The sequence below is a fragment of the Stegodyphus dumicola genome, chromosome 11 (genome assembly GCF_044657685.1).
Source record: "Stegodyphus dumicola isolate Sdum_Otavi_A_Nest chromosome 11, ASM4465768v1".
Lineage (NCBI taxonomy): Eukaryota > Metazoa > Arthropoda > Arachnida > Araneae > Eresidae > Stegodyphus > Stegodyphus dumicola.
In genome coordinates, this window is record NC_140778.1 from 82,706,421 (window position 1) to 82,834,051 (window position 127,631).

At 33.0% G+C, this 127,631-nt stretch overlaps 3 protein-coding genes across 6 annotated transcripts; 2 read left to right on the forward strand and 1 right to left on the reverse strand.

The window, feature by feature from the left end:
- Positions 1-19,622: 19,622 nt before the first annotated feature.
- On the forward strand, positions 19,623-61,307 carry LOC118201165 (uncharacterized). Of its 3 annotated transcripts, XR_015044059.1 has the most exons (7): positions 19,627-19,687; positions 19,775-19,861; positions 20,971-21,117; positions 45,043-45,202; positions 50,089-50,133; positions 57,407-57,602; positions 60,873-61,010. XR_015044059.1 is itself a non-coding variant. In XM_085826932.1 (6 exons), exons 3-6 carry the CDS (start codon positions 21,012-21,014, stop codon positions 61,093-61,095), a joined length of 534 nt encoding a protein of 177 aa, XP_085683058.1. In that variant the 5' UTR covers positions 19,623-19,682; positions 19,775-19,861; positions 20,971-21,011; the 3' UTR covers positions 61,096-61,307. The 3 variants fall into 3 exon arrangements, 2 of the variants coding, with proteins under 2 accessions (XP_085683058.1, XP_085683057.1); XM_085826932.1 differs by lacking the exon at positions 57,407-57,602 and having other exon boundaries at positions 19,623-19,682; positions 60,873-61,307; XM_085826931.1 differs by lacking the exon at positions 57,407-57,602 and having other exon boundaries at positions 19,631-19,687; positions 60,873-61,307.
- Positions 61,308-71,004: 9,697 nt separating this feature from the next.
- LOC118190634 (uncharacterized) lies at positions 71,005-82,884 on the reverse strand. The gene is made up of 2 exons (XM_035361384.2): positions 81,832-82,884; positions 71,005-71,505 (listed from the first exon to the last, which is right to left on the reverse strand). The coding sequence occupies exons 1-2, from the start codon at positions 82,735-82,737 to the stop codon at positions 71,122-71,124; spliced, it is 1,290 nt and encodes a 429-aa protein (XP_035217275.1). The 5' UTR covers positions 82,738-82,884; the 3' UTR covers positions 71,005-71,121.
- A 254-nt stretch (positions 82,885-83,138) lies between these two features.
- LOC118190633 (uncharacterized) lies at positions 83,139-118,216 on the forward strand. 2 transcript variants are annotated; one of them, XM_035361381.2, is made up of 12 exons: positions 83,139-83,167; positions 86,733-86,841; positions 89,025-89,385; positions 92,394-92,512; positions 92,608-92,646; positions 98,624-98,728; positions 103,009-103,210; positions 107,032-107,211; positions 108,008-108,250; positions 108,348-108,454; positions 108,961-109,050; positions 117,859-118,216. In XM_035361381.2, exons 1-12 carry the CDS (start codon positions 83,154-83,156, stop codon positions 118,030-118,032), a joined length of 1,743 nt encoding a protein of 580 aa, XP_035217272.1. In that variant the 5' UTR covers positions 83,139-83,153; the 3' UTR covers positions 118,033-118,216. The 2 variants fall into 2 exon arrangements, with proteins under 2 accessions (XP_035217272.1, XP_035217273.1); XM_035361382.2 differs by lacking the exon at positions 83,139-83,167 and adding an exon at positions 83,207-83,654.
- Positions 118,217-127,631: the final 9,415 nt, after the last annotated feature.

Here is a 127,631-nt window from a genome sequence, read left to right on the forward strand (position 1 = left end):
AAATTGAGTAAGAAAAACTAAAACGCTGGCTCTTTCCTGAGAAATGCAAACAAGACTCATTACGCGTCGAGAAAGCTGATAGTCTTTCCCCGTCTTTAATAATGTTGCATGGGCGTAGCCAGCTCAAATTACGGGGGGGGGGGGAGTGTCCGTTGCGACTCCTTTGGCTATACTGTTCTACCTATTATAACATCTTCAAGTATATAGGTGATTATTTCATGAAAAATATATTATGTTAATGGCAGTTATCTTAATATAAATAATAATTATATTATGAATTTTATTAATAATAAAATCATGTAACATAATTAGGGATATATTGCATTTCATTATCGTACTTATAATTATTACCTTACAAATATACTAAATGGGTAATTCAATATTTTTATTTTTAAATTATTTAAAACTATTATTAAAACATTATCATAATTTTGAAATTCATCTTTCTTTGTTTCATAATAAAACTATAAAGATAAATAAATACATAAAATCCATATTTCTGTTGTATATTATTATATAATAAAGATATTGAATTAAATGCATAAAAGCTGTAAATACATCATTTATTTTGGACATGAAATTAAACTGCAAATATTTTTTTTTTTTTTTTTTTTTAAGGCAAACATTTTTCTGGCCTTTCATTTTTGTTCAGCAATTAAAATATTCCCGAATTCCATTTTCCGTGCCTGTAAACTGGCAAATATATCAATAATTTTGTCAATTGCTATTTCTTTGGTATAATGAATATGCATTAATGCCAAAGAATTTCTGTGCTCTTCCGTCATAGTAGTTCTATTATCATTTTCTAACCTTTTCAAAGCACTTGCAGAACGTTCACATTCGCAAGATGTTATCGGTAGTGTAGCTTCTATGCGCAAGAGCACATCAATATTTGATAAAAAGATTTTATTTGAAGCTTTTTAAAGCCAAAACTGGCGTATCTGGAAGCTTTGCTTTGGGAATAGCCATAAATTGCCGTCGCCAACGTTTCGTCTCTTCGATTAGAAATTCCGGAGAGGGTAAATCATATTTATATATCACCTTCAACTTATTTACCACAATTTCATGTATACGATCAGCACAAACTGATGGCTGTATGCAAAACAGGGATGATGCAGTCTTTTCTAAATTTGAAAATTGAGATTTTAAATAGAAAATGAGACGGTCAAGTAAAGGGATTGCTAAAATAGTTTTATAATAATGAAACACAGAATCACAATAAGCATTATTTCGATAAACTTGCTTTCGAATGATGCGTAGCAGTTTAAACTCTACATCTAATTTTTACATATTTGCCCATCATGATTAAATATACTCTCAAAACTCCAAGTCGTCCCTGAACACCATAACAGGGGAGGTCAAATATTGGGACATAACCGGGGATGTGCGGTCACAGAGACTGCGTCTTGTTATGATTCAAATAAAGTGTTCTAATCAAAATATTAAAATTTTATTTTACCCATACATTCTATAAACACTTATCTTCGAACAGAAAAAAAAGAATTATTTTACAAAGGAATCAATCAACACTAGGAACATCTTTTCTGAAACATGAACTTTTTTTTATCAAAAACCACTTGCAAATGTAAATTATGCAAAACAATCCCGAATAACTATTATTTTTTATGAATAATAATTATTTTCCATTAATTTAACATGTAATAGATAAATACAAATATTGTACGAAACATAAAAAATGACAGTACCTTACTATCAGTAATAGCATTGTGTTCTTGCAAAAGATATCAACTTATTCAGCATGTTCTTGTGCACATTCGTGACATAATTTTTGTGTACATACCAAACAAACTGGCGTTTTACAACTTACGCATAAATGCGAAGTTTTCAGTTCATTCTTTTTCTCTAATATTTCGTTTGTGAAAAGGACTTCCCAAGCGCTTTTAGGATCCGTATTTTCACCCAATTTTCCATATGCTCTTAATCCTGGAAGATGAACTATATTATGCCCTGGAGTTCTGACATTTCGTTGAGGTTCAATAGATGACCACTTGAAGCGGTTCCTCCCATAATAATATTTTATAGATGAAATGGATTCAGTCTCTGGTTCAGTGCATTCATTGTCAGATTCAGAAAATTCTGATGTCGTGGAATGCGAACTTTCATTTGCAAAATCTTCTTGGCATTCATCTTCATCGCTAAATTCACTTTCCACTTCATCAAGAATTCTTTACAGCGCTTCTGCATAACGCGAATTAGAAGGATATATGATATTTCTCGGACCGAGTCTTAGAGCCATGTTTCCACCTAAGACAGAAATCGTAACACTGAGAGAGAGGTGCGGTCTGGCATACCGCTCTTAGACAATGGAGTAGAATTTCACAATGAAGCAGGTGCAAAAATTGTGAGCCAATATGTGAGAATTATCAAGGTCACAAAAGGAAAAGCTAACAGGAGAATCCACTCAATCAGATATAGAATAGGGAATATAAATATAGAATAGGGGTGATAGGAATAACACCTGTAGCGGTCTCTGAGACCGCACCTCCCCAGTTACGAGTTAACTGTAATTCCTTCTAAATGAGATAGATAATGATATGCTGTTATGAATATTACAATGAAAGTAAATGAAATGATTGAATTCAGCAGAACCATAGCGTCTGGCTTACATTGTGCACTAATCAGGCCTTAATTTCTAAGATTAGATGTGCCGGAGTCCTATGAAAGACCGTCAGCAAAGAGAAACAAGAGTAAATAAATAATTAAATGACTATTAAACTCATTAACAATTTTTAAATCAAATAGTTAATTACTATCAAATTAATTAATAGCTATTTAATTAATGTTTATAAATTGTTATTTATTCAATAATTATTATATAATTAATTATAATTTACTTGATAATTATTACATAGTTAATTAATTATAATTTAATCAATAATTATTAGATAGTTAATTATTATTTATTGAAATAATTAAAGATTGAAGTAATTAAATAATTAAAATTAAATAAAATGCAAGGAGATAAACTGAAATTTAATAAGCGATTTTTAATATAATTTTATTGTTAAAATAAAATTTTAGAGATAAAATTCCTACTGAAATTATTATTCAATTACACAAAAGAAGTTCCGCAGCCTTCTTATTCAGGGCTTTTTATTCGGTGCGTTCCGGCTAGAATTATGATGTATTACAAAAACTAAAAAGGACCGGAGCTGAGATCCGGTGGGCTCCAGCCCAATTTAAGCTCTGTTCGTAAGGAAGGGGGGAAGAATGCTCAAAGTTCATCACAAAAATTAAATATACTTAAAGTATAGCTGATGAAAATTTCAGGGTGAAACAGAATGAAGGTATGAGTGGGTGGAAACAAAAAATAAGGGGAATTTTGGTGAGAGAACATTCTCTTTGACCGCGGCTTTCTACTGATATAATTATAGCCATCAAGCAGATGTATGTCAGGGGTAAAATGAGTCTTGAATCTAACTCCTAAGGATGAATGTAAAGTTGCACTTTACGCTTCCCCCCCATTAGTGGATACTGTGGGAAGACGATGTATAGGACGTGCATGAGCAGTTTATCTCAGTATTTCACTCTTATTGTACTCGCTGTCACTTAACGCACATTTAAGAACACAAATTTGAAATACCCTCATATGCGGTCAGGTCGTAAATTTAGAACCCTTTTTTCACGGGGGGGGGCTGAAAAGTAGGGGATAATCTTGCTCCTGCTCTTGACAAAATGTGGGGGTCGTTTAAACATCTAATTTCTCTACATTCAGTTTTATACAGAGGAAAATACAAATTGAATTCTTCGAATGAATGCAACTTCGTACAATGGAAATGTATTATTTAACGATAAACTGTAAGATAAATAACATCTTTTTTTAAAGCCATAGGTGTAGAAAGAAAGATATTTGTTACACGAATGAATTTGCAGTAAATATTGAGTTTTTCATTTCGAATGCTATGTTCCATGTATGCAAAGTAGCTGAGTATGTGAGATAATAGTCATAACCGAATGGCTTTCAACCTTTTCACGGCTAAGGACTGTTTCTCAATTACATTGTGGTCGTTGCTTTTTGGTTAATTTTCTAATGACATATAAACAATAACTGTTTTTATTTGAGACTTATGAATAAAATAACGCAAACTAGACTGCAGAAAATTCTTAAGAATGAAGTTAAATAATACTGAAAAATACATTATTGATGCACTTTTGTATTTCATATGTAGTAGTATTAACTACTACTATAATCCTTAAATGGAATCCTTAAATTATATATATCTATGTATAGGTATATATAAATGGAACCAAATATAGAACAAGGTATAAAATATCTTTATTATACAATGTTCATTACCATACGTATATTTACGTAATATCAATATAAATAGTTAGTTAGGTTTCGTACATATAAGTATATATAATTTATTTTTATATTTGTATTTTTTGTATTAGATTCAGTATTGTATACGTATCTGAAGTTTAATTTGTTCTCTTTTTTGGGTTACGACTTTAAGTGAGAAAGAATTGTTAGGGCCTTCATAGGGATTATATTATATACAATCAGTTAGGATCCGACTTTTCCTTTTTTTTAATCATTATATATATTGAAATACTACTTGATAAGTAACATAAAATATAGCAGTTTTTTAAGCTACTTATTTATATATCTATTGTTTGGTCTGGTTTGTTTGATTATAGCAAAGCATTCAACGGTTATTTGCCTAAGGGTAAGGGTGCCTCGTGGAGAACTTTCTAAGCAAAACTGACTCTTATGCACGTTACACGTGGGGAAAACCTCGAAAACGCCAATACAGTCATCCCCGTCGATCCGGATTCGAACCCCGGATCGACCTGCCAGAGTTCAACGACTTTACAGCTCAGCCGCTAGTGAGCCCCCCCCCAACACACATCCACACATATACATTAAATAGTATTTACATGTCGTTTATAAAGTATAATTGAGTGCAATTTAATCATAAAGAGTTAGAAAATATTCTACGGAATTACTTCACTTCGTAGACTTTTTGTTAAGCTTCACCATATTTCTTAAAGAGAATCTCAATGCTAGTTCCATTTCCAAGCTGTTTATGTACCTTATTTTTCATGCTTTGAATTATATTTAGAAAATTATTTCACTTGGTTATAGTTGAAAATGCAGTTTTGTTATTGAAGAATTTAAGGGTAAGAAGAGAATTATGCCCTTTTCTAACTATTCTTGAAGCATTTAAATTTTTTAAAAAAAAAGCGAACATTAATACGGATCACTGAACTAAAGTTCTCGATACAGGACAGATTAATTAGCTACTAAATTTTGATTTTCGTTGAGTAAAAATGAATTCTTCGGCATTCTATAAGAAAGTAAATATTCAAAAAATGTTTTTTCTTCCTATTCTCGCAGTCATAATATTTAGAAAATTATTTCACTTGGTTATAGCTGAAAATGCAGTTTTGTTATTGAAAAATTTAAGGGTAAGAAGAGAATTATGCCCTTTTCTAATTATTCTTGAAGCATTTAAATTTTTTTTTAAAAAAAAAGCGCACATTAATACGGATCACTGAACTAAAGTGCTCGATACAGGACAGATTAATTAGCTACTAAATTTTGATTTTCGTTGAGTAAAAATGAATTCATCTGCATTCTATAAGAAAGTAAATATTCAAAATTTTTTTTTTCTTCCTATTCTCGCAGTCATAATATTTTTCTTAAATATTCAGCTAATTCATATTCAGATATTCCAATCCATTACAATAAGTAATAAATCGATACAGTAAATAAATTGCCCTATTGCATACATTAGAAATACTTATTCTCGTAATAACAGATACGTATGTGTTATTCTCTTCGTAATTTTCAGTATATATATTTATATTTATAATTAAGAAACCTTTTGAAAGCAGCGTCAAACAGCTGTCAAAATTATATTTTAAAATTATTATTTATAAATGCGCTTATAATGGTTTTTATATTTACGAAAGATACTTCCCGTTTACTCAGGCTCACTGTATTCAAGTCGATAGGACCAATTGAATGGAAAGATCGATTTGTTAATTCACTTCCAAGTTTCAAATCGGATGAATGGACTCGCGAATAAAATAGCACATTAAAATACGGTCACTGAACTACATTGAGCAATGAAAATTTTAACAAAGGTTTCGTACTTTATCTTATGAAAACAAAATATCAGAATCTAATTAAATGTTTCACTTATTAGAAAAATAGAAAATATAAATATTTGTGAATAAAAAGAAATTATCTTTAAAAAAATAAAATTTAAATGAAAAAATAAAAGAATTACAAAATATTGCAGAAATTACATAAAATAGCGAAAAAACTTATTCGGCACAAGCTTGCTAAATGTAAAACAGATTGTACAGTCAGAAAGCTCGCCTTGTCACAGAAATATATTGTTCATCGGGTTTAAAGGTTATTCAGACTAACGTGCTAAGTTCAGTGAGTAACCTGTATTTTCCTTTGAATGTATAAACTAGCCAAAAAAATTGAGCACTTGACAATTAGATGCAAATTTAACAGATGGGAGCACTTGACAATTAGATGCAAATTTAACAGATGGATTGAAGGAACCCTACTGCAACGTACCACTTTGTGTAAGCATTTTCGTGGATTTCCTTAAGGTATGTAAATATGAGACGATTTTCCTTAGAAAATTCTCCATGAAATCATGCCTAGCCAACCCTCATATGTTTTGCCATATTCAACACAAAATCATTCTTAAGATGATTAATTAATTAATTTTATGTTATATGATACGAAGCTTTTCAAAAACTAGGATGCTTTGCATAAACAATTAGTATTAATAAGCGTTGTTCAACTAGAATTGGGTTGGATTATTTGTTTATAGCAGTGCTTTTCAGCCGACTTACATGTACCTGTATGTATTGCTCAGAGGGGGTGGAAGGAAATTCCTGAACGAAAACAATGTAATAATGAAATGTTAATAAACAAATAAATATAACTTTTCATATCTTATGTAATTTGTCTCCATTCTGATACCATGTGCATCATTTATTTCTGATATACTGATACTGAATGAGACCTAAAAACACTTTTTTTTTAAATATATCTCCCCTTATGATCCCCGACACAGCCGTTTACTTTCCCCTTCCGTAATTAACGTCAGTCTCCTGCTCTTGACCGCATTTGCCAAGCCACCGTTCTCATGTGTTTGTATTTCTAGGGAAAAAAAAGTATTGCAAAGTCTGCTTATTGTTAAAATAAAATGTTAGGAATTCTAATTTTTTCCCTTTAAATTGTGGTTCATTTTATAAAAAGAAGTACCGGAGCTTATCTTATTTAGGGCTCCGGTACGCTCCGGCTAAAATTGTAATTTATTTTAAAAATTGAGAAGTACCGGAACCGGGCTCCGGCGCAATTTAAGCACTGGCACTAATGATTATTGATTATGCACATAAGACATAATTGATTATGCTCATAAGCATCTAGATTGGTTGAGCACATAATGCGCTCTAGGGCTTCAGTTGCATCGAAAAAGCTTTAAAATGAAATGCGGTAAGAAATGTGTATAATTTAATATTCCGCACAAGGAATTCATGTGGAGTCCGTATCAGATTTTTTTTCTTTTTGTGCACTGTTTCAGACTCCTAAATATGTAAAAAGTATACAGTTTTAAACAACATTTCATTCTTAATGGAATTAAATTCTATACTTTTCCTAGAACAGTTTAATTTAAATGAAATATCTTCACGAGCTTTCCTTAATTATATTAGAAAGAAATTTTAAGGTAATTCGATTTTATTTGGTTATCGATTACAAAAATTAAGATCGAAGTTTATTGGATTATTAATACTAAAATTACTCAGTTATTCTCTTCTATTTACAGAGCTTCTTCCTGAAATATTTTTCTCAAATATTAGTTTTTTTAATTTTTTTTTAAGCTTCTGAGGCATTTTTTAAATTGACAATTAGAGTCACTTTATAATTAATGTTCTGTTCGGATCATTTCAAATTAGACCACCTTTTAATTTAATAGCGAAATACGTTAAATATTACTGCTAATTTCCTCGTACTTAGCTTTGTGTGAGTATTTCTAAACGGAATTAATTTCTTTTATATATAATTTTTAAAATTTGTAACCGAGTTATTATAAAATGTAAGGTAATAATTATTTTAATACTTATATTTTTTTTTACTCTTAATTTCAACAATATATATTCCAAATTCTTTTCTTTACTACTTCCTTAAATAAGTATCTCATAGACTCAGCTTTACAACACCTTTTAATAGACTGCTTTCCAGCACGAACAATTCTTGCTTAAATAGCCTTATAACTATACTTGCCAACAGAATTTCAATTTATGTTTTCAGTTAAATCTTCAAGTTATTATATATTTAGATAATATTTATAATCATTACTAATTTAGATATATTTAATAAGTAGATTTCTTCACAGTAACTTTCACAGGAGTTTATGAGTGAATAAATCTTTCATTTCCAAATAATTTAATAAATATTTATGTATTTTGTTAAAGGCAGATACATGCTTTTTGAAAGCATATGCATAAATAACCATACATATTTCATATTTTTCATTTTCGGCATGTGCAAATCGTAATTTCTGTGCATTCACTATATTTTTTGAGTAAAGTAATTTACAATAATTTAGCATATGCCCGAAATTTTTTCATAAGAAATATGTATAAATATAATTTGGATGAAAATTACATGCGTTATTTTTAATACCCACTCAGTTTTCCTTCGAAATTCTTTCACGATAGCATTTCTCCCTTTAGGCAGGCAGCTCTTGCAATGCCTTACCCTATTTAATTTGTGTGGAGCTGTCTTGCTTGAAAATACCACGAAAGCGCTGTTATTCTTATCTCTATGCTCTTGATCAGAGTTTCTTAAACTTTTTGGTGCGGGGCCCCATAATATTTACGAAAATTTTGTGCGACCCCATAAGCATTGCGCAAATCCAATATACTCAGGAGTGAAACTGTCAGTTTCTTCACTTGCACTGTCATATACTGCCGCAGTTTTAGGTCAGTAACATTAACTTTTAATCTTAAGACACAAAACGATGTGAAATTTTTAAATAAGTAACAAAGTTAAAAATATAATACAATAATAAAAATAAATTCAATTACTTGGATAAATTCAAACATTAACTATAGTCTGTCTATTAAGTGACAACTTGGAAGGTCACTACTGAGAAAACCTACTTACTTCTAACACCGAATATGCGGAGATTAATTATCAATGGTTTATTTTTGTTTATGTGATTATAGCAAAGCCTCGAGGGCTATTCGCATAATGGGAGGGATGCCTTTGTGGGGGACTTTCTCGTATACACGTTACACATATGGAAAAGCACGAAAACGCCCGTGCAGCCAGCCCATGCGCGGGATTAGACCCTCGGACCGAACTACCAGTGTTCATTGACTTTACCGCTAGGCCGCTGCTGGGCCTTGAAGTATCAGTGGGAAGGGTGTGCCTGTTTATTTATAATTACATTATCAAATCTTAGCAGAATAGTCGACATTGCAGGACGAAGCACTTCTTCAATACATTTGATCGACACTTTGATTTTGTGGTGGTTAAAGGCGAAAATGTCGTCTCACACAAATATGTCATCGAAAAAAGTAAAAGAAAGTTTATGGAAGTTTCAAAAATCATTAAAAATTCTTTTGCAATTCCAAAATCTTCTAACTTCATATTAAAATCAATTTTCAATCCCGAAACACTTGAAGACTCGACCAGTTCCTGTGATTTAAATGGTAAATGAGTCATACTTTCCCCGTTAATTTCGAACTGTGTCACAATCCATATTAGTTCTTCGGCACTAAAACTTTAAGGGAAATATTTCTCAAGCCACCGAAGATGTTCATTTTCACTTTTAACAATTCATCTTTTTGATGATCTGTTCATCATTTTCACTGAAAAATTCACTCGTTTTGACAAACATTTCTAACGAACCCTTTCCCACCATGGTTCTTCCTATGGTAATTTTCTTCATCAAAGCATCCATTTTCGATTTGAAAAGGAATATGTTGTAACTTTTTCTTTGAAGCGACAAATTCAGTACATTTAGTTTTTCAAATTTATCACTCAAATAACATTCAGCTTTGTAGCCCCAACTTATTTTGAAATAAATTCGCAAAATCGGATTTTTGTTCGGTTAGAAAGAAAAGAACTTCATCTTTCAATTCGAATAAGCTTTTTAAACCGTTTCTTCTTGAAAGCCACCTTACCTCTGCATGTAATAATAGGCTTCAGAACCCATGCCATTACAAAGATTTGAAAACAAACGACTATTCAGAGCACAAGTTGAACACTTTAGCACTATCTCGAAGCGCAACATCTAACACCACTGATATCTTTTTGACCACCACTGCCTATCGATGTACCATGCATTGAGTAAATATTATGTATTCATTGCCACTTTCCTTTGGCTAGAAATTCAGTTCTTTCACCGACCATCGCTTTAGCGCCATCTGTGCAAATGCCAGCACAGTTTTTCCATTGCAAATATTCTTCAATGGAAAATTCCTTAACTTTTACAAAAATGTCCTTTCCAAAGAGCAACAAAACAAAGATTCCTAATGAATACATCCTTTAAAAATATGTCTAACATACACTAATAATGGAACCAAGTTGGTAATATCAGTTGATTCATCCAACTTGATTGCATACCTAGGATTCGTTTTGAGCCTAACTGATGCTATCTTTGCTTGCTTTCTTTGCTATGTATATCTTTGCTTTGATGCTATCTTTGCTATATATTTTGAGCTGCTGATGCTATCTTTATCAATTTCCGAAATTCACTTTGAAACAGTATCATTGGATAATGGAATTTAACGGATTTAATCCGCGTACATTTTGTCGTGATCTAGCGGCAATATTAGATTTTCTCCAATTTAATAGACCTTTTTATTTTTTGCAATTAAATAGGATGCTTCATAAGACGCAAGTAAACATTTTTCATTCACAGCAACAAAGTTCTCAAAGCCAAATTTTTGCTGATTTGATGATTTCAAAAGTCGTTAAAAGTATTCCTTGCGTTTCTTGCAGTGCGCAGTACTGTTTGTATTGAGATGTCCCTTTAATTTGGCGGGTTTCATGCTTTTTGTAGCCAAAACTTCTTTACAAATTAAGCATAATGGCTTTTCAATTCCATCATAATTATAAGAAATAAAACCGAATTCTAAATATGATTCATCATATTTTTGTTTTCTTGGCATTTTAACTGCGCTCTTCTAAGTCCTGGAGATGACATTTCATTGTTTTCAGTTTTTTTTATCTCGTTTACCTGAATTTATCCTATCCACAGTAAAAATATTTGATAATAATTATTGTCGAGAAAATAATAGGGGCCTTATTTAAAATAGATAATAACTAATAAAAATAAGTTACGTACTTGCTGATGAAACGAATGAAACAACAATCGCAAAAGCGACGGAACGTTTTTGCAATAACCGAACGCATTGGATTTGGATTTGGATGCTGGTATTTAGACTGGCATGCAGTTAAAAGTTAGCTCTTTCCAGTTCCTTAAAGATTCCTAGGAAGGGCATGACGAAATTGGAGAACCTGAGTGAAGTTTTCTTGAAGAAATGGTCTTAAAATAGAAGAAAAGAAGCAACATTATCCTCTGTGGGAAAATGTTGTTGTGTGTTGAAATTTTCTGATCTGGCTGGCAAAAGCGCTGATAAGAAGATCATCCATAAAAATCTCATAATTAAGGTGCTCCGAGAAATTCGCTACACGGCAGACTGCAAATTTGCTGACAAATGCGTCGTTCAGTTTGTTAAGGTAATCTTGAACGTATTGAATTTTTAAATCCCTGTGCAGAGAATTGTTTCTGACAAAGTACGGGGCTCCAGTAATGATTCGTAGAAATTTATTTTGAATAACTTGAAGATGTTTGATGTCATTAGCTGTGGCATGGGTCCAAGCGGGAGAAGCGTAGGAAAGTGGCTAAGACATGATAAAAATTAACAAAAAGTTTTTTTTTTTTTTTTTTTTTTGAGTTGTAGAATTTTTCTCAGCTCTGAAAATTTTTTTCCACCCGACTCGAGACTTTACCATTTATATTTACGAATAGTCTTTGGATTATTTATTTATTTTCTTTTAAAAAGAAAAATTCTGAGCTAGACCTATCTATTGGCTTAACATTCTGGTCATAGAAACAGTCTAGAATCTCATTTTATTTTTCGAGGCTAATGCACGGGTTCTCCAATCAAAAGGGTTACTATAAAGGGATTGGTTTGAATGCATTTATCTGCAAATGTTGTAGGATTCTGTTGTTGAGAAGGGGGTATATTATTATTATGATGATGATGATTGTGGCAGATTCGTTTTCTACATGGAAGTCTAATCTCCTCCGAAGACCTTTTCTGGGGATCGTCGATAGATGGTTTTTCAATAGGAATCGTTTCCCTCGGATCCTCAAGAGATAGAGGGGGGTCCTGTCTTGAGACATGGAGCGGTCTCTCCTCCTCCTCCTCCTCCTCGAGAAGTCTTGAGAAAGGGAGAGGATTTTCGGTTCCCTTATTCTTGAGGGGTCTTGACAAATTGAGAGGTCCCTCCTCTTCGAAAGAGAGAGAAGTTTTGGTTCCCTTATCCTCGAGGGGTTTTGACAAATCGAGAGGTCCCTCATTTTCGAGGGGTCTTGATAAATGGAGAGGTTTTTCATCTTCGAGGGGGTTTGATAAAGGAAGAGGTCCCTCCTTCTCGAGGGGTCTTGAGAAAGGGAGAGGTTTTTCATCTTCGAGGAGGTTTGACAATGGGAGAGATCTCTCCTTCTCGAGGGGTCTCTCTTCCTCAAGGGGTCTTGAAGAAGGGAGAGGTTTTTCATCCTCGACGGGTTTTGACAAACGGAGAGGAATCTGAACAGGTTTCTCCTCATCCCCATCATTATCGAGGAGGATGAGGATAGGCTTTTGGAAAGGTTTTTTCTTTTTCTTCTGAACAGGCTCCTCTTGATGCTCGGGGAGAGGGATGGGGTAGTTGTTCCACCATTCTATTTTTTCTTGCTCGAGGATTTTTTCAAAAGTCGTGGCCTCTCTAAGATGAGACGAAGGAGGAGAGTCCTCGAGAAGAATATAATAGGTATTCTTCCCAGTCTTCTCGATCGAGAGAGGTTCGTGCAAACATTTATGCAACCATTCACTAAAATGAACGAGAATCCCTTTTGTCTTCTCAAGACGATCCATAATCCTATTCATTTGCGAGACGGTTAGAAAGTGGGACGTGTAAAAATATTTGGCTCGTTTCATTAACAAAATTTGTGCATCCAAAGGTGGAATGTCACGAGCCATCAACACGTTCTCGTCGGATAAAAATTCGTCCCGCATCTTTTGATAACTCCCCACGGTATGATAACCCGCACATTTTGAAAAATCGGAGGCTTTCAGGTAAACAACTCCTTGGATGATATAAAAGGAAAGATCAACATATTTATATTTGAAAGGAATACACGTAGTGAGCCGGGGATGCCTCCTCATGATCCACTTGGACAAAAATACGACTTTGGGGCTCTGCCCTTTTATTTATAGAGAGAAAGAGAGTGTGACCTTCCCTTCCCTCCTCCTCTCTCCCTGCTTCCTCTATCTCTGGACGTCCTTGGATTGGAAAGGGTGACTTTGAAAAAAAAAGAAGGTCATGGTTGGATAATTTTTTGTTTATTAAATTATTACTTTCACTACCTCATTCCCACACACATTCATCTTTTTAAGAAAAGAAAAAGAGGTCATGGAGATAAGATTTCTTGGAAAGAAGAGAGAGAGAGTGAAACAAAAAAAAAAACAAATAAAACGGACGTCATAGAGCCTCTATGTGTGTCTGTGTGTGTCTATATAGATATATAAAAAGACGAGAGTACTGGGCGAGATCATTTCTTTTCCATTGGGAGCCATGTCGCTATTAGACGTTTTTCCAACTCAACGGATTTCGAACGGGGAGGATTTGAAGACGCTAAACCAAATCTCCAACATGAAAATTTTTTTGGCGTGTCATTGTGCGACATTTATTCCGCATTTACCACCTCATCAAGCGATCGTTTCTTTCAACCAAGATGTGGAATCCTCCAACCTGCTCGTTCAGAATATATACAGAAATTTATTCGAATCGCAACAAACGAAAGAGGAATCTCCCTTCTCTTGGAATCGGATGGATCGAGCTTTGAGACGGCCCATTCAAACAGACCGGCGATATACAGATCCGCGCACGAGTTTTCGGTGGAAGAATATTTTTCTCACGAAACGATATTTTACGTTTGGAGTGAGAACGACGGCTGAGGACGAAGTTCATATTGTTCAAACCACAGCCGCTCCTCTCGCCTATTACGAATCATCGTCCCCCAATCTGAAGGAAAGAAGTTTTAAAGTCTGCGACAGGATGAAATATAAGAAATATATTCTAAGACCTTTTCAAAACTATGTCGTTCCCCCGAAAACGCAATATCTCATCGTCACAACCCAGAAGAGTCTCTTTCTCGTCGATCGGTGCTCGTACTCGCTTTGGAAACAATTGAAAGAGGAGATTTCTTTCCAATCGCCGATGATGTTTCAAGAAAAAGAAGAAGAAAACCCTCCGCCACCTTTACCCATCCCTTCCTTAGATGATAAGAGGAGCTGGACCAAACCGTTATTTCCCGAAACAAAATCGACCCGGCAACGGAATGAAATTGAAGTCATCACAATTGAAGATGAGGAGGAAGAAAAAAAATTACCTCTTAAAAAACGGTCGACTTACCGGAACCTACCTGGCGTGCAAGATCCGCTTCAGAATCCAAAAGCTTCTTCTTCTTCTTCTTCCCCGACTTGTTCCAACAGGCAACGTCTTTCGGACTCCTCACAGACAGAACCTCTTCCAGTATCCTCTTCTTCTTCTTCTTCTCTAACCTGTCCCGACATCGTAGAGATAGAATGTCAGACGGGTCCACAAGCTTCAAAAAGTCCCGACATCGTAGAGGTAGAATGTCAGACGGGTCCACAAGTTCCAACGGGTCCAGAAATCATGGAGGCAGAATCACAGCCGGGTTCACAAGTTCCAACGGGTCCAGAAATCGTAGAGGTAGAATTTCAGCCGGGTAAACAAGTTCCAACGGGTCCAGAAATCATGGAGGTAGAATCGCAGCCGGGTCATCCTAGATCCCTCCACTCATCCCAAAGAGACTCCAAGTGTTTCAAGACAGCCTTGTGAGGATCCAGCCCTTCCCGTATGGAATGATTATATGGACTTACAAAATTTGGTGCAACAGGAAGGAGAAGAAAATAATCATACGGATGGGTGGGTCAAACACTGTTTAGATCATTTAACCTCGAATGAAATTGAACTGTTATGGAATTGCATTTCTGAAATCACATCGGAAATGGGATAAAAACCAAAACAAAAAAAAACTTTTTTAATAACAAATTGGAGGAGGGTCATGATGTCAATTAAAAAAAATATTATATAGAGTCCAATCTTGGTGGTTCACTTCAGTTTTCCAGCATGAGGTGATCCACGTTTCCCGAAATATGGATCCCATTCCAAGAGAGATTGTGTAGAGCCTTCACTTCAGTTCTTTTTTTTTCCTACCAAGAGGAGAGGGTCCCCAAAGGGCTACCCATGTCCAAAGAGAGAAAGTGTAGAGCGTTCATTTCAGTTTTTTTTTTCAAGTTTAGGGGAGGGACGTCTCAAAATGACACCCCCCATTTTCAAAGAGAGATGGTGTAGAGCGTTCATTTCTGTTTTTTCCAAAGTTAGGGAGTTTTCAAATGACTACCCATTTCAGAGAAAGAGAGAGAGAGAGAGAAGGTGTAGAGCGTTCATTTCACTTTTCCAAGGTTAGGATGGTGGTGGAGAATCCTCCAAAATGGCTACTCATCTCAAAGAGAGAGAGAGAGAGAGAGAGAGAATGCGTAGAGCGTTCATTTCAGTTTTCCAACATTAGAAGGTCCCAAAATACCTTCTGAATTCAAAGAGAGATCGTGTAGAGCGTTCATTTTCAGTTCTTCAAGATCAGAAGAAGAGGGTCCGCTTTTCAGAGACAGCGAAGTGCAGACTTCAGTTTTTCTCCCTCCCCAAGAATAGAGGGTCCCAAAATGGCTTTCCATTTCAAAGAGAGAGGGAGAGGCGTTCATTTCCATTCTCCAAGATAGGGTCGTCTGCATTTTTCCCAAAATGGCTTCCCAATTCAAAGAGAGAGAGAGAGAGAGAGAAAGGGTGTGTAGAGCGGTCATGTTCATTCTCCAAGATAGGGTCGTCAGCTTTTTCTCAAAATGGCATCTCCCCATTCAAAAAGAGATCGTAACCAATTTTTTTCCAGTTTTTTCCAAGATGGAGGGGAAGAAAACCTAGGATGGAATAACACGACACACAGAGAGAAAGAGGGAAAAAAACGCCATCTTGTCATTTTCTGATAGGGTACCGGTGTTCGAATACTTTTGTGACCGACTGTACGGCCTTTTTAGAGTGTTTAACATTCACAATTTTCCACCACTTTAAAATTATATCAATAAAATGTTTAGTTCCTAAGACATCTTTTCCATACCCAGTTCTATTATTCTGTGAATCAATTTGCAGAGCAGCTAAAGTCTTTTCATCAAAAAGTTTAATAGCAGTACTTACATTCTGCTTCTCTATAGAAGACGGAAATAAAACTTTTCTTGATAAAGTTGGAGCGAGCCATTTTAATATTATCATTTTTTTCTATTTCATACAATTTTTTTAAATGTAGAACACTGGAATTGTAAACAATATTTGAGTTTTCAAATGACGGTATAAAAAATGTTTGGTTTGAATCTTTCTGATTGAACCAGTTGTTTCGTATAGATTTCAATAAATGAACTGTATCAAATAATATAAATATAGAAAGATTATGCATGGTAGGGTTTATAAATGAGGATTTTAATGCACCACCACAAAGCATTTCGAACATATTTCTGTTAATTCTATTATTGTCTGATATTAGAGTTATAATTCGATAGCCACAAGACTGTACATGGTCAATTACTTGTTTTGTAAATATTAATAATTGATGTGATGATAAGTTTTTTACAGGAAACATTGCTACAATATCTCTGTTTTTTGATAATATAGAGCTTATCATAAATGTTTGCAGAGTTGTGGCCTCCATCTGTGAATTATCCGAAAAACCTAAAACATGACCACTTTTATATGAAACTTGTGGTTTTATATATATCTCATCTAATAATAAATTGACAATTTTTTCAGAATCATTTAAAATTTCACATTTTTTTTTTTCAAATACATCCAGTGACTTGTTTGCAATCCAGAATCTGCTCGGCCAATTTTCAGAGATAATTTCCTTAAGTATGACGGATAAGGCAATATAAAATACTTACTGTTACGTATAATATTGTAGCTGTTTGGATTACAATAAAATATATAACAAGACCAGGCAAGGAATTCTGCACTATACGAAGGCTGTTTCATTTGCATTAATTGAATCTGTTCATACAAAAACTTAAATTTCTCAGAATGTGGGTTATTTTCTGTTTCTGCACATTTCAACAGTAGTTTTGATATTTTATCTAAATTTAAATTGCAGTCATCATGAATATCAGAAGCATAAAAACCATCCAAATGGCTAATCATTGTCTCAAGTTTAGACCATTTATCCCATAGCTTTTCTTCTCCAAATATCCCCCCGGGGGTCGACATAGAGAACTCTGCGAAGCTACTGGCTAGGATCTGTACCTAGGCAGTCTCGGCCACGGGGGTATATAATTTATGAACTTGGCGGTTCCCGATGGTCCATGGGGTAGGTTTATACTTGCTCTTCATGGGCCGGGAGGTGTAAGTCCCTTCCACCAGGGTATTGGTAGCCAAATAGCAAACTGGACCATTGAGCGTCTGGTCTCTGCTGTCCTTGGTATTCCATGTAAAAGCCTAAGGAGAGGGGCATCCCGTGTAGGACTGGCAGGTAGCCCAATTTAACGGCCGGTCATCGACCCTAAGTTGTCATCGCCCACCCCACCGTGGTCTCGGCCCGGCCGAGACGGTGGTCTTGACTTGGTCGTGTTTAGCGGTGGGCTCGATGTTCGTTGAGCATTCATCAGAGGGTCTTTCAAATGTGTTGGTGTCTCGGGGATGTGGGACCCTGGGCCCAGCAAGCGAGTTCTAACCACCCTTAAGGTGGCTTCTGACTGATTTTCAGTCCCTGTAGTGCCGTTAAGTTGGCAAAGCAGGTATAAATCTAGTTAGTTAGTTCTCCAAATATCCATTTGAACTTTTCAATGGGAATTTCATTTTCATTGAAAAAAACTCTTACATTTAAATCTTCCAATATTTTTAAAGATACAAGCACTTTTGGACAGTTTAAAAATTCTAATTTCGAAAGCCAAAAGATCTTACCTTTGGTAATGAATATCCATGAAGAAGGAAGATCTATTTTTTTTGCAAAACCATTTATTAGGTTTTCAAAATCGCTAATAATATCATTCTTTTTCCACTGTTCAAATTGTTTATCACAACGAATATCAATTTCTGCTTCTCTTTCTTCCGGTGTTTTTTTTTTTTTTTTTTTTTGTGGGAAGTTTCTTTGATAAATAAGATGGCTGGTTTTGAAAAATCGTTGGATAAGCATCTTTTATTAAAGCTGGAATAGTTCTAGGAACTACTAATACCGTCCCATCATCACGAACAGCTTTATCTTCTCGAACGATAAATTCTTCTTCGAAATGCTTAATGCATACACTACTGTGTTTGCCAGCTACAAAATCTTTGCGATTAATATTTTTTATCCATTTCTGAGAGAGTACAGGATCCGAAGAAAATTTGAAAGTGGACACATGTTCAGTAGTGCTATCGTAATTTGATCATTTAGGTACACTACACTTTCTTGGCATTCTAAAACACACTTTTTCTTATAAATTCGAATTCACAATATAATATTTTACTTTCCGGTAAAATACAAAATTTTTCAGAAGAAAAAACACATGTAAACAATTATCTCACTAGCACTAGTCATACGGCGAAGCAAGCTCAACTTACAAAATTGAAAGCCTAAGATTATGACGTCAGATCATGTGATCATCAGTTTGGAGCAGGCCTGTAGATATCAACGACTTCTTATAACAGTATATTATCTCGTTGGTAGATATCTAGTTGGCCTTGATTCAACACCGCTGGTGCGAATAGCATCGGCTGTTATGTTCCCGACAATTGGAACTGCTCTTGGATTAAGAAACTGCTCATGATAAAACTAACGCAGCAGAATAACTGTTATCACTGAACCAGTGTTATTTCCGTATGGCGGAAAGATCCAGAAGTCTTGTTTTTCAGTTTTCAGGTCCTTCTGCTCTCAGTGATCAAGTCGATGAAAACTCAGGAAAGATCAACAGACAGGTGTGGAGTCAAGATCAGTGAAATTCTTCTTATTACTTAATAACTCGTATTACTTTCTTCTACAAGTACTTCTTATTACTTATTAGTAATCAACAATTTGGATATTTTAGAAACTTTGGAAAGGAGTAAGTAGAAATTGGAAAAATTTTACAAGCATATAAAATTTTCGTAGTATTTCTTACGAAATCTACAGATCTGATAAAAGAAACGAACCAAAAATTAAACTTAAATTATTAGTATCTTTTTAAATGTGTGGAAAATCTATTTCAGATTCATAAAAAAAAAAAAAAAAAAAAAAAAAAAAAAAAAAAAAAAAAAAAAATCTGCCTTTTTAGACCGTACCCGCTACTAAAGTCTGTTTTCGAAAAATGAGTTTCGTTTAGTGGTACAGTAAGAAATATCAGTTTGTTATTTATTTTTAGTGTTCTAATGTATAATATATTAATTGGAAATGTTTGACTTTCCTGTATGTTACAGATTTCCTTACATTTTGCCTGTCTGCAGAAGGAGAATTTAGTGACTTGTTGGTAAACACGGCGACGGGCATATTTATATTAGTACACGGTATGACTGGATGTTTATGTATATTTATATAAGTATGAGTTGGGGAGGAAAAAAATATATTACTCACGGAATAACCGATTCATATTTATTTTATCATCGCTTGTTTGTCACTGCTCTCCGTAGTTTATTCGTGGCTAATTGTATAATTCCGATGTGAAGAAGCAGAAACTTTTTAATTCGTTATTTTTATATTTATAACCTCTCTGTTTTCATACTGTGCAAGGCAAAGTGAAACACAGTCCAGACGTACTGCTTTTATTCATTTGTGGGGTGAATTTAAAGATTTCTTAAAATATTATGTTAAGATACTTTTATGTCAAAGAACAGAGGCGTTTAAAATATTTTATTTCATATAGGAAACTAGCCTTCTTTCTGTATACTTGATCAAAATTGGAGACATAATGAGAGTAGTTTCAAAGGATCTTTCATGTTTACTTGATCAAAATTGGAGTAGAGCATTCACATACGTGAATAGTTGCAAATGTTCTCTGTAGTATAAGTTGCTACTAAATTATGTGTAAATTTTTCTGAAGACATAAATGTGTATTAAATTAATTGGAGATATGTCTAAACATTATCAGAGAATGTAAAGTAATGCAGTTACCTAACGAAAATTAAATGTTTTCTGAGATTGATATTATATCCAAGAAGTGAAAAGTTGAGCTTAATTTTTTTTACATATATAGGATATTTGTGATAGAAAGAATGATTGCATAAAAGCATTTTAATCGGATTTAATGTTGATCCCGAAAAAAAAAAAAGAAAAAGCATGGATAACTGGCAGTGGCAGTTTGCAAAACTTTCCAAAAAGGACTTGTCTGGTTTATTTCTTTGGGAGAGGGGGTTAATTGTAAAAAAGGAAATGTATTTTCATTTTTAATTTTGTAAAAGTTTTTCCGAACTATTTATCATTCTCTTTTATTTCTAGCATTTTTCAAAGTTATTTATAAAGTTTTAAATTTTATGTATTGAATTCAAATAATTGAAATCATTTCTTAGTGCATGTATAGAGTTTGAATTGTTTACATTCTGCATTTACATACTAATATAAAATCTTGATTACATTTGTTATGTTTGTTATATTTTTTTAATGTTTATTTATTTTTCAGAATTTCTTCTGCTTTCTGCAGACATAATTTGAATTAAAATTATGGATAACAGTCTTATAGTTGATGGTCTGAATATTGCTGAACTGACTGACGATGAACTTTCTGAAAGGTTGCAAAATCTGGGTTTTATACCAGGTCCTATTTTAGGTAAGACAAATACAAATAAAAACTATTCAGTATTCATGGTCTAAAAAAGAAACTTATAAGAAGTAAGAGACTAGCCTGAATATTGAAATGGGAAAGTACATATTTTGCCCCCTCTTTTTTTTATACAATTCATCTTTTAACCATTTGCACGTGTAAGAAAATCTTTGTTTAGTCTTTGGATTATGGTAACACGACGATTTTTTGGCAAAAATTTGGCGACCAACCCTGCTACAGCAACCTGCTAGTTTTTGTTTGGACGTCATTTTATTTCACGAAATAAGTGGTTTTTTTTTTACTCAACATTTTTTCCCAACAATCTGCTAGCCGAATTACGCTTATGCTAGAACTTTTATGGAACAAAAGTGCTTAATCATGACGAAAATTAGGTGCGAAATTGGGAGAAAGTGCAGAATCGCAAACTGCTTGCTGCGTTTTTAAGAATTGCATATTCACTGTATGCATGTACGCGTCGACCTATTTTTACTTAAAAAACCATCCCAGAATTGCACAAAAATGGCATTGCACACACTCTTGACTTTATCCATGTACACTGCTAAAGTCCTAGCTAGTAACCTTTATCGCCTTACCAAAATGTCACCAAACTACCTGTTACCATATTCCAAAGATTAGCCAAATCTTTATATCGAATGTATTGACTTCTCTATGCTACCATTCTTTTCATCATTTATTTAAAAACTAGAATTATAATAATTTTTACAGTTTCCATATACATCTCTGTAGCCACAATTTTGCTTGGCATACATCTCAAATCAAAACCTACTGCATCACAACATTATTGATTTTAAACTAACTAAATAATTAATATCTTAGACACAAACTTGGTGAATCATTATTTCTTATTTTTTTTGCTTTCATCAATCCCTGACTATCAGCACACTGGAGCTTGAGAAATGATTCCACTTAGTCCAAACAATTTTTTTTAAAAAAAATATTAGTAAATTAATATCAAGGAGCATGGAAACCTTTAATGTTGAGTTTATGCCTTGCAGATGATTACACACTTCAGCTAACTGCAGGTGTAGAGTTGAGAATTTTGACAAATAGAAATTTCTTTCTAGGTGAAGTACATTTAGTGCTGTTTGATCTGAGAATAACTGATTTGTTATTCTCAGATCAAAGAGCATTAAATGTAATTTCTCAGATCAATCGTAACTGATTTGTTATTCATGTAAGCACAGGATTGGTATGGCTGCATCGGGGGGGGGGGGACTTAAGAATTTAGGGAAGGTAAAATTTTTGTACTTTAGAGAAGTTTTTAAAGAGGAAAGAGCAAAATTAAGATGAATTTAGAGAAACAGAATTAATTTAGATATTTAAAGAAAATTAGTATACAGAAGACAAATTAAAAGATGACAAAATTCTTAAAGCTTGAGGAAAGTGGCACTGGTGCACAAAATGTAAAGTTAAAATATTTGTTAAAGTTTAGGGAGGTGCTTGACGGCAGATTTTAGGACCCACAGAGACTGCAGAGGGCTGCAAAATGTCTGCTACCGTCCGTGGATATGCCTTAAGTATATGTGGGAATTTATTTATATAAGACTCAGATAAGCCTTAAGCATGTGCATGAAATAGGCTTAAGTATAATAAATAATTAAACTAATATAATTCAGGTTTAACTTTATCAGCATGCGATAGAAGCAAAACAAAGTTCCATTTAACATAATGTTATTAGTTACCAATCTCAGGATTGTGTACAGATTGTGCCAGTAGTGTACAGAGGATGCTAGCTAAGTCTTATGATGAAAGCTGCAAATCCAAAAGCTTTCAGATATCACAAACAAAAAGCGAAATTTTCCAGTTAATGTAATTTGTGGAGAAATACTAATTAGTGAAGATGGTATAACAGAAGATTTTCATTGCAAACGAAATACCCCAATCATCAATCAAGTAATGGATGGCAAAATGTGTAGTTCTTAATCCTGAAAATATTGCTATTAATAGAGAGGAAAGTGACAGAGAGGTTGCTGAGAATAAAAAAATTTGGTTAGGGTTTACTTTAGGGTACCCGTTGTATTATCGTGAACTGTTTCGTTTATCGCCAAGTTGTTGCCTCATTTATGACAACCTGAGTAATTGAATGATATGGAAACCCTATTATGATGTAATTGGTTGCAGTAAATTTGAATCACGAGGAAAAAATTTGGAAAGTGTGTGTCAGATTTTGGGTAAGGGCTTGTATGTGTTGGATAAGTACGTTGTTATTTTGTGGTTTACATGGTAAACTGGCTGAATGTAGTAAGATTAATTTGAAGTTTCTGTAGCATTTGGAACAAAAGGGAAAAAGCATTAATTGACTGGTGTGTAAATGAAGGTTTATTTAGTAGCCATTATTAAGTGTCCTGTTTGGAGAAAGGAAATGCGTGTGGTCGAACATTGGATATTTTCGAACGAATGATTTTCTTTACTCTTATTTTTGTGAATTTATGTGGTGACACCGGTATACAGACTCTAGTTCAGATAATTTAAAGAAGTGTTTGGATGCTGTTAAGAAATTTTGTTTGAAGACACATAAATTTGTAAATAAGGTAAGTGGATATTTCCTTTGTGTAGTGCTAGGATGAATTTCCTTCTTTATGTTGTTCCATTGTTTGATTTTAAATGTTTATTCAAACTGTATATTTTAGTTTATTCAGACTGTATATTTTTTGTTGGCTGCTCCTTTGACTTTTTAAGTGAATATAGTTCAGTGTGTACGTGGACAAAGTCAAGAGAGTGCGCAAAGCCTAGTTTGTGCAATTATCTGATTGGTTTTTTAAGTGAAAATAGGTTTCACAATGCCATTTTGTGAAATTCTGGGATTTTTTTTTTTTTTAATGAAAATAGGTTGATGTGTACATGGATACCAAGTTTGTGCAATTCTTTGTCATGTTATTTTAGCTTTGTGTCACAGTGAGTTTTCATGTAAAAATCACCACTACACAAGCTAAAATAACAAGTCAAAGAATTGCACAAACTCGGTATCCATGTGCCGCCAAGTTTTGCCAAGGGGTACCCGTAAATATACTTAAACCAAAAATATTAGTTGACAATTCAGGAGGAATTCTTAGCATGGCAGTTTTGGGATTTGAACAGTGGAACTTCATTTGTTACTTGATAAGCAATTATGTCTATATATAAAGTATTAGCACACACACACGGAAGAAAAAAAAAAAAACTTAAACAACTTATATTGAAAGAATTGTTTGATAAACAAAAAAAAAAAAAAAAAAAAAAAAAAGAAATATTGAGCTTTAAAAAAAAAAAAGGGTTCCCTTAAATCAGAATTTCCCAATTTTCTTTTTTTAATGCATCAACAATAAAATAATAAATAAAATTTTTTCATAATAAAATATAAATAATAATTAAAAATAACATTCATTAGTATAAATGAGAAGCATGAAATTGTTTATGTTGAAAATGCAAATCATCATAATTTGGTTGTCTGATTATTAATTTTAATGTGGTTCCATTTCCAAAAACATATTCTCTCTCTGTCCCACCCTTTTTTAACTTAATGTCTGCAAATGCTGTAAAAGTAACTTCACATATATATGAAATTGGAAAAGACAGAATGTATTTCAGAACTTTCCACGTTAACTAGATCCACGTGTTGAATTTGTTACCAGAGTGATGTTAAAGTACACTCCACTTCTTATGTGTATTTTTTAAGAACCTATCTGAGGCCAATTTCAACAAGTGCTATAGTTCTGCATGCGATAAACCATCTTGCATGGATCTTGTGTTAATATTGAGCAGATATCTTATCTATTCAGTAGTTTTGTTTAAATTAGGAAATTAGTTTTTCAGGCCTTCTTTTAAATTCTCTAAATGCTGTATTTCAGTGTATCAATATCAATTTTACCTGCCAAACTTGTTATAAACTTATTAAGAGAGGAAAATGAGTCCACTTCTTCATTACCAATTCTTTTTTGCTTTTGTAGCATTTACTTTATCTTAAACATGAAACAGTGAAATTTCTTTGTCTTGTAGCAATAAATTGAGAAAATTTTAAACAGAGAATATATCTGCTATGTATGCCAATTTATATAGCCATTTCCAGTCTTGTTACAATTTCTCATCCCAAATCTATTATTATAAAAACATGAAGCTCATGTTCAAGTTCAGCTAATCGGTTTAGAAATTTTCTTCAAGATAGCCGATGAGGATTGGCATTAAAAAACAGCTCAGTTTGGCTTCCTACCATTTCTTCACGCATTTGCAAAATAAAGTCATGCATTTAAGGGGCAGCCTTTAATATACTTAATGAGTTTCATGCTTTCACCCGCTGCCAAAGCTTCTGTGTTTGGACAACAATGTGGGGATATGACATTTTGGGCAGCATTCTGAATTTCCTTCATCAAGTCTTTTATTATCTCTGACCATACTTTTTTCCTTCATCTGTGCTTATTCTGCTTTTGTATAAATTTGTGGTATGCTCAAGTAACACTTGCCTACAAAAGTATTGATAACATTACGTAGAAAAATAGCAATCGTAAATGAGATGGGCATGTAGAATTAATAATGAGATTTAATCAGGAAAAGTAACATAGATACAGTACAAAGTCCGTAATCCAGACACCGGGACTTCGGCGATTCCGGATTAGGGGTTTTTCCAGATTATAGATCATCAATTTAAATCTGGTAAGATGGGATGCTGAAATTATACAATTAAAAATATGAAACCTTAATTTATGAAATAAAAAGCAGTTATGATCTAAAGGGTATCAAATTTTACAAAAAAAAAAAGAAGCTTAATATTTATTTCTTTACTTTATTAAACATTTCTTTCAACACGTGCATGCGTAAAGCAAACGTTACTCGCATGCGTAATGTATGCGCATTCTCTACTCACATGCATAATGTATGCACATTCTTTACATGCATGCGTAAAGTTTGTGGCTTTGTAAAGTTTGGCGTAAAGTTTTTGGCTGGATTATAGATCATTCCGGATAATGGACATCCGGATTATGGACTTTGTACTGTACATAATAATTGCTTAAGAAAGAGTACAGTCCCAACACAGACACTGATGCCAAAGTTTACATATCACATTAAACGCACAAGTAGTGACACATGCAAACACAGACTGAAGTGTTACACAGAACTGCCGGGGAAAACTCGTCTCTCCCCGTCAGCTGGTAGGGTTACCAAACAGGTTTACTGTCTTTGTTTGATGTTTCACCAATTGGCGGTTTTCTCTAGAGTTTTTGAGTTTGTATTGCCTGTTTGGCGCTGCCGTTGCAAATTTATTCATAACATTAAAGATATCTTATCCTTTTGTATGATCTGATAAAGGGTGGCAAAATAAAAAGTTGTCATGAATTTCTTGATCTTTTTCGTGTCTAACATAGATTTGCGAAATTTGCATTATCTCGCATTATCAACCTGTGATGCATAATAACGACTTGAAAAATATCAGACAATAACATCTGTTTTACATTTTTAGACATATCAATGATTCATCAATGAACTGTATTTGTATTGTTTGAGAGGATAACATACTCAGTTGTTTGTTTGCTCTATCTCTATGATTATCATGGCTGAAGTCTTAACTAAAGTTTCGTCAGTTTTCTCTGCTGCATTGCATTTCGCAGTTAAAAGCATCATGCAATACAAAGTTTCTAGAATTTTTTAATTGTATCTTCCTGACAACCCGTTATTACTTTCTGAGATTGCTTTAAATTCTTAAAATTGTTTTTATATATAAAAAAAAAAAAAAAAAATTAAGTTAAAAAAGTTAAAAATCGATTGGTGTACCTTTGTACTGTTGTGGCTTGTGTCAGAATGGCACTTTAAATTGGATGGTTTCATGCTTTCATTACATTTTCAGAACAAATGCTGCAAATTGAAACAAGCTCGTTTTCATTTCCAGTCCATGAAAACCCAAATTTAAGATGTCCTTTGTCATACTTGCGAGTTTTCATTTTTTCTTAACAGAATCTTGCAGAATTGAAGGTGGTTCACCCTTGCTAATTTCATTATTTTCTATTTGTTGATTGTGACTATAATTGCTCCTTTCGTTTGTCTTAAATGTTCCAGATTTCAACCACCAATCGATGATCCTGAAAATTACGGATAAAAGTTATGTTTGATATAACTTATCAAAATCAATAGGGCTTACTAAAGTTCATAGTAAACCTTTCCTATTAGAAAAGTAGCACAAAAGCTAAAAATATACACATGTGCACTGTAACAGTTCAGTGTATAGGTACTGGAATTTTTTATGTGACACTATTTTCTGGAGCTTAGAATGGGAGAATACACAGAAGCACAGCCCCCAGCAACTTCACGACTACACTTGCATACACACACACACACACACACACACACAAAAAAAATCCACACATAGGCAAAGGCATGGTCTCAGTGAAGAATCATGTGCATTCAATGATTGTATTTGCCATTGTGGTAATCTCTTCTCTCTCTTTGTTCACTGGCAACTCTTGCCTGGGCTTTCTCGTATTTCATTTTATTTGTTTTTCAGTTGTGCTTGTTCTCATTGGTTCATTTAGGCAAAGAATATGTATTGTTAAGAAGGAAAACTTTTCCCTAACAGGAGTGGCTCCGTCTCAACATAGAGGGATACATCTGCGCTAGTGTGAAATATCTGTTGTCAAATCTCGAAGTTGGAAGGTCACCTTTATCAAGAGTTCATAAAATGAATATTGTTTTAAATTTCTTTAAACTTTAAAAAGAAAACATTTTTTCATGCAAGTAAATAAATAAATGGATTAGTTTTTTTGAGCAAAAAAAAAAGTACGAAAATCCGAGTTTAAGTTATCGCGAAATGTCAGAAAAGAAACGTTTTGTTAAAGAACATTTCTTCTCAACAAGTGCTCCTCAATTTCGTTGACACATAGCAAAGGAGGAAATTCTCGCCGTCAGGTTCCATCGTCAAATCCCTTGGTGAATTTTTTTCTGCTTCCCAGCAGCGTAATAACAAACTTGTTTACATTACGTCTATGGAACCTTTCCTTCTTTACATAGATGTTCTTTGATTTAACTTCCATGGGATTCTTTCGATATCATCATGCACATCTTTCAAATGTTTTGAATGCCGCCATTTTGTTTATCCGGTGCCGATGTTTGTAGGAATAATGTAAGTTTTTTTAAAAAATATTTTTTGTTTTTGTGATTCTTGTTTTCCCTCATTTCATTGTTTAACTTTAATTGTGTATGTTTACCTGATGTTCTCAGTCCAGTGCAGCATGTATCCTCACCAAACTCCTTGAGTGTCCCAGGGGCACATGATCAACACTTTGGGAAACATTGCCTTAAGGTCGTAAGTGCTGCTTCTTCTTCATTTTTTTTTTGTTTTTTTTGTTTTTTTGTTTTGTTTGTTTGTTTGTTTTGTTTCGGGGATTTCTACATATTATCTAGCTTGATTTAAACTGATGATCTAATATCCAGAAAAAATCCAGAATCGCTGAAGTCCCGACGAGTCCGGGTCTCAGACTTACTGTTATATATGCACATTTGATGTGTAATATGTCATTTAATATGATATGTGTTACATAGTATGCTGTTTAAGTTTGATATATATGAACATGTGACATACATTCACAAAATACATTTTCATGTTAAAATTGTCTATATTGCATTTTTGCACATTCAGGTATTAACAGTTGGGTAGTTTATAACTTATCAAAAAATCTGATGTGTACCCCACTTGACTTCCTTGTGAAGAATATTAAATTATACGCATTTCTTCTTGTATTTCATTTAAATGTATTGGATTAAAGTAAATCTACTTTGTCGATAACGCATAAACCACAGTAGAGTCAATGCACTCTTTAAAATTCACTATATTTGTTTACCACAGTGACATTCTGGCACTGCTAGTTTCACTTAATAGCGTTACATTTTGTTCATGTTATAACTCAGAATGCATATAAATTTATATCATTTGAAGAATTATCTAATCGCTGCCATATGTTGTATTCAAATACTATAATAAATCGAAAACGATATATAAAAGAAATTAAGCAAACGAAACAAAAAAGAAACAGTTTTTCACAGACGATTCAGTACTTCTCATTCAATTAATTCAGTTCTTACTTCCCAACAAGGTAAAAATACATAAAAACTCAAAATATCTATATTGAAAAATTACAAAGTACCATATTTGACGGCATATAAGACGCACCCTTATTTAGACGGCCATACACAAGGGAAAAAAGTTTCAATGGCGTGTGGTTTCTTTTAGTTCTCATGTTTCGTAAAAGCCAAATAAACAATTATTGAATGCAATTACCTTCACGTGTAAGACGCAGGTAACTTTTTTGAGACCAAATTTAGGAAAAAAAGTGTGTCTTATATGCCGTCAAATACGGTAAACCTTTAATACTTATTTCCTCGAATAAAGTGCAGAATGGATTAAACATGATTTAATTCACAATAATAAAAGAAAGCGCTATCTTTGTTGTTGCGAAGCCTAGTTTCTCTAGATTGGCCACAAATTCCTCTGTTTTGCCATGTTTGAAATGTAAACAAACATATCCGCCATTGCAGTATTCATTAGGCTTAGCTGCACTTAAGCAACTTTTAAGTTGTTAATAACTCCACAAAACCGTAAGATAAGAACAACATAATTCAATCATTTAAAAAAAAAAAAAAAAAAAAAAACCACAACTTACAAACATATAAGAGTAAAGAAACTGAGATCGCTCAGCTGGTTAAACCTTTGCGGCACAGTGTGCCCGGTTTGGGCACACCAAAAAATTTCCTTTTGTACACACTTCTGTTTTTTTGTTTATAAACTATGCAACTGTTAATATCTGAATGTGCAGAAATGCAATATAGACAATTTTAACCAGAAAAATTAAATGTAAAAGGATTTAAAGGTTACTATAGGTTACTCTGAACCTTCTTTATAGTAGATGGTAGCTCAACACAAACCAGTCCATATATTTTAGCCATGTTTAGTTTTTTAGTTTTTTAAGACCCTAATTTTTTAAAGAAATCTTTCAGATTTTTTTTTTTTTTTTTTTTTTTTTTTGGGTATAAAGGGTATTGTTTGAAAAGAAATTTCTGTGTTATTTTTTTGGCTGCATGCTAATCTCCTTATTCTATATTAGTTTTAAATTTTTATCTTGAAATCTTGCCTAAAATCGAATGGCAAACCTGAGGTATGCCCAGACTGGGCACACCAAGACTCTAGGACAACTGAGAGACTGTTTTCTTGTTTCTCTGCATGTCATCGGTCAGTTCATTGACAACAGAAAGGTGGGCCCACATCTGTGTTTCATTTCCTGTTTTTCTCTTTCTTCTTTTCTCTCTCTCTCTTTCTCTCTTTTTTAGGGGGGGGGAAGAGGGGGCATTTGGCTGTTAACTAACAAATTGTTGAGGTGATTTTCTGAAGGTCAGGGGTAATTTTATCAGTTAACTGTTTGGTTTTTTACTAGAGCAGTTCTCTTTTTCTCTTTTGTTTTTGTTTAAAGTTTCGCTAGTGCTACGTTTAGTAGTTTTGAGTTGTAGACGTTTATTTAATTTTATTTTGCTGTTTATAATTTCTAATTGTAGATATAATATTAGTTTATTTTTTTTGATTTTTAATTATTTTCCAAACGGATCGGAGAGGGCTGACCATTTCTGAAGCATTGAAAGTGCTATATGAATTGCTTCAGATAGCGAATCTTACACGGATCCCGGTACATGTGCAAAACATACAACATTGGGTTGTGCTTTTTCAAAGGTGGTGTCACTTTCTTCGAAAAGTACCACCATGAAAAAAATAGACTAAAGTGTGAATATGAAATGTAAATAATATAGATATCATATACCAAAGTTACGTTTCTTATACATTCATATGCATGTAATCATCATAAACCAAAAGAGAGCCTTTTAATGGGTGTAGAGTAGCAGGTCTCCCCATTTCCACACCCTAGGTAATGCTAAATCTGCTATGGTATTCAGAATCTAGTGTTTTTTAAATTGTAGGCAAAATCTCTTACTCTTTTACGCGCTTTCCAGCAATGCTCGTTTCAGCACTCTTTTCGAAGCTCTATTCAAAGTGCCAGCTTCAGGCACACCCGCAGAATTAAAACGACAAGTGCTATCTTCACAAAATTTTACTTGTGTACTCCTCTAGGCCTAATTAGACTGCCTACCTTTTTTTAAAATCGAAATTCCAACTTTAAAAGGCAGTGTGCCAGAAAGGGTTAATATAGTGGATATATATATATATGTATATATATATACATATATTTATATACGTTTGGTATGGCTGATTGGTGCACATCTACGTGTTATGGCAGTCCTTTATACAAAATTTTAACGTTCTGACGCTACTTGTTTTTGAGTTATGCAAGATATGTACGTACGTACAGACACCGCGAAAAATTCTCTTCAGAATTCATTTTAAATCAGTTTTAATTTTTTTTTGGGGGGGGGGGGAAGAGTCTTTTATTCTGTCCTTACATATAGATATCACACAAAAACATTGTTAAATTGCATTCGATAGCGGTCAAAATGAATATCTTCATTGAAATATGATGCCTGAAAATTTTTGTGATTACAATACTTCCTTTTTACTTCATATAAGGAAGTAAGAAAGAAAAAGATACTTCTAAAAGGGAAAAGTTATTTGTGTTTTTATCTTATTTAAGTAGTTATGGATATCTAAAACAATTCTTTAATTTTAAGCTTCTTTTTATTTTATGCTAAAGGAACATTTAATGTTTGATAAGAATTGAAAGTATTTATTTGAAACCCCAGAATTGCAAACACAGAGTTGTAAATACATGTTACAATTCATTCCGTCTTTTGTGAAAACAAACTTTATTGTATTAGTGTTGTTTAAGGCAAGGTTATCTTTGTTTTATACAGTCAAAAGTCGTTAATTCGGACACCCATAATCCGGAATGATCTATATAACAATAGGGCGCTTCCTTCTTATGAAAAGAAGGAAAGGAGTTTAGGCAAAATTGCCCATTACTCTTCCGCCATTTGATCATTTAAGTTAAAGGATTTAAATGGTAACTCCTGTAAAAGGTAAATAATAAATAGATAAGATCTCAAACTGACACCAAATCTATAGTATCAGCAAAAGATCCCATCTCTAAGTTCAAGGTGTCGGCTGGATCGTAAAAACTTCCCTATTGGATGGAAAACCGATTCAATCCCTCCCAAACCACCAAACGCAATTCTTGACCAAACAAGAGTGCGATGGAGAGTCAAATAAATAAATAAATAAGGAGGGCAGAGGTGCATTCTCAAGCCAAATAGCCGGGTAGTGTATAAAGATTTGATATCATTATATTCCAAAACACAGCTATGAGAGGGAAATCCCTGCATAGTTTCTTTTCAAAAAAAAAAAAAAAAAAAAAAAGAACTCACAGGGCGTCTCAAAGCTTGTTTCTTGTGGTTCCATATTCACCTTACCTGTAGGTGTTTAGTATACATCAGAAACCCTATTATGCCAGAGAGCCCTTTGTATAAAAGGGCTTGATCAAAGGTAATATAGGGAAACCCAAGGAATTTGTTTCTAGGGACAGAGAACACCGGACATCGTCCCAAAAAGTGAAACGATGTTTCCTCTTCTTTTCCACAAGCTGGGCAGAGAGGAGATTCAACAAGACCACATTTGTGGAGATGCTTAGCTAGATAAACATGTCCAGTAACAATTTGAATTACCTGGCGTAAGTTAGTTCTACTGAGGTGTATGAGTTTACCTGAAAAGTTAAGTGTACTGAGCACCAATTTAGAATGAACACAGTCTGGAAGTTTAGACCATATATCATCATGTTTGTTCTTTATCCAGCTTCTTACTTCTTTTTTAACCGTTTGATATGAAACTGGGTAAAATGGTTCTGGGCCAGACATGGGGAGTTGCGAAGCATCTTTAGCTACTTTATCAGCTAGTTCATTTCCAGCAAAATCACAATGACCTGGGACCCAGACTAAACTAATGGTATTATGGGCCTGAGCCAGAGAATTGAGATCTTGAGTACAGTTCAAAACACAGTTTTGTAACTTGACACGATTAGCCAGGGCAAGGATGGCTGATTGGCTGTCAGAGAGAATATATATATACTTATTAACTGCATTTTTAGCTAAGAGCTCCTTGGCGACCATATTGATCGCCAGAACCTCGGCTTGGAAAACAGTTGTAAATTTACCAAGGTATAGATGAAATCTAATGAAATCTTCTTCAGATCCCTTGGTCCTTATAATAGCTCCAGCTCCAGTGAAGTTGGATTTTGATCCATCTGTGTAACATTCAATTGAGCCTGTTGGAATTAGGTCAATTAGAGATTCTATCTCATTCCTTTTTGGTATATGAGTTGAAAATAGTTTATCTGGAACTATTGTTTTAGTAATTGCATCTTTGGGCATATAGATTATATGGATCTCATTGCCCAAGTCCAGGCATATGTCAATGTGGCTTTTCAGGTGGCTTTTATGACCAAAACCTGTCCTTTGGCACCATGTGCCATTTTTATTCAATCTATACATGGCTTTAATTGCTTCTCCGCTCAAGAATAATTTCAAGGGTGGAATTTGCAGTAAAAATTCTAATGCAGCAGTAGGGGTACTATTTAAAGCCCCACTAATGCTTAGGCAAGCAAGTCTTTGCACCTTTTGTAAAATGTTTAAATACGAGCTTTTGTTAATAACATTAATCCAGACCACGCATCCGTAAGAAAGCATTGGCCGGACAATGGCAGTATAAATCCATAGAGTAGATTTTGGGTTAAGGCCCCATTGTTTACCAACGATTCGCCTACAAAGTACTAGAACATTTGTGGCTGTTTGTGCCTTTTCTTTTATATGGGTGATCCATGTAAGTTTACTATCCAGGTAACATCCTAGGTATTTAACGCATTCCTTACGCCTAATAATCTGGTGACCCAGATATAAATCTGCCAGTTTCCATTTCCTTCTCCACGTGAAAACTATGACCTCAGATTTTTCAGCAGAGAAAGAAAGGCCATTTATATCACCCCAGTGTGAAACTTTATTTAAGATCTGCTGAGCTTGATTATGTAGGGTTCCGATATCGAAACCCTGTAATAACACAATAAGGTCATCTGCATAAGCCTGTGACATGCCAGGTTCCTCCCGTAGAAGTACTAAGAGTGAGTCGAAAACCAGGTTCCACAGGAACGGAGAAAGAATACCACCCTGCGGACACCCTTTAGTAATATCTCTCTTTACTTCATAGTCAGCGAGACTAACACAGATATTCCTGTTTTTAATCATGAAGATGATCCATCTAGTTATCATAGGGTGAATATGACTTCCAGTAAGGGCCTTTTGTATTTTCTCGAAACCGATGTTATCAAAGGCTCCTACAATATCCAGTAGAATCCCAATGGCAAAGTGTCCGTCTATAATTGTCTTTTCTATTCTCCACATGAGTTGGTGTAAGGCCGACTCAGTGGAGAAGCCAGGCCTAAAACCATGTTGGTCTAAGCCAAAGATATGTTTCAGATTATTATCTGACTGGAGGTGCCAGAAAATCAATCGCTCCAACAGCTTAAGCTGGAAGGATGTTAGCGTTATCATTCTAAAAGAGTTTGGTTTCTCATATGTATCTTTTCCTGGTTTAGGAAGAAACACACCTCGTGAAGTTCTCCAGACCTTAGGAACATATCCTAAAATCAAACTGGACCTGAATATGTCCACGAGAATGTGACCAAAAATATCCCAGCCTTTCTGAAGCAGAATTGGGTAAATGCCATCGTTCCCTGGAGATTTAAAGGGAAGAAATACATCAAGGGCCGCTTTAGCCTTTTCAAAATTCACAATTGTCTTAGCAAAATCCAGATCTAATGGATTATGAAGTAGTTCCAATGGATTTTCCTGGGGGTCAGAGGTGACACTTCTGTCCCCCAGATGAAAATTCAACATGGTCGAAAGTGTATCCAAAGGGTTTATAGTATAACTGCCATCAGGTCGCATAACCGATGAGAGTTGAGACTCCTGAGATCTTTTAAGAATCTTATGTACTCTGGCAGTCTCATGGTAGGACAGAATATCTGTGCAGAACGATCTCCATGAGTTGTATTTAGTTTTCCTGATTTCACTTTTAAATTTCCTTTGTAGAATTTTGAAGTTAGACCAGTTAACTTCAGATTTATTTCTGACAGCTTTCCTGTGCGCTCTCCGAACCTCTAGGCGGAGGCTTTCAAGCTCCTTGGTTCACCAAACTCTCTTGCTAGGAGAGTACTTCCTTCGTTTGAGAGGGCATGATGCATGATAAGATTCAATAATGATATTTGTCAAGTTGTTTGCTTGAATATCAAGCTCCTCGACTGTACAATTATTGTCTAAAACCTGAAGGTTAATAACATTAGAAACCAGGAAATCCTTATAAAGGTCCCAATTTGTGTTTTTAATGTTTCTGAAATATTCAACTGGAATTTCATCTCTAATACAAAATTGTATAAGGCGATGGTCAGAAAGTGAGGGATTGTCACTTACATGCCAATTCTCAATAAGGTTATAAATATCAGATGAAGTTAATGTGAGGTCAATGACTTCTTCTCTTCTTCTGTTAACAAAGGTGGGGCGATTTCCCCTATTTACCCAAGTTAGGTTGGTATTCATTATAAATTCCATGAGTTTTTCTCCTCTAGGATTAGTATCAGAACTGCCCCATGACAGGTGGTGAGCGTTAACATCACCACCAATAACCATAGGAATATTGTTTATTTCACAGAAGCTCACAAGATCTATAAATTCTTGCGGAATGTTAAGGTCATAAGCCATGTAAACTGAGCAAAAACAAATGTTTCCTCTCAGTGAACTGTTTATGTCCTTAATTACAATAGCAGTTAAGTCCTCTGATGTAAATTGGGATAATTTCATAGCCTTTATATTTTTAGAAATGTAAATGCTAGTTCTAGGTCTTTTATCAGGTCCCTCTGTCGAAAAGAAGTGCGCGTTCATGGGCCTACCAAGGATTTTATCCTTGTACACCCAAGGTTCTTGAATTAATGCAACAAAAGTGTCTTGCTTACCTAATTGAGCAGCTAAATTATATGAAGCTGCTCTGCTATGTTGCAAGTTTAACTGACTAACCTTAACCATTAAAACAGGTTAAATGAAAGAAAAGAACTTACCCTGAAGGATTTTAGGAGAGACTTAGTTAAAAGCCGCATCCTTAGCATACTACTTCAAAGGAAGTAGTGACAAGGGAGACCTATTCAGGTGTCTTCTCCAGAGCCTCCAAAGAAAGCTCTGGTTCCGACTCCTTTTCGGTCTCCCTTTCTTCCGTCAACTGTTTCTTTGGAGGATCCCTGGGCGAAGGAATTGATTTCTCCTGTTGCCTTGGTTCCTTCAACTGTACACAGCCACGGGCACCACAAAAAAGTTTGAAATTCTGGGCCTCCAGATAATCCATAAGTTCATGTTCTACTCCCAGCACCAAGGTATTACCTCCGTCTCCAGGGATAACTGCCTTGATGGCGATCTTCTTAACATCAAGGCCCTTGTTGCAGGCATCAAGGAGCTTGATGTTATCTTTTGGTGACCTGTTTCCAGGAAACCAAGCGAAAAACCTCTTCATGGGGGGTCTGTCTCCGGGAGCCATGGCATGATAACCTGGATGGTTTTCTTCAGGGCCGGGTAGATCATTAATTAAAGTCTTCAGGACGTCCACAGTCTCCTGGTCCTCACATGCAATGTTGAGGCCATTCGGCTGCAGGACTGTCTTGTGGACCCTGCAGGTGGTGATAGAGCCATCTATAATTCGATCATCAATTATAGAGGTGATGAAATCTGAATCCACCGATGTTATGTCTCTGGAATCATCCTTGCAGACGATTCGCAGAGTGATTGCCTTTCTTGCAGCTTGACTATATAGCCGTCGTTTCTTGAGGGCCATTTCCGGGGTGTCACCAGCAATGCGTTCTCTCTTACGAGACTCTTCATTGCTTGGATGGTTCTTCCTCACCGGTTTGGAGGTTGCTCCAGAGGTCCCAGCTTTATCTGTTTTCTCTTTCGCTCCCTTCTCCCCAGAGATCGAGATTCCTTCCATGGCCCTCTCCAGTCGTTTCCGCTCTTTCTGGCGTTGCCTTTTTTCTCTTTTTTTATTTACAACCTCCATCATTGGTGACTGGTCATCCGCTTGCGCATCTGGCACAGTACTTCTGACAGAGGAGTCAGTATCCATCCCCACTGGGTTCAAGGCGTCCGTGTCCGAAGGCACATTCACCCTTTCACCAGCGGTTCTGGTTTCTGTAGTCCTAAAGAGAAGAGCGTCCGCACCCGAGGGTACATTCACTCCCTCAGAAGGAATTACAGTGGTTATAGTGGGGATTTCAGAAGATGCGTTTTTATCTAATTTTGTATTACAAGCATCCATTTTGGTATAAGATTGAAGGAAGGGGGAGAAAAATTCCTACCGATTTTCTAAGAGCCAGTTTGGAGGGGCTAGCCCCAGATTCAGCAGCCAGTAGTGACCTCGGAAGAGCCCCCCGCTCTGCCATGCAGGACCCCACCCAGGCACCACCTGGAACTACAAGGCAGGCGAGATTATACACCAGCTGATAGAGCAGCCAGGACATGCTGGTTAGGCTGCCCCGGGCTCCTGTACTATCTGGTGGCCTGAGACGCAAAACTCAGCTTTTCTCCTGTATCCTCTACATGGCTGCTTCCTCCAAGACCCCTCCTCTCCAGATCAAAGGTCCTCGGAATTTCAAATCCTCCCCACAATCGCCGGTTTTCCCAGGGAAGAGCGGTCCGTTGGGTCGTCATAAGATTACTCATCATCAGACCGAACCTCATCCCACTGAACCCCAGTATGCCACAGGACTTTGTGACAGTTACCCATTTAGCACCACCCAGGGGGCACGTGTGACTTAAGGATAATCACGGACGCGGGTAACATTACCCCCCCCCCCGGAATGATCTATAATCCGGACCTCAAAGCTAAAATCTTTCTGCGCATGCGCATAGGCGTTTTACGCATGCGCGCAAGACATTTACGACTGCGCATATGTGTCTGCGCAAGCGCAGAATACGTTTTCGCGTGCGCATTTAATGTAAAACGGACGGTATAAGCTAAAATTATCTAATTATCTATTTCAGTTAATGTTGATGATTGCGTTGTTCCTTAATCTTTGAATTGGATCTGGCTTATTATTTTTTGCAGACTGTAATAAGAGCAATTTTATAAAAGTAAGCTTGAACTTTTGATTATGTCAAATAGAATTTCCGATGCTGGAGCTCCCAAAGGATCTAGAAAACGAAAGTATGCTTCGATGTCCATCAAACAAAAAATGAATTGCTATAAAAAATGGATAAAGGCATATCCTTTGTTTACCTAACGGTTCTTAATCTGTTTATCAATTTCACTCTGCTCTGCGCGGGGTGGGGACGTTGTGCGGGGTGGGGACATCGCCGCGGCGCGCAATGAACTGGAAGTTGATCTGTCGTCACTATCGTTATCTTTAGGGCAGATGTTTTTATTTTATTCGGCTTATAATTCCTTACTAAATGTAGTATTTAATCTCGATGTACTTCATCTTTGATATGATTTAAATCAAATTCCTCGTCATTATAAATATCACGAATACAAATCAAATAGTTTTCTGGTTGCAATTTTCTAATTTCGGCTATGCGTAAGGTATGCTTTACGCACGCGCGCGTTGAAAGAAATGTTTAATAAAGTAAACAAATAAATATTAAACTTCTTTTTTTGTAAATTTCGATACCCTTTAGATCATAATTGCTCATTATTTTATAAGTTATGGTTTCATATTTTTAATTTTATATTTTCTGCATTCCATCTTACCAGATTTAAACTGATGATCTATAATTCGGAAAAATCGATAATCCGGAATCGCCGAAGTCCCGACGAGTCCGGATTAAAGACTTTTGACTGTATTATTTATTTTAAAAAACTAAATATGTGTAAAGCAACTATTTTCTTTAAAATTTTGTTTGTTTTGATACCAAGGAATTTTTTTATGTTTCATAAAAGTATAAATTATTTATTTGGAACATAAAAGTCTCAACATACAGTATAAATTATTTATTTGGAACATAAAAGTCTCAACATACAGTTTAAATATCTGTTGCAACTCATTAAATCATTTATGAAGCTTTGTTGTCTTAGCATAGACCAGTGATCGCCAAACCTTCAGTCGCGAGGTAACGCGGGTACATTTTCAGTAGATCGTCCGGACCTCCACTAAGCTGAAGCTTGATTCCTCCACTAAGCTGAAGCTGACGACAGCTGCTTGTTTCTTTTGTGCAGCTGCCATTATCAGCCTCATCTCATAGTTGATTGTATACACGTGAAGTTGTGCACGCTATGTTTTTCACATATTTATTAGACATTTACTAACTTGGATAGTTTGATTTATGCTTCGGTACCAAGCTAAGTCTATTCTAACGATGGTTTGTTCAAGCAAAAAGCAAAACACTTATCAACTTCATTCAGAATTGAAAACCGATTACTTCTTTACCCATGTGTGTGGTTACTGTGCTGTGCAAGTGTATCAGTTAGTAAGAAAGTAGTAAATTTAAAAAAATGCCTCCAAGATTTCAAAAGGATTTCAATTGTTTGTCGAATTGCCTTTTATAGAGATTAATGCTAAAGAGTTCTCCATTTGTGTCTTGGAGCATTTTGATTTTCAAGGAGACACTGCTGCAGTGGAGTTCTAGCTGATTGATTTTCAAGATGATATATATATATAAAATTGCTTTCTTCAAGCTCTGAAAATATTTGGGCTCTTGTTCCTAAAGAAAAATAACCAATTTTGGTCCAGGGTTGTCTGAATGTGAAGGCAGTATTTAGATCTACATATCTGTGTGAGATTTCTTTTTCCAGTATGAAATTTAAAAGTAAGTACAGAAACAGATTCACTGATGAACACTTGGACCATTGTATTCGAGTGGAAACTACTACCTACTCTCCTAACACTAAAAAACTTATTATTAATGACAAAAAAAAAAAAAAAAAAAAAAAAAAAAAAAAAAAAAAAAAGGAGTTCTATCTTTCTCAATAAAGTTAGTAAGTCTGATAAAATAATCTGTCATTACATTTTTATTTATTAGTAACTACACTTCAGTTTCTTTCTTATGTACAATTCAGTTTCAGTTTCTTTTTGTTATACACAGTTTAATTAAAATTTATTTCATATTTACTAGAAATGTAAGTTTATAGGCAATAAACATATGTAAGATTTCTGTAAAAAATTGGTAGTTCTCTTGGCTGTTAGCTCACAGTAGGATTTAAAAATCGTGCAGTAGCTCAGAAGCTTTATAAGTTTGACAACCACTGGCATAGACGATAAACTTCTTGTTTTATCAGTAATCAGAATATGCAAAATGTATATATATGTTTTGTCTGAAATTTGCTGTGCATATTTATGTGATTAAATGAAATTAGTATGAAAGCTTTTTCATTGCTCTTGAAGTTTTTATATATTTTGTCATCTTCCATAGAGCAATGTTCATATGCATTAAAATCTTGAATACACTGTCATAAAGGTAACTACACAGAATTTAAAAATTGTAGTTATTCATCAAAAGACAAAGAAACAGTTGTATAAGCAAAATATATAGGGTATATTTTGTAATTATCAAAATATATGGTTTTTGTGAATTTGGTATTTAAAGAAAAATTTATTACTGGAATTCTTTCATATACGTAGCGTATTTGGAAACTAAGTACCGTTTCATTCTACCGCTGTGGTAGGTGTCTCGCCCATGCGCTTGTTCTTGTTCACTGACTTTCAATTATCACCATTTTAGTTGTTCTATGTTGTGTTTTCAGTTTGCTGTGCACATTCAAAATGTTTAAGACAATTAGTTTTCCCGCTGACTGTGAGATTCGTGCCGTGATTAAATTTTTGAATGCGAGGAATGTTAAACCGGCCGAAATTTATCGTTAAGTGACAGAAGTTTATGGTGAATACGCGATAAGTGATGGAATGGAAAGTGAGAAAGTGGGTAAGAATGTTTAATGCAGGTCGAACAAATGTCCACACCGTGGCTTGGAGTGGTCAGCCTTCTTTTGTCACCAATGATTTGGTAAGGAAAGTTGATGAAGCAATTCATGAGAACAGACGCTTCACAATGACAACTCTTTCAGAGGCATTTCCACAAATTTCATGTACTGTTTTGTTCGAAATTGTGTCCGATCGCTTGAATTATCGCAAACTGTGTTCCCAATGGGTTCCAAAAATGCTCACTGATGTTCACAAAACAAAGTGACTTGGTAGTGCCCTGACATTTCTCACGCGGTACTGTGATGAGGGAGAAAACTTTTTAAACCAAATTGCGACAGGTGATGAAACTTGGGTGTGTCATTTCACACCAGAATCGAAACAACAATCGATGGAGTGGAGACACACTCATTCTCCGAAAAAACGAAAGTTCAAAGTGGCAATGTCATCACAAAAAATCATGTGCACTGTCTTCTGGGATAGGAAAGGCGTTTTGCTTACTGAATTTCTTCCCAGAGGTGAAACCATTAATGCGGCATGATATTGTGAGACTTTAACAAAACTAGACGTGCCATTCAAAACAAACGAAGAGGAATGCTCAGTAAAGGAATTGTGTTGCTCCATGGCAATGCTCGGCCCCATACTGCTGGTGTCACTCAATCGTTAATTCGACAGTTTCATTGGGAGCAGTTCGATCACCCGCCATACAGCTCGGACTTCACGCCATCCGACTATCATTTGTTCCTGCACATGAAGTGCGAGCTTGGTGGCAAGCACTTTGGATCTGACGATGACACGAAAAATGCTGTGGCGTTGTGGTTATCGAAACTGGCGGGAAGTTTCTTTGACGATGATATACAAAAACTGGTCACCCACTATGACAAGTGTTTGATCATTGGCGGAAACTATGTTGAAAAATAGTTTAAGACATGTATTTTCATGTAAAAATAAAATTCGATTCAAAAAATTATTTTTACTATGTTTTTTTTTTTTTTTTTTTCAAAACGGTACTTAGTTTCCGAATACGCCTCGTAGTTTATAACAAAATAAATTTTCAAATTTAATTTATGAATTGTTAAATCTCTTCAAAGCTTGGAAAAATGTGCCCTCATGTATAGTATAATAATGTCTGGAAGGATAATATTTCAGTAGTACAAGTACAAAGTTCGAAATCCGGACTCGTCGGGTATTTGGCGATTCCGGATTTGGGATTTTTCTGGATATTAGATCATCAGTTTAAATCTAGTAAGATAGCATGTAGAAATTAAAAATATGAAATCGTGATTTTTGAAATAATAAAGTATTTATGATCTAAAGAGTATCGAAATTTACAACAACAACAACAAAAAAAAAAAAAAAAAAGGGGCTTAATATTTATTTGTTTACCTTATTAAATATTTCTTTCAATGTAAATTAAGTTCCGTCGTTTTTTGTGCTAATACTTTCTCTTTAATTCTGTAGACAGACATAATCTCTTATTTAGGTACATTGTTGAAGTCCTGTAACTGCTGTTTCGAGAATTCCAACTAACTTATCAATAGAAATTTTCTCGTTTTCAGTAACTTCTCTGTCACTTTCTTCACTATCGGTAGCGGTATTTTCTGGATTTAGAACCAACCATACTACAGATTTCGCCATTCATTAATTGATTGATGATTCAGAAGCATTGGCATTACAATGAAAAATTAGTGCTTCACCGCATTTCTTTACAAAATCCGATAATTGGAAACTTCACCTTTTTTTTTTGCGATATTCGAAAACCTTTAAAATTCAAGACTATCATCATCAAATTTAGCTGTCGTTCACTATACATATTTGGCTATGAATCATGAGCTTGGCGACTAACGACATGCTGTTCCGTTAAATTTTATCTTGCTTCTATCGCGCACAGAGACAGTTAAGCCTGAGCTTAAGGCTTAGAGTTCTGAATAAATAAATTCCCACGCATACTTAAGTCTTATTAAGGGCTGGTGCTAGATATCTTACCGCCTGATGCAGTCTCTGTGGATCCTAATTTCTGCGACTCAGTGCGACCATACCAGCCCTGCCGCTGGTTCTGGGTTTATGTGAATGACAAATCAGTTATTCTTAATTCAAATAGCCCTAAATGTAATCTTTGGGTCTATGAGTATCATCAACAAAATCTATTTTGAGCATATGGAAAGAAATTTTTGGCAAATTTTTCCTCGTCAACATTTTTTAGTGCATTGAATTTAAATCTGTAATCATTTCCAAGCATAATGTTAACATAAAAAGTTACCCATGCTCTTTTATTATTCAATTAGTGATATAAAAAATTGTTTAAGGATCGCTACATGAGTCATTATTCAAGTTGTCATGTTTTGATATACATGCGGTGATGAAAGGAAAGTATAATAAATAATGATTCGCCACGTTGGCATTATATCAACGATGTATCTATGTGGAATGTTTCAATTTGAGATATGTGCCAAGCAGATACGCAGCAACGGAGCTAAGTTACTGATCGTACAAATTTATGCTAAAATGATTCTTTCTTCAATAACAAGGTATTTTATTTAGTGTCGAAGTGAAATTAAGAATCAGGAGTCTCCAGATGTTTTATTAGGCTCGGAGAGGGGAATTAAGTGCGCATGCGTAAAGCCCAAGAGAAAATCGTTGTTAGCGTTTTTGAGGTCCGGATTCTAGATCATTCCAGATTTTGGACTTTGTACTGTATATACCATTTCCAGAAACAATATTGAAGATATGTCTAGATGTGCTTCTTTGTATTATGAAAAACAGAATCCTGCTTAATAATTTTGAAATCAGATAAATGGTTTGTAAGCTGTTACTCATTTTCTAGCAAATAATCATTCAGTTCTATAGGTATAATCTAAATATTATAGTTTGAAAGAATTTTTTTTGGGGGGGGGGAAGTTACATATTTATTATATTTAGCTGTTCTTTTTTTTTTTTTTTAAGTTTTACAAGAGGACATTATATCAGTTTTTTATTCCTGCAATATAAAATATGGAGTTTTCTTATTCTAGGTTATTCTTTGATAACATGTTCTGATGAAAGAAGTGAATTTTGAAGTTCCTATGATAAGTTCAAAGAATATTGATTTTTAAATGCGTGTGTTTTGTCTTTGTCAGTTGGTGCTAAGAATAGCTGTAATTTGCCAATAAATATCTGCCTTCCTATTGCAGCCATGTGTATTTTTCAAGCTTGTGGTAACTCTTGTCGTAGTTTCTTCACATATTGTGTGGGGTTTTGAGATGTTTGAAATAACGTAACCAAAGCTATGAGCTTTGTCTCAAAATTGCAGAATATTTCTGAAAGAAAGAAAAAAGTTTATGAATTCTGGTAGTGGGAAGTCATGCATATGCATCAGTATCACTACATTAAAGAGGTGGTAGAAGATTTCTTTGAAGGTAGTTGTATCACGTTTTTGTCAACTGTATACTGTTTCAAAGAATTAATGTCAGTCAGTCAGTACAGATCAAACTGTCATTAGTAGAGGAATCTTAGAGAAGTTTATATTTTGAGAGGGAAGGAGAATTGAAATCCATTATATCTAATCTGACAACTGTAGTAGGTCCCTGCCAAAGCTACTTTGATGCTCATCGGACTTCCCAGCAGAGAATAAGTACCATTTTTTCTATCAGCCATTGCTGTTTGACACAGAAGGCTGAAGTACAACAGTATGCTTAACTGTTTAAACTCATATGAATATTTTTTAATCATATATTTCTTTTTATGTACTGCCTTAAACGTACATGTCTTTTCAAAATTAAAGACATACTGTTTGGAAAATCATTAAGATTGAGCTGAAGGGAAGCTCATTTATACAAGCAATAATCATCTTCAGTTTCCTTTCATGCAACGAAAGTAGGTTCTAATATTGTTAAAAGCAAAGGGGGGATACCTTTTTTACTTAATAGATTTTTAAGCAGTTCTTGATTCTTATAAATATTATTTTCTGCTTAAATCTTCACGAATGGCATAACAATTTATATTCTTGTTAAATGAAATTTTCATGTTAATATCATCTTTTCAGCCTCAACCCGCTCAGTATACCAAAGAAAATTAGCAAGACTGTTGCGAAATGAAGAACTTGAAGACCTGGAAACAAATGATGATGCCTCTCACTCATTAACATCTCCTCCGAGACCAGTTTTAAATTCTACATTCCAGAGCTCAAGTCCTTCTTCGTTTAAGTATGAAATAACAATATTCTGGTTTTACTCATTTCCCCCCCCCCAAATACATGGGCAATGTCCTCTTGCTTAATAAAAAATTTTGCTGAATTTTTCTCTTTTTATGAAGTTGGCAGATGCTATTTTTGTGTGTATTAAACATATATACTTTATAGTGTTGTGAGGGAATTTTGTATATGTAAAATGTGTGATGCAGCTTTTTAATAGAATATTTTAAATTTATGGGCATTAGCATGAATTGCTTCATTTCTATCTATATACGCTGATTTTCATTAATTAAGAAAAATCACAAAAATGATGATTACTCAAAAAGTTACATGTGGAATTTACTGAAACTGACCCCATAGTATATAACACATAATAAAGTAATAAAATTACCTTCAGTATAGAATATAATCTCCATTAAAAGCAATGCAACACGTACATTCATGTGTGATGCTGTCAATTATGCAGTCTGTCAGTTCTGTAGGAAGTGAGAGTCATTGCTCTTGCAGAGTAGTTGCAACCATGGCAAAAGTCTGCAGAGGAGGATTGAGAGCAGCTATATGTATTCCTAAAGCATCCCAAACATGCTCAATAGGATTCAGGTGTGGCGCTTGAGCTACTACTGCATGTGCGGAAAATGTTTGCTGCTGAAGATAATCATCCACAATGCGAGACCTGTGCTGTCTAGACTTGTCGTCCTGTAGCAGGAATTTATCACCTATTGCCATTGGTGAGTAGGGAAGTGGAATAGTGCAAAAAAAAGTTACTGAAAAGTTTGGCGAAGAATTAAAGAGTTTCAGTTTTTTAGCATATCATGTAATTCTTTTTTAATAATTAGAATTTGTATTTTAAATTGCTAAGGTGTGTTTTCTTCTCATATGTTGATAATGTCTTCTGCCTTACGATAAATATCAATAGTTAGGAAATCTTTTTAAAAAAACTTATCAAAAACCACCAATGTGCATTAGTAAATAACTTTTTATCTTTAAAAAATGGTCAGTTTTGCCAAGGTTGTTGCATTAATGCATACTAAAAAAACAAGATAACAACTGATGGAGCTTTTAAAATGGAAATTCGTTTTGAATTGAATTTCAGTTTTATTCAAAAATAAAGATTTAGTGGTACTATTCCGTTTTGAGGACCGTAAAAAAAATTGCAGAGAAAATGTATGCGCAAAAGCGCCAAATCTAGCAAACGCGCCCATTTAACGGAGCACCAAATCTAGCGTACGCGCTGATTTCAGATTGCGTAAGTTTATATAGTTTTATGTTTCTTAAGACGCCATTGAAATACTAGTTTAATTTTTAAATCCTTTTTTGATTTTAAATTCTTTTCGATATCCTATGGATTTAACAATTTGGAAATTGCCCATGACGAAAAGTGTGCATTAGAATTTTGGGTAAAGTGCAGAATCACCCACTGCTTGACGTATTTTTAAGAGTTGCACATACTAGGTATCCATGTGCACATCGTCCTATTTTCACTTAAAAAAAAATCCCAGAATTACACAAAAAGGGCATTGCGCACACCCTTGACTTTATCTATGTACGCATAGACCTATTTTCACTTAAAAAGTAAAAGAAAATTGACAAAAATCCAATTGTTGTTACCCTTGTAAAAAGCGGCAAGCAAACAAGTGGGCGATTCTGCATTTTAAACCAATAATTTTTTCAAAGAAAAGGCATCATTCATTATAGAAAATTATGTTTGAACAACCAACGAAATTAAACTATGCTTATGATAACTCAGTAGCGAAATAGCGATGCAGGCCTCTATTCAGTTATTATTAGCAATTTTTATATAAATTATAATAATGATCTGAAATAGTTATTGACTCTTCCATTCAGTCATGTTTAGCCTTTTTATGTAAATTATAATAATACAAAAGTATTACATGAAATGAACCTTTCATGTAAATTAAAACATCCATCTTAGATAGTTATTTACTATTATACTTCCTTTCTTGCGTTGGGGTTGCCGCAATTATTTTTGGCAGCACTGGCATCAACAATAACATGGCGATTTTTTACGGCCAATGGCAATTTTTTACGGCCCTCAAAACCGAATAGTACCGATTTAGTTTCACAAGCCAGCAGTAGTAGATACTATTTTTACTTAAGGGAAGAAGCAAAATGTTTGTATGTTTTTCATATTTTAAACTATATATTTTTGAAAATTTAAAATTTTAATGGTAAACTTTTTTAAAAGGTATGAGACTGTAATCGGAAATTTTCAGATTGCAAGTTTTGTGTTATTTCAAGGCTTTAATTCAGCAGAATTAAAATTAATAATAAGTTCTTTAACTAAATACTTTTGTGCAGTGTACATTGCATATTCATTAATTGTAATTAACTATGACAGTTAAATCATATAAATTGCACATTATGTTTTTATGGGAAGTCTAATTTTATAAATATCTATATTTATTATTTTTTTGCTCTTTGTGTCATTGTTTTCAGATGTGATTTATTAAATAGTATTAAAAATAGTCTTCTTATAGTAATTAATAGCAAGCGTAAATAATTGTGATTTACATTGTGATGAATATATCGAAGCTCGATTCATATGTGCACTTGGGTTTTATTTGAAATCAAAAATGAGTTTTTATTCCTTTCTGAAATTAAACAGTGAAATAAATCTCAGGGAACTGCATAAAGAAAGTATATAGTTTGTTATTTAAATCTGCAATGTGAACATGCAAAAACTCAAAATTTCTAAATAAGACATCAACATATGAAAGAGTTATGAAACATATGAAATGTTGTTGTATTAGCTTCTTAAAACCTTTTTAGGTCAAAATTCATATGGGGTGGATAGGAAGGAGAAAAAGGAGCATTTGTAAAGTACAAAGTATGCATTTAATAGTAGAAATATTTGCTTGGGGGGGGCAGCAACTTCATTATTTACACAAGCTTCTGAAGCCATGAAATCGAGCATCTTTTAGCTTTAAATAGTTGAAAGAATTTATGTTTGGACATCTTAATACACATATCAAATTTTATGTTTTGTGCTAATATCCCAAAATAAAATCTTAGTTTAAAACTATGGATGGAATATCCCAATACGAAATCTTTCATTACCCTAGCACATTTAGAATTTCAGATGGTGTATATATGAATTCTTAATGGAACAAGCTGTGGTAAACTTGTTTCTGCAGTTAATCAAAAGTTTCCATAATAATTATCCATCTGAGTTTAAAAGGATTCACTGATAAATGTAATTATGTGTGATATGTTTGTCATTGTTTATTATAATCAATTAAAATTCAAATTGAGGAGAGGCGTTTTGATCATTTATGCTGTAGTTTCTTATAAAAGTTTATTTCTAATCAAAGTATTTTCATTTATATTTTAAAATATCAATGTATAAAAATATTTGAAAATCACTTTAGTAACAAATTTGTGCTTAACACAATTGTTAATACACTGCTGGCCACCCAAATTGCAACACCAAGAAAAACAAGAGATATTATAACAAAATTTATTTAGTAGATAACATGTTGACTAAGTATCAAATGATTAAATTTATATATAGACTTCTGTGAAGTGTGGTTCCTTTTAGAATCAGTAGCCAGATTAACCGCCATTGTTAAGGATCACCGCTGCCACACGCCTCGACATTGATTCAAAGAGACTTTGGATGTGTTCTTGGGGTACAGCAGACCAAGCAGCTTCCACACATTGCCACAGAAAATCTGGTTTGGCAGCTTGAGATGTAATCTGGGTCAATCGTTCAGCAACCATGGACCACATGTTTCCTATCGGCGAAAGATCTGGAGAGCGAGCCGGCCAGGGAAGCAATTCAATCTGGCAATTGATGAAGAACCCTTGGACAATGCGTGCCATGTGTGGTCGCGCATTATCCTGTTGAAATATGGCTGTGGACAAGCCCTGAAGGTAAGGAAGGACAACTGGCTCCAACACCTCGGAGATATAGCACTGGCTGTTTAAAGTACCGGCAGTGCGTACTAGAGGAGTGTGCCATATCCAATACCGCCCCATACCATAATACCCAGTGCAGGACCAGCGTGGCAGTGCATAACGCAGCTGTTCAGTATCCTCTCTCCACGGTGCCTCTAGACTCGAATCCGACCATCGTGGTGTTGCAGACAGAAGCGTGACTCGTCAGTAAAGACAATTTCATTCCATTCTGCCGTCCACATCCTTCTTTCTTCGAACCATTGGTGGTGGAGACGTCTGTGGTTCTGTGTCAAGGGTAGACGAATCAATGGACGTCTTGCAGACGCATTACTCTGCAGTAAACGTAGTTGAATGGTACGCACAGACACTGGATGATACGTTACATACTGAATGTGCTGTGCTATGGTTCGTGATGTGACTGAGCGATCCGTCACTGTCATGCGCACAATGTTCCTGTTATCACATGAAGTGGTGCACTGAGGTGGATGCGGTCGAACACGTCGGTCCATCGTACCCTCCTGCATCCAGGTCACATATCCGCAGTACAGTTGTTTGGTTTCGTCCAATACGACTACTGATTTCCCTGAAAGATAATCCACACTTTCGATAGGCCACTATTCTTCCTCTGTCGAACTTCGATACTTGATCAAAGGAAGATCACTGTTTACTACGAGGCATAATTGATTTTTTTTTTTTTTTTAAATAGCACTTTGAAGTGGCCCCACAGGCGTGCGTGATGTGCGATTGCGCTGAAATTCTAATCATTTGCATATCTCACCTCCGGTAATGCATGTTGTAAATTTCATGTTATTTGCATGCTTCCTTCAGGGTGTTGCATTTACGGTGGCCAGCAGTGTATAAATAGATCTTTAATGATTTTATACCATAAATACATTAAAGTTGTAAAATAATAAAAAAAAATTCTTGTAATAATGGTTTTATTATAATGATAAGTTAGCTGTAAATCATTTTCCATTTCAGCTATGATGAACTAAGAAGACGTCCTCTACCACGTGTAGGCGAAAAGTAAGTGTTAAACCTTCCTCTGTTCGTATTGCTTTTAGATTTGTCATTTCATGTTATTTTTATATGGAGGGCATTTAGAAGTCTAGCAGGTTATAATAAGGAGGAAGAATAAATTGAAAACTATAACTTTGGGATATAGATGAATTCTTAAAAATTCATCAATATCACAAAGTTATTCCTTGATACAGTTACCATATAAACACTTTTTATACTGGCCACAAGTTTCTGCTTGTGAATATCAAACAAATTTATGACTTTGGATCATGATAAAATCCTTAAGCTATCATTAATTTATAATGAACTTTTTATGTTTCAAGTTTGGGGTAATTTCATACAAAACATTCTATTAATAAGAATTTCAGTGAAAGTTCAGAGATTAAAACATCTCTCAATGTTGATTACGATTTCAGTTGTTCTTTTTTTGCAGGCATTTCCTACATATTTAATCAAAAGATTTTCTGCATTTCTCTATATCACAAGTATCATTTAAAAATTTGATAATAAACAGAAAATGCTCTGGAATTAATTTTAACTGTACCAGTTTTGTTAGAAATGGGTTACTTTACAAATTTTGATATTTGCCAGAAGATTATACGGCAGTATACATTTTGACATGTGTATTTGTTCCTTTGCATAGTCATATGTATGCATACATGTTCACATGCACATAGAACTAAATACATGACCAATTGCTTTATTTGAAATGGAACAAAGGAGTTACAGAAGTACTGCTATGATAAATGGGTGTTGGGATGATTCCATGAAACACAAGATTTCAATTTTATTGATCTTTATTTATAATATCTTCTTCAAAGTACAAAGTAACCAAAAACTTTCTTGCCTGTTGTGATCATCAGAAACAGACAGACATGCAGTGCATGATACTCAGCATTAGGTCTTAAAGTAACAGCCATCAGGATCCAGCACCTTGTGCCAGCCTGGATGCGAAGAAGTCCGTGAATGCATGTTGCAGGTCTGCCTCAGTGTCAAAGGTCTTACCGTGAAGGTGATTGTCAAGGGAATGGAAATGGTGATCATTTGTGGGTACTAGGTTTGGCAAGTGTAGTATATCCCAGGTAACTCGCTGAATGGTATCTCTTATTGTCCTTACCACTTGCGGTCTTTCATTGTTACTGGAGGTACAGCATGTCTTTGCAACTAATCAATGCTGGATTCTTCTGCTGCAATGAATGTTGCATCCGTAGTAACTACTGAGAGTGTAAGTCCTTAGTGATGATGTAGCCTAGCGGTAGTTAACTTTTAATGCACCACTTGATGACTAGTCCACCAGACACACAGCATGATTTTGCATAGGTGAAGAATTGATACACAGAATTATGGTGACTTTCAGCATCTGGATGCCTGGTAGTATCATATTGGGCCCACTTTTTGTCTCTTGTGGACACTCGACTAAATATGGGCATGTTGTTGCTAAGATACAGTAGCAAACAGGCTGCCATATATTGTTACTTGCTGTCTGCCAATAGTTTGCAGAGTATCCACCTGCTGAAATTATATAATTTCCCTATACAGTGCAGGTGAACTCTGACTCTCTTCCCGGAAACCTGGAAATTTTAAGCAAGTTCACCTCAGGTTTGACTACTGTTTTCCTCTATAGGTGCTTTCAGGGCTTTATCATCCAACATTCTTTTGCTGCAAGAAATAGTTTATATTTGCAAAGGATTTGATGAACTTTATAAATGGCAATAGAGCAGTACTGGCAAATAATAAATGAAGTTATGGCAAATAATAATTTTATATAAATTGGCTTTACTATACAGTGTTCGTACAGTTGTCGGTTTTTCTGGAAATGATTTTTGGTCTTTAAAAGTTTTTAATTTTGGTCAAAACTGTCAAAAGGTCTTAAATTTTACTTATCTGACTTTTCCGCCTGCTTTTTATGATTGCCATTTTGAGAGTGAATTAGCATTTTGAAAGAGTATTTTTTGGCGATACATTGGCAAATATGTGTTTGAATTATTTCTTATGTGCTAATATAAATAATGGATACTGGAGTTTTAGGCATGATGAACTGCCTTGATTGAAACATAAACATTTTTGAAATTCTTTCTTTCTTTCTTTCTTTCTTTTTTTTCCCAAATAAAGGAAGAGTTTATAAAATATTACATCAAAGACAACTTTTTCTTTTTTCGGATATGAGTTATTTTCATATGCAGCACTAAACTCGGTGACATATCAACATTTTGGCGATTTCAAGGTCAGTTTGAAAACAAATTCTTTTTACTCGCACACTTTTGAGAATTTGATGATTTTTTTAACAAAGATTTTATTCACCTTGCATTGATTAATATCATAAAAATAATGATAATACAGTACAAAGTCCTAGATCAGGACTCATCGGGACTTTGGCGATTCAGAAAGGGATTTTTCCAGGTATTAGATCATCAAATAAAATCTAGTTAGATGGCATGCAAAAATTATAAAATAAAAAATATGAAATTGGGATTTATAAAATAATGAGCATTTATGATATAAAGGGTATCAAAATTTACAAAAAAAAAGGCTTAATATTTATTTGTTTACATTAAATATTTTTTTCAATGTAAGTTGTTTAAAATGCTTTGTTTTTTTATGCTAATATGTTCCCTTTAATTCTATAAACAGACATAATTTCTTGTTCAGTTACAAAGTTCCACTGTTCAAGTTCTGAAATTTTTGTGTCGAGAATTCTGACTAACTTGTCGGTCGAATTTTTTTTTTCAATAACCTCTCTGTCACTTTCTTTACTATTGGTAGTGGTTTTTGGATCTGGAACCATACTACAGATTTCACCGTCTGTTAATTGATTGATGATTGAGGTATTGTCGTCGCAATGAAAAACTTTTGTTATATCATCTTCATTTATTATTGCTTCTCCACATTTCTTTACAAAATCCAATAACTGGAAAATTTCACCTTTCGTTTGTGATGTCCGAAAACCTTCAAATTTGCGGCTATCATCTTCATTGTCTTCACCGTGAAATATGGTAGCTGGCCATAAATTATGCCAATCATTTTTTAATGTATCTGGAGACACATCCTCACACGATCTTGCAATGCTCCACACAGCAGATTTATGCTAAAAAATTTCAAAAAAATCTTGAATAGTCTTGCCAATGTTCAAGAAATTTAGCATAGATTTTAAAAATGCTACTCTATATTTGCATTTTAGCTTGTGCACTATTCCCATATCCATAGGCTGAATGATAGACGTATGATTTGGAGGGAAGAATAATATGAATACATTATATGTCACTAAGACTTTAAGTGAAGTATGCAGCAAACAGTTGTTAACAATCAGAACTATTTTTGAGTCATCAGGTAAACCAACCGAACTCGAATGTCTCCGAGCCTCGGTTATAAAATGATTTTCAAACCAATCGTTCATCAACGCTTGTGTCATCCATGCTCTTTTATTTGTGCAATATATAACGAGGAAAATCATTACTCCTTTAAATGCTCACGGTCGTGCATGTTTTCCGATTACGAAAAGTTTGCACTTGTGCGTTCCTGCAGCATTTGCGCACGCTAAAATTGTTAGTCTCGCTTTGTAATCTTTACCACCAGTTGGAGCCTTTTCTGTAGAGATTGCCAAGGTATTTCATGGTACGTATTGCCAGAAAAGACCAGTTTCATCAGCGTTGTAAATTTGTTCTGGAGATAATTGTTCACTAGTAATGAGTTCAATGAATTCATCTGCAAATTATTCAGCAGCTTCAGTATCAGCTGAAGCTTTTTCACCTGAAATTTTTAATTGTCTTATACCATCGCGATTTTTTAATTTGGTAAACCAGCTTGTCGAATATGTGCACTCAGTGTTTAAGTTCATTTCTTCATGAAATATTTTGGCTTGAGCCATTAGCATTGGACTTGTCAATGGCACGCCCTCGCTATGACACTCTTTGAGCCATTCACATCACTTTGTCATGATCGTCACTATTAGCATAACAAACCCTTTTTCTGTTATTCATTGCAAGTGGAGTGTCGGAATCCACAAAAAATTCAAATTGTTCCTTTTTCTTTTTGCTTATGTCATATACAGTTGACTTTCCAATATCACACTCCTCGCATAACTTTGAGACGGATAAGCCTGTATCCATTTTTTGCAGCAATTCCACTTTTTGTTTGATGGACAACGAAAAATGCTTTCGCTTTGTAGATCCTTTGGCAGCTCCAGAATTGGGAACTCTTTTCGAGATAATCGAAACTTCAAGCTTAATTTTTATGAAATTGCTCTAACAGTCTGCAAAAAATAATAAACCAGATGGATGCATTTGGAAGATTAAGGAGCAGTGCAATCTGCAACATTAACTGAAATGCTTTAGAATCAGTAAAGATAATTTTAGCCTAGCTTATACCATCCATTATACATTAAACGTGCATGTGTAAAGCTTAAAAAAAAAGTTTGTGGCTCTGAGGTCTAGATTATAGATCATTCCAGATAATGACGTTCGAATTACGGACTTTGTACTGTATTAAACAAAAATATCATGTCCATACAGAACATATATAAAGTTGGATATGTTTCAAAGTGGACATTTGCTTAAATGATAACAGATCATTAAAGATATGAAAGTTATCAAATATTTTTTAGTAAAAAGTAAGTAAGAAACAACTCATGACTAGAAAAAACTGTTATAGTTCCTTAGAGGCATAAAAAGTATTCAAATTTTTACCACATAATTATAGTTATATAAAAGTGTAGGATCTATACTATGTGCTAGATGTGACACCACTTAAATTCCCTGAAGTACTGTATTTTTTTGTGGATAATGTGAGCAGTATGCAATTTAGCATTATTTTGCTGTAGAAGAGTTTTTTTCATTTAGGCATTTTCAAGTTATTTTACTTAAACTGCATATGTAATGTAAACCAGTACGAAATGTCATTAATAATACAACTATTTAGCATGAACTTCTAGTGGATTATCTTTCTGAAATTCAACCAGACATAAAGCAATCCTTTGTGGTTAAAGAACCCATGTTCAGACAAAAAGTTCATGAAAATGCCCACTGTTGCATGTTGTTTACCACGTGTGTTTTACTACTTGATATTACAGAAATAGACCCCTTCTTTTGCATGTAAAATGTCAGTTGATGACAATATGAAAATATTGTCATCAACTGCAAAAGAAACATGCAAAAGAAAGAAGTACACAATATGAAATCCGAATGTCCGGTGTCCACAATGATCTAATGTCCAAACCTCCGGACCACCAACCAAAAATTAAATAAATAAAGTAAAATAATAAAAAATTCTCCTCTTTCCTGTACAAAATCTAGGTCACCAAATTAAATAAGATATGTCATAAATGTGATTTTTCTCTCAACTAACTGAGATTCCTGCATGTCACTTTGAAATATATGCTATCGAGGGATTTACATCACAGCCGATAACAGTATGTTGATTGGCATTGTATTGACGTTGGCCCAAATCAGATTTTCGACCAGCTATGGTTGTGGGAGCAGGGCCTGTGCTGCACGTTTGCCTTCTCTTACAATCTCCTCAGGTTCTAAATTCTGTGGTACCTCCCTAAATTCTTCTGCCCGTTGCCTCTTCTAAATTCTAAAAATTTTGCCAGCCTTAATTTTTTCTGCTTGGTGCTCCTCTAAATTCTCAAATTTTTGCTGCCCTGTGTGACTGCAGCAGCTGTGACATCCTATTAGAGGTTATCTTTCTTTTCTCCTGTTGGGGGGGGGGTTAGAATTCCTAACCACACCAGTCCTGTTGAGGCTTAGCATTCTTCTACCTGATGAAAACAATAAGCCACAGTGTTGCCATACCTACCTACCATCTTACTAGATTTGATGATCTAATATTTGGAAATTTCTAAATTAGACTTTGTATTCATATGTTATAAAGTTTTTTTAGGTGTTTCTTATGTGCTTTCTCTCATGAATTCTTAGATATGCCGTCATTTCATGGAACAGAATGCAGAAACTCTCATTAGCTTTGTTTAGGCAGTAAAAGGGGGCAAACTATGATTTCTGTAATGTGTTCAGCTTACCTGGTAATCTTTGAATTCTGTTTATTGGATTTGCCTGTATGGTATGGCATATGGTTTCAGAATCTTTAGTTTGTAATCTGTAAAATATTGGCTGATCATTGAATTTTCTGTCTCATGAATGCAAATTTTTGAACCACTGTTAAGGTGCTATGGTTGAAGAAACTTTTGCCTTTCACAAGACAGATATTTCATATTACTTGCACAGTGTTATGACTCAGTTCAAATTCAAACGGCACAAATTTCCTGATTATTAAATTTTACATGCTTACCTTTCTAAATCTTGGATGGAACAAGAAAATTAAAAATTATTCAGAGCAATTACATCAACTACCTGTAATTACTAACACTGACAGTCTAATACAGAATGAATACATTCAGTACATGATATAGCTGCTGCTGACTATGCTATTACTCATATATTTCAAAAACTTTTACTCACCCACCTCACCTTAATATGTGTGACCTTTTTTCCCAGTTTTTTTTTGGGGGGGGCATAGTTTAATAAATGAATTGTTCAGAGTCAAAATGACCATGATAAATATGCACAAGCATAAATATTATATTTTGATCCAAATAAGAAAATAAGAGTATCTTAGAGGTGCAGAAGTTAGTTTTTTAATAATTTCATTTTTAGAGAGTTTGATACTTGTCTATCAGCTAGTGCAAATTACATACTCATGACTATCAACATTGACGAGAAGTCAAAAGTTGTAGACTTTAATCCAAAATAACCAAATAATGCAAGAAATAGCTTACACATCAAATTACATCATAGCAGATTGCAGTAAGTATATTATGAAACATATGCTATATTATTAGACAAATGTTTAAAAAATGCATATTCCAAATTTGACTGTCATAGGCAAATGTAAAACAAGCTTTTTACGTAATCGAGCTGTGTTCTTCATGGCAATAGATATTTGGCTATTTGCCAGGAGACCAAGAAGTACTTTCTTTCTCAAGAACTTAACTACTCAAATGAAGAAGACACAAATACATTCAAATTCTTAAAAATCTGCACAATAGAATTATAAACAGTTGGATTGTCTACTTCAAAATTCATAAGTGGAATTTCCCAAACCCAGAAATTGGTCATTGGCTGAATTTGGCTTCTTTTTTCCCTTAGTTTAATAAAAATGTCGTATTTAATGACAAGAGTACTTTACTTGCTTTTAAATATCATGAAATTATTTTGCACTTGGCTAATAGACCAAAACTAATAACTTTTAAGATAAATTCAATTACATATTTAATTCCCATCGACAGCATTACATCCAAGGAATTCAAGCATAAGCATGAGGATCATACCTCTGATACTTCTTATGATGAACATTCAAAAAAGAGGAGAATTGAGTAAATCTTTTACAGATAGCAATAGCATGTGTGAGGAGAGCTGAATAATCCTTTTACTGAGAGCATTTACTTTTTTACCATTTGTGTCATGTGTTGCTTTGCTTTTTATGTAAGCATTTAAAATTTTCTTTGTGTTTTTGTAAATGAATAAGTAGTTATTTGAGCATTAGGTATGAGACTAATATGAGTGATGAAAATGCAAATCCAAAACTGATTAATATTTACAGTATAAAATAGTTTAATTTTTTGTTTGCATATCCTAAGAAAATATGAATTAAAGATGGGGAAAATTATTGATATAAATTTGAAGATATTTTTTTAAGTAAAATTTAAAAACTAATTTGCTTAAAAAATATGTTTGGAAATTACAGTTTTAAATTACATGTATATTATTACACCAATACTTTCCAAGATTGTGTGAATAATTATAGTGCTTAGTAGTCCATTTCTGGTTTAATTAATCTCCTCCCATATCATCCCCATAAGTAAGATCATAGGAAGCAAACTGAATATTAGTAACAATTGCATTTTTAAGATGTAATTTTACAAAAAGCCTCAGTATCAAGCATGGGGATATACTTATAATTTTTATCATAGTCTGGTGCAGATAAACGTGATAGCTTTTGAATTTTAAGTAATTATTCTTAAGTCAAGTGCTGAATATCAAGGACAGGAAACAAAAGCATTGTCAAGATCAAAGAAGGCTATATGGAGAGAATCTGCAAACTAGTCATCAAGACAGGAAAATGTGACCTTAAAAGGAGTTGATTACTGTGGAATAAATCATATATTTTTATTATTTTTACCCAGAAAAATATTTGTTTTCCTTTCAGAGATGTGGCCTTTTTTTAGGAAAAATTTAACAAATTTTTCCTAAAAAAGGCAGAGCAAGTTAATTTTTTTAAACCAAATGCAAAATGTTGAATGTTCAAATACTAAACCTGTAAAGATGCAAAATATTGGATGCTCAAATACTAAACCTGTAAAGATGCAAAATATTGAATGCTCAAATACTTAAATATAAGAAATAAATTCTTTCATTCATATTATTAAATATTATTTCATATTATTAAATTAATAATGAATCAGAAATCAGCATATATATTTCTTTTATTTTTTAACTGTGTCTGAAATTTATTAATTATGTTAATCAGAATATTAATTGATCATTAATATTTGATTCTATCTTTTGTTTGATGGCCTCACTCTTAAAAAGCCTTTAATAATTTTTAGAAAATATGCAGGTATTCACACATTACAACAACCAAGACATGGAGTTTTGTAACTGCTACTCTGCAAATTCTTGCCAGCTAAAAGCAAATATTCCTTGAACTTTCTTGAGCCTTCAAAATGCAGTGTTTGCTACCTCACAGCAAAATATTTACTCACTTTCTTTCACTTCTTGTTCTCTCTTCTGTTGCCAGATTGCATATTTATAATGCAGCAGGGGTGTGTGTGTGTGTGTGTTAATATGGCATTGGGTTTGAAAATCAGTGGGGATGGGAGGAAGGAATAGCAAACTTACTACTGGGCAGTATTTTTTACAAACAGTTATTCTGTATTCTATGTATGTAGCATGTGGCATAAGAAATATCATTTATTAGTTATAATAATCATGCAAATATTTATTAAAAATTATCTCTTAAACATATAAAAAATAAAATGGGAAAATGATTAAGAAATATATCATTAAGTAGATTATTTTTAAATCATTTTTTTTGTTACACTGATTAATGATGTACAGTTTTAGACCTTACTCTGCATTGATTGGTAGAACGTTTTAGAACTGACTGTTAATCAGTCATGTGGGTACTCAATACAATGACAGTGCAAAATAAAGGAGCCAAAGAAAGAAGGCAAGACAAACTATTGGTATTTTTTAATATAAAAAACTTTCCATTACTTCTGTTGTTTTGAGAGTAGGGCAGTTATAAATAACTTTTTTTTTTTTTTTGGTTGAAATAGATAGCAGGCTCAAATAAAATGAAGTTTAAAATTTCTTAACATATTGGTAACTAATTTTTGGGGTTAGACCCATTATAAAATATTAGTCTTATTCTAGAAACAGCTAAAAGTGTTCAGAAGAAATTCAAGCTTTTTCATTAGGATATTGAAAATATAAATCATACAAAATAAATCAAATACATTACATTTATTCTACAAGATAGCAGTTAATTCAAAATAAATTCAATTTTGTAGTCAAGTTTAATACTACAAACAGAATGATCTGAAATTATAATCCATTCTTCAAGAAGAGTGGGCAAGAGCAGTTAAAAAAAATGTAGTAATTGGTGATATCAATGACATTACTGTATAAATGGATGCCAAGCTGATGTTCAGCATTATATTTGTTTGAAATATGAATATCTTTAGTGCTTTAATTTATAATCTTTTCACAAACATTTCATATTTGAAATTATACCTTAAAATATTTAATATTTTAAAATATTTCATCCTATATATATTTGGTATTTTAATCATATAAAATTCAAAATAGAAAACATTGTTATTTAACATATACTCTCTTAAATTATGGCATATGATTTTTCACTGATGGAAAATTTTCAAATAAATAATGGGCAAAGCATAGGCAAGTTTATAATGAACTTATTTATGTAATAAAAACAAACTTAGAAGTAATGACTAGCAGGAATTTTGATGGCGTAGAAGTGTTGATCCATAATGAATGGGAAATTGGAGGCGAAGGCAGATTAAATATTCATTTTTTCATTTCAGCAAGCATTTGTGGCCACAAACAAGTTGGCACATCAATTGTGCCTATTCCAATAAGCTTATATTTTAGATAATTTTGCAGTAAGAAAGGAGGAAGTCTGCTATGCAGACTATAATCCAGTTATGCCAAAGCGTAGAAAGCAAGTGCATTATGTTCAGGGTGAAATCTTAATTCAGACTGAGTTAGTTTTGGTTCTCAATACATTTTGATTGGATATTTAATATTACTGTAAATTACTATTGGCTGCTTGTGTTTGAATTCTATTTACATCACCAGAGTCTATTTTAATTCTGTTTACATCACCAGAGTCATATGGCATGGATTAATCTAGAAATGACGCAGTGCAGAGAGAGGTAACTATTTTTAGAATTGAGAAGGGAAATTTACATTGCTAATTTAATCTTTTACATATTCTTTATTTTCCTCACATACATATATATATATTCTAAATAAAAGTAGTGCAAACATGATATGACATGCTTTGGTGAGAATATATTTGCTTTGATGAGAATATATATACTTCTCTTTTCTATGGATGGACTGTAGTATGTAAAACAATTAGTGTTATTAATTATAATTTTTGCTTACTGTGATGTCTGTTTGCAGCTTTTTGCGTATGCTTATGTGCTTTTCGTCTTTTCTTAGTTGGTCTGATGGACCACCAGTTCTCTCACCTCATAAACCGTGGAGCATTGATGATATTGTTACACGTGCTCCACCACCACCAACTGTAGATGCAGCTCCTGAAAAATTTGCTATATCTCCAACCGTTATGATTATTGGAGTAGCGTCTTTGCTGTTATTTGCTTTTCTTGTTTATTACAATATGGAATCTACTCCAACCAATCCATTTCAGACTAATAAGTAATTTGATTTTTTAAGTGCCTAAATTTAATTATTTTAATATATATTTACATTTGTGTAAATGACATTTGTGGTGAATTTAACATATTTTTGTGTTTGTATGTTAAATTACTTATAGATAAATGTTTAGATTTATTGATTGTGAATGTATAACATTTACATGTTTTAGTTCAAATCTAATGTGATCATTTCTAATAAAGATTGTTTGACAAACCACTTTTTGAAATTTTATTTTTGAAATATAATATAGTAGATTCCAATTAATCAAGGATGGCATTCATAGTTAATCTGACAGCAGTTAATAAAGTGCACAGGAAAGAGAATTAACCCATCATATTATTAACAGAAAAGTACTATTAGCAGTTTATCCGTATTTTCAAGCAGTTTTAATTTGGAGAATATATTCATTTGGTTCAATAAAATTAGTATTCAAACAGAAAGGTTGTTCATACCTTTGTGGATTGGGAAAAAGTCAATGAGAAAATAAAATGAATGGCTATATGCTTAATTTATTTTTAACGGATGATTTACAGTGTTTGTATAGTTCAAATTATATGCAATTAAATTACATATTGTTGTGGACAAAAAGAATTCCTGAATACTGTAACATCATCTGTTATAATTTCTGTTGTTTCATGCATATTCTCCTTTTTTTGTATTTTCCTGTAGAAATTTTGTTTTATTCTGATGGTTTGTGATAGTCGCTTTTAAATTGTTGTACAATAAATATTTTTTTTTTAGACAAGGCAGCATTAATTCACCCTCCAAATTAATTGGGACCCATAATACTTATACAGTTGTTAGTAAATTGTAATGTGTTCAACAAGCATAATTTCTATGCCAGTGGCCCAGGTTTAAAACTTAAATGAGATGACAATATTTGTGTTTGTTTTGTGTACATGTAGTAGGGTCACATAAAACCCATCAACCCAAAAGTCTTTTTAAAAATGTGTTTAAAATAGTAATGTTAACTTGATAGAAATGGATTTCTAAATTTGAAATGGAGAAATGGGTTCTAAATTTTAAAAATTGGTGATATGAGAAAAGGAGTTTTAGACCTTAAGATATCAACTGAGTTAATTCAAACTGGGATGCTCTTTGAAAGAAGTTTGTTATTGCTTATACTCTTAAGATTTCTGACCAGTAACAGTATAGGTCTATTATTCTTTTATGACCCACCAGTGCCCGATGGGTAAAGTTGCTAAACACTAATAATTCGGTCGAAGGTTCGAATTCTGGCGAGCAGGTTGGCTGCATGGGCATTTACATGGTTTTCTCCGTGTGTAACGTGTATGCGAGCCTGTTTTTGTTAGAACGTTCTCTATAAAGGCATCCCTCCTCTTAAACAGATAGCCCTCGTGTGCTTTACCATAATCGTGTACACCAAACCAAAGATATTATTTATTCTTCATGGAATCTGGGATCGAATGACAATAGTATAAATCTGTAATGCTAATATATTCCAATGAAATCCATTTCTATCAAGTTAACATTACTATTAAAATTTGATAAGTGTGTGCTGTAATTAAACTTGTGAAAATAAGATTAGAGTAATTCTGAAAATATCTTGTGTGGGTTAGCATATGTTGTTCTGAAGTCTTTCTCAAATTAAAATAGCTGCTTTATTATATTTGAAAGTATTAAATAATAAAAACACAGATTATAGCAAAATATTGCTTGGATTAAAACTAATATTTGAATCACGTATTTTTATTGAGAATTCTATCAGTTTTAATTTTTGCTTCTGATATGATATTCAATGATGAGAAGAAATAGATTTAAAATACATGAAATTAGAGAGGCTCTTGGGAAATATATTTTCTCATTTTTAACAAATATTTTAGTACAATGACAAAAGATGCTTTATAATATTGTTTTAATTTTTGCAGTTTTCTGCACAATGAAAGCAAGAACTGAATTATTTAATTTAGTACTTTTCCATTTCGGCGGCGCAAATCTTGCCGAGCAAACTTTATTGGCGACAAAATACAGTATACTCTTAACAAATGTTAGTTCTAAGTTTTTTTTATTTTGAAGGCATAAACATTTTAATGTCGTTTAAAATTTTGTAAAAAGCCAATAAAAGACAACAAATTTGTAAAAGGACATTAATTTAAGAATTTACTATGCTTTCATGGTTTAACATCCTGATCCGGTTCATATCACATGATCACAAGTGATCTATCTCACGTAAACTACACTATAAAAATATAATTATCTAAGTAATTATCTACATTAATTTCAAGTTAAATCTTGATTTGGAATGCAAGTTTAAATGCAAGAATTATTTCAATTCGTACAAATCGCTTATTCAGAAATTATGTAAAACCGCAGTGCTCTTCGCTAGTGCATTCTCATTAGAATTAATGAATTTAACCCTTAACATTGCCTTTTCTATATTTTCGCCTCAGTTGTACCATTATTGGAGACTTTAATGCCTGTGCCAGCAAAACGGTAAAGTACCTTTAATAAAGATTTGTAAAAAAGCTACACTTCCATAAATAAATTTAAAAAAAAAATCCCCCTTTATTTTAACTAAGGAATTGCTATTTGTTTTCTTATGCCAAATTTTTAATAAATGAGTAGATTCATATTTATGCTTGCATTTATCTACAAGAAAATGTATTTACTTTTTTTATGACAAATGTGACACTTAAAAATGGAGCAACTCTAATTTAAAAAACATAAAAGCTAAAATGAGAAACACCTAAGTATATTTTAGGCTAGGAATAAACTACTTTTTAATATTAATATTCCATAAAAGTTATTCCTAACCTTTCGTTGGAAGAAAGAACAACGGTACAGGTAAGAGGATATGAAAGATTATTTCAATTTAGAGAAAGTTCACAAGGAGTCCTAAGAGTGTCCTAGGGCAGTGTCCAGGCCTCATGTGGTCCCCAAATATATTTTAGTTTTATTATGGCAAATATTTGAAGAAAGGTTTAAGATTTTGAGTCCAGTTTTACATTTCTTTCATTACATTGATAAATGAACACAAGTAATGCCATAGGAAATCTTCAAATGAAGTTAATAAATTTACACTTTGATATAAATCTCATTTAAAGTTTTGAAGATGCAGATCTGATTAATCTCTTTTTCATACTTGTCAAATAAATGGTAATAAATACCCTCAGTTATGAATTTGTGCCATTAAAATTTGTTTGGGAATACATTAAAATGTGAACAATTCCCCCACTTTTAATATCAAAGTTGTAGTAAGAAATAAGTTTATTTATGTAAAAATTAAGTATATGAGTTTCTTCTGTATGAATCAAACAAAAATTTAATAAATAAAATAAAAATAATAGGTTGCCATTGTATGTTCTCAGTTTTGTCTTTTACAGAAAGTTTTTGTAATTTATTTATTTTTAGTTAAAATCAGTTATTTAGTGGTTAATTGAACATATGAAAATTATTTGAAATAAATGTTAATCTGAAAATTTGATATATAGCTGTTAACACAATTGAATTACCAATAAGTAAAAGAAATTTCATGCAGGTTTCGGACATAAAAATTGGAATTTTTTCCTTCACATCATTATTATTATTGTTTATGTATGGTTGTGATAGATATTTAGTATGTAAAACTTTCAATTTAGTTTAAAAAAAACTGTTGATTTTGAAAAACAAATATTCGGCCTGCCAACTACTTTCAGATCATGCATTCAGCCTGCATACAGTTTGAGACCACTGTCTTGTGGGATGAAATTTTAGGACCATATATCCAGTTTTCCTTTTATCTACAACTTATAAAAAGGACATTCAGATTTTAAGTGCTTTCATTCTAAAAAGCAAGTACAGTTCCAAACATCCATATTTTGTCCAGAATTTAAGGCCTAATGTAGTCAGTCTCCCCTGACCACTATAACCATTTGAGGGGGGGTTGCTTTTGATTGATTATGCCAAAGCACACTATCTCTCCTTAAGGGTAGAGATGCCTTCATGGAGCATCTTCTAAGGTAAACTCCACATTAAATATGATAGGAGAACCATGAAAACTCCCATGCAGCCAACCCATTCTCTGGGATTTCAAACCTAGGTAGAACTGGTGACTCAGCTCAGACCTAGGTAGAACAGCAACTCAGCTGCTGCTGAGCTCATCTGTGATCACAACTTTTTTAAACACTGTAGGCAGGAGAAAATTTAAACAAAAATTAATTAAAAATCGTATAGAGTTCTTTGGATGTGACAGAAGAATGATGAATTATTTATATCTATTTAATTTTTCAGTTACTTCCATTTTTCATAATTTTTATTATGCTGTGAGGAAGAAAGATCTTTACTTTTATTGCAGTTTAAGCAATAAGAATTTTTCTAATGAAGAAGATCAGCTAAAATTCAAGGACATAATGCTGAAATTTCCCATAATTCAAGAATATTGCTAATTTGGTAGTATGATTTTTCAGAATCACTACAGTCGAAATTCTTCAACTTCAGAGTTATAAATAATTAATATATCTGCTAGTTTACAAAACAAAAGCAGTAATAAATCAGTAAATAATGAATTGAACTGCCCATCATTCTACAACAAATCAAACTACTATTAACTAATTTATAGCTTCTCACAGCCTTCTGTCATTACTGTAATATTTTAGAAAAATCGGACCTAAATTGTATAAACATGTTTTCTGGGAACTTCAAAATGTTGCCAGAAACTCTAGTAGAGTAAGAACTGTGAAAATAGCTTAAGAAAAGCTATTTTTAAAGTTTTAGTATCTATGCATTTAGAATTATAAATACCACACAATAATAATGAAATTAAATAATACTTGAGATTTTTTTTTCATCTATTCTGGAGTGATGTTACATGAAACATTTTGCTAGAAAAAATGGCTGATATTTATGTTCATATCCAGGAGGGGGCAGTATAATGAAAAAATCCACGTAGATAACCTGTTTTGCTGGGAATCAAATCCTAAATAAAATATCTTATCGTCTTTGGCTATAATCACTTGAAAGGAACTCTATTTGTTAAAGATAAACTAGATGGAAATAAAGTTTGTTTGTAGAAAAGTTATTATTTCTAGAGACATTGCAACTTCATAGTGTACTCTGAACTTTTGTCATCTGTTGAAATGAAAGCTCATCCAATGTATAGTTTTTTAGCAACCAAACTTCTGCTCTCCTTAAAACACTGAAAGGAATCACAATACTGTATTTGGCTGATGCAGTCATCGCTTGGTTAAGCATTTGGAATGTTTGTGTTAAAGGTTTCACGACAATTTCACACCCTGTTCCTCCAAATCGTTTCATTTTTGCTTTTTCACTAATCTGGTGAGAAACTTATGTAGGATCTCTTTCAGTCGATAATGCATAGATCAGACCCAATAAAAGGAATGCATTACCGAGATAACATTGCTAGTTGCACATAGTGGCTCGAGCATGCCATCTGCAGCTGTTAGTACACAATTAAAAAAGTTCAGTATTTTTCTAGAAAAAACTCATATTTATGGAGATGGCAGATTTGATGGCATTTTTTTACTAAAACTACTTTATTTGTAAGCTTCATAGCCATATATAATGTATTTCTGTGACAGAAATTTTTCTTTTAGTCACTATTATTCACATCAGAAATGGAATCTTCCAATTATTATAAAATCCTGTAGCAATACAGACACTGTAAAATAAATAAGTCTATACTTTAAAATTTTAGTTAAGTGAAAATTCATCCCATTCTTTGACTGTATCTTCTCCAAAGTTCTAATTAATGCAGGTAGATTAGACTGCATATGTTTGCATATTGTAAATGCCTTTTTATTGGAGAAGCAATTATTCATTGTATTTGTATGTCTCATCATTTCATGAATCTTCATCAAAATTCATCACAATAGATATAGTAATCATAAATTTTGTAGTTTGAGGTTTCATTTCCAAATCATTAGGTTCCTTCTGATATTTCATTTTCAACACCTGAATTATTCTTATAGAGTTTTCTTTTTCCCAGTTTGGTTGGAGAAAACATTTCGGATTTGGAAAATCATAATTTGTCAAATAAGCAGTTTTTTTAGTTCCCAAGTTTTAAAAAGTTTTTTTTTTAAACTTAACGTTCCAAAATTTAAAAAAGAAAACTTTTTTTTTTTTCATTTTTAACACAATTTTTGTTAATAATTTTTTATGAAAGTATAATGCTTAAAATTTTGAAAATGATTAGTTCATATCTAAGTCAATTTACTCCAGCTTTACTTAAAATATTAAATATAAACAATGCATAGTTTAACTGTTAAGGATGAATTGATATGGATAATTAAAGCATATAAGAACCATCTGTCTAGTTCTATTGATTGACGAAAAAGAGCACACTAACTCAATCTCATTGTATAATGTAATAGGAAATAACTACTAAAAACTAAACAAACTATCTAACTAAAAAAAAGGTGGTGGATAATGATTCTTCACCACCAGGATTTAGCAATTAAGTCCCCTAATCCCCAGTCGCCCTTTAAAAGGAAAAGTGTATGAGGTATTTTTTCCCTCCCTTTCTGCATGCCTTCGTGGTGTAATGATTAGCACACTCAGCGCATATTCAAGAGGTCCAGGTTCAAGTTCTGGTGAGGAAATTGCTCATTTTTCGTGTATACCTGCTTCAAAAAATCCTAATGACAATTGATTTTGCCCAAATTCTGCATAATAATAATAAACATATGTATGAAGAATGAGTGTTATCTCAATAAATGCCGTTAAAGCTAGCATTTTAAGCAACATTAATATTATTTAATTTTTCTCTCACCAGCAGTTGTTAGCTGATAGCGTTATCAGTTGAAACTACTAATATGAAAAACTCGGATCATATAAGTGAACTTAATGATTTTTAATGTTATTGTTTAATGAAAGAAAATTTTTTGACAAAAACATTTTTAATTAAATAAAATTATAGTAACGGAAATTTTTCATTTATTTTCTTTTCTTAAATTTATATAATTCATAAATGGTACCATAAAATATTATAAATATATAAATACTGCTATCAAACAGATTGAATAAATTCCAGTTAATTTTTTTTCAGCATAACTTTTCTTAAAAAGTAGCAACATATTTTCATTAATCTCCCAAAAGTCTTTTCTTTCTGTTGTCTACAGTATTAGGTAAACCAATATTTTCCTCCATTATTTTTTTATAATTCACATACAAGCATACGAAAAAACTTAAACTTGGCACACCAGCAATTATTCATTGTATATTTGAAAGCTTTTATGATAATTCACTTGCAAATACAAGAATCAAAATAAAATAAACAAAAAATTGCTTTCAGTTTAAAACTTTTGTAATATATTCTTTACGTTAATCCATTAAAAGGATTCTTCAAGAATAAATTTCATTTTGGAATAAATATTAAAAGAAATCATAACACTTAAAAACACACATGTATAAAAGTTTAAATTGTGATAAACTATCTTTTATTCGACTTGATGCCAATATTTCAAAACTTTTATAATTAATGAGTAGATGTTAAATTTAGTAGTCACGTTGGCATAAATTGGTTTTAACCAAAGGAAACTAGGTATGAAGAAAAATGAAAAGCCTAAGACAACTATGCATGGACAGTGATAGTAGTCATTTTAGAGGTGAAAAATAGTACAGTCAAAAGTCTTTAATCCAGACTCGTCTGGACTTCGGCGATTCCGGATTATAGATCATCAGTTTAAATCTGGTAAGATGACATGCAAAAATTATAAAATTAAAAATATGAAACCGTAATTTATGAAATAAAGAGCAATTATGATCTAAAGGGTATCAAAATTTACAAAAAAAGAACAACTTCATATTTATTTGTTTCCTTTATTAAACATTTCTTTCAACGTGTGCATTCATAAAGCATACATTACGAATAGTCGAAATTAGAAAATTGCAACCAGAAAACTATTTAATGTGTATTCGTGATATTTATAATGACGAGGAATTTGATTTAAATCATATTGAAGACGGAGTACATCGAGATGAAATACTACATTTAGTAAGGAATTATAAGCCAAATAAAATAAAAACATCTGCCCTGAAGATAAGGATAGTGCTGACAGATCAACTTCCAGTTCATTGCGTGTGGCAACGTCCCCCCCCCCCACGGAGAGCAGCATGAAATTGATAAACAGATTTCGGAATGCTTAGAGAAACAAAAGATATGCCTTTATACATTTTTTGCAGCAATTCCACTTTTTGTTTGATGGACATCGAAACATGCTTTCGCTTTGTAGATCCTTTGGCAGCTCCAGAATCAGAAATTCTTTTTGACATAATCGAAAGTTCAAGCTTACTTTTATAAAATTGCTCTACTAGTCTGCAAAAAATAATAAGCCGGATCCAATTAGAAGGTTAAGGAACAATGCAATCTGCAACATTAACTGAAATAGATAATTAGATAATTTTAGCTTAGCTTGTACCGTCCGTTATACATTAAACACACATGCGTAAACACATAGCGCTTACGCATGCGTGTTTAATGTATAACATTACTTTCAGAAATGGTTATTTTAAGGAAGTGGTAGACAGAGTTACTGTTTTGAATTTGAAGATAATAGTGCAATAATGTTTAAAATGCTCAAATTAATTTATGAAAATTAGATAAAGAGCGAAGTTACCATAATAAATAAATATTACATTTAATGTGATGGATATTATAAAAAATTAATAATAAGTTAACAACATTTTATGACAAGAAGAGCACATACATGGCTGCAAAGCAGAATTGCTGCAATTTTGTACATCATTAATCATTTCAAATTATATAATATTTGACTTTGGAATAATGGGTGTAATGCTTCATGTTTATGCAAATGAAAACATGTTGTGGATCTACCTTTTATCATTATACTTGTGTCTTCTGAAAATATCTTATTCCAAAAAACATGATAGATATGCGATCTACACAGCAGTGACAACTGATAAGTACACATCAGAGGTTGCTCATAAGTAACTATTCCAATCTATTACCTGTTCCATCAGCATATTCAACTGTTCTTTTTCCCATTCAACAAGTATTAACTCTCTGAACCAGTTACAAAGGAGTATGAGTGCAGTAACAAATCTGATTCTACAGCTTTGAACTGTTGCTTTTAGGATGAATATTCTCTCATCACAATTTTTTTTTTTCCTTTGCAACATTTCATCGGTGGTTACATCAAACAAAAGTGCAGATGTTATGAGTGTATTACGACATCATGCTTATCCATAACTTGTGCTAAATTGCACTGTTTGGTGACAGTTTCATGCTCAGTGGAATAATACATAATTACCTTATATTTATTGAAAAGTGAAATAATGAAAAATTGCTTTTTCGTTCAAGATAGTACAGTTTAAAGAATATGAATAATGGTTAGATTAACATTAGTTTTCTTCCTTATTTTTTAAAATGCAGTCTTTCTCTTCATATATAGATTTATTAAGGGCCTTCTATAATTATGCAGAAATCAGTGAGACAAAAAAACTTGCAATGAAAGTACTCAATCGACACAGCAGTGATCAAGTCATTGAAGGTGAAAATTAAAGTATTATCACAGTAACACTTTAAAAATTATACGCTTTTATACTGAGAAATAATTTCAAATAAAACAGATTTTCTTGATTTGTCTTTTTTTAAGCATATATAAGAGATTGAGGGATTAAATAATTCTTTAAAAAAGTTTAACACCTTAATTGCTGTGTGACCTATTGGTGGATCATAATAGGTTTGTTTTGGGTGGCTCTTGATCCACAGGTAAGCCACAGCAAAATTCACATTTGTGACCGCATGTGCCAGTGGTGGGTCACCTTTTCTGCAGCTTTATAGGGAAATATAAATTTCTTTAGCCTCCAAATCACTCTACTCAAATTAGTCCTGACATGCGTCAGCAATCAACATTTTAATAACTTTTCTGAAATAAATGGAAGCGAATTGAATATAATGAAATATGTTTAGAAAAAAGTGCAAAGAAAACAGACATTTCTTGTAAAATTTAACATGAGTTTATTTACACTTCTAACAGCAGTATAACAAATTACTTAAATTTTAAATAAAACACATTTCAGTGTAATGAATAAAAGCATTATTTATATAACACTAAGTATGCACAGGAATATAACCAAGAGAAAAACCATTAAGAGGTATCTGTGTGTTTTGAATATATTTTGTACTTTCTTTTAGTAATTGACAAATATTTTCAAATGCATTATCACTAACCATGTAAAAATCCACATTAAAGTCATGTTTCCATGAGTGTACTGTGTCACATGATGGTGAACAAATACAATAAAGCACTTTGTACATTTCTTTTGTTTTTAAAAATACTTCAGATACTAAATTTGTTGTGTTTGGTGATTTACTGCATTTATCAGTATCTGAAGATTTACTGTATTTATTGGTATCTGAAGTACCTTTTAAACAGAACTGAGCTACTGTTTGAGAAGTAACCCATAATAGAAGAGAACTATCTTCATTAGCAACCTAGAGGGAGGGAAAAAAGATTAAAACTTTGAGTAATGTTCAATTTTTTTAGTAATGATACAAAATTTATTTAACATCTAAACATGTTTTATCATTAATACTACAAATGCAATGATTATTATCTTAATAGTAAGACAGTCACACAATGCTTAAAATTTTACATTTTGTTAAACTAAAACAGGTTAATAAAATTAAATAAATCAGCACTTGCTTATGACTCAAAGGAAACAGATATAACAATAAAAAAGAAAGCTTTTTACTTTTTTATTTAAAAATATCAAAGACTCATATCTACAGTACATAATTTTTCTTTTTTAACATTTTCTTAATGGGCTTTGATATCAAAAGCTCGCGTTAGCTTTAATGCTTTTGATCAATATAAAAATAAATTAGGTACTCCAGCAATTCATACATATCTTTGAATATTATTAACAATTTCTATATTGTTTTGATAATGATCATTTAGTATTCAGTGTAAATCAAAAGTGAATTTTTTCTACTGATCTGTAATCAGGGCTTAATTTCTAAAATTAGAAGTGCCGGAGCCTTATGGAAGACTGTCAGGAAAGGGGAACAAGAATAAATAAATAATTATTAAAACAATTAAACAATGAATGATTAAAGCAATTAAAAATTAAACAATTATTAAAATCATTAAATAATCAATGATTAAAGTTATTAAATAATTAAAATTAAAAATTAACAAAATGTAAAGAGATAAATTAAAATTTAACAAATGACTTTTGATATAATTTTATAACTGGAAAAAAAAAAAAAAAATTGAGATCAAATTTCTACCAAAAGTTTATTCAATTACGTAAAAGAAGTACCACAGCCTTCTTATTTAGCGCTCTGACTACAATTAAGATTTATTCCAAAAACTAAGAAGTACCGGCACAATTTAAGCTCTGTCTGTAATATTTTATTAAATGATTCTTGAGATGGTAAATTTTATATCTTTCATGAAATATACCTGCTTTACATTAGAAGAGAAATTACACACATTTATTTATAAAAACTAAAGAGCTAAATAAAAAATGCATTTCTATTAATAACAGTTTATTCTAATTCTGATTTAAATTCAAAGTAAGTAAGTATGAAAAATCGTGGGATTTTTATACAAAAGAATTGAAAAGAAACTTTAAGGAACAGTTATAGATCAGTACCTATAAGTTAAGCTAGACATCTTCACAAGACAACTATTTAAACATAGTTAACAGATATAATCTAATTTTAAAACATTTTAAATATCCACTTCTTTTTTTAAATTCAGAAAGCATTTTGTCAGATTTTTGATTTAAAAAAAAAAAAAAAAAAAAGAATACCACCAAACTTGGAAAATTAACAAGCTTGGTGATGAAATATCAAAATTTTATTTATTTATTTATTTTGTATGTGTGTTCTGAAAGCAAAGTAGAAATGTACTAGTTATCAGTATGTACTGTTACTTAAAGTACATAAAAGAAAAGAAGAAAAAGAAATACATTTTGAGTCTTTCAAAGTATTAGGAAAAGAAATGAATCCAGTAATACTATTAATGTTCATAAATGTAGTACAGATCTTATTTTGCATTAATGAATTACTTTTATTTTAAGAAGCTTTTCTTCTCCTTCTAATTTCCATTTCCAGCCAGAATGCAAATTTAAATAATGTATATGCAAAATATTAATGTTAATGTACACTGGATAGATATGCCTATCCTGTTGAAAATTTCACATGAATAACAGACAAATTTCACATTTTAATGGCCAGCCATTTAAACCATTAGAGTGAGCAATAAACCATGTTACATTTAAAAGAAATTAATGTTACTTGTGAGAAAACCACTTGAAATGTTTATCTACCTAGATAATGAGACTTTAGTGCAGAATTTCTTAAGAGAAACTAGCTCTTGTTCCAGAAGAGAAAAACTCCAATTAGTTACAATTAAAACTTTCTTATATTGTCAATGTGAATAGGAAATACCAATACAAATGTTAAACAAATTTTAAAAAGAGTATTTTAAAGATGATAAGTAAGGAAAGATCCTTCTAGCTGCATATGCGATAGGGAGTAAAATATATGTAAAAGGCTTATTGAGTGTGACAAGTGACTGCCACTGATGGTGAATATTTCAAAAATATTGTTCACAGAGTTCCCGTACTAAATATAACATATTGGGAAATGGCAATACAGTACATCAGCAAAATATGTTATTAATATTAGGAGAATTTCTTAAATTTTATCCACTATAGATAGATATGCAGGAGGATGAATTTATTTAATTATATGAGAGATACAGTTGTTTTCCACTTATGAAAGACTTAAATTATTAATTCTTACAACTAAAGAAAGAAATCTGATTGTTTTCACTTTTATGAAGAAACACGAACAGCTTGATATGATCAGCATAAAACAGAAAGTTAATGCATTTTGTTGCAATCTAAAACCTAACACCAAAGAACCGAGCCATTTAGAGGCATAAGAAAAACATACTCTGATGGTACAGAAGTAATAATGATGCTTTCTGAGTATCCTCACCCTAAGTTTCAATATTTGGTAAAACTGCTGCGTTTCTTGCATATTTTTTAGAATACACATGACAACAGCCAACCAACTCATACTAGTGTCACATAGATGCTTGAGTATGTGTGGATTTACATGCTTTATTTAACCATCAGTTTGTGCATCAGTATTTTCTTCACCGGTTGTAAAAATATAAATATTTGTGATATAGACACCTCCCCCCCCTTGTAAAACATTTTATTATTATTTATATCACAGATCATCATTCATGTAAAAGGCATGTAGCCTGTTGAGGCCTTTACCAGTCTATATTTCTTAAGTTCCTAATGGCATAAAGATGAGAAAAAAAAACCCAAACAAGTGAAAGTCTTAAAGCACTGGGTGCGGATCTCATAAGAGAAAGAAGTACGACGCCATCTGTTGACTTCAATAATCTTCAGTAATGGCATATCTTTGGAGTGATGTTCTTATGGCGCCATCTGATGCCACGGGTATTATTTATACCGTGGGAATCGTGGAACATGATGGAGAATACTGGCGTGTAGCCTTTCAGACGTTAACCGGTTAGCATGAAGATACGTGCCCTAAGGCAATGGAAGTATTTATTTTCACAACCATAGCACGCTTCGCCAAAAGTCGAAATCGAAAAGTTCGTGGGAGAACTCCTTTGGCCATGGGAAAAGTAGACATGCCTCATCGCTGAGGGAAAAAATTCCATCATCAGAGCCATCGAGCTGGGAGAGAGGAGCGAAAGCTGAATTCGCCGGGGCCCGTCACGTGGGTGGTCACCCTCCCAAGTACTGACCCCGGGAAGAGCAGCTTGACTGGAGATCGGTAGAATGACCTGAAAGTAGAAGAAAATAAGAAATTAAAGTGGAGGTTTCTTCAACTGCAAGTAAGGTGAAGAGTTAATCTTCATCTTCTGCAAATTTCAGGAGCATAGTGGTCGCTTTGAAGCCAGCAGTAAACTTCTCAAATGTCGACTTCGCCGCTTTTATTGTCTGGATGCTATTGATTATTTCATGGAGGAAACTTCTAATTTTTCTGTCATGTAACCATTCCATTGCCTCTTTGAAGTCGTCAGGTGGGGGTTTTAATCTTTTCTTCAGTTTTTCACTGTAGGGAACCTTCGGGATGGTATTTTCACAGGGTCCTTCAGTCGCATTATTGCTAATGGTTTGCGGGAAATCGACGGCAGTTGGAATGAGTGCTTCTAGTTTGGGCGGATTTTTCTTCTTATTTTCGGTTTTCTCGAATCTTCTTTTATAGACTGGGCATCCTCTGTAAGAACTGACATGTTGTAGACTGCAAAAAATACAGGTTGGTTTATCTTCGGATTTTAGTGGGCATAGCTTACTTCTGTGTTGTTGACCGCATTTGCAGCAGCATTTGGGATTTAGGCAAAGATGTTGGGAATGACCGAATTCTTGGCATCTGAAGCATTGAATTATTCTTCTTTTGGGAGCATAGTTTTCGATTTTTACATTAATACTGAACATATTGTTCTGATGATAAATAGCTTGGCTGGCTGATATTCTCTTTAATTCTAATAAGTAGATCGGGAGTTTAATTATGTTGTCTTCTTGCTTCTTTGAGAATTGTGTCACTTTAATGACGAGGAAGTTTCTTCTGGTTAAGTCTTCATGTATTGCTTCTGTAGCAGTAGTTTCAGGTAGTTTTTTGAGGATCACTTTGATTGGTTTTCTGCTTTCAAGTAGAAAAGAATGGAAAGGTATGCTTCTAGCTTGAAGGATTTTAGTTGTCACTCGGTAGTCATCTACTGTTTTTAAGTTTACATAAAGAAGTTTCGCTTTCATGTCAGCTTCAAATTCATTGCTGCAGGCTTCTATTAATAATTTGTGAACTTTAATCCAGTCTATTAAATTTTGTCGAAACACGATAGGTGGTGGAATTTCATCTTCAATTTTTTCCAAGTCAGACTCCTCTTTATTGTCAAACGATTTTCCGTTGAAATTTCCATCTGGGTGTCTTCAATAGGTTTTTTGGAAGTTTTTAGTGTTGTTATCCATTCTTGTTTATCTTCACGTTTATCGGTTTCGTTCGTCTGATTTTCTGCGCATGAGTTTCCTGGGCTGCAATTACTTTGTGAGTGCTTCTCTGCTAGCCCTCATTGCTTCAATCATTTGTTGTAATTTCGTGCTATTTGTGTGTTCATCATCAGTTTTACTGGAAGATGGGGAGTTTAAATCAGTGTGGTCATTCGTCTTTACTTTTTTGGTCTTGCTTCTCTTTTCTTTCAGTTCCAGCAGGAAGTCCTCTTTCCGTAATGGAAAGGTTTTACTTGAAATCGAAGAAATTTCTGAATCGGCATCACTTGGGTGATAATCAGAATCATTAGAGAGTGTCCTAAAAAAAGACATTTCGGATTACCTGAAGGTAATTTTCGTATATTGTAATCACTAACCGCCTACGGAACTGGGTTAGTATTCTTTCAGATATCGGAGTGTTACCAAAGTACGTGTTGCATGTTCAGCGTCTCATTAATTATATACAAAATAGTAACCTAATATAAGCCAGAAATATACCTACACAAGTTATTTTCACCAAATCAAAAGCCCCTAATGCATTGGTGACTTTTCATTGGCATATGGATAATCAGAATGTATGGTTAGTAACTTCTTCAATAATACCTCTGCATTTCATTAAAAGAGTCATAACTTCATAACCGGTATAACAGACAATTATGCAATGTATCTGTAGTTAAAGCTGCTCAATTCCAGCAGGATTATCATCCAATGATTCCACAACTTTTCTGATATATTCTTCAACTATAGTAGACCACAAAACTTAAGCATGACTAATTTAATGAACAAAACCAACTAAACAATGCAAGAACCTAAATAACTCTGATCAGAGCTAGTACTCCAGACAGCAATATATTTCAAATTTAGGAGTCAAAGAGTTTGCACTGGGATGCAAAAAGTCTGGCATCAGCCTTAGTTCTAATATAGTCAATCCGAAAGAAATCTAAAAAGTGATTGTTAGCAAGAAGCAACTTTTTCTGAAAATAAGCCCTATTGTGATTTTTGGAACATTTTGTAAAATAAGACATCCTCCAAAAATAAGCTCTATCGTGATTTTCGGAACTTTTTATAAAATAAGACATCTCCCGAAAATAATCCCTAGTTAAAATAATGTGACAAAAGAATTCTTTAAAAAATGCTGTTGATTTATTAAGTAATAATATGTTTAGCTTTCCTAATACTCATATTTCAGAGAAATGTTGGAAACAAAATATTCTGAGAAATTAATTGTTTACCTCTACAGTTCGTTTCAAATTAATTCTTGGAATTTATCTTAACCAGTTCGCCATTTGCCCCGAGAGAGATACGTTCACAGGAAAGGCATCGCCATCCGTTAGCATCGGCAGACTCTCGTCGGGGTGAAATTTGGGCTGAACCGTAACCCCCGAGACACATACGACGCAGCGACCTTTTTCCAACCCCCACAGAACGAGTCGAAAATCAAAAGGGGTGATTGATGGGTAAAAAATTCATGGGACAAAATAACTGATAGTGATGTTTCCAATGCATTACGAACAGGCTACTTAAACAAGAAGTATTCATTTAACAATAGCTATATCGCAAGACATGAGAGATTCGAACCAATGATTCAACAGGAAATGGATTTGGATGAAAATCAGAATATAATTCAGAATTTTATTTATGACGATGTTCCAGAACAAGATAACATGACTGTAATTGAATAAATTTAAATTTCTGTATTCTGTGTAAAATAAATATTAAATAAAATTATATAAATATACTTTTATTTTTGCCCTTCCCCGAAAATAAGCCCCAGCGCGAATTTTGGACCCAAAAAGAAAGTAAGACAGTGTCTTATTTTCTGAAAAAGACGGTAGTATTGAGATGTCAAATAACTGTTCTTTAGTCCTCACAAACAAATGACATTCAGGCACTATAATCTGCTACTTTAGAAGAAGCACTTCAAGGTTGACCTTGAAGCTCATAATTATGGCAACTAATAGTCAAACTCTCTTATTTGCTAAAATCCCTTCTATACCATATGTTAAGATCATAAGGGAAGGTACAGTACGACTTTGCAGTGCCCATATTAAGATAACAGTGTAGTAACTGACAGATTTGCTTATGGCCAGTTGTTCAAATTTGCATTATTAAAAAAAAAAAAAAAAAAAAAAAAAAAATGCTACTGAGACACTGTTAAATGTTTTGGTACCTTTTATTATCTGCAACTCCACCAAAATGTCATAAAAAAGTACTCACAAGGCAAATCAGTATTTCAAAAAAATTATGTGGCAAACCATGAAGTTCCAAAAAGTATCTGTGTGACAATCTAGGTATGTGCACAGCATATGCCTTTTTGGCTAATCCACAACAATGAGTTTGGGCAGTTCTATGACTTTTTTTCGTAAAAGCAGATTACAGTTTTCATGGTGAAAGGAACAGTGAAAAAAAAAAAAAAAAGGACTCCTTGAAAAAGGTACGTATTTTTTATTACCAATATTGGTACTACTTTGGTAGATGGTTGCACGGATTTTTGGCGATTTACGTTGGTGCAATTTTTACAAACGTCAGCCATCTTGAAAAACGCTGTTTTTACGCATAGTGCAGTATTCGAAACTTTAAAAAAAAAAAAAAATTTGAAAATGTCGTTTTTTAAGATGGCAGGCAAGTGTAAATAGTAATCATTATATGAGTATAAAATACTCATAGTAAGGTTATTATTACTTTCATATAATTAGTTTAAAATAAATAGTATTTAGATTAAAATATTACTGAAATTGAATATCGAATAAAAAACCATCATACCAACATTTAAAAGAATTAGAATATTATTAAATTCAAATACTTTAAAATACGTTATATAGAATATAATTAACATTAAAACATATGTACAATAATTATCTCAGCAATTTTTGAAAATAGTGTATTAATTTTTTTAACAAAAATTGAAGTATAGAATTATAAAATAAAAAAAAAATATGTACTTACATTTTTTGAGTCATTTAACATGTTGTTTATTGATAAGTACTACAAAAAAAATCGGAATCGTAATTTAAATAACATCTTTGAAGGAATTCGAAGATATGAATTAAATTTTAAAATGACGCGGAAACACACAAATTGTCAGTAACCAATCAGGGAGCTGATTACAGCTCGTTAATGTACAAATATTCTATAACCAGAGAGCTTATTACATCACGCCTAGAATTAAAATTACATCCACAACATAAAATTTCATAAAATATGATAAGCAATAAAATTTTTATTTCAAATAAAAATGCAAAATTAAATTGATTTTTAATATTTAGAAGCCATAAATAATATTTAAAACACGGAATGGTACTTTTCCGTTTCGCCGGCGCAAATCTCGCCAAGCAGACTTTATTGGCGACATCATACATTATACACACAAAAAATATTAAAAAAATTTTAGTCCTCAGAATTCTTTTTTTGAAGGCATAAACATTTTAATATCGCTTAAAATTTTATAAAAAGCCAATAAATAAAGACAATAAATTTATAAAAAGACATTAATTTAAGAATTTACTATGCTTTCATGGTTCAACATCCTGTTTCGCTGGTGCATATCACGTGAACCCAAGCGATCTCATCTCACGTATACTACTCTACAAAAATATAATGCTCTCAGTAATTATCTACATTAATTTCAAGTTAAATCTTAATTTGGAACACAAGTTTAAATGCAAGAAATACTTCAATTCGTACGAATAGCTTACTCAGAAATTATGTAAAACTGCAGTGCTTTACTTCGCTAATGCATTCTCATTAGAATTGATGAATTTAACCCTTGACTTTACTTTTTCTATATTTTCGGCTTCGGGTAAGCGCTGTGATTGCATCTTAATTGATTTAATTGCCGAAAATGGCCTTAGACATAAAACTGAACTATTTGAATGAGGCGTAAAAGGTTACCAGCGAGAATATTCCGTTTGGCATCGGTTGTACCATTATTGGCGTCTTTATCGCTTGCGCCGGCGAAACGGAAAAGTACCCACGGAATTTATGCATAATAAAACACACTATTTTTTAAATAAAATGACAACAAAGTATCGGTTACCATAAATAACTTATCCAGCAATGGGTTTACCATAAGTTGTATTACTCGCCAAAAGAAAACTGCCAAAAATCCGTGCAACCGTCTACCAAAGTAGCACCTTTCTTTCTTATTAACTGATTGCTGTATGGAATTTTTGGTTACAGTACATTGAAGGGTGCCCCTTATGTTATTGTTTCATTTATGGTAACTTGAGTAGTTGAATGTTACGGAAGCCCTATTATGATGTAATCAGTTGTGGGATTGTCATAAATCACGGGAAAAAGATTTGTAAGGGCATGTGGTGTGCGTTGGTTAGGAATTACATTGCTTGTTTTGTGGTTTAGACGGTAGAATGATGAATCTAGTAAGATTAATTTGAAGTTTCTGTACGAATTGAAACGAAAGGGAAAAAGTGCATTAATTGACTGGTGTGTAAATGAAAGTTTACTTAGTAGTCATTATAACGTCCTGTTTTGTAGGAAGGAAATGCGTATGGTTGAACGTCGGAGAATACCGTCACTATGGAGGATATTTTTTACTCTTAATTTTTGTGAATTTATGCGGCAAAGCCAATATATGGATTCTAGTTCTAATTTTAGGAAGTTTTTAGATGCTGTTAAGAAATTTTGTATACCACAGACTGAAGGACTCAGAAATTTCTAAATAAGGTAAGTGGATAATTGCTTTGTATAGTGCTTAGATGCATAAGATGAATTTCCTTTTTTATATTATTTTATTGTTTGATTTAAAATGTAGTTTATTGAGATTATGTATTTTTTTGGCTTTACTGTAGAATTGGGTGTTCCTTTGACTTTCTAAGTGAAAATTGACCGATGTGCACATGGATAAAGTAAAGAGAGTGCGTAATGTGAACACATCAGCTTGATAAAAATTTAGTTATCGAGTCTGTGAATACTCTTCAAAAATGTAAATAAGTTTGTATCGAGACTTTCTTGGGTGGGAGGGCGAAAAATTAGAGAGTACCAATACTTTTCTAATCTTACCAAAACTATTCTAATTTCTAATCTTACTAAACTTTTCTTAATAAAAAAATTAAACTTGCACACTCATTTTCAAATTTAGAAATATTCATATTTCAATTATTTTGATTAAAAAATAATAATTCTTAATTTTTTTTTCATAGGGAATTAGGGGATGAGAATTAAGGTTTGGTTTATTTGATCATAACAAGGTACTAGAAGTAGTCCCCAACCTTTTTATCCCTATGAGCACTTTCTAGAATACCTGTAGAACGGTGGCACCATTTACTTTTTAAAGTCAATTTATAGTTGGGTAGAGTTAATAATTCTTACACACAAAAAAAAGAGATTGGTCACATTTTGCTTTGTGCTGATATCTGTGTTGGATGCAATTTCTATTTAATTAAAAATGGGAAAACTCTCCCATAGAATTTTATTGAAAACTAAAATATTTTTACTGTGATCACACAGCAACATGCACATATTAAACGATCGGCGGGCGCCATGGTGCCAGCAGGCATAGTGTTAGGAACCCCTGCACTAAAAGTTATTTCCCTAAGGGAAAGAGATGCCTTTGTGGAGGACTGTCAAGGGAAAACTGACTCGTATAAGCATTAAACATGGAGAAAAAAACAGGAAAACGGCCATGAGGACAGCTCATTTGCCAGGATATGAACCCCGGGCTGAACTACCAGTGTTCAACGACTTTCTCATTCATCCGCTGGTGGGCAGAAAGCTAAAGATTCAACATCTTAAGAAAATGTAGATCAATACTTACTTTATTCTGAAGATACAATTTGCAAGAGAATGATGATTTCAAAGTACTTTCAATATGTTTTACAATTGAAAAGGTTGGAATTTCATTTCTGTAGTTAACAACTGAATGTGTTGATGAGGCTACAGCATGAAATTTTATTTTATCATTAAAAAATTTCGTAAATTCTGAATTACTCTTAATTCCATGTTCTGTGCAAATTGAAGAACATTTAAGACATTTATATTCTTCATGATCCTTTTTGGAATATAACCTATCTACTGTTGAATTCTGCAAATGAAAATACATCTGAGAAATATACAAAACATTAGATAAGACAGTGCCATGATTTTCAGGATGCTTATGGCAAAACCAGGTTTCAGATAATTCTGAGTATTCACCAGGAAATTCTTCAATGCTTTTGAATGTCAAAGGCTGAGAAGATAAAACAGTATTGCAGTTAGTACACAAAATGTTATATGGTACATTCGGTATAACTTCCTTTTTGAAATATTCTAATATGCTTGGGCTTAGATCGGAATCCAAAGCGATAGCTTTAAGAACAACATCAGATGAAATTTGCAAACGAAACGCTGCTTCTAAAACTAGATCGCTATTAGAAATATCGTCTTGTAAAATATCTTGCAATTTAAAGCTACTCTTTACACACACTGCTCCATCTTCAGTTTCTACTTTAACAGTGGAATTTTTTTGTTGCTCTAAGCAATTAAATGTCATTGGAATAAAAAAGTTCGAAGGGGTAACTATATTTATTTGTTTGCATAATAAAGAATCGTCAAAAAGTGAAATAAGTAAACTATAAGAATTTACTTCGATTTCCATTCTATAGACTGAATTTTTAACAGTATACTTGACACAACACTGAGCTGATAAGATATTACGATGAATATCAATTACAATTGAGAACATGTTGAGAAACGCCACAAATGTGATACACTAGAAAAACAAATTCGCTCTTAAATGTTTTTGATTTATCCTTGGCTTATAACATAAATTTTAAATTCAAGCGCAGACATTAAACGTACCGCAACCTCTGATGCCAAATCTGCCGCTAAAACATCTTTGACAAACATCTCTGCACAACTGGTCGAAATGCTAAATATTACAAAACTATTTCTGCGCGACTTGTCGGGCATTTCCTTGTGTAAAAATTGTGTCTTAATTTATTCATATTCCTCGAGTAGGTTAGTAAAATTACTGACTTTACTTCTTCGAGATCAACATGAACTGCAAAACGTTTAATTTTTTTTATTGATGTGTAACGATTAAATTTCGATAGCAAAACCATTCAATATCGATAAGTTTCAACTCATTGTTCGCTGTGCATGGTGGTCCTCAGGTGAGTTCCCGGCGTTCATTGTAAATTTTTCCCAACATTCTTGATGCTTCAACGTAGCCGAACGAAGGGCTCATTGGATAATCGGATGGTCGAAGGCGATCGAGAAATTTATTTTGTTACCTTAAATATATTTTATATAAATTAGACTTGTAGATTAGTTTCATATTTAAAATTACTGATGGAGAAATACTTCATATCAGTCATTAGTCGCCATCTTGATGTGAAATATGCTTTATAAATAACATGCTTCTTTCTTATTTTCTGAGCAAAATCTTTTAAATGTGTAACTTTTTTAATAGAAGTTTATGTTAAAACAATATGGCTTCAAACATTAATGTTAAGAGTATAAATGGATTAAAAGTGGTGAAACATCTCCTTGTTTGGTATGTCTGTCGTATTTGTGAGCTAAATAAATTTAAGCGTAAATTGACACCACTGCTTTTACGCTGCTGTCAACGAATTGGCGCAACGTTCATGCACATGGCTTGTAAGGATTTATTCATTTCAATAATTTTGCTATTAATTTTTTCAAATTTAGAATGTAAATAAGACATGCACTTTTAATATCCTGTTATAGTATTACATCATCTTTGCTACGAACTTTCTATGACAGTTATTAAAAACACTTTGGAGTTAATGGCAGTATTTTTCGGTTAGTTCAGATACTGAATAAACTTTTATTTTTTTATTACTATTTCATTTACTTTGTGTTCATGACTTAGTTCCCCATATTATTATTTGTATCTGTACAGCATTTAGTATAAATGTATTACTTCATCGCTGAAAATTTTTCGCAGCTTGGAGAATTAGATGCGGTTTGAATGTTAAGCATATATTATCGTAGCTTTACTTTTAGAATTTAATGTAGAAATTCTATTTCTTTAACTAAAGTTATAAGCTTATTTATAAATATATAAATTATGTTAAAATTATCAGAATATGAATGTGCAGAGTTAAAATTTAAAAAAAAAAGACGGATAATTTGATAGTTATCTTTAATTTCTTTTCCAAATCGTAACAATTATATGTATTTCTAGAAATATCTGCTTGTACTAATTAACATGGAAAAATATGCATAATGTACATGCTAATTTTAATATGCTGTTATCTTTATTTTTTTATTTAGATTTTCTTTTATCTAACAGTAGCACAGTATTTTATGAAATGACACTGTCGTGTGTAGAAAATAACATTGAAAGTTCTTGCTCATTTTTTTTAAGAAGACTTAAAAAGCATTATTATTTATAGTTTTAGTTTCATTGTGAATTTTTATCTTTTTATTTTCTGCATATTGTTGCAAGTTATTATATTATATTTGATCATCACCAGCATTTCTGATCAGTATCCGTAAAAATGCACTGCAATAAGTGTTTGTTTTATTTTAAATGTCGTCCTAAAGCCTTTTTTTTTTTTTTTTTTTTTTAACTTGAGTTTATTGAACATATTTAAATTAAAAATAGAATGATTTAATGGTGATTCATTAGTGGGGGGAAGGACTTTCTTTGAACCAAATACCTATTGTATTTATAAGTGCTGGAAGTAAACCTAAAATATAATTTTTAAATTCAGAAAGTTATAAACTGCTAATATGATAAGCAAAATTGTATTTTTCTAGATTTATCATTCTAATCTAGTATTAAAATTTCTCTCAGTAAATTATCTTGTGCATTATATTTAACAAAGAAAGTTTAATGTTATGAGTTAGTTGTATATTATGTTGAGCTAATTTGCTGATTGAATTTTCATGCAGCAGATATGTATAAGCAATAAATTAGGTTTAAAAAACTGATTGAAACATTTTATTGTAAATATTGATGGATTTTGATGTTTATCTCATTTCTTTCAGTAACCAAATATATCTGTTTCAAAATCATGTGTGAATTAGTATTTTCATGCCTAATGTAACTGAACTGCAACTGTATTGGAAACAAAATTTGATGCTGCTGCAAGCAAAGAGCTATGTGAAAATGAGTGATATTTTTAAAGCAAAAGCTTAAATTAAAATTAAGAATGATCTATTGTACAAAATTATTTAAAAAAGTATTCTAGAAAGCGCATTTCAAAGCAAAGGCTTAATGCTTTCTTTTTCTGATAGAGGTTTATACATCAGTAGTTGAGTGGTTCAAGCAGTAGTATGGTAGAATTCGTTTTAACCGACAGTGGGACCTGTCTAATTCCATACCAGATATTTTTCTGGAAAATTAATCACATATATATTTCTGGAACTTACACAGTCTTGACATATGATGACATCTGTAGAAATTATAACATGCACAGTCTGAGAGTCATATTTTGATCTTTGATCTGCAATTAAATAAATATTGCAAATCATGCAGGTTATTTAAAATTAAAACTCGTAACATGTTGGTATGAGGGTATATAACATTGAATGTATTTAGAAGATCTGCCTTAGATTTAAAAAAAAATGCTGTATGTACAATGAAACTTCATATCTGTACTGACATAGATGAACATTTCTCAGGAAACTTAGGCTGCAGTTCTTTATGAACCTCTATCTGTTTAACTTTTCTGCTTTGCATGTTATCTTTATTTCAGTCTTTTCCTGAGATTTTCAAAGTGCATGCCCAATAATTTTGTATTGGAGAGAGACAGGAGCAAAATTGTCCATATCCATCCAAGTCTGCACCTTCTCTTCACTAATGCCAATCTTCTCTAAACATATAATTGAATCCAATATGCCAGACAGAGGTACTGGACATGTCTTAAAACCAAGACAATCTTTATCACCTGACTTGTCATCTACGAGCATAATCATAGGCCACAATTTTCACCAACAATTATATAAATCTTTATCACCTGACTTGTCATCTACAAGCATAATCATAGGCCACAATTTTCACCAACAATTATATAAAATAATGTTCTGTCCAGGTAAAAGCAAATATGGCATTTCTCAATGTGAATTATTTCTGAAAATTGTGGGCCCTACTTTAACGTTCATAGATCAACACATAAAAAGTATCGGTAGTTTTATCTTTATATTCTGGGTGATTCATTGGTTGGATAAGGCTTGTTAATTTAGATGGCGGAAACATAACAAATGTTTTCCATATTTATGTATTCAGATTGTTAACCATTACATGACAATGTAATGTAAAAATCTTGTAGACCTAAATTTCTAATTTTCAAAAGTTCCATTGTTTTGATATTGCCATTTACCTGGATGTCAATTATGAGGAATTTTATTCTAATTTTTTTTCTGGCAGTTGAATGAGCTGGTTGTATGAGGTATTTGCAGTTTTTCTCTATGTAATATAAACACATAGATAGAGAAATATAATCTATGTAATATAAACATATAATAATAACTTTTTTTTTAAATGAATTTTCCTTAAAAATGTTCTATAAATTTCCTTAAAATAAAGACATTCTTTGCGGATTTGCTTTGCCGAAACTAAATGTAGTGTTAATGTTATTCACTGTTTCATTATTACTTTTTTTACAGATGTTTTGACTTTGATGTTATTATTATAGATATGTGTTTGTTATCGTCTCTTTTATTTATCATTGTGATTACTATTTTATCTATGAATGTATTTCTCAGGGGCCATGAAAATATGGATGGAACAGTTGCATCGGAAGTTGGCTGTGAAACAAAGGATGATGAACTAGAAAGTAAAAAGGCTCAGGAAGTTATTGGTCTACTTTTAAGGGTAAGTTACTTTCTTTCCTTGATTCTTTTTAAGGCCAGTATTAGATTGTATAGTTTAGAAAATGTCTTTGTGGCCAATATCTTATACTGGCATTGAATATATTATTTTATAATATTATTTTCTTGAAAATCCTCTGCCGAGGCATTCTTTTCTTTAGACAAATACTTCCTTGTGTGGTTTGCCATAAACAAAGTGAACAAAATCAAAAAATAAATAAAATAATGTTAGTATGTGTTTGAAGTGTTGTGTTATAAATCACATTAAAATTAAATTATAAAAAAATCTGAAGGCTTTCAGATTTTATATTATGCTGAAAGGGGCTTTTTTAACATTTTATGTATTATATTAAATTTCATGTTCTTCGCACTTAAACCATAAACTTCAATTCAACAGCAATATCATAAAATAATGTAAAATGAACATATCTTTAGAATTTCTGATATACAGTCTCGGAATAATCACTCGCTGGAGATAAAAATATTTTTTCCCTTGTACAGTGTAGCCATTGCTCAATTTGAAATCATTGAGTTTTTAATAAATTTGTTAAAGTTTTATAAAGTATGAAATAGATAATAAAACAAGTTCAAATTTGGTCTTCCATATGCCCATATTCGAGAGGAGGACTGCATTATTCAAAATTTGATGCGTCTAGGTACAGTTGTTTTTTTGCATTGTAAGAAACATGCATATATTCATGCAGGTCCTTCATTTTTTAATTTATTTAAATGTAATGCACAGCGATAATATTTGGTGGCAAAAATTTGAAAAGTGAAACGCCGTTTATAGTGAACCAGTGCAAAATGCCAACGTTTTTTAGTATACATGGAATTGTACATAAACCATTCTCATGTGTACCATGCTTTATATTTAAACATCATTCCATCAGTTGCTGCTTACCAGCGACCGAATGATAAAGTTGTGGTAGTTTGACCTGGTTTGGATTTCAGGCAGTGGCATAGCTAGGGTAGGGCAAGGAGAGACGTCTGTTCCCGGGCGCAGCACCCAGGGGCCGTCAAATTGCTGTTACAAAAGTTTAAAATAAAGTGTTTTCCATTCTTTGTACACAGAAGGGGGCACAAAATCTTCAGTTGTCCCTGGGTGCTGAAAACCCTAGCTATGGCTCTGATTCCATGCGAGCATGCTGACTGCATGGGCATTTTCATGGTTTTTCAAATGAGTATTGTAGATATGAGCCTGTTTTCGTAGAAAGTTATCTACGAAGGCATCCCACCTTTTAGGCAGATAGCCCTAGTGTGCTTTACCATGATCAAAGAAAGCAAACCAGTCCATTGGCTGCAAAAATATAAATATTGGTCCTGTAGATCTTTTTGTCATAAAATTTCTTTTTTCTGAGAAAATTCTGTTTAGGTATTTTCGTATTATCCCATCGACCATGAAAGTTGGCTACCATCAAACCATGGTAGTTGACATAGATCCCATCAAAGTTAAGGCTATCGTTTATGTAGAGTTCTGCAGGAATAAATGCATTTTTATTGGTATTAAACCCGCTTTGTTGTTCCACTTTGTAGAAAGGTGTTAATTAATTTCTACTATTTTTTTAGGCATTTTGATTTTACCGGAAGCTTTGTTTAGAACATTTTGAGTACATTCTTCCCACAGTTAATTGTTGCAATCTATTCTTGTTTCATCATCCATATTCTGCTGACCATATTGTGTCCATCAATACATTTTTTGATGGTAGAATCACATAACTTTGAAAATAATCCTCTGCTTGCTGTTCTGTTAAAAGCAGGTCTCAGATTTCAGTCATTTCTTTCAAGAATGCAAGACAAATACAGCAATAATAGTCAATTTATATCTTTGTTCATAAAAACAAAAGGTGGTTTATCAAGAATCAAACAAAAGTGCAGATGTTATGAGTGTATGATACGCTTATCTGTAATTGTTACTAAATGATGCTGGCTGTTGATGGTCAATGGGATAATATGCAAGTACCACTTTTTGTTAACTAAAAATTTGACAGTGCCTATGAACCATTAGGATAGTTGTTTTTTGTCAATGAGTAGGTGACTTTTCATAGTGTAGATTTTGATATAGTATCAATCTTTCTTTTATTATGTTTTATAATCTATTCTTCTAGCCTGCTGTAAAATTTCATAAGCAGTTTAATTGACATATGCTGTATGCATGTGTATGATGATTTATTTATTTTTATTTTGCAGAAACCTGACGAGTCTAATGATGAAGTGTTGCAGCATGTTGATTTTTCTGTTGTTGGCAAAGCTGTGCAGGATATATCAAATTCTACTGTAACTGTTTCTATTGCATCAGCATCACCATTAAACATTTGCCATGTTTCTTTGACTGATGCAGGAATGTTGTTAGAATCTGGTGACATTATTTCACAGTCTTTAGATACTGCATCTTCATCAATACAGCTAGAAGATGGAACAACAGCATTTGTTCAAAGTTTTGAGCATGTAGATGAATCAGACAGTAGTGATGCTGCAACAAAATTTATTGATGGCCAAGCGGTTCAGTTGGAAGACGGAAGCACAGCATTTATCCATGCTGCACCTAGAGGTAATTCTTAATAATACTTAATTCCTGTAGTGCGTACATTGAAGTTCTCTTAATTATTTAAATGCATACATTTAAATTTTTATCAATTATTTAAATTAATTAACCATGTTTATGAACTTCATTCATTATTAACTTCTTTTACGTGAACTTGATTTAATTCAGAACTACTCTCATATACGCCCTCGCTTGGCAACAAATTTCTCAGCATGAAACTCCACGGTGCCATATTACTACCTAAATTTTTTGTCTCCATTTCGAACTTCAAGCCTAAAATGTCTGCAAAATCCACATTTTCAACACACAATTTAAGCTAAAAATCTGAAGCAAAAACAAAAAATTTAGATAGCAAAAACATAAAGTTTCTAACCAAAAATATTTGACAAGAATCCGTGTTCACAGCAATATGTTTTAACTTAAAAAAATCACAGAATTGCACAACCTATGCAACGAAGGAATCTATGAACTATGCACACCTTGCTTAAATAAATTAACATAACAATAAATTGCAAACAATACCATGCACACATACCATGTTTAAACTTTAGAAAAATCTACGAATTGCACAATCTAGGCATTGCTCACTAATCAACAAAATAAACTAATATTAATTACAAACAATTCAAAAAACAACAATAACGACAGAAATTCATGCTAAAAAGCAATGAACATAACATTCTACAAAATTAGAACAACAATAAAATAAAATGCACTTACCATGAACGAAAGCTTCTTCGAACAGCAGAAATATTAATTTCGAACATCACCAAAGCAGTTTCACCATAAATTTGTTGAAAGGATCTTCTTCCGTTTCAGAACAGCGATAGAAAAACGTATAAACCACCTAATAAAACTCAAAATCACATTTCCGATTTATAAGTAGGCAACGTATATTATATATGGAACAACGATAGAAAAACGTATAAACCACCAAATAAAACTCAAAATCACATTTCCATTTATAAGTAGGCTACATATATTATATATGAATGATGAGTTTTTTAGAACAATAAGTGAAGAAACTAACAAATATGCTATCAGTCTTCTGTCAGTGTTAGATTTGAAATCTACGTTAAGGTCTTTGAATGGCACAGGTTTGCATAAAAGCCATATAAAACCCTGCTATTGTCAGAAATGGGTTAAAATATTTGCTTTGAATTTAAGTCAAAAAAATAAGAGGTGTGACTATTAATATCTAGGACTGACATCACAGAATGAAACTGATCACTTGCCTGAGAGAGGTGCTGCTGGTATCCGGAGAGTAGTACATCTGCACATGCTCCCCTCAATGCGTGTCAGTTGTAGACACGGGCTTGGCTGGGAAAGAAATGTGGAAACATATCTGGTGAAGTGTTGTTGTGAAAGTGCTGAAATGGAACAAAGGTTGAACATCAAATTCTGCTTTAAACTTGGCAAAAGTGCGACAGAAACACATGCAATGCTGAAGCAAGTGTATGGTGAGCAAGCATTATCCTGTTCCCACACATTTGAATGGTATGGACGTTTTGGGGATGGCTGTGAAAGTGTTGAAGATGACGCCCGTGCCGGAAGGCTGATTTCCGTGCGTACACCTGAAACAATCGAGAAAGTTCACGAGCTTGTAACAGCGGATTGGTGACTGACTATTCGAATGCTGGCCATGAACTGAACATCGACAAAGAGGTGGTTTGCCAAATTCTGATGCAAGACCTAGGGAAACACAAGGTGTGTACCAGATTTGTCCCACACTGTTTATTGGACAATCAGAAGCAAGTCAGAGTAGACACATGTGGTGAACTCATCAACAACGCTAACCCTGCTTTCCTGGATTCAATAGTGATGGGTGACGAATCATGGTGCTATCAATATGACCCTGAAACCAAGAGACAGAGCACAGAATGGCGGTTTCCCAGCTCCCCCAAACAGAAAAAAATTCGACTTCAAAAATCAAAGTCATGTTAATCGCTTTCTTTGTTAGTGAAGGACCAATTCATCATGAATTTGTCCCACCAGGAACTAATGGTTACAGGACAGTTTTAAGCAGAAGTTGTTGTCCGACTCCAACAAAGAATTCACAGAGTACGTCCCCGTTTTCGACAGAATGGGAGTTGGTTTCTGTTGCATGACAACGCCCGCCCTCACATTGCATAGCCAGTGAAGAGGTTTTTGGCCAAGCATGAGTTCATGGTGCTGCATCATCCGCCATACTCCCTAGAAGACTTCTTTTTGTTTCCCAAACTCAAAACTGTGATAAAAAGGAACACGCTTTGTGGATGTCAAGAAGAACGTGATGTCAGCATTGAAGAGCCTTCCAAAAGAAGACTTTAAAAGTTGTTTCCACAACTTATACAGCCGAGCACAGAAGTGTATTACGGCAGATGGAGATTACTTCAAAACATAATAAAAGGTTAAGTTTTTCACATCATCTGTTCTGATGTTATTAGAGCAGTCCTGGAAATTACGTGTATGTTTGCACATCATGTTCGTTTTCTTTTCAGTATTGCAGTCAGTATATTAAAGAATATCTGCTAGTATGCTGTGTTATCAGAAATTTTTGAGCTAAAGTAGCAGAAGAATCAAAGCTTAACCTGCAATATTAGAGGTCAGGTGATTTTTTGTAAAAGTGTAGATAAGTGAACTAGCTCACTTGACCTGTGTCATCACAAATTCAGTCTCTGCAGTTTCAGTAAATTACAGATTGTTAATTCCATTCTTGGTTGTTTTTATTACATATATTAGTTTTGATGAAAATCTTAAAACCATATTCTTAATTTTCCATTGTTTCAATACTCATTTTTTTCTCTCTTTTAACTGACTCTCAGTTAATTTTACATCTATTGGTAGATGCTTTATACACATTTTATGATGTATTAATTTTTTTAAAGTAATGCAAGCAAATGATAGACAGAAGGAAATTCATAAAATCGCATAGACATAAATTTTAGATAAGGATGATCCACTGTAAAGTTTTTACTCAATATGTTTGTGAAGTGTTGTTGAGAAAATGAATATTTTGCTGTCATTACCTGTAGAAGGACTACAGCCTGTGCAGCTTGAGGATGGTACTATGGCTTACTTATCCCAGACTGGAGCTGATTTGTTTAACGGTGAAGCATCTGGATTGGATTTGGAACATCTAACAACTGTGCAGGTTTTTATTTCTGAAATTATTTCTTTTTTTAAATATCTTCTGTATATGTTTTTAGAACAAGAATCTTTGGCTTGAGATTGGTTTTTATATTTCAGGTGGGGGAAAATGATGCAAAAGAGCTCGATATCAAAATGGTAACTATGAAATTTATCATGTTCTTTAGTGTGTTAATGAATATATTGGATTAAATTAAAAAATATCTATTCAGTTTTACATCGAATTTAAACTGCTGTTGGATTTTAAGATCGGAAAAAATAATTAAAAGAATACCTCTCTCAAATTTAAGGCCAGTAAGATTTTTAAATTGGAAAAACAATAAATAAAAATGATTTTATAATAGCTCTTGAAATATATGCATTATAAAATCATTTTGCTTTTAATTATAAAATACTAGATTTCTGACAAGGGGAAATTAGCAGAAATGGGTTAAAATATTTGCTTTGATTTTAAGCCCAGTTTTATTGCTGAGAAATTTGAATAAAAAATATTTCTGTAATTCAGAGTAATACATATTTTATGTATTGTTTAGATAAATTTGTTGCTTCAATATTCAAATCAAACCTTAGAAATAATTTGCAGATTAACTAAAATACACTTAAAATTGCATAGTTTCAAAGTTATGTTATCTGCTTTACTAAAGAAGTTTATTCTCCATTAAAAAAATGCCTGCAGATAGAATTTTAGACAATAGATTGCAAAATACCGAAAATTTATGAGGTGAAAGAGTTTTTAGAATAATTTTTTATAGTTTTTAGAATACATTTTTACCAAGCCAGAGTATAAAGGTAATTTTATATATATATTTATTTATTTATTAATTTTCATATGGAGTTTTAACTTTAGTAAGCTAAATCTGAAACAGCAAAAGAATTTTTTCATCAACCTTAAAGTTTGACTTTATCAGAAAAAATGACATTAATTTCAAATTCTTATATTTCAGCATCTAATTTGACTTACTCAAAGTTTTGACTAACCAGAATTCAAATTACATATAGTCAAGATTCATATAATTGATAAATATAAAAAATCTGATATGTAAACCACATGACTTCCTTGTACGGAATATTAAATTATACGCATTTTTTCTTGCATTTCATTTAAACTTATTAGATTGAATTAAACCTACTTCGCCGACAGTGCATAAACCACAATAGAATAAATGCATTCTTTAAAATTCACTTTGTTTACCATAGCGACACTCTGGCGCTAGGTTTACTTAACAGTATTATATTTTGTTCATATTATAACTCAGAATGCACAAAATTTATATCATTTAAAGAATTATCTAATTGTTGCCACATGTTCTATTCAATTACTATAGTAAAGCTAGAACTATGTATAAAAGAAATTAAGCAAACAAAACAAAAAAAGAAAGTTTTTCACAGACGATTGAGTATTTCTCATTTATTTAATTCAGTTTTCACTTCGCGACAAGGCAAAAATACATAAAAACTCAAAATATCTGTATTAAAAATTACGAACTAAATCTTAAACGCTTCCTCGAAAAAATTCCAGAAGGATATAAGCATGATTTACATAATAAATGAAGGCGTTATCTTTGTTGTTGTGAAACTGAGTTTCTCTAGATTGGCAACAAATCCGCTACTCAGCTGTTTCAAATGTAAACAAGAGTGATGGCCGCCATCAAATTAGGCTTAGCAGCACTTAAACAATTTTAAAATTGTTGATAATTCTAAAAATATTGCATACAGATTTACTAAAGGCATAAAACCCTTAACCGAAAGATAAAAACAACATAATTCAATCATTTTTAAAGCAAAAAATGTACAATTTACAAACATATAAGAGTAAAGAAACAGATCACTGAGCCGGGTAACAGAGTGGATATATTTATATATGTTTGGCGCTGCCGATTGAAACCAAAATACGAGGTGCAAATCTACATGTTATAGCAGTCCGATATACAAAATTTCAACGTTCTGAGGCTACTTGTTTTTGAGTTATGCGAGATACGTTCGTACAGACGTCACGAAAAATTATCTTCGGAATTCATTTTAAAGCAGTTTTATAATTTTTTTGGAGGAAAAGAGTGTTTTATTCTGTCCTTACGTACAGATATCACGGAAATACATCGTTAAATTGCATTTGAAAGAGGTCAAAATGGGATATTTTCGTTGAAATATGCTGCCTAAAACTTTTCACGATTACAATACTTCCTTTTTACTTCGTACAAGGAAGTAAAAAGAAAAACTTTCCGTATCATTTGCATTTCCTTCCCCCCCCCTTTTTTTTTTTTTGGCAAAATAGGAGCATGTTTATTTCTCACGTAACATTTGCTAATGTATAAATTTTATTTAGATGAATGAATTTTAAACAAAGTTTACAATTTCCAACAAGAATGTAAAACTATATGGTTGATCTTTACATTATGGTAACTTGGCGTTTTTTTGGCGAAAATTTGCCTTCCAACTCTCCTACAGCAACCCTCTATTTTTTTTTTCCCGCCGCCATTTTGTCTTCACGAAGTAAAGACATGTTTCTTTTCTTTTTATCTACTGAACACTTCTTCCAACAATCTACTAGCCGAATTACACTTATGCTAGAAATTTTATCTAACAAAACTGCTTAATCATGACAAATATTCACTGCAAAATTGGGAAAAAGGTGCACAATACCATACTCCTTACACGTTTTTCAAAATAACGCATACACATAAACCATGTACACGTCGACTTATTTTTACTTAAAAAAACATCCCAGAATTGCACAAAAATGGCATTGCGCACACTCTTCACTATATCCATGTACACTGCTTTTTTCTCATAAATTAGAAAAATTTCACGAAAATGCATAACAATTTTCTGAATCTTTAAACCCGGTAAAAAGAACATATATAAAATTACCTGATCGCGAAAAAGTACATACCCTTTCCAAATATGAACATTTCCCCGTATAAAATAAATAAAATATCCAAAAACTTTTACCTCTACATTATCTATTATATTACAAACGTCACTAACTAATTCATACCTTTACTTCATTACAAATGGTTACAAATACTTAGTGTCAAATATTTAAATTATATCCATGCACGTTTACGCAAATTACTTTACTTCCACCTTACATTTAGAACAATGCATAAAAATAATATCCTCAAATAATTAAAAATACTAACTTTTTTAATTATTTGAGGATATTATTTTTATGTATGTATGTGTATATTTTTATAATATTATTTTTATTATATACTATTCTTCTTCAGAATCTTGATTACGTGTCTGATAAACTTTTCTTATTTCTGTTTCAGGATCTTTAAAATCATACTTATAGTTCACACCAAGGTACCAAGTAAAATAAATAACTTAATAAAACATCTTTGCTTCTGTCTCGCACAACCTTAAAGAAACACTTATTACCCCTTTCAATCCCACTAAATACGCATTTCGAATTCACTTTAGTTAGGGCCATGGGATCCAAAAGTTAACGAACACTGTTTCACACAACACAGAATAAAGGCAAATACAAAATTTCCAGATTTTTTCCCGATTTCCCCCCTTTTCCGATTAAAGAACCGTAATTCGTCCATTAATATCACATGACATATCACATGATCTCTCATTTCCCTCACACAAAATAATGCGTAATCGGAACTGAGTACTGCTCACATTATTACCAAAGTCCCAGGTAGTAACTTTTATCGCCTCCAAAATGTCGCCAAACTACCAGTTACCATATTGTAAAGATCAGCCAACTATATATTCTATTCTGAAAGAATTGTGCAATTTCTTTAAGTAAATTTGGAATGCAGTTAGAAATAGATCTGGTGCTGGTTTTTTTCTGCAGGGATTCTGAAGTGATTAACCCTTCAAGCATTAAATTAACCCTTCAAGCATTAAGGATTTAGCTTTGAAACTGTAAGGTTTCCAAAGATGGCATGAATAAGTGGTATTTTCCCGATTATACTTCCAAAATGGCTCTCTCACTTTGCACTTTGATTCTTTTTCTTCCAAATATACATCCAACCGAAATCAAATCCACCAGGAGCTGGCAGAATATTTCAATTGTAATGAATTGGAAAGCAGTCTTTCTTAGTGGAATTTTAAGCATAACACTTGGAGGGTTGAAAAACTTTACAATATTTATTGAAAGAAAGCCAAGAAATATATGCATTATAAAATTGGTTGATAGAGGGCCTCTTGTATTAAACATAAATGTTGGCACATAATCTATGGTAGAGATAGGAATAGTAACCTTAATAATCTATACAGCTTTGTGAAAAGTATGACTTTTATTGAATTCAAAATAAATTTCTCCCTCCCATCCTCCCAAAAAGCCGTGAATACAAAAGTTCACAAAAAGAATGCACATAATTTTTCTATGCGATAATTGTTCAGTAATCGATTACTGGTTGCAGATGACAGCATTCTATCAGTCTGAGCTCTTCACACCAGATGTAAACAAACCAAATAGCCATCAGGAGAAGAATGTTGGAACTTTTAAACTAGCATCTGTTTTGTAAATCTTTCTTTTCATGGCATATTCTTGAATGGCAGCATCATTTCAGTGCTTCAATAGTAGAAAAATGCAGTTTTATTTTTTGGTTTCTGGGATAGCTCGCTTTTTGAGTATTAAAGAAAATTCTGTATTTTGAGAATTTAATTGCTATTCTTCAGCATTTGGGAATTTCCAATCTGCAAGGGGATTCAAATATGAGTGGGGCTATTGGTGTTACAATCTACTATTAGTGAGAACTTGCTCTGTCATGTCTTGCAGTTGCAGTTGCGGGAGTGGAGAGCGAACAGCAACTGCCTCAGAACATGGAACAACATACTGGAATCAGATCTCTCATTTGAGAAAAAAGTTCAGTTGTCTGAAATGTAACAGAGACTCTTAAGCACAGTCTGGGGAAGAATGTGTCTCCACTGATGTGAGATGTGATGTGCTGATATGAGACTGATGTGAGAGAATATGTGGATCATTATCAGAGAACTTGCATTGATGCTTTCAGTTGGTGTTGGTAGTGTAGAAACCATTGTGAAAAATAAGTTTGTACTCTGACAAGGTGTATGCCCAGTGGATTACATGCACGTTGACCCATGAGAGCAAAGTCCTGTGCATGCAAACACTAGTTCTCTCCTTTAATAATTTGAGCTCACACGTAGCCAAGTGGTCAAGTCACTGAATACTGGTAGTTTGGTCCGAGGTTCAAATACCACAAATGGGCTGGATGCATAGGCGTTTTTCTAGAGTTCCTTTAGAAAGGTCCTCCACGAAAGCATCCTTTCCTTAGGCAGATAACCGAGGCGTTGCCATAATCTCATAATGCCAACCAAAGCTCTTGGATGCATTTTGGAAGTCTGTAATGGCCGTCAATGAAATGTGGGTTCACTAGTTCAACCCCTTGACCCAGGCTTAAGTCCTAACTTGCAGTCATGTATGTTGTTGCCACTATCTGTGTTCAAGAAAGAATTTACAGCCAACTGAAAAACTTTAAAAGACTTGAAAATGCTTCCAAAATGTTGATAAAAATGTGTCACTCTGCACAGAAGTACACTGCAGAGGATATGTTCATCTTTTATTCTCAGTAAGGGTTTTGGTAAAAAAAAAAAAAAAAAAAAAAAAAAGGAGAGAGAGAGAGAGAGAGAGCAGTCCCAGTTATATTTGAGCCACCTAGTATAGTCTCTTCCTTTTTTTTACTATAAGCAGCTGAAAATATTGAAGGTAAAATTACTGGATTCTCACTAATTCACAGTGTTAATTCTTCTCACTGATTCATAATAATGTCATTTCATAGCTACTTAGGTGAAATATACATTTGGCATTTTTGGTGCATTATTACATCTGTCAGCTCATTAACTGAAATGTACTATCAAAAGTTTTACATGAAATTCTCTCTCTTTAAAGCTTTAGTTGATAGCTACCAAAAACAAGTTAAAAGAAGAAATGGATTATGAAAAGACGCTGAGCATAGAACAAATGCAGTTTTCAATGACATGAGTATTTGGAACAAGCCTAAAAAAGAATAATTTATTAATAGTGATAATTAAACATTAGAAGTTTATTGTAATGTAACATTATGCAGTACTTGTGTATACTGTTTCTGGAGTCAGAAATGGTGTAAATATATGACTTTTGTTTTTATTGCTTTAGGAGGACAACTTTAGTCAGGTGAGCACCACACGCACACTAGAAAAGGCCTTCCGTTGTCCATATGCAGATTGTCATAGGCTGTATACTACATTGCATCATTTAAGGGTAAGAATTAATTTCTATGAATGTATATACGAGGCGTATTCGAAAACTAAGTACTGTTTTGGAAAAAAAAAATAGTAAAACAATTTTTTCAAATCCAGTTTTATTTTTACATGAAAATACATGTCTTAAACTATTTTTCAACATAGTTTCCACCTATGATCAAACACTTGTCATAGTGGGTGACCAGTTTTTGTATACCATCCTCAAAGAAACTTCCCGCCAGTTTCGATAACCACGACTTCACAGCATTTTTCGTGTCATCGTCAGATCCAAAGCGCTTGCCATCAAGCTCGCACTTCATGTGCAGGAACAATTTCGAACAAAACAGTATGTGAAATTCGGGGAAAGCCTCTGAAAGAGTTGTCATTGTGAAGCGTCTGTTCTCATGCATTGCTTCATCAACTTTACGTACCAAATCATCGGTGACAACAGAAGGCAGACCACTCCGAGCCTCGGCATGGACATTTGTTCGACCTGCATTAAACAATCTTACCCACTTTCTCACCATTCCATCACTTATCGCGTATTCACCGTAAACTTCTGTCACTTGATGATAAATTTCGGCCGGTTTAACATTCCTCGCGTTCAAAAATTTAATCACGGCCCGAATCTCACAGTCAGCGGGAGAACTAATTGTCTTAAACATTTTGAATGTGCACAGCAAACTGAAAACACAACATAGAGCAACCAAAATGGTGACAATTGAAAGTCAGTGAACAAGAAAGACTAGTGCGCATGCGTGGGACGCCTACCACAGCGCTGCGACGGCGCTAGAATGAAACGGTTTCCGAATACGCTACGTATATTATGAATTATTAGGCATTTTATATACCAATCAACAAAATTGCACTTGTATTCTTCATTACGAAAGCAGAATTTAGGATATATGTTAGAATATAGCGTTGCTGCAAAATACTTTTTTTGATATAAAACTTAAATTTTTTTGAAATGGCATGTTGATTTTTTTTTTTTTTTTTTTTTTTTTTTTTTTTTTTCTTTCCTATAGTTCGATTTTACACCTCAAATTATGCCTTTGCTAAAGCACCAAGTTTTGTAAAAATTGCATGAGTAATTTTTTTTTTTTAAATTGTCTTTCACAATTTTAGCTTAGTAATAATTTATAGTATTTATTAGATACTGATAAACTGAATTTAGTATATACTTGATAATGTTTTTAAAATTTTCTTGCTATCTTTTATGATGTGAAATTTAGGTTTAATCCAATCAAAATTAATTTTCTTTTCTTTCTTTTTTTTTTTTTTGGTGTGTCTTGTATGTGTGTTTAAAAATTTTTTACATTCAAAAGAGCAATAGAATTTTGATTATCCAAGATACCTAGAATTGTTGCCACCTCAGGTAATTGTAAAGTTGATTAATAGAGACTTATTTTAGATCATAACAATTTATTTTTGAGCAAGATTTTCTGGAATTGTTTATTTAAAATTCTTGTTTACAGTTATTATTATTATTTTGATAAACTGTTTTATTACTAGATAAAATTTGTTTCTCTCAACCAAATAATGCATATAAAATTTTGTTTCACAAGATAAATATTCATGAAAAAACTGAAATAAACCCCATCAAAATTAGTGCAAGTAGTAAAGTTTTATCGAATTTCTTGCAGGCATTTTTATGAGATGTGAATTTTAATTTGGAAAAGGTTATCCTTTTTTTATGACAGTCCTTGTAACTGTATTAGCTTCCATTTTTGAATGGTCAGTTTTTGATCAACAAAATATCCATAAGAGAAGCATCTAGACATTTCTCAAAGTATCAAAAAGCTTTGCTTAAAGTTTCTCACTACCAGTGATCAAGCAGTAAAAGCACTGATTGTTGGTAGTGGGAAGCAGGTTCAAATCCTGGTGAATCAGGTGGCAGCATATAAGGTATGAATATGAGCCAGTTTCCTTTAAAGTATTGTTCATGAAGCATCCTTGCCCTGGCAAATTCCTATTATCTGCTTTGCCATATTTAAAATAAAACGAAATCAAGGACTCAGAATGGCTAATTTTCATACTGTCAGTTTTGTAGTTATACTCAGCATTGCTTTCATCACTGCAGTTTTTATTGTTCCACAAATGATTTCTACATCACTCAAAACTTGAAAACTTTTTTCTAGATTTTCTATAGTTATCCATTCTGAAGCATCATCTTGAGTGATATCTTTGCATTCTTTAATCCGTTGAGACAGCTAAATGAATTCATTGTTAGTTTAATGTTGCATTCATTTTTAATACACATAAACCACATCTTTTACCTAATGCAAAATAATAAGTTCATTAAAAAAACTATAATTGATGAGAAAGCGAAAGATCAATCGTTGGCAACGGAATCCAAGAATGTTACCAATTTTTGCAGCATCCTTTCCAGCATTACTGCATTTTCCCAGTGACTTCTTTAAACTGATAGTCAATTAACACAGACCTCTGTAAATAAAGGCCTGGTTAACAGAGGTTCTGCTGTGCTTGAAAAGGAGATGGAACTACTTTTAAATAAGACTATAATAAGGCCTATACTTACCTAAGTCTCTGAAACCCATACTTCAACAAAGGTACATGAAAGTTATCTAGTTATTTTTCAGAGGAAAAGTTCTAAGAAAAATGGTTGGTGCTTTAAACATTGATGGCCTGTGGCAACACGATAATGAATTAAATTAATTACACAAATAAAGTATTGTTATCAAATATCTTAAGGTAACTATATGAAAGTTGTTAGTAACATTTGCCAAATGAATTCCTTTCTTTAATATTTAAAATTATTAACTAAAAGCTATAAGAAAATGATTCAAAGGAAGTCTCATACTTTCGTGGTTAGATAGCATCAGTAATGACATAAGCGTTATTAAAGTACCAATGGAAAAACTGGCTGAATGGAAAAACATTCTAAGGAGTCTTATGTTGGCTTGGGCTGTTGTACCAATGGAAGAAGAATAAGAATTAATTAATCATAAAAAAATTGTCATCGTCTAGTTTCATGCAAATCTAAATTTTAGTTTTAGAGGGATGGAGTGCAACATGTATTAATAAATTACTTTAGTGATTTCTTCCTGGTACCTATAACTTTTATATTTATGTATAAATGTAATTTAGCTATAAACCTTAAAAACTGAAGTTTTAATTTAATGAAGTACAATTACCTAAGTTAAATGGCATTTAAAAAGAAAATTTAAGAAAAAATTCCTGTTGCATATTGGAGGTCTGAGCTTGTCGGTAAACATATAATACAAAAGTAAAACATGACATATTAAAACTTGAAAAATTTTATAAGCATCTTAATTACTTACCTATATCCTTGATTATTAGAATTGCAATCTTATTAAAGAATTTAAAACTCATGTGTAATATAAGTTATTTTGATTATTACAAAATGATTTCAAATTCTTTATTGATTGTGCCTGTTAAAAAGCATTTAAATTAAAATTGAAATAAAAAATTTCCTAAATAGCATATCAGTCTTTTTGTATATGTTACTTCATATTATAACAATAAAAGGTACATATAACTCTGGCATTCATGAAAGTTGGCTACTATTGAACCATAGAAGTTGGCAGAGATACCACCAGCATTGTGTCAGTTGTTTCTGCAGAATTCTGAAGGAATTGACACCTTTTTATTAAATAAACAATTAGTATTCAACTCGCTTCATTTTTGCTTTTCGAAAAAAGGTTATCAGTTTCTGCAGTTTTGTTAGACCTGCTGATTTTACTGGAAGTTCTGGTATGAATACAGAATTCCTGCAGATAATTGATCCAACCTATTACTGTATTGTATGCATATCAACTATACCATGTCCAACCATATCAAGTCAGCAATACTATGCCCATTAAAGACTTCTTTTGGATGCTTCCATAATTTCCATTCATTATTTCATGCTTCATTTTATGAAGGGAATCATGAAAGGAATAATCTGTGGTTTATCTGTAGAAAATAAGTCCCAAATTTATATATATATATATATATATCTTTTTTTCAAAATGCAAGGAAAAATACAGCAGTAATAGTTAATGTATAGCCTGATTCATAAAAACAAAAGCTAGCTCATACAGAATCATTTGGGGTTTACAGTAAACAAAAATGCTGATGTTATGAATGTGTTATGTCATGCTTGCCTATAATTGGTGCTAAATTGCGCTGTTTGACAACAGCTTTATGGTTGATGGAATAATACAGAAGTAACCATAAAAGCTTCCAAATTTTGGTCTACTTGCAAGTATATTTTGATTTCTGGGCTAACTTGCATATTCTATATATTTTATTATTGAATTATTATTATACTTTCAGGTCCATGAGAGGTCTCACACTGGTGATAGGCCTTTTAAATGTACTATTATGGGATGTGGTAAAGCTTTTGCAACAGGTTATGGATTAAAAAGTCACACACGAGTTCATACTGGGGAAACTCCTTATAAATGTCCAGTGGATACTTGTCAGAAAGCTTTCAAAACTTCTGGTGATTTACAAAAGCATGTTAGAACACATACTGGTAATTTTTAAACCATTTTATAAATTTTATTGAGTAAATGTTTTGTGTATATGAAGGCTAATTAACATCACATTTAATTTGCAAATTATTCTTAAGTATGTCTAATCTTCTGTCGTGAAGAGGCATAATGAGAACAGTAAATTAGGAGAAGTTTTGCAGTCTATATGATTTTCAAGATACAGTCAAAAGTCTTTAATCTGGACGTCCATAATCCGGAACGATCTATAATCCGACCTCAAGGCTACAAGCTTTCTGCACATGCGTAAACGCATAATACTTTTACACATGCGTGTTTAATGTATAAAGGATGGTATAAGCTAAGCTAAAATTATTTAATTATCTATTTCAGTTAATGTTGCAGATTGCGTTGCTCCTTAATCTTCAAATTGGATCTGGCTTATTATTTTTTGCAGATTAGTAGAGCAATTTTATAAAAGTAAGCTTGAACTTTCGATTATGTCAAAAAGAATTTCCGATTCTGGAGCTGCCAAAGGATCTACAAAGCGAAAGCATGTTTCGATGTCCATCAAACAAAAAGTGGAATTGCTGCAAAAAATGTATAAAGGCATATCTTTTGTTTCTCTAAGCATTCCGAAATTTGTTTATCAATTTCATGCTGTTCTGTCGGGGTAGGGGGGACATCGCCGCACGCAATGAACTGGAAGTTGATCTGTCAGCACTATCCTTATCTTCAGGGCAGATGTTTTATATTATTTGGCTTATAATTCCTTACTAAATGTAGTATTTCATCTCGATGTACTCCGTCTTTGATATGATTTAAATCAAATTTATCCTCATTATGAATATCACGAATACACATCAAATAGTTTTCTGGTTGCAATTTTCTAATTTCGACTATGTGTAATGTATGCTTTACGCATGTGCACGTTGAAATAAATGTCCAGTAAAGTAAACAAATAAATATTAAGCTTTTTTTTTTTGTAAATTTTGGTACCCTTTAGATCATAATTGCTCTTTATTTCATAAATTACAGTTTCATATTTCTAATTTTATAATTTTTGCATGACATCTTACCAGATTTAAATTGAATATCTATAATCCGGAATCGCCGAAGTCCCGACAAGTCCGGATTAAAGACTTTTGACTGTATCCATTTTGTATATATTAAGAATGCTATAATGATTTACTATTATTCTTTTTAGATCTGTCCTTGCTTAGTATATAGCAATCTAAACTGTGGCTTGTGAGCCACTTGCAGCCCTTTGCCTTCATAAATGCAATTTGCATTTATGAAGTAGTTAAATTACAGTAGTTTAATTGTCAAAATAATTTCATTTTGAATGCAAGTCATGAAGTTATAATGACTTGTTTCTTTGGTAATCACTAATTTGTTAAATTATATTAGGTATGCAATAACATACTTACGTAACATATTCAATATACTTACATACTTACTGTTTCATACTTACAAAACAGAACATGGTAACAAAGTATACAAATATAAAAGTAATTTTAAAAAATGCTCCCTATTTTTTTTTAAGCTAATTTTATTTCAGATACATATTCTTCTGATTTCAGTTTATTTTTACTAAAACCAGACAGTGGTTGTAAAGGGAGAGGTTTAAAGGTTAATTAGTTTGAGTACGGCAAAGCATACATGTGCTATCTGCTTAATTAAAGGATTGCTTTCCGTGGAGTACTTTCTAGAGCAGTGGTCTCCAAAGTAGGTTATGCATACCCCAAGAGAGTGCACATTGTGATACTTGGTGATATGCCAGAAAAAGTAGGCTCACTATCACTTGTGAGTATATGATCTTGTATGCTTGAGTATAAGGTTTAATCATTGGTAACTATATCTGGTTTCTCTAATCCCTGGGGAGCTTAACATCATAAATGCACTAAGCTTTAAAGTGGATATTATATTATGTTTATCATATAATATTATGATATATATTATATGGAATACAACTTAGAATTCTTTTCGTCTTTTGGGTGTATGGTCAAAAAAATTTTGTTCTAGAAGGTGATAAAGGAAACCAGAAGAAAATGCTTGGTTTTCTATTTGAAAGAACATTCAGTTGCATTGTACAGTAGTTTCAAATTTGTATTTTATTGAAACATGCAGTAGAACTTCAATTATCCAAGTTTTGATTAACTGAGGTTCCATTTTATGAGCCTTTTGTAACAAATTAAAAAACATATTAAAATAGCCTCACTCAAAAGAAAATCAATCTGTAGACTGTAGCAGTCATTCAAACCACGAAATAAGAACCATATCATTTCCACATTTGATTTTGGCAGCCTCAATTCTTGCAGTTTGAATGAATAATCAGTTGGTTGTTAGTTTTCATATTGGCACCAGAGTACATAACTAGTTGTGCGACAACATAGCAACTTGAGGGACTTTGTGTGTGGGTGTTCTAATGAATTCTTGTTGAGCAATGACTGGTAGAAGAAAATTTGTGGTTTTATCAGTAGAAGAAAAACTTGCTGCTATTAACAGGCTAGATCATATGAAATGAGTGACTAGTGATTTAGACACTAGATACTGGCAAAGTCGCAGCTGAAGAAGGGAAAAAGATGAAATTGAAAAAGGGGCAACTTAGCCTGCACACATGACTGTAGATAACATTGCAAAGAAAACAAGAAAATTGGAAGGTATAAATTTTCCCCTTGGATTAGGATACGTGGTTTAGTCTTCACAGCTGGTGAATTGAGGGAAATATTTCTAAGGTCAGCTTTAGATGCAAAACATTTATCTTTGGAAGGGAAAAAAAGTGGTAAATATTTGAGTTTATTAAGTTTTGACTGAAATAAGAGCTATAGGGTGTATCAAATAATAAAATCATTTAACAGCTTTTCTTCTTGAACAAAATGATATATTACAACCTATATTTACAAAAAATTAAAAAGGGCCCCTTACCGTGCCTGATAATCGAAAGTGTGTGTAGGGGGGGTGATTCTTGCTATCATAGCATGAAGCATACTCTTTTTTATATATTATCTAAAGCATAAAATATAATACCTTCAAAAATGCAACATAATTTTTCAGCTGAGTCGTAGTGTTTCATTTGAATTTCTTTAAAAATATTTTTTTGCCTGAGTAACATCTCCTTGTAACATTATACTAGCTCAGTTACGGCATGATACGGTTTCTGCATGCAGCAATGCATGCAAATTTGCTAAAATTTTTCATAAAATAATAATATTGAATTTAAATCACTTTAAAAATCTTTTTACCCATATTTGACATAAGTATATTCAGCTGGGTGGCATCATCAAAGTGCAAAAAACATAAATTTTATTTTCTAATTTTAAATTTCTAGCAAAATTTAAAAAGTTTTTTCGCCTTCAGACTTGCATAACTGTACTCAAGCACCCATCTCTATAGATGCACATCAAAAGTTCGCAAAAATAGATGGGGGGGATTAACTATTGGCAGCTACCTGGGAAAAAATGTCATAGAGGGCCACTGATATGAAATATGTATACCAAAATTCAGGATTTCACTCTAGATTTTTTTGAAGTCTCAATTTTGTTTCCTAAGAGTCTGTAAGTTACAATTCATTCAAAATTTTTACCACAATTTAAATTATTTTATATACCGCCCCTCAAAGGGTTAAACTTTGTGATATATGTGAAACTTATTTGAAAAATATACTTTCGAATTTCAATAAATCACAATGATAGATAAGTGAAACTGAATGTTGGAATGCAGAATTTTGAATCTGTTAATTTTTTCTAAATAAGTCAATTTTTTCTTTAACTGGAAACTTTTTTCTTCAAACCCTTCAGTTTGAGTTTTTCAGAGTTCAACTTTTAAAGATTTTCTTCCTAATTAAATTGTTTTTTCCACCCAGGAGAAAGACCATTTAAATGCCCCTTTAATGGATGTGATCGTGCTTTTACAACGTCAAACATCAGGAAGGTTCACATCAGGACTCATACTGGCGAAAGGCCTTATATGTGTAAAGAAGAAGGTTGTGGAAGAGCATTTGCTAGTGCTACAAATTACAAGAACCATATAAGAATACACACAGGTTTGTTAAATATCTTTTCATATCGTCATTTATTTCTTGCATTATTATTGCTTTAAACCGAATGAAAAGTTGGTAATAGTGATGCTTTTATTTAACATTGATAACTGATCAGTTTTGCATAAACAAATTCAATTTTTCGATTGAAAATTTTTTGGAAACTTATTTTACATTCAGTTTTAACCAAAGGAGTAAAAGGTAGATGGGAATATTGTAGCCAGTTCTCTAATTTGGTTTAAATTCAGAATATGAAATGAATATGGAACATGAAAGCTGATAAAATTATACTTTTCATATGTTTTTATATTTTGTCATTGTAATTGCATGTCATTGACTTATAAATTATGATTAATTTATTGTTATATCGTATTAAAATCTAAACCAACAAGATATCTTCATATATATATTATTTTCGATTGGAAAAATTTGTAGTGTTGTATTACTTATAAACTTTATAAATATTACCAAAAGAAATATTCTAGAAATTTGTTAGCTATTAAGTGTAAAGAAATTGTAATGTTCCTTACAATTACAAACTTAACCCTCTGTGTATGGTTCAATTTTCGTGCTTTCCTGTTCTGAATTACAGGATAAATTTTTTACAATATATGAGTTTGAATTGCTTTGTGCGATTTCAAATTATGCAGTACATGCAATTTTGAGCAGATTTTGCTACATTTGAGTTGCCCGTGGAAATCGCGGGATGAGCAGCCAGAGGGTTAATTTATTAAATAGTGTTTGTGCTGAAACATTTTTAGCAAGTCATTCATTTTAAGCCTTTAACATTTATTCTTTACAGGTGAAAAGCCTTATGTGTGTGCTGTTTCTGGCTGTAGCAAAAGGTTTACAGAATATTCTAGCCTTTATAAGCACCATGTTGTACATACTCACTCAAAGCCTTATATGTGTAATCTTTGTGGAAAAAATTATAGACAAACTTCTACTCTAGCCATGCACAAAAGAACTGCTCATGGAATATTTGATCAGAGTGAAAACGATGCAACTTCTCCTACATCCGAGGAAAAGAATTGTAGAAATAATGGTTTGTATTTAAAAAAAAAGTTGTCCTTTTTATTAATTTTAAAACTTTTTATCAGTTTTGTGGAACTGAAAAATAAATTATTTGAATTATCAATTAGATTCTGATAAGAAAGCAGAAGAGCCTTTAGAAGTGAAAAATGAACCTCGGGATTCTGAACGAAAGCCAGAACAGAAAAGTATTCTGAAAAGTGCCAATATTCAACATGTAAGTGATTTAGCTTCTCCATAACACAGAATGAAAATATATTGGATGCATTTGTAAGAAAATAGTTTTATGCATGAAATGTTAATAAAATGAGAGTCAACCACTAAATAACAAATTTTATTCTAAAGTACTTGAAAAAGAGCACAGAATGAAAAAAAAGCCCTTTTCTATTTCCCTTCAGCAGTATGCATAGGGGTCATATCTATAAAGCAGCCTGCACTAGATTAAATTGGCTCTAATTTCTTCATGTTTGAAGTGCCCATAAATTTTGAAGATGCGTTCGAAATATTAATGTTACTAATCGATGCAATATTTTTAATAGTTTTTGCCAGTTGAACTGGTTGTAACTAGTTTCTGCGTCTGGCATAGTTTAAAACTTTTTTATGCTGCCATATTTTGGTTCTGGTTAGTATGCAATTAGTAATTCAGAAACTGTTTTATAGAAAAGTTCACGATTTTATGCTGTTAAATGCTGAGTTAAATATTTTATATTATTCTTATTTTAGAGTTCTTCTGAAGCGGCTGTAGCTGTAAATAAATCATTTCCAACTATTGTTACACTGCAAGGAGAAAATTCAAGTCAGATACTCCAGGAGGTAATATTATAAGTCATTAAACTTCATTTTATTTAACATTAAACTTCATTTAATTTTTTAGAAAGAAGTATAAAAAAAATTACAGCTTAAGCAGTTGATCAAATTTATATAATATCTGTGACTGTTTGCATATATAGTAGAAAAGGAAATCTTTCCACCTAAAATCCAACAATGCTTGAAATCTGCACAGCCTCTCGGATGCAGGTGAAATTAACAGCTAATAAGGCCAAAAATTTTTTAAAGTTTAGAATTAAAAATACATTGTAAATGACATTATGGTAAAGGGAAATGTTCTTCGTAAGAGATGTCTTCCATTGCTTGTTGGTTTAGAAAGTGGGGAGGATGTGCTGCAGTGAAAGCTAAAAGACAGGTTTCCTCTTCTACATCTAATTGAAGCCAGCTACCATAGTCTGATGATTTTGTTTTTATAACTATTGTCAAATATACACTGCTCGACATTGAAAAATGCAAGACCAAGAAGGAGTAGTCAGAAAGTGATGAAATATGGAAAAAAGACAGAGACAGCAAGCAGTAATAAGTGATCTTTATTTCAAAATGATTAGTCAGAATACAGAGCGAGAAAAGCGTCGGCTCAGTAGGATATAGGACCACCGCAGACAGCAATGCACGAAGAAACAAGTCTAAGCATAGAGTCAATAAGAGTGTGGATGGTGTCCTCAGGGATGGCTCTCCATTCCCTTTCAACCATTTACCACAGTTCGTCTTCTGAATGAGGCAGGGGCAGAGTCTGCAAACGGCGTCCAATCACATCCCACACATGTTCGATTGGTGACAGGTCAGGAGAGTACGGTGGCCAGGGAAGTATCTGTATACCTTGCAGAGAATGTTGGCAGATGCGAGCACTGTGTTGTTGGGTGTTATCCTGCTGAAAAATTGCATTGGGCAACACCTGAAGGTTGTGGATTGCCACCAGCTGCAGTACATTATCCAAGTATCGTTGGGCCGTCATAGTGACCTGGAATCATAGGCAATAGCGCCCCAAACCATTATGCCACGTTGTCGCGCGGTGGGGCATTCCACAGTTACTGCCGGATTAGATCTGTCTCCACGTCGACGCCACACACGTATGTGGTGACTGTCACTGGATACACAGAAGTGTGACTCATCTGAGAACATGACGTTTCGCCATTCTGTCATCCACATTGGTCCAGTCCGGCACCATTCTAAACGTTGCCGTCTATGCTGTGGAGTCAATGGCAGTCTTCTTAACGGACGCAGTGAGTGCAGGCCACGTTTAACCAATCGACGGGAAATGGTTCTGGTCGACATGGGAACATCCAGGGTATCTTGCACATGCTGCAGAATAGCAGTACAGGTGACTTGCGGGAACGTCACAGCTTGTCGGTGGATGCGTCGATCCACACATGCTGACGTCACTCTGGCTGCACCTGCACCCCTCCTTCTTCCCACATTTCCTTGTTTCAACCATGTTCGCCACCGATGCACCGTGCTTGCATCCATTTGGGTATCAGCTGCAATTTGACATAAGGACCAACCCGCCCTTCTCAGTCTGATTACCATAAACCTCGTAAAATCGTCTGTCTGCTGGAAGTGCCTTCATTGACGGCGGCCTGGCATTCTCTTCTATTACACATATCCTTCGGGGCAAAAACAAACTTCCTTCGATAATTCGTCTGGTAGAAATAACGATACAAATATTGCCCATTCTGCACATTCCTTCCTTAATATCTCCCTTATACTCCAACTCTTTGCGTTGGAGAGCTGCGCATTTCACATCATTCGCATAACTCATTGATGTGCATCTACTCTAAAATTTGCATATATTTCTGACCACTTCTTTTTGGTCTTGCATTTTCATTGTCGAGCAGTGTATTAGCAGAATTCATTAAGCTTGTATCCCTAACACTTCATGGTGTTAAGTTGAGCAAGATTGCATTGTCTAGAATTTTGAACTTTTATTATAACTAGTACTAAAAATACTTTTCTGTTGCATCAGGATGGTAAGTTCTAAATAAACTCACAGCTTTCTTATGATTAATAATGAAAAAACAAATTTAGAACTAAACTGTGTAGCTGATCAAGGAAGTAATGGCAGCATTTAATCTGGGAAGAGAATGGGAACTAGAACAACAGTAAAGTTTTAAATCAAGCTGCTCCGAAGCTGATGTTTGAAAAATGTAAAAATGTTTTCTATATGCTCTGTATTTTCTTTTTGTATAAAATATTTAATATATATTTTGATATACAAGTATCAAAGAAATTCATTTTATATACATTTTTTAGTTCATTTTTGCTCATCATTTCATGCTAAATGTAATGATCTAAAATTTGTAAAACTTTGAAGTATGTGTATTCTCATGCTCTAATTGCTACAGACATTTGATCTACTACTCTGTCTCTCTCTGTCTATTGTGTATAATATCCCACGTGCACGTGTATGGAGTATGTTTCACCCCACCTCCATAAAAGGGAATGTTCCTCTTAAGTCACGATTCATTATCAGTTGTTCATTTTTTCAGTAGTTGTCATTATTTAGGTCAGGTTCATTTTTTTTAGTTTCATTATTAGGTTCCTTTTTTTAGTAGTTGTCATTATTTAGGTTATTTTCAGTAGTTGTCATTATTTAGGTTATTTTCAGTAGTTGTCATTATTTAGGTCTTTAATTTAGGTCAGGTTTCCAGTTTCTAGTTTCTTTATTTGCTAAATACAGTACAAAGTCCGAAATCCAGACTCGTCAGAACTTCGGCGATTCTGGATTTTTCCGGATATTAGATTATCAGTTTAAATCTAGTAAGATGGCACATAGAAATTATAAAATTAAAAATATGAAATTGTTATTTATGAAATAATGAAGTGTTTATGATCTAAAGGGTATCAAAATGTACAAAAAAGAAGCTTAATTTTTATTTGTTTACCTTATTAAAAAATATCTTTCAATGTAAGTTGTGCAAGTGGCTTTGTTTTTTGTGCTAATACTTCTCTTTAATTCAGTAGACAGACATAATCTCTTGTTTAGTTACATTGTTGAAGTCCTGTAACTGCTGTTTCGAGAATTCTGACTAAAATTGTCAATAGAAATTTTCTCGTTTTCAGTAACTTCTCTGACATTATCGGTAGCGGTGTTTTCTGGATCTAGAACCATACTACAGATTTTCCCATTCATGAATTGATTGATGATTGAGAAGCATTGTCATCACAATGAAAAGCTTCTTTTATATCATCTTCGTTTGTTACCCCTTCTCCACATTTCTTTACAAAATTTGTTAATTGGAAAATTTAACCTTTGTTTTGCGATATCCGAAATCCTTTAAAATTAGTGGATATCATCAAATTTAGCTATTCTTCACTATACACATTTGGCTATGAATCATGAGCTTTGCGACCAACGACAAGTTGTTCCGTTAAATTTTATCTTGCTTCTATCGCATACTGAGACAATTAAGCTTGAATTGTATTAGTTATTTATTATACTTATATCTATTTATTACACATGCTTAAGGCTTAGCGTTAGGAATAAATAAATTCCCCCCATATACGTAGCGTGTTTGGAAACTTAAGTACCGTTTCATTCTAGCGCTGTCGCAGTGCTGTAGTAGGCATCCCGCACATGCGCACTAGTTTTTCTTGTTCACTGACTTTCAATTGTCACCATTGTGGTTGCTCTATGTTGTGTTTTCAGTTTGCTGTGCACATTCAAAATGTTTAAGACAATTAATTCTCCTGCTGACTGTGAGATTCGTGCAGTGATTAAATTTATGAACGCGAGAAATCTTAAACCAGCCGAAATTTATCATCAAGTGACAGAAGTTTACAGTGAATACGCGATAAGTGATGGAATGGTGAGAAAGTGGGTAAGAATGTTTAATGCAGGTCGAACAAATGTCCACGCCAAGGCTCGGAGTGGTCGGCCTTCTGTTGTCACCGATGATTTGCTAAGGAAAGTTGATGAAGCAATTCATGAGACAACATGAATTGCTTCATCAATGACAACTCTTTCAGAGGCATTTCCACAAATTTCACGTACTGTTTTGTTCGAAATTGTGTCTGACCGCTTGAATTATCGCAAACTGTGTTCCCAATGGGTTCCAAAATGCTCACTGATGTTCACAAAACAAAGCGACTTGGTAGTGCCCTGACATTTCTCACGCGGTACAGTGATGAGGGAGAAAACTTTTTAAACCAAATTGTGACAGGTGATGAAACTTGGGTGTGTCATTTCACACCAGAATCGATCAACAATCGATGGAGTGGAGACACACCCAATCTCCGAAAAAACAAAAGTTAAAAGTGACAATGTCATTACAAAAAACCATGTCACTGTCTTCTGGGATAGGAAAGGCGTTTTGCTTACTGAATTTCTTCCCAGAGGTGAAACCATTAATGCGGCACGATATTGTGAGACTTTACCAAAACTAAGGTGTGCCATTCAAAACAAACGAAGAGGAATGTTCAATAAAGGAATTGTGTTGCTCCATGACAATGCTTGGCCCCATACTGCTGGTGTCACTCAATCGTTAATTGGACAGTTTCATTGGGAGCAGTTTGATCACCCGTCGTACAGTCCGAACTTCGCGCCGTCCGCCTATCACTTGTTCCTGCACATGAAGCGCGAGCTTGGTGGCAAGCGCTTTGGATCTGACGTTGACAGGAAAAATGCCGTGGAATCGTGGTTATCGAAACTGGCGGGAAGTTTCTTTGACGATGGTATACAAAAACTGGTCACCCGCTATGACAAGTGTTTGATCATTGGCGGAAACTATGTTGAAAAATAGTTTAAGACATGTATTTTCATGTAAAAATAAAATTGTATTCGTAAAAATTGTTTTACTTTTTTTTTTTTTTTTTTTTTTTTTTCAAAACGGTACTTAGTTTCCGAATACGCCTCGTACTTAAACCTGGCTGAGGGCCGGCGCTAGATATCTTATCGCCTGATGCAGTCTCTGTGGGTATTAAATTCTGCGACTCGATGTGGCCATACGAGCCCTGGTTCTGGGTTTATGTGAATAACAAATCATTTATTCTTAATTCAAGTAGTCCTAAATGTAATCTTTAGGGTCTATGAGTACCTATGCGTATCTTCTACAAATCTATGAGTCTTCAACAAAATTTGGTATCTTCAACAAAATTTATTTTTAGCATATGGAAAGAAATTTTTGGTAAATTTTTCCTCATCAACAATTTTTACTGTATTTAACGTAAATCTGTAATCATTGCCAACCATATTGTCAACATGAAAGGTTACCGCACTCCTTTATTATTCAATTACTAATATTAAAAAAAATGTTTATGCATCGCTTAATGAGTCATTAAACAATTTTTCATGTTTTGATAAACATGCGGTAAAAAAAGGAAAGTATAATAAATAATGATTTGCCAGGTTGGCATCAGATCAACCATGTATCTATGTGGAATGTTTTGGTTTGAGATGTGTGCCAAGTAGATATGCAGCAACAGAGCCAAATTACTGATCTTACAAATTTATGCTAAAATGATTGTTTCTTCCATAGCATTGTATTTTATTTAGTGTTGAATTGAAATTAAGAATCAGGACTCTCCAGATGTTTTATTATGTGCGGAGGGGGGGGGAGGGATCAAATGCGTATGCGTAAAGCCGACGAGAAAAACATTGGTGGTTTTGAGGTCCGGATTTTAGATCATTCCGAATAATGGATGTCCGGATTTCGGACTTTGTACTGTAATTATTTTTAAATAGACTTTTGGGGTCGTATTTAGCCCATATGCATCCTTCTGCAAGCTCAAATTTCTTGAACTTGTGTGCAGAATTCTTTGAAACTTTTGCTATCTAAAAATGAATTGTAGTTGTTTTCATATACAAAATGAAATTTTTGAACAAGATCACACCTTTTCAGTGGGTGAAAAATGTACAAATTTTCAGAAAATAGCAATATTTGATAGCATAGTATGTGAAAAAATTTTTATATGTTGATTAAATTTAATTTTTCTACTTAATTTCAGTAATTTTTATGTTATTAATATTTACAGACTTTTATGTTCATTTTAATTTGAATATTGTAAGATTAATTTAGAAATCCTTTATGCATAGAAAAATATATCTAATAAATATAAAATAATCTAGTAATAATTATAGGTTAACCCTTTGAATTTAAAAAGAAAAAAAATTCTCTGTTTTCTAACCAAGTGAACAAAATGTCATAAATAAGGTAACTTTAGCATCTGTTTTTTTTTTTTTTTTTTTTTTTTTTTTTTTTTTTTGACAAACAGTTTTCAAGCCAAAGGTTGGGACACCATATGTCCCAGCCATAGTTAATGGAGGGATACATATGTCCCACATGTAGCGACTATAAGCACACCTATTATTCTGGAAAACTTTATTATATGAAATAGATTTTTACTTTGTATGGCACAGAGTAAAGCATTCTTTGCATTACCCAACATTGCACAACTCATATTTGTTTTTTTCTATGTTCATTTATCTACAAAAGCACAGTGGCATCATGATTTTCCAACTATTTGAAGATAATCCCCAACATTCAGGAGATTCTTAGCAATCTTCGAGCCCAGGGTAATTTGTAAACTTTAAGTGGGATGTATATAAATGTAATTTGAGCAATTTCATATTTGTGGATCATTATTTGAATTTTTATGTAAAAATGCTGTACAAAAGCATATTTTAGGCAGTCATGGTGAAGCAAAATAAACTCGATGAGAATGGAGCGTGTCTTCCCGTGATATGCATGTGTACATGTAAGATAAAGAATATGTAAAATAAAATCCTAATTTAAATATGAAATTCAATTAATAACTTTTCCTACTGTTATTTTCATGCCAATGCTTATAATAAATTTCTTTGAACTGCATCATTTCTGTATGTAACTGGAATGCGAGCTGTATCAAAAGGTTAAACAACAAAGAATAAAGAAAAACCACGATTCTTTTACATCTAACCTTATTTTTATATTATAATTTTCTCATTTCTTCTCTGTTTCTTTGAATCCTGACAATTTGTTGTATGTCAGGGTCAGACTGCCATATGATAGTATGGCCCTGGAGTTAATATTGAAACAAGTAGTAGATGACATAACATACACTCATTCGTTTATGTAAAATTGCAGTGTTTGCACTACCTACTCCAACCTGTAGGCAATGGACTGATAAAAGTGCAGATTACTTGGGTTAATTTCCCGACATTATTTTAAGCATTAAACTCTATTTTTTAATAGTTGTCTTTGTTATTTCAGAAACAGGCTGATGTATTTACTTCTTTTGATGCACCAACCACATGATGACAATGCAGCAAAAGATTTAAATTACTTTTTTCATTTTTGGTTTTATCATTTTTTTTTACCTTTTATGCAGTTTACCATTGTGCTTCTGTTTTTTTCTGAATTAAATACGAGATTGATTTTAAATGTATTAGTTTATTTTGCATTATTACCACCACTTGTTACTGCTATGAGTGAAATGGATTAGTTTTTGAACTCTTTTCTTTCTTTCTTTTTTTTTTTTTTTTTTTTACTTTGTATTTATTCATTTATGTATATATATAGTTCTGTAAAAATGATTATATGGACAACCGAATTAAAAAATTTTAGATTATTGAACCCTCATTATTTGTGTAAATAAATGTGTGAGAAAAGCTATTGTAAATTTAACTAAGGCAAAATAATTTTTTTTTATTGAAAATTAAGTTCAAGTTGAATTAAATAAAAACGAATAGAAAAATAATAAATAATATTGATTTAAAGAAACAAGACTGATGTCATCAAAGGGTATAAGCCTTTTTTCATTAGACCATTCAGTAAGTAGTGAATGCCGATTAACATTTCTCTCTCTCTTGCTATGTATATATCAGCCATACCTTTGGTGAGGCATAATATAAAATTTAATTTTTTGCTATTAAATGTAAGTCACATATTAGCATAGAGAGGAGTTCTTATGTTAATAACTGATTGTTTGTTGGAAAGAAGATTCCTATTAATAATAGCTGGGCATCATTGCATAATTTAAGTAGTTTTCATAAAAACAAATGTTGTAAATATATAAAAATAGGAAAAATGCTAAAAAGTAAAATGTAATGTAAGAATAGAAAATTCCGTGAATAAAATTTGTTATTTAAAATAAGGATGATAAATGTGTTATAATATAAAACAAGGGTAAAAATTATTCAAATTTGAATGTTTTGAGTTCTGTAGAGAAGAAATTTTTGAAGTCAGTAAATAGAGAAATAAAGCAAAAACAAAATTTTAACTGTAAATACAGTTATTTAATGTATAATCACATGCAAATAATATAATTGGTTAGATATTTTAATTTCAACGTGAATAGAAAAAAAAGTTTTCATTCAAGTTTTCAAATAGTCAGGTTCCATTTAACTGCTGGAATATGCTGTTAAAAAGCAAAATTGTAAATAAATAGGATTTTATTTTTAGAAATATTTTATTTATACATAACTGCACATGTACACTAATTTATTGTATAGCTGTAAGTATTTATAAGTTGCTATCACAGCATTCAGTTTCTTTTTGGTATTTAAGTTACCCTAAACTATTCAGCAATTTTCCAGTTTACGTATATCTCCTAAAAGAATGCAAAAAACTTATAAGATACATAGGACACCCCTTTGCATCTGAAGGAGAGCTAATGTTACACACTGATAAGAAAATATGCTGATTCCTCTTGCATATGAACTTAAAATATAACAGTTTGAATATTTTCATGCCAATTTTTGTGAAATGTAATTTTTTTTTTTTAACTTGCTTTATGTTTACCAAAACTTTTATTCAGATAAGCATCAAATCACATTGCACTATGTTTTTAACTTCATGCTAATTTATTGATTTTTAGCACCCTGTGTATGCTGTTCAACTTCAAGAAGATGGTACTTTGTCAACTACCATGCAACAGATTGTCCTAGTGACAGATCCTGCACAGTTAGCAGCCCTTCAGCAACTGGCTCAACAAGGACAATTTGATTCTGCTGTATCTGCAACTGACAGGAATCCATCAAATGTGTCTTAGCTATTTATTTATGTATAAATATTATGTATGCAATATTTTGAAGCCAAATAGAAATGTTTTCTGATAAACCAAAAAGCTCTTGTATTTTGAAATGTAAATAGTTTTAGATTTATTATTATACTAGTCATTGTTTCTGCTCTAGTTTTCTCTTGAAATAAAATGTTTGTTCATATATATATAAGTATATATGTGTGTATGTGTTATTTTTTCTTCATGTATTTTATTTGGTTCAAAAATCTTTTAGCCAGTAGAACAATACTTGTGATATGCAAATGCTGCATTTTACAGAAACTGCTGTTAACACTGATGACTTACAAAAATTAACCCTCTGAGTGGCATGACTGGCTATATCTGGTCATGGAATTTTTTGTCGCTTGATACGTATTAGCTTATAACTTAAGATATTTTGCTTTCTCACTTTCTTTAATAATGTAAATGTAATCTTAATGAATCTAAGTTTACAAAAATAGAGGCTAAAATAAGTAATTATATAAATTTAGCTAATAAATGCTGCATAAATACAGGTCTTCATGACAAATCCAAAAACCCATGCCGCTCAGAGGGTTAAACTGAGTAGTAAGTTGATATCCATTCTCAGCTACCATCAGCCTTTTCAGTGTAAATAGTTGCATTTCAGAAGACTGTTTTATCACAGGCGTCCATGTCTTGTTTAGGATTTGAATCTTAAGCCCATTGGCATAATAAATGTTTATTAACCGTTGTACCAATCAAGATTTTAAATTGTGTAGCCCTGAAGAAAAGCTTATACAGTTAATCATAATATGGCTTGTTTAATATTCTTGCATTATTTTCTTCTTTTGTCACTTTTATTACATGGTTTGTGAGGATTAGGAGTGAATAACGACAATGAAGTATCAAAATACACTTTACTGGCCAGTATTTTCAAGACAGCTCCAATAACACGTTTGCACAGTCATTGAAGAACTACAGTAAACATGCTGACACGATCAGCGACACAGCCTTCACACTGTCAGGCTATAATGGTGGAGACAGCTTTACTGCAAAGCACCTGAGTACAGTTCCCGACTCTGCTCGGTCGTTCTTGGAACTCCATGTACTCTCGAGACTCTACACGCTACAACTTGCGATGCACTCGACGATACACTGGAGTACAGCTCCCGACTCCTTTGTTCAGTCGTTCCCGGAGCTCAACACTCTCTCGACGATGCACTAACCGCTATATACCAACAGACTTTCAGTGCATTCGACGACCAACTCGGCACTGACTGATTGACTATCAACTTGTTTGACTCTCCACGGACTATCTAACTGCCTAGACACTAACTCTACCAGCAGGGTTTATATAGCTTTTGCCTTGTGTTCGAGAACATTCTGGTCTAAACCGGTAAGAATTCATTCCAGAAGGTTCTCCATCCGTCTATGGCATATTGCCAATTTTGTTGCCAAATGGTTAATTTCTCGCCAAATGTGGCAACCCTAAAACTGCTTTGCAGGGGAGCTACTTTACCGTGCCTGGACATTTTGTAACAATATGAAGCATGGCTTTTTATTGTGATTTTTTTTTTTTTTTTTTTTTTTTTTTTTTTTTTGTATAAACGAATGAATGTACTATTAACAATAACTGTCCTAATTACAGAATAATTTATTTGAAATTAAGTCAGTTTTGAAAAAAATTGATCCACATCATAATTATCTGTATTTATTGTAAGCATAATTTTGTAAGAGGTTAAAAGTCTAATATATTATAAATTTGAAGGTAATTATGTAAATTATTTGTCATTTCAGCTATATTACTCCGATTTAAGCTGCAACCGAGCTTTACATATGTCATTAATTTTATAAGAAACATCCAGTTCTATATCTGCAGCTTTATTTAGCTCAAACATCAATATCTTTATAACTAATATATTTCTATATATTATTTGGAAAACAAATTTTCATGTGTACCTCCTAATTATACTTCCTGGCAAATCTGAACTTTTCTAAGATCTGAGATTTGGTTTAAATCTGAACATGACCCATTAATGCATCTTATGAGCAAAATTACATTCTGTGTTTTAAAATGTTGTGCCATATTAGAATTGTATCACTATTTCAATTCAAATGTAGTACAACACTTATCTGCCAATTTTTACATGTAAACCTTTTCTGCGTTATGTAATTTTTTTATTAAAAGAAATCGACATTGTTTGCTAATAGAATGCTATACAGATTTTACATGTGGATCTAGAATATGTGTTTCCATTTTAAAGTTTTAAAAGTAAAGCAGTTTTATAAAATTAGTACTGCGAATAGAAAGGTTTCATGAATATAAAATGCAGGTACATCCAGTCTCTCTCAGTTAAATGCAAAAGATTCCATGCATTTGTATGCAAAATTCAGAAGTTATATGTTATTAATAATTTCATGGAAAAGTGGAGTATGGAGAAATGGGCATTTCAAGCTGATCTATGTAAATTTGTCGTCAATTTTCTTCTGATTTTTTTATAAAAAATATAGGATCAATAATTATGGAAATAAAACATTTATCACTTTTCTAACACTTTGTATTGCTGGTATGTTTAATTAATCAATTATGACAAAAGATGCAAGACATGACTTCAGTTAATTTAAAAGGAGAGTTAATTTTATCAAATATTTCCTAAGAGAAATTCTATTTATATTGCCTCTTCTTTATGCGCAAAGCAACAATTGCAGTTACATTTTAGATGAAATTTTATCTGTTCCCTATTTTAATATTATTTGAAAGCACTTTTCAGTTGTAATGTCAATTTCGTAAAACTGCTGTTAGTTTTTTGATTGGCATCTCTCACTGCAAGAATTTTTCTTAGAATCGGCAGTGCTTTTCTAGATTCAATTGGATGATGGATGACATGTCACTTTATTTTGTATCACTTTTCACTGCTAGGTTCTGCAGCCATGTTTAACTTTCTTTGTCAGATTTTATAAACTTTGTCTCAGTATTGTAATCATTTGACAGAAATTTTCAAACTCTGTCTGAAACAGCTATAATTTGCAGTTCCTCAAATGCTTCTATGTAAAAGTTACATTTTTGCAAATGACCAAGGCGTTAACTCCCCTGCAAGGCCGATCCTAATGGGGAGGGGGGGGCAAGATTAACGGCCGGCGAAATTATTACCAATTAAAAAGTTTAAAGAAGAAGCTTTGTGAAAAAGGCGGCCAATTTTAATTTGCACATGGGCAACCAACAGTCTAGGATCAGCACTGGCATTTACTATAATATGCATGGCTTCTAGCAGAGATACCAATGTATTTATCTCTTTTGAAATGCTTGCATTTTTACAAAATTCAGTTCACTTCATCATTTAATAAACATTTTTTCTGTGCTGACATTTGGAAGTGTTTGCGCCTGTGCCTCTGCAATGTGGCTACGTGACTTGTAACCTGAGTGAAAGTCTCCATTGATGGCGTTAGAAAGACTGCAAAACGCCTAGTATTTTGTAATTGTGAGTTTGAGATAGTATAAGATTAATAAACCATGGTTACAATCGACTTATATGTTGTTATTACTTTTCGTGACAAAACGTTTCGGCCGTTGAGCTGCAAAAAGAACTTTAGTCCAGAGCGTTCTTCATTTTCGATGGCGATAGATTTGGGTGAATGTTTCGTTTTGCAAATTTATGGTGAGTTTAAAAGCATTTTTTGGTGAAAAAGACTATTCTAAAAACCGAATTGATTAAGCTAAAATAGAAAGTAGTGGATCCTAGTTGCTTTGAAGTCACTGATTTTCATTTAACTGAAGACAAGCTTAACCTGAGAGCGCACGTGCTCATGTGAGTTATAGAGGATATTTTAGTTCTTCAGAAAAAGTGTTACATCTTTACGAATAATAAATTTTATGATCAAATTTAAAAACTATGCATGTTAAAATGTTTAATTTCTAAAAATAAAATTTTTTAAAGGAGTAGCAAATCTTATTATATATTAGCATAGGGGAAAAAATAGTATACCTTTGCTCTGTGTTGATTCTTATTTTTTATATTAGCACTATAGACACAGAGAACAAATGTTAGCAACACATTGAAGAAAGTGTTTTCCAAATACAAATATTTTTCACACTAGGTGAAGTGCATTTTCATTTGTTTGTGCTTTTCACTGGGCAAACACTGCATTTTTTCTTCTTTTTTTTTTTTTTTTTGTTTTGTTTCTGATAATATTTTTCCAATAAAACAACTTATGTCATCACTCTCGTTTTCAGAATCTATACCAGTGAATCAATATGATGTGAACTAAAAATACATAATCACTTCATCATCATTTTCTTCATTGCGTTCTTCGCCACTTCGCCAGTGTTACATCTAATAACTTTTGTAAAATTTCTTCATTGTAAGATAAATTACGCAACATGTTTGCTACTTTCTATGCATCACAAATCAACTATGTAATAGGAACACGAATAGGCGTGCAGTCTCTAAAAGACCCGATGCGATCAAAATCAATACTCCGAATTAAATCCCTAGCGAAAAAACTTCGGAAACATAAAGAGGCAGACCTAAGACAGAACTACACTAGACCTCAACAACTTGCATGAAATAGGTTTGTTTTGCAGAAGTTTCTTTAATCGCGTAGGTCCACTGGACCCAGAGCGCGTGCTCGCAAGTTAAAGTTTGGAGTAAAATTTCAAAGCTATTTTGAAAATAATTTTTAACGTTTGTGATGAAAAAGAAATGGGTAATTATGCTAGTGAACATGAAGAATTTATTCAAGTAATTGATAGTATGAAATTTGAGTTAAGAAGAAAACTGTCTAATTAAAAAAATTTCGTTATCATTTCAGATCTATCTTTTAATATAAAACTGTCAAAAATATCCTTACCTGTATCATACAGTGACAATTTACATAACTGGTAATCATTTCGAAACATTTTAAAGCCACAGTCAAAAGTCGTTAATTCGGACACCCATAATTCGGAATGATCTATAATCCGGACCTCAAAACTAAAAACTTTCTGCGCATGCGCCGCGTTGACACATGCGCATAGGCGTTTACGCGTGCGCGTAAGACCTTTTACGACTGCGCATATGAGTGTGCGCAAGTGCAGAATACGTTTTCGCGTGCGCGTTTTATGTATAATGGACGTATAAGCTAAAATTATCTAATTATCTATTTCAGTTAATGTTGATGATTGCGTTGTTCCTTAATTTTCGAATTGGATCTGGCGGCTTATTTTTTGCAGACTGTAAGAGCAATTTTATAAAAGTAAGCTTAAACTTTCGATTATATCAAATAGAATTTCCGATATATATTTGTTAATATGTAAAGGATCTAAAGCGAAAGTATGTTTTGAAATCCGAAATCTGTTTATCAATTTCACGCTGCTCGGCGGGGGGAACGCCGCGGCGGGCGCGTAATGAATTAGAAGTTGATCTGTCAGCACTATCCTTATCTTCAGCGCAGATGTTTTTATTTTATTTGGCTTATAATTCCTTACCAAATGTAGTATTTCATCTCGATATGCTTCGTCTTTGATATGATTTAAAACAAGTTCCTCGTCATTATAATTCGCTTCCGATAGCGAAGAAAAGTGACAGAGGTTATTGAAAACGAAAAAATTTCGATTGACAAATTAGTCGGTGCTCTTGACACAGCAATTATAGGACTTGAACAGCGGAACTTTGTAACTGAACAAGAAATTATGTCTGTTTAATGGAATTAAAGAGAAAGTATTATCACATGAAACGAAGCAAAACTTAAAACAACTTACATTGAAAGAAATGTTTAATAAAGTATACAAATAAATATTAAGCTTTTTCTTTTTGCAAATTTTGATACCCTTTAGATCATAATTGTTCTTTATTTCATAAATTACGGTTTCATATTTTTAATTTTAGAATTTCTGCATGCCATCTTACGAGATTTAAACTGATGATCTATAATCCGTAAAAATCGATAATCCGGAATCGCCGAAGTCCCGACGAGTCCGGATTAACGACTTTTGACTGTATTCGTCAAAATTCAAACTTATCAGTATTTAAAATCCTCTTTAAAAGGAGACGCTTTTCTTGCAAATTGTGATCTTGCTTGGTTATTGTTAAAGGAAAGTCATTCAAATAATTTTTTTTTTTTTAATTAATTGGATTGTTGTTTTGCTAGAAGAAGAATGAAGAATTTGCTTCTAACGAATGGAAGGAATTCTCCACTACCTTGCAGTTAATGAACAACACTGAAGTCAATAGATGCATTTTATTACCATATGCAATCAAGACAGTTACAGGGTTTCTCAAATGCCTCAGAGACATCTTGTAGAGCATTTTATCTACTGTAAAGCCACATCAGCATCAAACAGTACATGAGTGAGGTTGGTGTGTGATAAATCTCGTATCTCTCCACTGAAGAAGACTAGATTTCCAAGACTTTGCACAGCAGTTCTCTTAACCAAATTAATGCATCGAGTGAGATCATCGTTGAAATTGGAGCTTGCTGCTACAGTCTCTATAATAAAAAAGCCAGTTAGTCTGCAGCTGTCTGTTGCCGTAGAAACAAGTCTTGACCCATTTTCCGTAGGAGTGCCTTGAAGACATATGATGAATTTTTTTTCCCTCAGCAAGCAGTCGTTCAAAACAAAATAACAATAAAATAATCAGTGGTTAGACCCTATTTGAAATATACTAACCCTGCTGCTTTAGTGGCGAGCGCTGTTCTCGTAGACCCATTTTCCGTAGGGCTGTCTTTAAGACGTATGATAAATTCTCTTTCCCTCAGCAAGCAGTCGTTCAAAACAATAAAACAATCAGTGGTTCACCCGTATTTGAAATATACTAACCCTGTTGCTTTAGTGACGGGCGCTGTTCTCGTAGACCCATTTTCCGTAGGGCTGTCTTGAAGACGTATGATAAATTCTTTTTCCCTCAGCAAGCAGTCGTTCAAAACAATAAAACAATCAGTGGTTCACCCGTATTTGAAATATACTAACCCTGTTGCTTTAGTGAAGGGCGCTGTTCTCGTAAACCCATTTTCCGTAGGGCTGTCTTGAAGACGTATGATAAATTCTTTTTCCCTCCAAGCAGTCGTTCAAAACAATAAAACAATCAGTGGTTCACCCGTATTTGAAATATACTAACCCTGTTGCTTTAGTGACGGGCGCTGTTCTCGTAGACCCATTTTCCGTAGGGCTGTCTTGAAGACGTATGATAAATTCTTTTTCCCTCAGCAAGCAGTCGTTCAAAACAATAAAACAATCAGTGGTTCACCCGTATTTGAAATATACTAACCCTGTTGCTTTAGTGACGGGCGCTGTTCTCGTGGACCCATTTTCCGTAGGGCTGTCTTGAAGACGTATGATAAATTCTTTTTCCCTCAGCAAGCAGTCGTTCAAAACAATAAAACAATCAGTGGTTCACCCGTATTTGAAATATACTAACCCTGTTGCTTTAGTGACGGGCGCTGTTCTCGTAGACCTATTTTCCGTAGGGCTGTCTTGAAGACGTATGATAAATTCTTTTTCCCTCAGCAAGCAGTCGTTCAAAACAATAAAACAATCAGTGGTTCACCCGTATTTGAAATATACTAACCCTGTTGCTTTAGTGACGGGCGCTGTTCTCGTAGACCCATTTTCCGTAGGGCTGTCTTGAAGACGTATGATAAATTCTTTTTCCCTCAGCAAGCAGTCGTTCAAAACAATAAAACAATCAGTGGTTCACCCGTATTTGAAATATACTAACCCTGTTGCTTTAGTGGCGGGCGCTGTTCTCATAGACAGACACTATTCACGTGCATAGGGATTCTGTGATTGTGTTGTCATAAATTAAAAAAAGAGCCTCACTACTCAAGATGCGTGTAGCAAACCACCGTTGTTTGGATAAAAGATACAGGATTTTATTCAAATTTAACAGTGGCAATACTTTGCTTCTGAAGAAAACCCATCTGATCTCATATCTAGAGAATTAAAAATGCTAAAGAAAACGGCAACCGGGTCAATTATGGTGGGTTGAACAGGGCTGACTTCTTAATGAATGGTGAACTGTACCAGAAACAGTAAAGAACTAAGAAACTATGCTGAATCTGAAATATTAATTTGTTTAAATATAACTGTTGATAAATTTGTTAATGATTTATTTAATTGCAGTAATAATTAAATAAATTCATAAGTAATTGAAATTAATTCATAATTTTCTGTTTTAGGTTTTGTAAGAATTCGCAGATAGTACCGAAGAAGGTAGGTAATTTGCAAGTGGAAGAATTAAGAGCAGGTGAAAAAAATGTATTTAGATTAGTGCAAAGTGAGTACTTTATAAGTCTTGGCGGTTCACCAGCGGCCGAGCGGTAAAATCGCTGAACACTGGTAGTTCGGTCCGAGGTTCGAATCCCGCGAACGGGCTGGCTGCATGGGCGTTTTCGTGGTTTTCGCCATGTGTAACGTGTATACGAGCCAGTTTCCCTTAGAAAGTCCTCCACGAAGGCATCCCTCCTGTTAGGCAGATAGCCCTCGAGGCTTTGCCATAATCACACACACATAAGTCTTGGCGATTTGGCGCAAGTCTAGAAAGCACTTTGGTGATTTAGTGTCATATTCACCAAACTTGGCAACATTTTGTTCGGATAGTAACGGATATTGCAATTTGAGGTATCTCCGTGTTTGTTTCGCTCTTTAGATGCGCTTTGCATTGAGTTGTGTTCTTAATAGTTTGAAGTGTAACTGCTGATTTTACTCTGTGATGCTGTGAAGAGATGTGCGAATATATTTTGCAAAAAGTTCTAGGTCTGTGAAGTTTTCCATTTCGTCATTCCCGTATGAACGTATGCAACAATATATACATACGTATTATGCGTTTACACATGAGCAGAAAGTTTGTTGCTTTGAGGTCCGGATTATAGATCATTCCGGATTATGGACGTCCGGATTAAAGACTTTTAACTGTATGATGATTTTAATGAATGCAGCTAGTTTAACTTCATGGGTTTGAGGAGGACCACATAGAGATGAGAAAATCGTGTGTACGTTCCCCGCAAGTCACTGTTTTCAAGTTTTCACGGCGAGTTACACGATATGTTCTGACATCTTAGACGCAATAATTCATTCCAGTTGGCAGTACAAGAGACGTAACTTCACGACCCGTGTCAAGAGATTTTAGGATTCTGCACTGTGTCTGTCGTCGATTTCAGTGATTACTGTGTCTGCCTCTTGATTTCAGGAGGGCTAACGAACCAATGATCTTGTTTTTCCCTCTGATATCTTTCCAGATGCAACGAATCAGAGGATGTAAAATACTACTGAAAAATTTAGGAGGCGTGGCTAATTCAGTCTGCCGATTGTTTTCATCGAAACAACACGCCAGAATGCTTATATATGTATATGTATATATAAAGAGCTTTTCGTAATTATAATAAATATATTTTTGAGTTCAAAAATGCAGTAAGTATTACGAAACCTCACAAATGTACTAATCATTATATGGAGTCAGATGCACTACTTGCCGCCGTGTAACACATAGGTTTCATTTAGTAATTAATAATAATGGAGATGAACAAGTGAGTTTATTGCTTTTAAATCCTCTAGTTTTTTTCATTATCAGACATTAAATTTGAAAGGAAAATGGCGCTTTTCTGAATGGAAACATGTCGCGTGGAAAGTAAGGGGCAGTGGCAAAATATTTACT

What these genes read in the sequence shown, in the direction of transcription:
- LOC118190634 (XM_035361384.2), bottom strand. Translation starts at nt 82,737, where the DNA reads ATGTTCTCAATTGTAATTGATATTCATCGTAATATCTTATCAGCTCAG. An exon ending in AATTGTATCTTCAGAATAAA is followed by an intron (nt 71,506 to 81,831) that starts GTAAGTATTGAT and finishes CCCTCCCTCTAG; the next exon opens with GTTGCTAATGAAGATAGTTC.
- LOC118201165 (XM_085826932.1), top strand. Translation starts at nt 21,012, where the DNA reads ATGGATAACAGTCTTATAGTTGATGGTCTGAATATTGCTGAACTGACT. An exon ending in TATACCAGGTCCTATTTTAG is followed by an intron (nt 21,118 to 45,042) that starts GTAAGACAAATA and finishes TCATCTTTTCAG; the next exon opens with CCTCAACCCGCTCAGTATAC. An exon ending in TCAAGTCCTTCTTCGTTTAA is followed by an intron (nt 45,203 to 50,088) that starts GTATGAAATAAC and finishes TTTCCATTTCAG; the next exon opens with CTATGATGAACTAAGAAGAC.
- LOC118190633 (XM_035361381.2), top strand. An exon ending in GCATGTTAGAACACATACTG is followed by an intron (nt 103,211 to 107,031) that starts GTAATTTTTAAA and finishes TTTTCCACCCAG; the next exon opens with GAGAAAGACCATTTAAATGC. An exon ending in CCATATAAGAATACACACAG is followed by an intron (nt 107,212 to 108,007) that starts GTTTGTTAAATA and finishes TATTCTTTACAG; the next exon opens with GTGAAAAGCCTTATGTGTGT.